Here is a 138,008-nt window from a genome sequence, read left to right as displayed (position 1 = left end):
TCAAACAGATAATAGTTCCCTCCTCGTACCGCTCAGAAATTTTGAGTCTTGCGCATGATAGCCCGTTTGCCGGTCACTTAGGAGTAAATAAAACGTACGATCGAATACTCCGAAATTTTTTCTGGCCTGGCCTGAAAACTGATGTAGCAAGTTATTGCAGAAGCTGTCATGTGTGCCAAATGACGGGAAAACCGAACCAGAATGTTTCACCTGCTCCGTTGTATCCTATTCCAGCTATCGGTGAACCATTTGAGCGTGTGATGATCGATTGTGTCGGTCCTTTGCCTCGCACGAAGTCGGGAAACCAATATCTGCTCACTATAATGTGCACGTCAACGCGTTTTCCAGAGGCTATTCCTCTGCGTAAAATCACTGCACCAGTGATTGTAAAAACACTTATAAAGTTCTTTTCACTGTTTGGACTTCCACGTACTATTCAGTCGGACCAAGGCACGAATTTTATGTCCCGTGTGTTCAGGCAAGCTTTAGCTCAGCTGCATATCCAACATTGCACCTCAAGTTGTTACCATCCAGAAAGTCAGGGAGTACTTGAGAGGTTCCACCAGACTTTAAAATCAATGTTGCGTGCGTTTTGCCTTGAGTTTCAAAAAGATTGGGACGAAGGAGTGCCTATGGTCATGTTCGCAGTGAGAGAAGTAGTGCAGGAGTCGTTAGGTTTTAGTCCGGCCGAGTTAGTGTTCGGGCATACTGTTCGTGGCCCACTGAAGCTGATTCGGGATCATTGGACTAGTGATATAACTCAAAATAACATACTTGACTATGTCTCAGGTTTTCGTTTTAAGTTGCATCGTGCATGCGAATTGGCCAAAGAGAATTTAGAGATTGCACAGCAACGAATGAAGAAGCATTTTGATCGTCGTGCTAAACTTCGTAGCTTTACCTCCTGGTGACAAGGTGCTTGTGCTGATGCCAGTGCCTGGGTCTGCCTTGCAGGCTCGTTATTATGGTCCCTATCGAGTGAAAGAAAAGGTGAGTGAGCTTGATTATGTTATCTCGACGACAGACAGAAGAAAGAAAACTCGTCTCTGTCACATTAACATGCTCAAGCCGTACTTTGAGAGATCGCCAGATTTGTCTGGAAGAAAGTCGGCTGTGTTAACTGTCTCACCCACAGACTTTCCGGTGGCCGGAGGACAGGCACTGTCCAGTGCTGATATACCTGACACTGAGGCGCTGTCCAGTCCTGAATCTTCGATTCACCCATTGTGTTCTGCTGTATCGGACAGCGGTGATGATTCTTCTTTCGAGGAGGATGTAGAGTTTCCTTCTACCGAACTGGTTGCGGGAAGATTGAAAAATTCTGAGATCATTCGAACCTTAGACTTGCACCTTTCTCATTTGACCGTTGCCGAACGAGCTGATGTGACTAATATTATTCAGACGTACAGTAATTTGTTCTCTGATATTCCATCTCGTACTTCGTTAATAGAGCATGACATCGATATTGGTGACTCGTTGCCTATTAAACAGCACGCATATCGGGTAAGTCCTGAAAAGAGAATGTTGTTGCAAAATGAGGTGACCTTCATGCTTGAGAATGACATCGCAGAGCAAAGTTTTAGTCCATGGAGCTCACCCTGTTTGCTTGTAAAAAAACCTGACCGTACATTTCGTTTTTGTACTGATTTTAGACGCGTTAATGCTGTGACCAAACCAGATAGTTATCCATTGCCTCGTATGGAAGATTGCGTGGATCATGTAGGAAATGCTGTGTTCGTTACGAAGATCGATCTGCTTAAAGGATACTGGCAGGTGCCGTTGTCAGATCGTGCGAAAGAAATCAGTGCGTTCGTAACACCAGATAATTTTCTCCATTATACCGTAATGGCTTTCGGTTTACGAAACGCACCGGCAACCTTTCAGAGACTGGTCAATCGCGTCCTCGAAGGCATGCATAACGTTGAAGCATATTTGGATGACTTGGTCCTTTACAGCACGTCTTGGTCAGAACATGTGGAGCAACTCGACGCGCTTTTCAGTCGTTTGTCTCAAGCTAACCTTACGGTTAATTTAGCTAAGTGCGAATTCGGCTGAGCTACGGTCACTTATTTGGGAAAGATTGTTGGTGGCGGTCAAGTTCGACCCGTTGAGTCTAAGGTAGAGTCCATCACTCATTTTCCCGTGCCCAATACACGTCGTGAGCTTCATCGATTTTTGGGTATGGTTGGGTACTACAGAAATTTTTGTAAGAATTTTTCTGTAGTTGCTTCGCCCTTAACCGACCTTCTTAGTCCTAAGGTTCCATTTAAATGGTCTGAGATTTGTCAATCGAGTTTCGAGAGAATTAAAGCCCTTTTAGTTAATTCTCCTGTCTTGTCTGCTCCTGATTTTACTACTCCATTTTCTCTTGCTGTTGATGCAAGTAACACTGGTGCTGGAGCTGTTCTCCTTCAATCAGATCACATTGGCGTTGAGCATCCTGTTTGCTATTTTTCACGTAAATTTAATAAACATCAACGACGTTACTCGACTATTGAGAAGGAGGCTCTCGCCCTTGTTCTTGCTATTCAACATTTTGACGTTTACGTTGGTTCTGTTTCGTACCCATTGACTGTTTACACGGATCACAATCCCTTGATTTTTATTGATCGGATGAAAAATAACAATCAACGTTTGATGCGTTGGAGTTTATTCCTACAGCCTTTTGAGCTTGACATTCGTCACATTCGGGGTAAGGATAACGTGGTTGCGGATGCTTTATCTCGCATCTAAATTAATTGCAGTCTCTGAGGTAAGATATATATTTTCACCCTACAATTAATTATTTAAGGGTGAGGGTGTTATGTGGTGGTGCTTTAAATTACTGAATGTTAATTGTTCTATCTGAGATCGCAGGTGCAGTCATGAATGACATCATGGGAAACCCCGTATTTAAGCTGGTCCGGAATTGAGGCTGGTCTCTCTCGGTTCTCTCTGCTCTCGCTGCTCTAGCTGTCTCCACCCTTCTGATCAGTGACAGCTGGGGTTTCTTGCCTCATGGCGAGTGGTCCACGATCTTCGCCTCGACTGTTCCAGATCATGGACTGAGCTGTTATTTGTTATTTTCAAGTCAGGTAGTAGGTATTTTCTTTGATCACTTTTATTATTTAGTTAACACAGCGTAGGAAAGCAGTGGCCCGGAAGACTCGCTCTGTTTGTTGTTTTCTTCGGGAGCAGATAAGATCTTGCCTACAGAGTTAGATAGTCAGGTTTTCTGTTTTCCTTTTTGCTGCCCTACCTGTACTATTAGTTTGATTTATTGTTTATTGTTGGTGCGCTCTCTCATTTGTTTCATTAAAAGAAACGATTTACACCTTGAAACCTCACCCAATCGTCTGTGATTCTTAATATGTACAGTCCTTGTCTTACATGTGTTTTAACGAGCCAAATTAGATAAAGGGCCGTAACAGTCTTCGATTCTAATCTTTAGTCTACAACTCTTACCTCTAGTCTACAACTCTTATCTGTAGCCTACAACTCTTATTTTTAGTCAATAGCTCTTATCTTAAGTTCACGACTCTTACCTTTTGTCTACGACTCTTACATTTAGTCTACAACTCTTACATTTAGTCTACGACTCTTACTATTAGTCTGCAACATTTAACTTTAGTCAATAACTCTTACCTTTAGTCTGCAACTCTTACCGTTAGTCTATGACTCTTATTTTTATTCTGCGACTCTTACCTTTAGTCTACAACACTTACCTTTAGTCTACAACACTTACCTTTAGTTTGCGACACTTATCTTTAGTCTTCGACTCTTACCTTTAGTCTATGACTCTTACCTTTAGTCTGAAACTCTTACCTTTAGTCTACGACTCTTACCTTTAGGCCCAATACCAATTCTATTTTATACTCCTTCCCCTTGTCCCTTGAAACAGAGTGTCAAGGGGTAGGGGAGAAAATATTCCCCTAAGAATTGGGACACCACTACTATGCTGTCACACGTCATCATACGTCATCTAGCTCATACAATACACACATATACTGGTGTGCTGGTGTGCATTAGAGCCTTTAATTACCGTTCTGTATTAATGCGCTGCTTACTGACACACACACAAATATTGGAAATCGTGCAGTTCACACATCCAGGAGAAAAACTTGCCAACGCTCCCTGTGACTTTTATTAAATCAGTTTAAATACTGAATCGCTACATTATATTTTCCAACAGCAATAGGATAAAATCGCTGTTTTTAAGAAAACTCACTCTAAAGAGAGAAACGCACAGACGTGCATACATGCATGTTCTTGTGAAATTTTTTTTTTACGCACACACTATTTTATTTCTTGATAACAGACCGCTGCTAACTATAACACACAAATATCGAGCCTCTTCCTTCGACATAGCATGTCGTCGGCGCTCGTCACTCTTGTTCGCTTCAGGTGCTGTGTGTTCAGCAGTTTCGTAGTATGAGACCTGTAACTTGAGCAACAGCGTGAAGCCGCAAACTCATTCTGAATTTTTAAAGGCGTAACAGTTGATGAAAAAGAAGAGATGATTGTAGACGAAAATGAAGAGAGATTTTATCTTAGTTTTTATTTTATGCAAAACATTTTCGTCTCGTCTTTTTTCGTCAACAATAATGCATGTTAATTTAGTCTTAGTCAGCGTTTTTGGACAGTGGTGCAGTCTTGTCATCGTCTCGTCTTAGTCATGAAAAAAAGGTTGTTGACGAACATATTTCGTCACGTCTCGTCTGACGAAATTAACACTACCTCAATGTCTATGGTTGTTATCACCCTGATCAGACATGAAAGCATGCTGTGGTACTATTGTGCAGTCTATAATGATATGATGTTAACAAATATTATTATTCGGAGGACTAACCCCCCTCAATGTAGTGTTAATTTCGTCACCTATTTTTAATTTAGTCTTAGTCTTAGTCTTGTGAAATTCTTTTTACGCACACACTATTTTATTTCTTGATAACAGACCGCTGCTAACTATAACACACAAATATCGAGCCTCTTCCTTTGACATAGCATGTCGTCGGCGCTCGTCACTCTTGTTCACTTCAGGTGCTGTGTGTTCAGCAGTTTCGTAGTATGAGACCTGTAACTTGAGCAACAGCGTGAAGCCGCAAACTCGTTCTGAATTTTTGTTAACAAATATTAGCGATTTTTTGCTAACATTTCTTTGAGTAAAATGATCGTTAACCCTCTTGAGTCGAATAACGCGGATACGCGTTATGAGTTTAAAACTTTCAGTTTTAATCGTACAGATAAGAGCAATACATGAATCGAATCTGTAAAGGGTCTACTTTTTTTTGGATACAGACATAATAACAACAAAACTTTGTGCACTTATAAAATAAAGATAACAAACAAGGTGTGCTGTCTGAAGCCTTTGTCTGCACTGATCTTTATTTACAAACATGTCATTAAAATCAACTGTAACTCCGTGAATACTCAACGAAGAAACATGAGACAGATATTTATAGAAAGCTTGACATGTCTACATTTAAACTAAACAAGTGCCGCCGAAAACAGATATTCTGTGATAAAGTAATCCATATGAATACAACGCGATGTCCGTTTTTCATGGCTTGAATACACCCACACAACAGAAGAAAACGCAGCCAGACTGTGCTTCAAGTGTTTTTATTTTACTGTTTGCTTCGCGATGAGAGGAAGAAGAAATAATTCACCCCAAAAAGATGTGATGTGGTTGAGGGTTTGAAAAATGGATTTCCTCAGAAAAAAAAGAATCTTTTTTAGAGATAGAGAAGTCCTCTATTCAGCAGAGATCATAAACATGAGTAAGTCTCTTTTTATTTATTTATATACTTGTACTAGTTTTCACATAACGTGTAAACATTTTACTAGTTAGACTTTTTCCAAAGACTTTTACTTAACTATAGTTCCTGACTAAATGTATAATCAAGTGAAACATTATGAAGTTTCAACAATATACAATACTATACCATTCAAAAGCTCTTTTCAACATTAATAATAATGATAATAATAATAACAATAAATGTTTTTTTGTAGAAAATAAGATTGTTAAAAGGATTTATGAAGGATTGTGTGACTGGAGTAAGGACGCCAAAAAATTAGTTTGAAAGTCAGCTTTGATTGTTTCTAATAAACTGTTTAACTGCTCCCCCAAGTGCATATGAAATTATGTTGTGGGATAATTAAATATATTCTTAATAAACTACAAACATAAAATTATATACATTTATTTTGTCCTCACATTCTTTCTTGTAACTCCTCCTTCTCAGTGACACAAGCTGACTTAAAGGCTCATTAAGCAGCTCATTATGCAGGCCTTGGTCTTCTCAGGTGTAAATCACAATGATATTCATGATAGTTGACGTCTACTCGCATATGACTTTTACCAACAAAAAGTGTCTTAGAAAATTTAAATCAATATATTGTTTTCTATAAGTGAGTAAACAAGATGATTTTCACATAATTTGGAAAGAAAAATTCTAGTTTACAAGCTCCAGTTCTCAAAAATCCCGGGAACCAATGTTTTTCTTTGTGTTTTATGGCCTTATTATTTTTTTCTCAAAAACACAATCATGTACATACATGCATTTCACATATTATTATAGCCCAGTTTGTGCTGATTACAGTGAGATTAGACTTTACCCATTTAGATATTTATAAGAAACTGAAAAAAGCACAAATGTCAGGGCATGACAAAACTTCTCCAGGCCCCAAAAATACCCTTAGACTCCAGAGGGTTAATATGAACTCACAACTGAATGTAACATAAAACAAACGATTACTTTTCATTAAAATCTTTATTAATGCCCAAAAAGCTTACATTTCTGTGTCTTTTTGTTCGCTCAGGCAGCCATGTTGCCGAGATAATTCATACCCCTTCGTTTGAAGTGTGGTCCCAAAAAATCTTAGTTTGAAGGGCTGTCTGGCCCTTCCCCTTCCCCTACCCCTCCAACCAAAAAAGAATCGAGACACCACTACCTCTTCACTTGAATGCGCGAAACGGAGGGGTAGGGGAAAGGGGAAGGGCTAAGGGGTATAATTGGGATTGGGCCTTAGTCTATGACACTTATCTTTATTTAGTGACTTTTAACTTTAGTCTGCGACTCTTACCTTTAGTCTACGATTCTTACCTTTAGTCTACAACCCTTATATTTATTCAGTAACTTTTACCTTTAGTCTACAACTACTATTTTTAGTCAATAACTCTTACCTTTAGTCTGCAACTCTTACCTTTAGTATGCGACTCTTACCTTTAGTCTGCAACTCTTACCTGCACTCCATAACTCTTAACTTCAGTCTGCGAAACTTATCTGTAGTCGACGACTCTTATTTTTAGTCAATAACTCTTACCTTTAGTCGACAACTATTATTTTGTAAATAACTCTAACCTTTTGTCTCTGACTCCTACCTTTAGTCTACGACTCTTACCTTTAGCCTGCAACTCTTACCTTTAGTCTACAACTCTTACCTTTAGTCTATGACTCTTACTTTTAGTCTACAACTCTTACCTTCAGTCTGCGAATCTTATCTTTAGTCTACGACTCTTACCTCTAGTCTACAACTCTTATCTTTAATCTGCGACTCTTGTTTTTAGTCAATAACTCTTAGCTTAAGTCCGCGACACTTACCTTTTGTCTATGACTCTTACCTTTGGTCTACGACTCGTACTTTTAGTCTACGACTCTTACCATTAGTCTGCAACACTTACCTTTAGTCAATTACTCTTACCTTTAGTTTACAACCCTTACCTTAGTGTATAACTCTTACCTTTAGTCTGCAACTCTTACCTTTAGTCTGCAACTCTTAACTGCACTCCACAAACCTCACTTACCTGTACCTTACCCCCCCCCCCTCCCCCCCCCTCCCCAGCAACTGCCCTGAATGCACCTGTATGTTGGCCATGGCACTGAGATGTTCCTGTGGTAGTGCGTGGCACTCAGGAGGCCTGGAATGTGCCAGCTGAACTGAGGGCTGCTTGGGCTTTAATTGCACACTGAGGGGTGCCTGGACTGACGCCGCAGCGCTGAGGGGTGCCTGTACTGCAGCCGTGGTGCCGAGGTATGTCTGGGCTGTGGCGATGAGGGGGACTTGGGTTGTGGCACTTGTACTGTGTTTTCTAGCAGTGGCTCAACGACAGGTATCTGGACCCATGAACACTTTGTCTGCACTATATTGTCAGCAGCCATAAAACTACAACCACATCAACTCACTAGGCTGATCTTACATAGCTGAGGCAAAGTTTAAGTATTAGGCCTGTTTTATGCATAAAAGTATATTTTAACATTAAAGGTAGGGTAAGTGATTTCTGGTAGCCGATGTTGATTTTTCAAATCACCAAAACAAACATGTCCCAACCCCAATAGGGTCTCGCTCCTATTTTGATAGCTCCACCCCACGCAAGGAAACGATTATGGCAGAATCTGCTGTATTAAACATATTATCTTACTTTTCAGAACACTTTGGAAGATGGCTCTTGAAACAGCCAGTGGAGGAGGTGTAGACACTCCAGGCTGGATGTGGAAATGAATGTGTCTTTATCATAGCTAAAGGGAATGAAACTATGACTGCAGATGACCAAACAAGCGAACATGACACAAAAGCATATTCAAGCAAAAGCCAGCATATATTAGTTCTGTGAAACAAAGCGAAACCAAGGTTTCTCAACTATCGAGAATAAACAAAACAACCTTAGTGTCCAATCACAGGCCCTCCCACTTCTTGAGTTCTCACCGGTGCTGGAAAGCTGATCTGATATTTACACAAGTCCTACTTCTTGCCTTATCGTAATCCTTCTTTTGTTCTGCACGTTTTCCTCTTTTGTTTTTTATCCACGATCTCTATCTTTCTGTCTACACGCGGCTCGTCTAATGTCTGTCCTGTGCACTGCATGCGCTCTCCTCCCATTTCTCATCATGAGTAAACATTACTGCTGATTGTATTACTGCTTACTGAAGTTTGTTTTGGTACTCAGTCCGACGCATTTTTCTAAAGCATTTTTGAAAAAAATACATACCCCACCTTTAATAGTTAAATGTAGAAATTATGTGCATTATGCAACATATTATTCTATAAATTATTCTAATAATAATTAATAATCATATATCCTCACCTGGGAAATGGCATATATTTCTGGTTATTAAAAGTTAGTGTGCTGTTTGAGAGGATTTGACCCTTCTGAAATCCAGAAAGTACATAGTGTTTAGAACGTCAGTTTGAACAGAACTAGAGACTTCAGGGACAGTGGCCATGACATGCGCTGCGTCATGACAGAGCTTACTTCATGACCATTAGAAAATTATGTTCTGTAAAGAATAATTATGTATGAATGCAATCTGGAAATACTACATGCTATGAATATGAACCTACTACTAATTTATTGTTATAATATTGATACTGCTTTTCGCCTATAATATAGTAGGGAATTAGGCATATTTTAATGGTTGTAATGAAAGGGACCTCAATCGCTCAGCCTGTGACAGGGACCTCAGGAAACTTTGGCCATGACAGGGGAGACCTCAAGCGTCATTGGCCGTTACAGGGACCTCAGGGAGGCAATTGCCTTGACAGAGACTACAGTGAGCATAGGCTGTTACAGAGACTTCTGGAAGTGTCGGCCACCACAGGTATCTCAGAAGCCAGGGCCAAGTCTGGTACCTCAGGGCCAAACCTCAAGCCTCTAATATGACTAATGGCCTTATATTGAGAAAGCTATGGTTCAGTGCTAGACAAATTTGTCCTGCAGGCCCTACAACTGCACATTATGTGCGTCCTAGGCCTAGATATACTATACAACTCTTATCTGTACTACACAAAACTTACCTTTACTATACAACAGGGATGTGACGAGATCTCATGGCACGTCTCTGACTCTGCAGCAACATTTCTGGAGGATCCTACAGCAAAATAATGAAAATGTGCAAAATGATAAGTACAATACATAGAATATAGCCTACTACTGGCCTGGGCAATAAATTAGATCATTTAAATTAAATGTGTTTTTTTTGTGTGTGTGTTTTTTTATTTCTAATAAAGTCCCCAAAACAGTGTGTGTGTGTGTGTGTGTGTGTGTGTGTGTGTGTGTGTGTGTGTGTGTGTGTGTGTGTGTGTGTGTGTGTGTGTGTGTGTGTGCGTGTGGTCGTGCGGGCGTACTGTGTTATTGTTAACCACAATATTACATTTCTATTGATGCAGCTATGTAAGATCACAATCAACAAAAAGTTTTTTTATAGAAGTGAAGTGATCTGAAAATGTTAATTAAAAAGTACAAATAGGGGAGGTTAATAGCAATGTATCCTCGAGTGTCATGGAAACAAATCAACATAATAATTCGGTTCAAACGGAAAGCACCATTAGCGATTAAAATTACTGATATGCGGATGAAAACATTAAACCAATACGAAAACGTTAGATTAGTAACGAGCATCTCATCGACTCACCAGCAGCTGCAGATGTGAAAGCAGATGAAGAAAGAGAAGCAGCACAAGATTAACCGTCGATCATTCAGTTCAAACATCGCGCTCTGTGACGACATAAACCGCTCTTAGAACGTTCACGCTACGCGTTCTGCTCGATTTACTCTTTCATTAAACAGTGAGGAAAATATACATAAAAACATAAAACACTTCCTGTTCCCCGAAAGTAAAAAAAAGACCCATTTCAAAACCTATATAAATAGATCCTTCCTAGTTCAGATGTGCATTTCTCTGTAACTCGTGTACCTCCAGTGAAAATAAACAAGTTATTTCTGGTTGATTATTTCTATTAGTGAAATCATAAATGCATTAGGAAATGCAGAAGCAAAAAGGAAAAAAAACGGCTCTTCGACTGGTTTTCTTCTGTGGGAGAATCACACAATTCAAGAGTAATAAATCTTTTTTATTGCTGTTGACGTTACATTGCTGATCTGTGTGCTACAGTTCTACCAGACTTTGGCATTTACATGTAATGTTTTTCTGAACAGAGCCAAAATAAAACGCTCTTCAGACGGAGCATGTTCAGTAGGAGAAACTCTTCCTTTTTTTCTATTGGTGCTAAATAAATTTAGAAAGGTTATAAATAGGTGTCCAAACAGATTATGATATAAAAAATTATCATCATTTAAAAAATATAGAAAATTAGAAGACTTTTAATGTATTATATTGAATATTTTTTATACTTTTTTGGTACTTTTAAGATATTTACAAATATCTCGGACACTTAGATACTTTTGCATGCGTAATTAACCCGACAATGAGAAGTACAATTTTAGTTTGTTGCCTGAGGCTCTATCCACACCTCTAGGTGTCAGCATAAGCCAGCACGAAATGTTGATTGATTCCACCAGTAGAGGGCAACATAATAACATAATCCGTTTATTAATTAACATTTGACTTTTGCGTTAACAATCTAAAACAATAATGTTTACACTAACACAACCAATATATAATTTAGATTAACAACTATCATTACATATGTTATCAAAAGATTAAAGTAAATGTGAATGTGATTGATAAGGCCAAACGATCCTTTTATAAGTGGCATGGTAACATTAAACAAGTGGCAGCACTAAGTAGGCTATACCTAACAGTTGTAAGTATAAGTATGAATGAATGTATAATAGGAGAATAAGTCCTGAATGGAAGATTAATGACATCACTGCACCTTTTCTCCAAAAACTGCCATCAGTCAACACTAGCAAAAGAACAGTCTGTGACAGCCGGTTGTGGTGGCGTAAACGTTTTATACCGTTTTGAGGTAGCTGCCCTTGTCATTGCCAGGAGCTATGTGACGGTTGAGGTCAAAATTCTTAAAATGTTCAACATACAGTACTAAAAACGCCTTTGTTGTGATTCAGATGTCATCAATACATAGTTCTACTCAGAATATACAGACATCACAGGACACGATGGTTTAGAGTGGTTGTAATGTGGCGGCTCATGAGTGAGTCATGTGGTTTTGCTGTAGGGTGTGGCAGATGATTGTTCATGTCGAAGCAGAGAGAAAGTATGTAAATATGGTTGGGCCGGCATTAGAAGAGGACAGAAACAAGCAAAACTCATGGGTAAAAAAATAACAGGGTGGGATAAAGTCATTTTAACTATTTTTGCTGACTTGTGGCAAACACAAACTGCTGCAATCAGTAAGAATGGAAATTTAAGAACTTTTCTACGTGAATGCAGTTTAGTATATTTTTAGTGTAATTTCTAAGTGCATTTCTCAAAACAACTCGTACAAATAGCAAAACACCATGGATTACCTGCAAAAGCCAGTCTCTTGCTCAAAATCCTTAGTTCCTCTCTCAAAAATAAATATCTGTGTCAATGAACATGTCAGTGCCATCGAATGACAAGTCCTTGTGTCATAGTTTACGGATAAGACAGTCAAATTGCTTAGTCATGTTGTCGATATAACAGTGTACTCTGGAGAGATGTTCTGATGTAAACTATGGCCACATTTTGGATGACAGTTACTGTACTAAACAGTATGCAATATGCTTATGTATGCCATATATCCATATCCAAAAGTACAAATTTACACTTTACTGTATGTGGGATATTGATTGAAAGAGACTGGATAGAATTCCCAGTTACACTTTTACTAGTGGTCTGGCCAAAAAAAAACCTTTACAATGTCATTGTGATATCGAAAAGGAAAAAGAAACATGGGCACAAAGATGAAAATAAGTCCATTGTCAGAATGTGTAACTCTTGTGTTGTCCTCTCTATACAGTATAAGCTTTCCAACTGAAGATTCATGAGATGAACCTTTGAGCTATTTCAGAGAAATGGTTTATCATTGGTTTATCATCTACATTCTCCTCATTAGTAAATATTCACTTGCACAATTCATGCCAAATTGACAAAAAGTCTAATAATAATGTGTAAAAAAAAAAAAAAAAAAAAACGTGTGCTTGGCAGTTTATGACAACTAGATTAACCATTTTGCATTTAATGAATTATACGATGAACTAAAGACCCGATGTTTTTTTTTGGGGGGGGGGGGGGGGGGGGTGGGTGGGGTAAGACTATTGCACAGAAAACTATACAATAAATTTTGAACAACATGACATTAGCAACTGATAATGTAGGAAACAACAGAGAATTGTACATAATCATTTGCATGGATGTACCAAAGCATTTGCAACTTGTTCAAAGAAATGAGAAACTGCTTTTTTGATGTGCACAAGTGACACAATGATGTGGAGGTTGTAAAAGTAGTTTTGACAATTTCATTTCTGATTTGAGAAATGCACCAAAGTGACTGAGAAAAACTGTAAAATTGTCTTAAAACACAATTTCTCTCACAAAATCAGGTTGACAAAAACAGACTCTCTTTATTTCCTTTTTATTGTTTTTAATACGAACATAGGTCTATGACATTCACGCATCATGCATTTTACAATGAAATCATGATGAATTATAAAATACACTAGACATTCGATCATCAAAGGCTTTGAAAAGAGAACATTCCATGCATTCTTAAAGGTCAGAAAGTTTAAGACCTCTCTGCAGAATCAGGTCTCCATCCAGTAAAAGCAGGTCTCAAATATTTCGAGTGCAAATCGCTAATAACAGTGTCATAACTTTCAATGTTGCATACACAACAGATTAAATAATTTGGAAACATACCAACCCAACCCAAACATTCAACATTTGGCATCTATAATATATGTAAAAAAGTTTATACAAAAAAAACAAACCTACACGTAAGTAGAATTGCTTCTTGTCAAATTAATGCACATATTGCACCATGTACAATTATGAAAAAATAGGAAAATTCATAAATGAACAAAAATGATCATTTGGCATAGAGTGATGTTTTAATCAACTTTCCATTCAAACATTCAGATTGCATTTTACCATGCATCCTCATTATCATTACAGTAATTATTAAACCTCCTATTGTTATTTTGTACACATACTATCTGTACATACAACAAAATACCAAAACAGAAGAAAACCCACTACATTAGAATTCAGAATAGTAAGAATTAAGCAGTTCTGTTACGACAAGAAGGGCCGAATCTGTCCTCTGGCCTGTGTTTAAAACATTTATGTGTATTATAAAACATATTACAGCCTTCTTATATTATCTACATCCTCACAATTCCAATTTTCCAGCTTAAATATCTTCCTCACCATCATAATACGTGTTTTGTATATTAATAATACAAATAAAAATACAGGCAAATACCAGTATAAAAAAAGACATATTGCAATAAATCCCTGAGGATTTTTTTTTAAATAACAAAAATATGATGCTAAATAGGAAGTGTTCATCCTATACAGTAGCAATAAAGTCTTGTGTGTGTTATCCACTTTTTCGTATTTCAGAATATTTATATTGCTCTTGTTCCATTAGTGTTTTGAGTTTTCTTTATCCATTGTCCTTATTAAATATATTCCTGATTGTTAATATAATCCATTTAGTAGCCCAGGTCTGCAAAGTCTTCTCTCGGGAACCCTTTCTGTAAAACACAAAGCAAAAAGCACCTCATGAGAGAATGGCAAATAATTGTTCCAGGTAGCATGCTGGCAAGCCTCCCAGATTTGAAGTAAAAGAAAGAACACCGGTTCTATGATGTGTTAGGACATGCTCACGAGGAAATCACTTGAAATCCCCATCGCCAGGGTGTGGCTGAACATCTACCTCCCATATCAACATGTTTTAAGTTTGTGTGTTTGGGAAATCAAACTCAAATAAAAGCGTGTTATTTCCCATTTTGATTATCTAGTACGATATGTGTTCATTCGAATGTTTGTGTGAATGTGTGTGTGTGTATGTGGTCTTCAAATAATTGGAAAATGTCTAGAGGGCAGGGCGGAATGACAGTAACTGTGATGTGCAACTGTACTAGTTTGTAAAAAAGACACTTTCTGAGGGTGTTTTTTCTAAGCTGAAAAAAAAAAGTTACATTTTTACAATTAAGTAAATTTGAATAGTGCTTGCTGTGGAAGTCACTCCAGGCATTGTTGCTATATGGTTGCTAAGTTGTTGCTATGTGGTTTCTAGGGTGTACTGAGTTGTTGCCAACTGGCTCAAATCATAAGTGTCCCCTCTAAAGTCTCTATAATATTCTGGTCTCTAGCTATGGCTCAGATCATTTTTTTTATGTAATTCAGGAAAATCGTTAAGTTTGATCATTTAGAAAAGTGCATGATTTGACAAACCATGTGATTTGAGATGTTCATGCCTGTAGCACAAATTCGGTGGGAACAGCTATGGACCGAAGTTGAATACTTAAGTGTAAAGTCCAAGACGACTGCTGCATTTTCAAATAAAACACTGACACCTACTGGTGTGGATGAATTGCACAAAACCAAGCATTTTGTGTAAACATCGATGCTTTTTCTGGTGTATTTGTCGTCTATAACTAAAGATGATCTGATTGTAGGTGAGCTAGCGAAATAAAGAGACTTGTATTTAGTTAGCTGTGTGATCTCAAAATGGCGGCCATTATTAGGGGTCGACCTGCTTCATTTAGATTATGCAAGTCTCATGAGTGTGTGCGTCAAATTTAAAACAGAATTATCAGAATACTGCTAAAGATTTACCAAGAAATATATTTTTTTAAATACTTTCACAAAGTAAATGTGAGTAGTGCTTGCTATGTAAAAGTCGTCTTTACGATGCAATGGGTTATGGGTGGTTGCCAAGGTGTTGCTATGTAGTTGCTAGGGTGGATGCTAGAGCTTTGCTATGCGGTTGCTCACGGTCCCAAATCACTAGCTTTCAACCCCATCTCTCTGTGAAATTCTGGTCAATAGATATGGTTTGGGTGGCTCTTTAAATGTAAATCAATGCGATTTTCACAAATTGATGAGTATTACAACGTTCAATCATTAAGAAAAGGGCATGATTTGACAAGATGTTTTTCCTTCATGTCTGTTGCACAACCAGTTAATACAACAGTGGTCTGAGAAATTAAACTGACACCTACTGGTGTGGATGAATCAGGCAAGAAGGAAATTTTTCAGCAGTGTTGCCAAGTCCGTGGTATTCACACAGAATTGGGCTACGTTTTGCTGATGCTAATTGTTTTTTAGTATGTGGGCTGAAGCGAGATTTGACCAAGGTGTAACCCCCTGGAAGGAGGGTTTGACCCCCCAGAATGCAACTTTTCTCCTGCAATGCGACTGGCCCTGATCAGGCTAATTTTGAATACCAATTGGGATGCTTTTGTTATCCAGACCTGGCAACCCTAGTTTTCAATTACACATACTACTGTAGAAATAGTTTATTTACAAGCGCATTTGTGTCACATGACTAAAAATGTTTTATAATAACGCTGTTATTCCAATGAAGTGATTTGTTTTTGTCTGGTCACTATGTAGAACATAAGTTTTATATGAGAGTATGTCAATTTTTAAACACATTTGTCAAATACCTTTTAAAAAATGCTTATGTATATCATTTATATGATCATACTACTTACTTGTCTGTAATCTTTGTGTAGTTTCTTGTACAGGAACATGTTGCTTGTCACTGTTGCCGCAGCTTTCACTTTAGCAGGGCTGGATAAAAATTGCAATGTTAGTTTGGAAGCAATATCATTTAGTGATGATTTTATTTGCATATTTGGATGACTTTTTAGTTTTACCTGCTGTCATGAGAGGTCTTGATGCCCATCAGCTTGGACAGACCTCCGAGGGAGGCGATTTCTTTTGCAGCCACCATGCTGCTGGTCACCAGGTTGTTGAGGGCTCCACAGATGTTCACCACCACGTCACTTGACGGCCCCTTCGGGCGGCCATCGGCAGGCAGTTTGGCAAGCAAGGGACCCACCACCTCTTTGGCTAAAATGAAAGAAATAGAACAATGAGCTTCTCTAAGGCCTCAGAGATGTGATGGACTGAAGTTTTGTGTCTAAAGAAGGAAGCCTCACCCATGTGGTTCTTATCCTTGGCATGACAGGATAAGTTTCTGAGTAAGCCAGTGAGAGAACGTAGCTCTAGATTGTTGCTATTGCTAAGGAGATCCAGAATATCAGGCAACATCTTATTCTGCTCTAATGCCACACGACTCAAGATGGACGCCCACTGAAATATAAAATAGAAGTTTAATTGTCTTTTTCAAGCCAAGCACTCTGGATTTTTTTCTAAGAGTTGAATTTGTCACATTTCAGTCAGCCGTCTAAATCACAGTTGAAGAAGTGCGGGGCAATGACCACCCGTCACACATCCTGTTTGTACTACGACTGTGTTTTCAGCAGATCTACTGGTGTTTTCTGCTGGCTACAGTAAATTTGCTTCGGTGCACACACAGCTTAATGTGAGGTGAACCTCTTACCCTCATGTCTCCAGCTGTGATGTTCTGCAGGGCTCCGGCCGCGGCCTCTCGCGTTGTGGAGTTCTTAGAGCACCTCAGGACCTGGTGATACAATTTCACTATATTAGGGTGCCAGAGCCACTCGATGTCTTTGGGCTGCCGGGACACTTCTGTAAATGTGCTGAGGTCCTGATTTTTTCTCTGGAAGAAAGGACAAAATATGAGATTAAGCTCAAGATTGAGAATGAAAATAGGACTGTTAAGGAGGAAATTGAAAGCAGCTTCTTACATCTTTGGCCTTCTTGCTATTAGGGGTGAAGCAGCCGATAGCTTCTGCTTTTGAGGAGCTCTGAGCTCGATTCGGACCCTCCAGCCGCAGAAGTGATGAGGGGGGCATCTCATTGTACAGCTGATAGGACAGATTCCTCAACACACACACTGCGTTCTCCACACCCTGAGAGAGGAACACACTCATGAATGGCCATGTAAACACACACCTCACAAGAGGAGGCAGCAACAGAGGCAGAATATAAAAAAGAGGGTGCTACATAAATACCTTCCCCTCCACTTCAGTGTCCATCAAGCATTTCTGAATATAGCCAACCAGAGCATCTATAAGGCCACTGGTCTCTCTCATCTGCTTTCTAGTCTTCTCGTTCACCGAGCTCAAGTTTCTGTACAAGGAAACAGAAGGATATATAAAAAGTGGAATCTCATAAAAACATTTTCAGATCTTGTTTCACCAGAGAAAAAACTTTATATAAGTATGTTTTATTAAATATATATATATAAGTTTTAAGATACTATTATTCTCATTACATTTTCTTTAATCTATAAAACATATTTTCTAAAATAAATTTGCTTACTGTCAAGAAAACATTTTCTAAAAGCAATAGTCCTAAAATAGGCTTCATTTTCTATAATTTTATAAAACTAATAGTCCTAAAATAGGTATAATTTCTATAATTTTCAAAAAATAAATAAATAAATAAAAAGACCTCAAAATATTATTTATTATTCATAATTTTCTTGTCCTAAAATTGTATTATTTTTAAAACTTATAAAAACATAACAGACATAAAAATATAACAGACCTAAAAATCATTTTCTAAAATTAACAGTCCTAAAAATATTTCTGATTCTCAAAGCAACAGTCCTAAAATAGGCATAATTTTCTATAATTTTACAAAAATAATAGTCCTAAAAATAGGCATAATTTTCTAAAAAAAAAAAAAACATACCTATTATTTATTATCTATAATTTTCTAATAATCATACATCAACATTTGGCAGTCCTAAAAATAGCCTTCATTTTCAATAATTTTCTAAACCTAACTCCTTGAATATAATTTTTTTTAAATCATTTTAAAAATCAATCAAAATCATTAATATATTTTAAAATTTCTTAAAGGTAGCAGTCCTAAAAATAGCCTTCATAATTTTCCAAAGTATAGTTTGGGTTGGATTTTGCGTTGGAACATGACTCAAGCTACTAGCAGGGATGTGGCTGGAGGGGATTTTCATTTAATGAAGTCTGATGAAGTTCCTACAGGAACAGGAACCAGTAAAGGGGAACTAAAACAGTCTGTGTGTGTTTACCTGAGACAGCCGGTGGTGTTGAAGAAGATGTCGGACTCGGAGGGGTTCAGCTCGATGATGTCCTGGTCCCCGGTGCCAGAGAGGGGAATCAGAATCTTCTTTGTCAATTCGGGAAGAGTTTCTTGTGCCAGCTTTTGTTTCAGGTTATCCTTAGAGGACAGATTCCACAGAATACCTACAGGGAATGACAGCAGAGAGGAGAGAGAGATAAAGAGAATGAGGAAAAGAGCATGGGAAAGTGTCGCGGCAAATAGATAAGAATTTGAATACAGATAAGAAAAAAAAAGGAAAAAGAGGAGAAAAAAGTTAAACACTTTATAACTGCAGCAACCGTTTCAAATAATTTCACAAATCGAACTTCCTTGCAGAATATATACAACTTCCTTAGCTTTTGTTATGATGTCATCCTCTCAAATGCCCCCATGTGTAGTGGAGAGATATGCATTGGTAGATTTATTTGGTTTATTAGAGTTTCAGCATAGGCACGCTCAGACACGCACAGACCACAACCACCTTTGCTACAAGAGTCCGTTCTTTCCATGCACGTCAAGACATCGCTGAGCAATACTACTAAAGCAAGTAGTTTGATTCAATACTGAGAGATCAGTCGATGCCCTGCGTGGAACGCATTCAGAACACACATCTAGCCTGATGATGAAAACCTCTTCGTACATCATATCTGGAGTCATTTCATGTCCTAAAAGGACACTGGACCTCACTAACATAAATGAAAAAGTCTTTAACCAAAGGATATTCTATATAGAAATTAAAAGCATCAGCTGTATCTCCTGCAGAGGATACTCAGTGTGCATGGTAGATCTTGATTTACTTATCGTTCTGCACTGCAAAGTATTGATAAAAACAGTATTTAAACTAATAAAAGGGAATATAGAATAATAAGAGAATAATCTTAGAATATATTCTTAGAGAATATATTTTGTGTTATGTATTTGTTATGCTAATTAGAACATTAAAGGCCAGATTTATTAACAGGTTATATCAATGCAAACCCTCTGCTGTCAGGATTTACTAAAGACACGCAGTGGAAAATTAGTCATGAAAGGGCTTGGACAGAGTTACTTTTGCAGCTGACCTTAATGCTTATTCATTTGTAGGAGTTGCCTTTTAAAAGGCTAAATCTTTGGGAGGAGATTATTTAATGAAATCATGCAGGGTAAGGCTTGTGGTAGTCAGTTTACTGGTATTTATGCCATTATTTAATGCACCCAAAAAAGCATGTTTTAACCCATTTTGTGCCCGTACCTAATAATCATTGCTAATTTGTGCTGCTCTCGTCACTGTCCGTACATCAACCAGAGAACGTTCCAGTCCCATTGACACTTTTGCTGCCTCACGCTAATTTGCTCTAATTTTCCTAAATCTTTAGCTTGGCAACATGCAAACTTCAAACTCCATTGGATTCATTTGTGAATCTATACGTGTAGCACATGGAGTTGTTTTCTATGTACAAGTGTTCCAAATCAGTCATTAATGAGGTTAGCATGTGGTCTTAAGTTGAGGGTTGTTCTGTTAATTTTGTGTCACAATGGCGATTAAAACGGCTTTACAGTTAAGTTTCAAGAACAGCATGACTGAAATGCCCACCTGTGATGTTCTTGCGGAGTTCGCCGTCTGGTTCTCTAAGGGACTCTATGAGCTTGGGGATCCCGTCGGCTTCTATAAGAGCCACTTTGTTCTCCATGTTCTCATAGATGAGGTTCCTGGTGGCTCCGGTGGCGTAGCGCTGCACCTCTAGACTCTCGCTGGTATACAGCTGCACCAGGAGAGGAACTCCCTTCAACTCGTTCATCTGAAAGAAAAAGAAGTTCTACTTATAATCGAAAACACACATTTCACTCTTACGTTTCTTCAGACGGAAAGCAATTGTATACCTGTTTCTTTGCTTCGTTGTTATGGTAACACTCATGCTGAATGTAGGCAGCTCCCAACATCTGAAGATTATGATCGGGCTCACCAAGATAGCTGATGGCAGTCAACATGTCCAAAGAGTTGATTCTAGGAAAGTGTGGAGAATTGGAATATTAAATCATTAGCTTAGTAACATGCAATCATAAAACTTAGTTGGAAACAACTGTAAGTATATTTGTGTGGCACACTGTATTGCTTTCTAGAGCGTTCCAAATCAGTCAGTAATGTGGTCTTCTGTAACTCCATCTACAGATGAATCGACTGCTCCCTGGTGACGTATGCTGGACTTTTACAATCTTTTTGTCCACATTAAGCCTGCCCCTTTCTTATAGTCGACACAAAATTCAGATCTGGCTCCATCCAATCAACAACCGATGGATAGAAACAAGTTCACATGCTACATTTGTTCTTTTACAATACGCAATAAAAGGTTGCTACTTCAGTTTCATCGTAGCTTCATAAAGTTCTTCCTCACTTTGAGTCTTTGGGACACTTTATTAGCATGCGGTCTTAAGGTGCGATCAGATTTACTGATGTTTGTTGAGTTTTTAGGAATCCACATGAATCTGTATGCATGAAAGTACGAAAACTTGGAAATTTTATTTAGTAGCGATACTAAAAGGTAACACAAAAGATACATTCCAATAACGAAAATATAGCCGATAATATTCATTAGTAGTAGTCATAGCATTAAGCTCGGGAGCTCATGTAGGAAATTTGGGTTTGAATCCGTTCTGCACAATTTTTCAACCCTGTTCCCAACTTTCTAAGCCTAAGGTGGAAACTTGAATAAAAAGGTGGTTTCATATACTAGCTTATCTTGGTTTCTTAACTTAATAAGAGTCAGCATTATTTGAAGACATTTTTGCTCAACAGGAAATTCCTTCATGTGTGTTTGTGTGTGCTGGCGCATGTTGCTGGAGTGATAGGAAGTGTGTGTTTCTTTCCCAGGGAGTGTGAAGTGTGAGGTGGCTGGACTGGTTTGGGTGTGCCTGCGCAACAGACTCGCTCTTCACTTTTAACACACATATACAGGCAGTGCTTGGCAACACCAAACACATATACACATGCGCGCGCACACACACACAAGGTTAGCGCAATAAGGACAGATAAGCTAAATATGGATGCACTGACAGGCTGTTAAAGCACAGTAGGACTAATTTTACGCTTCAAAGGTCAGCCCTACACTCACTGCTTGTAATCACTGTTATCCGTACTTACACACACTTAACGAAAACAGCTAACCGACTAGGTTGCAATCAGTAATATGCAATGTTTGTTGTAAGGCTCAAATGACTATGGTACATAATTCAGGGAATTTCTGACCGACAGTAATGAGGAAGCGTTTGAACACATGCTATTTGTGCATTTCAAGCAATTAGGCCTACATTTCAGTGGTGTTTTACGCGAATGGTGCTAGCATTCTACTTCTTTGTACATCTTTAAAGTCAATTTAAATTTTTGAATGATCCAGTGAATAAACTACTGAAAGGTACTTCATTTCATACTTCAACTCAAAGGATTTCTCACTTTATAATCATTAACTTGATGGCTACAAAGAACACCTTTATGAACCTTATGTAACACTAGAGTGAAAAAAAAAACAACTCTAAATTATGATTGGCTGAGTCACATTCGAAAGCATTGTAAAATAGCCAACATAAATGCATGTGACCGCGACTCAAATTTAATTTGGCAAGTTAAACTCTACTTTATCTAACAATACTCCTTAAAGTCGGTATGAAATGCAAACTAATATATTGTGTAAATATTATTGATCTTATTGTGACACATCCATGCATATGTTCCATATCTTAAATACTGTAATTTTAAATCCAAATTTTGTAACTCAATCTTCTGAGTAATCGCCATCTTTCTGGTGACATATGAAAAAATTCCATTCAATCAACAAGTAATGGTCAAAAAGTAATTTTCGATCACAATATGCAATTAAAGATTCTACTTCAATTTCAGTACTTTCTTCCTTGCCTTGACTCGTGTGGGATGCATTTCGTTCTGTATTCTGATACACATGTACAAAAGCACATTTGTTCTTACCCGCTCAGATTGCCCATGCTCCCCATCATATCCATGCCGTCAAACACATCCTTGCCTCTCCCGACACTATGCATGCTCCTGACGGAGCCGGCGCGCGACAGCCTTCCCTGCTGCATCACCGCCATGCTGCTCTGTGAGCCGCTTAATCCGGCACTTCCGTACATGCTTGATGACATGTTGGACCCGCGCATCGTTTGACGGTTGTTGAATCGGCTGATGGTGCGGTGGGCAGGGCCTTTGAAGGATGTTCCCCTTACGTAGACCTGCTGCTCCATGCCTCCACCGCCAGAGCCCAGCGTCCCGCTGGGGGGGCATTTCATAGCTGGCAGCGTCATGGAACTGACCTGCTGCTGTCCGTTTTCAAATCCGTTCATCCTAGAGGTTGAATACATGGACTGGCGTGGGTAGGTGTTGACAGCATAGCCGTTGCTCATGCTCTGCATGGAGGCCTGTTGTGTGTAAGTGGCGTCACGCTCTGAAACCAGGCTGCCATCGCTGTCGTCCTGCACCACCCATGAAGAAACCATTTGGCGTGGCACGGATGACAAACGCATTGAATGCATTGACAGAGTCTCTGGGTCGCCCCCCATTCGACTGAAGGATCGAGTCATTGCGCTGACCTGCTGCTGTGGAACTTGTCCACCACCACTTTGGTAACCACTGACTTGGAAACTGCCACCCTGGTAACCGCCGTTGCCAAACTCTTCTTGGTAATATGCCCCGCCGCCGCCACCACCACCACCACCGCCACCTCCTGTGTAACTCATTTCGGTTCTTGGGGCGAAATCAATGGCAGAACGGGATGAGTAACCACTAGAGTACCGGGATGGACGTTGGGCCTAATAGAAAAGAGAAAACTGCATACTGAATATCTACAGCACTATCAACTATACCTATCAATTGATTAAAATGTAATTGAATTGCATATGGCAATTAATTATTCAATATGACTGCTATTAATCACATCGGTATTTCCAAAAAAAAAGGCCTGAAATTCAGATAATTTAGATAAGAGCAAAAACATTAGTATGGTATTTCCAATTTGAATCACTTTCATGGTAAAATCACAGTAAAATTAACGTACAGGTAATGGAGAAGTTTAACTGCATTGTTTTTATATTTTTTGTCATTCATTGACAATTTTTGGCATTAATTCATGCATTTTTTGTATTAATTTTAGCCTTCTTTTTTTATACATTAAATCAACAACTCTACTTAACATATTACCACTCAATAGGAATATAACTGAAAGTGATGCTTAGAGGCTTCTAAACTTGTGATTTTTCATATGTGGCTGTTGGTTAGAGCCAAGTTGTGAAATATCACATCTAACTAACAAACTACCCATTACTCATTTTCAATATTTGGATAAGATACACATCTATACAGTCACAAACACACAAAAGCTTTATTTAACCGGCTCAATAAGTGCTGTCCTTCAAACAAGCAAACTACTATAAAATATTTATGTTTATAAAGAAAGGGAAAGAATCTTACTGTCATTGATCTGCCGGGGGCATAGACAGAGGATTTAGAGCTGAAATTTGGAGTGAAATTCTGGCTCATTGTTGAATATTTTGTCATTGTCGAATGATTCCCAGACTCTAAAAGAAGAAAAACACAGATAATTAATATAAATGTGCATTTAAACTTGAATTTCTGACGGTGAAAATTAGTAAGAGAATACTATTTTTTACATCAGGAATATTCCTACCAGTGAACTTTCTCGATGTGCCATCACGTTCTGCATGTTTCTGAACACAACTGACCCAACAGCTCAGCTACAATGTATTTTAATCAAGAAAATAAGACCTCTGATGTCAACGCAATATTAAATTGCCCCTTAGTTGGTTCAGACTGTAATAAACTAGTAATCAGTTATTAAATCAAAGACCCTCATTATAAAACAATGGTCTTTGATTGTTCAAATACAACATTTTCTCCAAAAGAATATGGCAAATCAGGTAACAGTAAACAACAAAGCTAGATTAAACCAATGAAATGCTTCTGTTTTACAACATAAAACTTTTAACTATCTACACAACTATAAATTTAAAAACTTGTATTGTAAGCACTGACTATTGTAAACTGACATGCTATGCAGTAATTAAATAACTTTGCTGTTTTGTATTTTAGCCATGTTCATGATACCTTTGTACACAAGTTTGTACACAGACATGCATGTTTGTTCTTTGATGGAAAAATTAAACAGAAAATGTTTTTAGTTTCTTTAATCATGTTTACTAGAGATTTATATTCAAGTTATTATGTAAACATTCATAATTGTTCTTTGAACAATTAAACAAATGTGTTTTGTTTCACTGAGGTCATGTTCGTGATATCTTTGCAGGCATGTTTGTCTGTAAACATGCTTGTTTTAAACTTAAAAACATTTAAATGTGCCATTTTTTCCCCCTTTAGCCATGTTTATGATACCTTTTGTACACAAATTTTTTATTAAAACATGCACGTCTGTTGTTTTAAACAAACAAAAAAATTTTTTTTCATGTTTATATTACTTATAAGTTTACATGTCTACTTTGTGAACTTGAATGTTATTTCATTTTCTTCCTTGTAGTCCGGCTTGTAACACTATTGTATGCAAGTTGGTTTTGTTTGAATGTACATGTTGCTGAAAGGACAACATTACAGCAGGCTGCCAATTTTGTGGGAAATAATTTACAGACGTCAAATGTAAAGCCAAAGATTTTCTGCGCCATAAAGTCATCCACTCTGTAACTTTACAGCTCAGTCAGTATGCTCGTCATGTGTCTTTGATGGCACTTCAAGTATGAGGCAAACTTGTAGAGTTGCATGAATTAAATTAATTACTGCAGTGCAAGTTTTAGCACAGTTTTACAGTGCTTTAGTTCTGGCTCAGCAGCAAATGGGGCTAAGGCGTCCAGGTTTGTTTCAATCAAAGGTTGATATATGCATCTACAGGCATGCAAGTACACGTGTTTGAGTATGTGAATGAGGGAGTGGTTTAAGCATTTCTTTAGTGAATAAGTGTGGAGTAAGTTGTAGACACCAGGCAGAAGAAAAGACAGAACTGGTCTGATCGCTGTGGGACACCCCCAATGTCATCTCTCTCAAGTTCATAACATTGCTTGGTATTTTAATGTCAAATCTAGTTTAAACACTTTCAAGATGTGGTATGCATCTCCTCCTGAAAACCTTGGACCAGTAAAAGGAAGACGCAAGGCTGTTCTAACTTGTCAAATGCAGGTAAACCTCATAAACCAGGATCCGGTTAACAAATCCCCTAAGCACCAGAGGTTAAAGTGCTGGAAATAACTGCGGCAGAACCTCATAAAGCCAGGAATTCAACCACTTCTGGTCTTAACCACTCTAATCAACCACACATTCATAAACACTTTCAAGTGCACATTAATGTAATGCTACTAATGTGCTTTTACAACTGTACAGTACTGCAAGTCTCACTTGGCTTTAAAAACTAAACTCTGAGCAACTACTGCGTATAAGGTTGCAGATTAAAACAAAATACTGTGGATTTCTCTCAGGTTGTATTCTTCAGCTTTTCCATCACACCAGGTGATATTTACGCCATTATGATCAACGGAGCCAAATTACATTCCTTTTGTGCAGTCCGAAGCACTTTTTTGTCTAGAGTGTGTTGGGTTTCTTCAAAGGAGAGCTTTGAAACTTTCACTCTCACTCAGTCGTGTAACAGGAACCGGATTACACTTAAACCTTGCTCAGCTCCCTCCTGTAAAAACCAGAAGTCGCACTGTACTTCTGTCTGTTCTGCCAGTGCCACTTTCCATGATAATAAATACAATACATTTTATTTTATTAATTCAAATGGCCACATTTAATGTTCAAGAACAATGGTGAACACTAAATCTACCACACCTGATGTGGACTGACCACCATCTACATTTTTTTTTGTATTGCCAGAAAACAAAGGTAAATGCACACTAGTTCAGGTCAAGTCACACTGGAAGAAAATAATAATAATAATAATTGCATACATTATCAACAAATGTCATGTGGGATATTTAGTCTTATTCAAACAACAGAAACCATGTGACCAGTTTTGCTCCAGGCAGTTTTTCTCATAACTATATTGTTTTGCATACTTAGCTGTAAACAAAACAGTACAGCCTGTGCCTGTGAATTTATTAATAATGCTTCCTCTATTGATATCTAACAAATAATAGCGTTCCCAAAGGTTAATGAAGATGAAATTCAACTCCAGGTCATTGGTAAATGAAACCACATGCTGTATAAAAGCATAGCGCAAAGGCTTTTATGTAAGATCAACCTGGCAAATGATGAGCAGATTAATAATTCAAAGGCTGTTGTGTTATTGAAGATGTATTACAATGAGATCAAAGCGCCGAGTGACACACCTGAGGCTGCGTATTGTGCCGACGAGCCGTTCTGGCGCGGGAGCGTGGATTTCTCCGCCAGTCTCATGGAAAACTGCTGGCGCACGCGCTTGAACCTCGCCTCCTCCTTGGCGTGGGTCCCGCCGTGCGCGAGCTCGGTTTGCGAGGGGACCGCGTAAGTGCTGACGGTCGTGTTGGGCTGCAGCGCCGTGTGAAACACGTTCTCCGAGGTCACCCTCACACTCATGGCGAAGCGACGATGGGACCGAGTTCAACCACCAAGACCAAAAAGTTACAGTCCCACCAGAGAGTGGAAAGAAGGGCAGATCCACGCGATACAAAACAGTCAAGTCGTGTTCAGGTAAGGTGTTGCTCTGTGAGGAGACGCTAAACTAACGGCTGCTCGGAACTCTGCGGCTTTTTCGCAGGTGGGAGGTAAAGTGGGCGTGGCTTATTGGTGAGTCATCAGTTACCTGATCAAGGTAAACTCACGAACGCACAAAAGGAGGCATTTTTTCATTATTTATTTTTTCTGTGTAATTCTATTTTATTTGTGTGAATCGTTTTATGTCCAAGTTACATTTTCTCACATTTTTTATCTATCTATCTATCTATCTATCTATCTATCTATCTATCTATCTATCTATCTATGTAGATTATAGATAGATAGATAGATAGATAGATAGATAGATAGATAGATAGATAGATAGATAGATAGATAGATAGATAGATAGATAGATTTCCTGCAATATCATTTCTGTGATGTATCTGTACGTTTACGTTTGTGTTTCAGAGTTAGAGTATTTGTAACACTTTATTTTAATGTTTGTTACACTTTACATCATACATGTAGCCTACTTATTATATTAAAACAGTAAATTATGCATAACTACATGCAATAATCCCAAACCATAACCCTGTAAGTACAGGTTGTTAATGAAAATTACTCAGTGGTTAAATGTAAAAATACACTGTATAATAAAGTGTAACCTGGTTTTTATTATTATCGTTAACGTAAAATGGGCTGTACAACAGACAGTAATCTAGAAATGGTTTATTATGTAAGTAGCGTATCAAGAATAAACATGTTAATAAATTAGCTATATAAACATAAAAGTCATTTAATAACTTTTTAGGACCTGACTGACAAGCATTTTATTTTACCAGTGTGCATTCGGAATCGAACCAAATAAAAACCTATGACTCGTTAATCGTGAATATGCATAAAAGTCTCCAACACTGAAACTTTCATTCACTCTTGAGACATCTCTTCATCTGAGAGAATGTGCTCTGACATGCAGGTGACGTGCGTCTCCGATTATACCGGATGTTGTTGTGTCGTGTCGTCACCTAGCAACACAGGAAGCGCGGAAACGACAGTCTAAGCTTTTATCTTAAAAACGGTTTGTTTTCTATAAAAACACAAACATCAACTCTCTGATGTAAAATGATGATACTGTTCAGCCGTGTTTTACCAATGTCAAATAAACTCAGTTTGATTAGTAGGCTAAATAAACTCAATAAGCTGCAGTTTAAATACATCTTTTTATTTAAGTGTGATTAATGTATCCACTGTTTATTAATGCAAGTGCACTTCTAAAATAAATGTATTTAAAACCCTGAAATATGTTTCTATTAATTCTTAAAATCGTTATGTTTATAATATTTTAGAAAATTCGTCATTTACAGAATATGCTAAATTAAAAACAAAAAACAAAACCAAAAAAATATATAAATAAGCTCTTCTCACTCTGGAGTCACTGAGACTGATTCATGTTCAGACAGTATTTGCATGCTTGTTCACAAAACTGATTCATGCTTGTTCATAAACTGACAAGATCAAGCCTATCCAATTAGCATATGCTGAAAACAAATAGAAAATGCTTTTATCTTCACTCACCAAAAGGCCGAGCAGGATTTAGCGTATATTTCCAGAGCTGTATTCAGTGTGCTGTCTCACAGATTGCTTGTTAAAATGAGACAGGAGTCACAGAAAGGCAAGGAGATATAGATTCTGCAGTGCCAACGCTTATATCACGTTAGAAAGATGCATGTCTGTGCACTCAAGATCACTTTTCTGGTTACTGATCCCCTGAATGAAGAAGGTGTGTGTGATTGTGTCAGACAGTTACAGCGGAGACACACACACACACACACACACACACACATTCAGAGGGTGAGTCTGCAGGTGGAGGTGTGATGCAGACGTCAGACAAGGAGGACAGACAAACCTAAACCCCCCACAAAACTATTACGTGTAGTGACCAGCAAGATAATAAGTACTTATCGTCAGTTTCTCGGTTCGTTATTTGTTTTGTCTCGTATTGCTAAGTACAAACCCGATTCCAAAAAAGTTGGGACACTGTACAAATTCTGAGTACAAAAAGGAATGGAGTAATTTACAAAATTTCAATAAACTTATTTTTTATTCACAATAGAATATAGATAACATATCAAATGTTGAAAGTGAGACATTAGAAATGTCATGCCAAATATTGGCTCATTTTGGATTTCATGAGAGCTACACATTCCAAAAAAGTTGGGACAGGTAGCAATAAGAGGCCGGAAAAGTTAAATGTACATGTAAGGAACGGCTGGAGGACCTTATTTGCAACTTATTAGGTCAATTGACAACATGATTGGGTATAAAAAGAGCCTCAGAGTGGCAGAGTCTCTCAGAAGTCAAGATGGGCAGAGGATCACCAATTCCCCCAATGCTGCGGCGAAAAATAGTGGAGCAATATCAGAAAGGAGTTTCTCAGAGAAAAATTGCAAAGAGTTTGAAGTTATCCTCATCTACAGTGCATAATATCGTCCAAAGATTCAGAGAATCTGGAACAATCTCTGTGCGTAAGGGTCAAAGCTGGATACTGGATGCCCGTGATCTTCGGGCCCTGCATCACATACAGGAATGCTACTGTAATGGAAATCACACCATGGGCTCAGGAATACTTCCAGAAAACATTGTCAGTGAACACAATCCGTTGCCAGCTAAAACTCTAAAGGTCAAAAAAGAAGCCATATCTAAACATGATCCAGAAGCGCAGGTGTTTTCTCTGGGCCAAGGCTCATTTAAAATGGACTGTGGCAAAGTGGAAAACTGTTCTGTTGTCAGACGAATCAAAATTTGAAGTTCTTTTTGTTAAACTGGGACGCCATGTCATCCGGACTAAAGAGGACAAGGACAACACAAGTTGTTATCAGCGCTCAGTTCAGAAGCCTGCATCTCTGATGGTATGGGTTGCATGAGTGCGTGTGGCATGGCCAGCTTACACATCTGGAAAGGCACCATCAATGCTGAAAGGTATATCCAAGTTCTAGAACAACATATGCTCCCATCCAGACGTCGTCTCTTTCAGGGAAGACCTTGCATTTTCCAACATGACAATGCCAGACCACATACTGCATCCATTACAACATCATGGCTGGGTAAAAGAAGGATCCGGGGACTGAAATGGCCAGCCTGCAGTCCAGATCTTTCACCCATAGAAAACATTTTTCGCATCATAAAGAGGAAGACATGACAAAGAAGACCTAAGACAGTTTGAGTAACTAGAAGCCTGTATTAGACAAGAATGGGACAACATTCCTGTTCCTAAACTTGAGCAACTTGTCTCCTCAGTCTCCAGATGTTTGCAGACTGTTATAAAAAGAAGAGGGGATGCCACACAGTGGTAAACATGGCCTTGTCCCAACTTTTTTGAGATGTGTTGATGCCATGAAAGTTAAAATCAACTTATTTTTCCCTTAAAATGATACATATTCTCAGTTTTAACATTTCATATGTCATCAATGTTGATCATCTATCTATCTTTTCTCAATTTGTACAGTGTCCCAAGTTTTTTGGAATCGGGTTTTTAAAACCACAGGTTCATATCCATAATATTCATACATAATATTTAGTGCAGTGACCGGCAAGATTTCAAAAAAAAAATGTATGTGTGTTTTATTGTGTTTATTTTGTTGTTTCTTCTTTTGTTTTGTAAAACCACAGGTTCAGATGCAGGACGAAACTGTGCAGTGACCAAGATAAGCTCACTAATCAACAATTTCACTATTGTTTTGGTTTATGATTTTAAACATGTTTTTTTAGTATTATCAATGTTGAAAACAGTTGTGCTGCTTCGTATTTTTGTGGAAAATGTGACATTTATTTTTTTAAGGATTCTTTGGTAGATAGAAAGTTCGAAAGAACAGCATTTATTAGAAATATGTATCTTTTGTAACATTATAAATGTCATTTATTCAATTTAATGCTTAATAATAGTAATTTCATTAATTTAAAAAAGTAATTAAAGTCATTAAAAAGTGATTCTATCTTCTGACCTGAAAGCTTTTGAATGCAAGTGCATCCTTTAAAACAGTACAGTACAATCTTTAGTCGCTTGACTCACTGGGATATATTTTTAGAAATAGCCTAAAAAACATTTTATGGGAACAAATAAAATTAGGATATTGAGTAAATGTTCCATGAAAATATTTTGTAGATTTATTACCGTAATTATATCAAAACATAATTTTTCACTAGTAATAAGCATTGCTAAGAATTTCATTTGGACAACTTCAAAGGTGATTTTCTCAATATTTAGATATTTTTTTTGCACCCTCATATTCCAGATTTTCAAATAGATGGATCTCGGGCAAATATTGTCCAATCCCAATAAACCACACATAAATGGAAAGCTTATTTATTTAGCTTTCAGATGATGTATAAATCTCCATTTTGAGAAATTGACCCTTATGACTGGTTTTGTGGTCGACCGTCACATATAACACTAATACAGCTTCAAACTAACCTACAGTCAGTGAACTTTAAACTTCAAGGCATGGTTTTGTCAAGTCAACATTCAAAGTTTCAAATTTTATCTGAACGTATTATAGTGTGATCATTGTGTTTGTGTTACTGCTGTCGGTTAATTGGAACAAGGAGTGAAATATTTTAATTAAAATCTTCCACTGGTCATTTTTTAATCACGCTTATGAGACATTCAACTCAAGTGTTTTGTATCAGGAGGGTGGTGTCCGCTAATGATAATATTACACAGAACTGAACTTCAATCACATATTTTATAAGGATATCATTAGGCCAGGGCAGATTATCATTCAGTCGTAGACAGAATCACTTGCCCCTCCCTATGAGAAAGTATTTTCAACTCACCTTAATCCACCTTAAACGTGGTTTCTGAAACATTAAACGTGGTGTTCTTTTTTCTTCAAATATGAATGCACTGTAGATACATTACGCTAATATAAACAACTGTCACATACACAAAGCATGAAGACACTACTGGAAAATCATAAACTGCTTATATATGGTTTAACAAATTGAACACCTGCCACTGTGTGATTAAAATCAAAAATATAATTGTATAATGCCTTATGGGATGGATTTCTTTGAAACTGTACCTTCAACTTTCCTTTAAATTTTTCCTTTAAAATAATTTAGCTCTACATTTTTAAACGCTTTGTTTGTTGTGTTCTGTTTTGTTTGTTTTGCAGTTTGTGATTTAAAAAATATATATTTTAATATTGTTTTGTGTTGTGTGTTGTGTTTGTGTTTTTCTTTATGTGTTGTTTTTGTTTTTATTAAATTTTTTTGTTTTTGTTTAATTTTCAGTTTTGTGTTGTTTTGCTTTTTGTTTTGTGTTGAGTTTTGTTGTGTCATACGTTTGTGTTTGAGCTTTGTGTGTGTTTTGTTTAATTTGTTGTTTATTTGAGTTTTTTTATTTGTTGTTTTTTTGTACTATTTTGTGTTTTGTTTTTCATTTTTTGCCGATAGTAGTTGATTGAGCTTAACTAATTTTAGGGCTTACAACTGTTGAAAAGGTTTGTTTCTTCAGAACTAGATCAAGGACTAAAGAACAGTAACCACAGAATTTCTTCCCCATCCTAGTTATGGCACGTGATTATTGTGGTTACAAAAATTCATTAGATGTTAGACATTTTAATGTGAGCTCTTTGAACTTTTCGGGTTCAAGAAATCAAGAACAACACAAACAATGTCAAAAATTTTTTAATGAAAATAAAAAAAATCACAATAAATGCAGATGGGCTGTATGTACTGATATTATGATTAATGTGCACATGGACAATTATGATTACACTTGTACAAATTTGTGATTGAAACGTCTGATAAAAACAGATTTCATGGTGACTGTTACTGTAAATATCTGTTTTTACCAAAGGCTTTGGGAAGAGATTACTTAGCAGCGTCTATCAAGACAAAACGTTAAAATAGAGATCCAGACCAAGATAACCATTTTATGATCTTGAGTGATATGAACCATGAGATTATCAACAAGCTGTGCAGACAGAAGCTGTTAAACTACAGTAAACAGACCATCTGAACAGGTTTAGCAACTTGTTTATCGAATAATTAAAAGTGAAGTAATTCAGAAAGTAATCATTTGAACATTCTGACAATCACCGATTTCCAGTACAAAAAACAAAACAAAAAACTCTCTGAGTGGACAAACCAAACTCCCTAATACTTACATAACCTCCTTTTTTCCACAAAGATTTATTAGTTAACAATAATAATCAATGCACACCTAGGTTGGGGCGTTTAACTTTGCTTCAAACTGTGAGTAATTCTCAATAACTGTATTTTTACAGTATGTTCAGAGTGTGTTTGTGTATTTAGGCTTAAACCAGTTTTCACTGGTTTCACTGGGTGTGGTTCTGTTGAAATGCATATAAAACGCAACAAATACAATAAAAATATTTTGCATAACATATCACATAATTATAAACGTTAAGGCAAAAATCATAATTTATCTATAAATACATATCTATCAATTAATAAATTGCACATGGGTCAATAAGCTATTCCTGCTCCTCGTTGTGAATACCATGGAAAATGATAAGCATGTTAAAGACAGTGATGAGATCTCAAGTTTGAAATCTTTTGGTAAGGATCCAATAACATTTGTATGAGTCATATTTCTTTTATCGTCACAGTACAGGATGGCATTTCCGGCCAGTGACAGTCAGAGACCCTGAGACGACAATTGTTACATTGAGTTCACTTGATTCTGCCATTATAGATTGCATAATATATATAATTATATAATTGATCTGACATTATAGACTTTCAGAAATAACTTTTTTTTGTGTGTGTGTTCCATAGAAGAAAGTAAGTATTGGGATTTTAAGAGACTTATTTAATGTGCTAAATAAAGCTTAAAACAAAGGTTTACTACATGTTTACCCTGATTTTGTCTCTTTATGTTGGCAACTGGCTTTCACTCTCGATAGTGCTTTACTAGCCAGGGATGATTGTTTAAAAGCAAATACATAATGCTAACTTTTGTTCATGGAGCACTGGTGTTATGGTTCGTGGTAATTTAATCTCGTGTTTTCTGTATGCACTTTGGTTGTAGCGTGTCATCTTCCATTCAGATAACATACAGTCATTGCCAAAAATATCGGCCCCCTTGGTAAAGAAGGCTGTGAAAATTCATCTGCATTGTTAATCCTTTTGATCTTTTATTTAAAAAAATCATAAAAACTTATCCTTTCATTGGATGATAAGAATTTAAAATGGAGGGAAATATCATTATGAAATAAATGTTTTTCTCTAATACACATTGGCCACAATTATTGGCACCTATTTATACAATGCTTTTTGAAACCTCCATTTGCCAGTTTAAGAGGTCTAAATGTTCTCTTATAATGTCTGATGAGGTTAGAGAACACCTGAAGAGATCAGAGACCATTCCTTCATCCAGAATCTCTCAAGACCCTTTAGATTCCCAGCTCCATGTTGGTGGTGCTTCTCTTTAGTTCACCCCACTCATTTTCTGTAGGGTTCAGGTCAGACGACTGGAATGGTTATAGCAGAAGCTTGGTTTTGTAGGCCCACATCAAAAATACAGCTGTATATTTCATTCTACAAATGGGGTATTTTTTATCTCTGTGTTCACAAACCCATCTTGAGTGTTTGCTGCTAAACAGCTAATTTTTTACATTTCATCTGACCATAGAAGCCAGTCCCATTTAAAGTTCCAGTCGTGTCTGATAAATGAATATGCTGGAGTTTGTTTTTGGATTTTTCTTGAAACCCTCCCAAACAACATGTGGTGATGTAGGTGCTGTTTGACAATATGATTTTAAGATTTCTGACCCCAAGATTCAACTATTTTCTGCAATTCTCCAGCTGTGGTCCTTGGAGAGTCTTTAGCCACTCAAACACTCCTCCTCACCATTCATTAGGATGATATAGACACACGTCCTCTTCCAGGCAGATTCATTTTCAACATTTTCTGTTGATTGAAAATTCTTAATTATTGCCCTGATGGTGGAAATGGGAATTTTCACTGCTCTAGCTCTTTTCTTAAAGCCACTTCACTAATTTGTGAAGCTCAATTATCTTTTGCTGCACATCAGAAACATATTCTTTGGTTTTTCTCATTGTGATTGATGATTAAGGGCATTTGGGCTTTGTTTTCCCTCTTTATATTTCTGTGAAACAGGAAGCCATGGCTGGATAATTTCATGTTTATAATCAAAATTGTGAATATGAATGGGAATATACTTCAGAGATATTTTACTAATAAGAATTTCTAGGGGGCCAATAATTGTGTCCAACGAATATTTGAGAAAAATCTTTATTTCATAGTGATATTTCCCCCGATTTTAAGTTATCCAATAAAAGTATACATTTTTGTGATTTTTTTTAAATAAAAGATCAAAAGGATTAACAATGCAGATGAATTTTCACAGCCTTCTTTGATAATATTCACCAAGGTTGCCAATATTTTCAGCCACAACTGTAGGCTACATTAAATCAGATGACGTATTGGTTATTTTAATGATGCCATTAGATGCACTTTCCTTTAAAATGCTGTTACATTTGTCATGTATATTCATGGTCAAAATACAGAAAAATACAAAAAAATGAACGAGTAAATGATTCATATTAAAATCCATTTACCCGTTAATTGTTTTTTGTCTTTTTTTTGAAAGGACCAAATCACTGATTGTTTCCGTAACTTTCCCAATATTGCTGAAAAGTTGGTTAAGTTGAGAAGTTTGTTTTACTATTTATTAACGCCCTCTAGAGGTTTTTTCTGACTCTCAAATTTAGTTTAGTCTATAAAATGTTCAATTTATAAAATACTTGATTTTTTTATAAATCACAAACAATAAACAAAAAAACAATAGACAAATAACAATGTAATAAAAAGATTGTGGCAGCAATATAATATAATGTACTGTAATATAGGCTAATATAACATAATAACACAACATAACAAAATATAATATAATATAATATAACATAATATAATAGACTGGCCATTTGCACTAGTGTGCTTTATTATAATAATATAATAACATATATATATATATATATGGCATGTTACCACACACACACACACACACACACAGCATATGAAAAAACAATAAACATTAACAAATTAACAAAAATACCAATGACATAAAATAAAATAAGGCAGAGTAAACTAAATAAACACTAAATAAATTTGTAAAACAATAGTTTTCCCAATTCTTTCTCGATAATATTCGCAATTCACTGCACTTATTACTTTCACACTAATTGTATGGCTTTTTAACTTTATGATCTATAATCTTTTTAATCTACCTTCCTTTATATTAGCCTACATATGCAAACCATCCCGGAAGTAGAGCACGTGACTCAAGCGGAGCCAATGAGAGTGACGGCTCTCTCCTCGGGTCCTCTGTCATATGACTCGTGTTTGACAGCTTCAGCGCTTCTTCACGGTTGTGTAGTGCGAGCAGACCCGCAGTCCGACAGCTCTGTGTCCAGTGTCCAGTAACATGGCTCACACCCGCACACACTCTTGTCTGCTGTTAGTTGTCGTCAGTGTGTGTGTGCAGCGGGTGGACGGAGTCTGGCCGCTCCCGCAGCAGCTCGTTCAGTCCTCGGACAGAGACCCTCTGAGTCCGCTGCGGTTCTCCTTCACCTACGGGACGGACTCGGCCGCGCACACCGGCTGCTCCGTCCTGGACGCCGCTTTCAACAGATACTTCTCCATCATATTCCCCGACTTCACCACAGGATCAGGTCTGAGAATTAATCACACAGATTTACTTCCGTGTAGTTACAACTTTACTGTAACATATAAACAAGACGGTAACATAAAACATGTTTAAAATCATTATTTAAAAATATGAAATGATAATGTATTTTAAAATGTATATTTTATTAATAAATGCAGTTGGTTAAAAACATCATCCCAGTCAGTGATATCATTAAAAATGAGCTGTTCCAGTATAAGGACAAGCCACAAAAAAAATAGACTTTATCCGCTTTCCTTTTTATCTTATTTATTATTATTTAAATTTATTTAGTTTGTAATAATATTGCTAATATTGCTAATGTATTAATATTGCTCTCTCTCTCTCTCTCTCTCTCTCTCTCTCTCTCTCTCTATATATATATATATATATATATAAGAGGAAATAATAATAATAAAAAAATAGATATGTCCACAAACTCGTTTTTTTTCAGTTCCTTTGGCTCTTTGTACAGAACCCTCAAGGGCACATGAAAAAGGGAACAAAATGAGGAAAGAAAAAAAATATGAGAAACTTTGCGTTCACTCAAAAAACTTTTGTGCTGGAAATGAGGTGGGGAAAAAAATGTGTTTTTGAGAAAACCCAAAGTTCTATCGTTTCTAAGTTTCACATTCTCTCACTAGACATTTGTGTTCTATCCAGTGCTTGAACTGGATAAAATATAAATTAATACATTTTCATAATTCCAAATGTATTTATATAATGTCAAAAGAAATAAAGATTTTTTAGAGCATTTTTAACATAAATAAGCACCAATTAAGCTGCGATACCAAAGAGGACCACAGGAGACGCCAAAAGACCACTAAACCTGCTGCCTTAAAGGGACACTCCACCCCAAAATGAACATTTTGTCATTAATCACTTATCCCCAAGTCGTTCCAAACCCATTAAAGCTTTATTCGTCTTCTGAACACAATTTAAGATATTTTGGATGAAAACCAGGAAGCTTGTGACTATCCCATAGTGGCGAATAAGTTACACTGTCAAAGTCAAGAAAAGTATGAAAGACATCGTCAGAATAGCCCATCTGCCATCAGTGGTTCAACCGTAATGTTATGGAGCGAGGAAAATATTTTTTTTGTACGTGAAGAAAACAAAATTAATGAATTTTTTCAACAATTCGTCTTCTCTGTTTCTCTCTGCACCACCGTAGTGCCATTTTGGAGGATCAAGCAGCATACGCTCTTCTGTGTCAGAAGCTTAATCTAAAACACCTTCAGCCAGAATTCATTATAAAACACTTGTGCCAAATACATGAACTTATTACTAATGCATTCCCTTACTGGATTCTTGAACTCTCCACAAGTTTACCTGTTTCAAATGACCTCCTGGGTAGTGTTCTCTATAGTGTCATTTCTGATCACCCAGACACTGACACTGTGACTCAGTACCTGCAACATGTCAAAAAGTGCCAGTACACTAAACACTATAGAAGTACCGGTACTGCGCAGCACTGATTCTGAGAAACTTCATGTTCTCTCACTCGACATTTGCGTTCTCTTGCTCGAAGTTTGGTTCTATCGGTAAAGTATTGCATTTCCCTGAGAAAGTTTGTGTTTTCTTGCTAGACGTTTGCGTTTTGCCTGTAAAGTATTGCATTTCCCCCGAAAAAACTTAACTTCTTCTCGCAAAACATTTGCATTATTTCACAAACGAATGGTGTTGTCCCCAGGAAATTTGCACTCTATCACTGACATTTTGCTTTCTCTCGCTAAACATTTGTGTTCTAACGCTAAAGTATTGCTTTCCCCAGAGAAATGCTAATGTTTGGCAAGAGAACATGATGATTCTTTTGGGAGCACAACACAACTCAAGTGCAGACAAGAAAGCTGAGTATAAGTAATTAGAATAAACACGTAATTAGTGCAACAAGCTAACACGCAAAAAAAAAATTAACGAAAATAATAAAAATGTGCTTCAACTTCAAATACACCCGCACAAACAAAATCAAAACCTCCCAGTTGGGCGAAAATCTTGTGGCTCATCTTCATAGCTTTTCATATTCAAATGAAACAATTTTCCACTATAAAACAATGCGTTTTGATATGAGTATTGTATGTTTATTCGAACAGAAAATGTGCTTCAGTACATGTGGCCGGAGCCTCAACCCTTTGTCGTGTTGGTGAGCGTCAAAACCAGAGGATGTGACGGCTACCCTGACGAAGATTCAGACGAGAGCTGTGAGTATCTCCTGATCGTGTGATCTTAAGACCTAACTGACCTTTGACCTTTTAAATGCTCCAGTCAAGTTAGACAAAAAGTCCACTAAATTATAAAGGGGAGTCTGTTCTACAGTGCCTTTTGAATCCTGTCAGTTATAATTAATGAATATGTTTGTGTCATTTTTGGATATATATTTTGATATCTGTTATGCTTAGACATACTAACGACGTTGTACTCTTGTTGTGTTGTTGCAGATACGCTGAGTGTGTCAGAGGGCCAGGCTGTGCTGAGATCAGTGACTGTGTGGGGCGCTTTGAGAGGTGTGGATTTATGCTCCTCGTCTCTTTTATTCTGTGCTTGAATTAAAAGCACTAACACTAACAGTTGTGTCTTTTTCAACATATAAAACCTGAAAATCAGGTCTGGAGTCCTTCAGTCAGCTTGTGTACCAGGACGATTATGGCTCTGTAAGTATTGTGTGACAGGATTTAGGCATTGTAATAAATTGCTATAGTGCAGCTTTATGCTAATATACTGTATGTTCATCTACTTAATCTTTCCATACAGTATTTTATCAACAAGACGGAGATTGTAGACTTCCCACGTTTTGCATTCAGGGGACTTTTACTGGACACTTCAAGGCATTATTTACCCCTTCATGCTATTTTGAAGACCCTGGTGTGTATTTACTGTTTATTGTAAATAATAAAATAAAAATGTAAAAAGTTCTCTTTTGCTCACCAAGGCTGAATTTACGTGATCAGAAATGATTTTACCATTTAAAATAATAATTTTCTACAAACCTGATTCCAAAAAAAGTTGGGACGCTGTACAAATTGTGAATAAAAACAGAATGCAATGATGTGGAAGTTTCAAATTTCAATATTTTATTCAGAATACAACATAGAGGACATATCAAATGTTTAAACTGAGAAAATGTTCCATTTTAAGGGAAAAATAAGTTGATTGTATATTTCATGGCATCAACACATCTCAAAAGGCACTGTTGACTGTAACTTTTGATACATTTATTGCATCCTTGCTGAATAAAAGCATTCATTTATTTAAAAAAAAAAAAAAACCTTCTTGACTCTAAACTTCTAACCAGTATCGTGAAATAAAATAAATAATATTTGTATTTTATTAGGATGCTATGGCCTACAGTAAATTTAACGTCTTTCACTGGCATATCGTGGATGATCCTTCTTTCCCGTATCAGAGCCGCACTTTTCCTGACCTCAGCAAGAAGGTAGAGATGCTGTAAAATCAGCTCCAAAACTGCAACAAAAAAAATAATTTCAGACACACTCCTCATTTTTACCACTATTCTTCAGAACTGCTTAAAGTAAACTTGTATGCATTTGAACAGTAACATCACTGCTCTGTCTTTTCCTTGTAGGGATCTTTTCATCCGTTCACTCACATCTACACACAGTCAGATGTGATGAGGGTGATAGAACATGCCAGAATGAGAGGCATTCGAGTCGTTCCTGAGTTTGACTCTCCTGGACACACTCAGTCATGGGGGAAAGGTACACACACACACACACACATCTACTGAAAAAACATGAAATCAGAGATTATACATACTAATGTCGTTTGTTCTCTTTTCTCAGGACAGCCAGGCCTCTTGACTCCCTGTTACAAGGGGGGTGTTCCCTCTGGTTCATTCGGACCTGTCGATCCGACGGTAGACTCCACTTATAAGTTCATGGAAAGCCTCTTGAAGGAGGTGAAGTTTGTCTTTCCTGACACTTACGTCCATTTAGGAGGAGATGAGGTCAGTTTTTCCTGCTGGTAAGCGTTTTTGTCAGATGAGTCAAGTCAAGTCACTTTTATTTATATAGCGCTTTAAACAAAATACATTGTGTCAAAACAACTGAAATACATTCATTAGGAAAACAGTGTGTCAATAATGCAAAGTGACAGTTAATAATTGAATTCAGTGATGTCATCTCAGTTCAGTTTAAATAGTGTCTGTGCATTTATTTGCAATTAAGTCCACGATATCGCTGTAGATGAAGTGACCCCAACTAAGCAAGCCAGAGGCGAGAGCGGCAAGGAACCGAAACTCAGTGACAGAATGATATTGTCTCGGGTGCATCATTGAAGCTTAACTGCACAAACCAAAGAAAAAATGGTGGATTTTTCCTTCAGAGACTTTAGCAGTGTTATCCTCTCAAACAGGCAGTCGAATCCCAATGTGCGGAAGTTTATGGAAAAGATGGGCTTTGGAAAGGATTTTACCAAACTGGAATCATTCTATATGGAGAGGTGAGTGGAAATGTGTTTAATGTTCAAACGTTTGGGGTCTGTAAGATTTTATAATGTTTTTGAGATCTCTTATGTTCATGAAGACTGCATTTATTTGATCAAAAATAAAAACAGTAACAACGTAAAATGTTTTTACTATTTAAAAACGCCGTTTTCTATTGTAATGTATTGTAACATGTATTTTATTCTTGGGTTGCAAAGCTGAATTTTCAGCATCATCCTTCAGAAATCATTCTAATATTCTGATTTGGTGCTCAAGAAACATTTATTGTTATGATTAATGTTGGAAACAGTTGTGCTGCTTCATATTTTTGAGGAAACTGACTTTTTTTTTTTTTTTGCAGGAGTTTAGCATTTATTTGAAATGTCTTTAAAGTCACTTTTGAAACACTTACTAAATTAAATTATTTACTAAATGCAATTATTTAGCAAAAATAAATATCAATTATTAGATTTTTTTTTTTCAAATTAATTTATATTTTACTTTTCAACAGTTTAATTTTATTAGGTTCAATCTATGATTCTAAAATGTTCTTGGTTGAAACCATAAAATAATTATACAAAAACCATTAGATAATTATTTAATTAAATTCTGTTTTAATATGTCTTGTACACATTTTTGTCTTGTGGCAGTTCATGCAAAGAAGAATACATTTTTACCAATTTACTGAATAAACACCAATAGCATATTTGTGAGCACAGTGTTCATGTTTATGTCTCTCTTGATTGTTCTTCAGTATAATGAACATGACCGCCGCTCTCAACAGGACCTCCATAGTTTGGCAGGACGTGTTTGACTACCACGAGCGAGTGAGTGCTAACAGTCTGCTCTACGCTTGCACTTTGAAAAGATGTATGTGTGATTGTAACAGGAATGAGAAGCTTTTCTTCTAGCCCAGATCTAAGTACGTGGTGGAGGTTTGGAAGCAGGGCTGTTACCTGTGTGAGATCCTGGCAGCCCCTTTCTATCTCGACCTGCCGAAACCAACACACAGCTGAGCCCGTTATTACATTGTGCGGCCCTTAGGCTTTAGGGGGGGGGGGGGGGGGTCAGAGCATGATTATCTAGTAAAACACTAGAGATTGCAGTGGGGTGTCTCAGTGTAGTGCTGATTTTTCTCAGATGTTCATTCTGTTTGGTGTGAAAATGTGTGTTCTGCTATGAGAATTAAACAAAGCATGACTTTGTATATGTATATATATATATATATATATATATAAACATATATAACTTTGTATTTTGGTATTGCATTAGCTAAGCAGGGATATTATAGTTAATTAAAACTAAAGCCATACAAAAAGATATGACTTGAACATTAACTTTAAAGAAATGGAAAAACAAAAAAACATCTCTCTTGTACTTTATCTTTATGTACTAAAATAACTAAAACAAAAATCAAAAAGTACCAAAACTGTAACTAAAATTATAATAGAAAATATTCCAATAGAAACTAATTCAAATTATTAAGGAAAACTATAATAGTATTTTGATACTAAAATAACATTGCCAATTAAATAACTAGTACAATAGGGGCAAAAAAAAGATGAATGAAAGGCCTCAGAATGAAATCCTGTTGTCACGATCATTGCACTTTCTCACCAGAAGATGGCGATCAAGGGTCGAGGTTTGATAGTGTGACACAAATAGTTTCCCCAGTCTGTCAGAAGAAATAAAGCAACGTTTATCAAAATCATTTTTGTTGTATGTCAGAACCATGGCATAGTGATTAACACATTGCGCTCTTTTGGGCTTTTTGAGTTTGAATCTAACTTGCAACGTTTCCACTTCTTCTTTCCATCATTTTCTGTCCTCCCTCCACAGAACGCTCTGTGAAAGCCTCAGAATGTTGCATCTGTGCAGATTAATGAATGTTTCCTGCTGCTTCAGATTCCACAGGACACGGTTCTGGAGATCTGGAAGGGTGCACATTACCAGGCTGAACTGAGCAGGATGACCCAGGCTGGGCACAGGGTCCTGCTCTCTGCCCCCTGGTACATCAACCACATCAGCTACGGCCAGGACTGGCGTAACTCCTACGCAGTGCAGCCCCAGAATTTCTCCGGTGTGTGGAGCAGCATGTTCGGCTGCGGTGCAATCTCAAATGTTTGATACAAAATATACAAGCAGATGGGTGAACCTGAGGAGAACCTGATGGTGTTTCCTGGTTCAGATTCGAAGGAGCTGAGTTCTAGGACGTTTAATTTAGTGAATTCAGTAATTTTAGCCTAAACTTGTTTTATTTCAGTTAGCTGCCAAGGCAGTATTTTTATACATATTCTTACATTTATATCTGTTTTATTTTGGTTATTTGGTGCATTTTCCCCTATGATTTAGGGACAGGAGAGCAGAAAAATATTTGTATTTATCCATTTCAAATATTTGAATATATTATTATTATTATTATATTTTTTCAGCTTAAACTTGTTTTATTTTAGTTTTATTTAAATGCCTTTTTATAAATGCCAGGGCAACATTTCTACTTTTCAATTATGTTTCTTTGGTTATAGTTTTAAGTTTAATACTTAAGTTGTATGTGTTGTATTTTGTAATTATTATTATTATTATTATTATTTTTCTGATTTAGGGACTGAAGAGCAGAAGAAGTTGGTGATTGGTGGAGAGGTGGCCATGTGGGGTGAATATGTCGACGCCACCAATCTGACCCCACGCCTCTGGTATGAAAAAAAATACACAGACAAGATTAGAATTCATATTGTTATTCTTATTATTCATGCAAAACCTTGCATCTTTGTGATCGTTGTGTCTGTGAAGGCCGAGAGCCTGTGCTGCAGCGGAGAGGTTGTGGAGCAATGAAGAAAAAACCCTGAACGCAGATCTGGCCTTCCCTCGCCTGGAAGAGTTTCGCTGTGAACTATTAAGGTATCGGAAATATGTTTGGAATCATTCTTCATCAATTTCTGCTTCGTTTCAGTGGCACAGTGCACATTCAAAGTGAAATATTTAGTATTATTAAAACATATACATGCTTTATTGCTTATATATGTATTGTATAAGAATACTATTCCAAGTATATATATGTTTGTGTTGCTGCAGGCGGGGTGTTCAAGCGGAGCCGCTGTTTGTTGGTCAATGTAAACATGAGTATGATGGCCTGTAAGTCCACTTAATTAAGAGCGATGTGCTTATGCACTGCGATATTGCATTGGAATTTGCACAATAATGTCTCTATATTTTTTTTAATTCAAACAATTTTTAATAATCATGTAAACTGACTTTTACGAAAGAAAATGTGAAATTTATTAATAAAAATCTATTCAAGAATGATTTGATTGTGTATTAAGTTACAAGTTAATCTTCTTTTTTAATAATACTAATAACATGATTATATTTAGCCCTAAATACAATGGCCCCAAATAGTATTTGCACACTTAAGTTGCACTTAAAAAGAAAATCAAGTCATTATCGTAGTGGCAGATGTAAAATGCACATCTCAGTCAGTTAATTCATCATTTCATTGACAAAGGTTAGGTTTGCTCCTGATTTCCCACATTCGGAGAGTATGGGGTAAATGGCTGATGTAAAGTAGCTACACATTTAATGAAATCGCCTGGCACAACGACACCAATCCCGTCTCAGAGCAGCACAGCAGAAGATCCTATTAACTCTGATGGGCTTTATAAGATACAGAAGGACAGAGAGAGGTGTGAACGTCCAAAACTAGCTGCTGGTATTATTAGTGTAGCTGCAGAAAGCAAGTTCAGTCAATGTTCTTTTATAATTTTTTATATAGCATTTATAATATTATACTTTATTTTACATTTTAGTAATATTGTTATGTTAATGTTTAATTGTAATTTATTTTATCTACCTTTATTTCACTTTTTAATTAATCATTTTAGTACTTAATGTTAACATATTATTTTAGTTAGTTGGCAACTTTTTCATCCATTTTTTTTTTTTTTAGTTAACAAAAACTTTTAAAAATATTTTTAGTTTTAGTTAACATTCCAGCACTGCCTGGAGATGTTTGTTTGTTTGTTTGTTTATTTTAATTTATTTTATTATAGTGAGTTTTAGGGTCTTTAAAAATAATTTTAAATAAACCTGTTTTCACTCAAAAAATAAATAAATAAATAAATTATGCATTTTATTATAATTTTATTAATAATAAAGGTTTTTCTCTCTATCTGTGTATAATTATATATATATATATATATATATATATATATATATATATATATGCATGTATATGCATGTATTTTATAAATTATATCTAAATATATACTCTAAATGTTTTATTTCCTTCTCTAAAATTATTTAATATCTAAATTATATTATATTGTATTTAAATATTAATTTTGGTAAATAAGATATTTAAATATTCAAAATTAAAATATTTTTAAAAATAAAATGAAATTAGAAAATATTGTATCAGACAAAAATTTATCAGACAAAATATTTACTATTTGTATTTTTTATAAAGACATGTAAATGTTTATTTCAGCTGCCGTTATTACTGTGAGTTCATTTTTTGTTTTCTAATAGCAGCTTGATTCTTTTTTTGGCGATTCAGCTGCAAGTTGCACGCAATGAATAAGCCTCCCGATCCCTCGCTCAGCACTAACATGGTCTTTTAACTTAAGTCCTCCTAATGTTTAAGTTACTTGCCAAAATGAGTTTACATGCCTTTGATATTTACTTAGACAATTGATTTTCTCATTGACTGGATTATGCTGCCGCTGGCAGATGGCAGGGATTGGCTAATCCCAGAAGGCAGTGCTGCCGCCCCGTTCCCACCTGCCCTTCTCTGTCCCCCTGACCCTTCAGGACAAGACTGACCTCTGCTTGACCTTTACTTTTTTATGAATGTGTACGTGTGAGACGATGATAACCTGGAATGACCTGGAAGGACCCGGGTAAAAATGTTTAATATATATATATATATATATATATATATATATATATATATATATATATATGTGTGTGTGTGTGTGTGTGTGTATAGATTTTTATTTATTGCTTTTTTGTTCAGTTCTGTTTTATTTTGTTTGTTTAATGTTTCTCTTTTGATCTTTTTTGTTTGTTTTTGCTTTTTGTTTATTTAATTTTTTGTTTTGTTTTATGTTTTTTTTGTTCTTTTGTGTTTTGTTCAAATACTGTGTTTATATGCTAGAAGTGTTTCATATTAAGCCTATATTGCACATATTAAAGTGATGATAAAATATCATCCTACAGAGTTTGTTAATTAGCTTTAATTAATTAGTTTTTACTTCAGTTTAAGTAATTTAAGTACTTCAACTTTTTTTCAGTTATTTGTCTAGACGACAAGGCAAATAATTATTCATCAAATACTTTTTTCTTTTTATAACATTTTAAATTATACTTTTTTACTTAATGAAAAACCTAATGTCAACTGAGTCTGCCTGAGACCTTCTTTAAGATGATTTGTAAATTAATGAATTATGATTGGGAATTAAGTTTTTTATTAAATTTGTTCCCAGGCATTACATATAAATAAATTCTCAATATATTAATATTACATATTATTGTGTGTGTGTGTGTGTGTGTGTGTGTGTGTGTGTTTTGTAAGACCTGGACATGTTTTTATAAGGTTCACTCATTAATTACAGTTTTTTATATATTTCGCAAATATAGAAGTGATGATAAATGTCATCCTACAAAATTGCATATTTTGTCAGTAAGAGACTATATGCTGACATGTAAAGTGCACAGTCGAAGAGATTTCCCGCCAAATCGTCCTCTCTTGGCAAGCGACTTGCAGTTTCTCTGTCGGTTATTGAATATTCGGAAATCTAGTTTATTAATCTTGTTAGTTAATCAGTGGTAAAACGAGGCGTGTTGTTTTGTGCTCAGTAGCCCACTCATAACAGCTGAATGTGAGCGCGGGCAGCATATGGCGCTTCTGTCCATCAATGTGTTTAATCCCAAACACAAAGATTAATCTCGATGAGTCATAGGTTTATAAATCGCTGGCTTCCGTCCACCATGACACACATTAGAGCCTTTTCTGAATATGGTAAATGGCCCTAATTAGATTTTGGAGCTTATTTGTTATTTATTTCATGATAAGAGCCTATTATTGGCCGCTGTATGACATAAACTGTATTGTAAGAAGGACAGCTGCATTGCTTCACTCTCTAACTGTACTAAAACTTATAAGTATGAAGCAAAAAAAGTGTGTTAGATTTATTTTTCTAAACTCAAATACAGTAAATGACATTGCAGCTGTAGGATCTGTAACTGTTCTCCCTTCACTGGTTGCACAGTTTGTTTTGTTGAAGACTCACATCCGTATCCTCCAGCGATAATCCCGTCTGTGTCTAATTTGCTTTGCTCAGTGATCTGTGTGTAGTTTATCAAGGGAATGACTTCACCGGCGCTCAGCTCTGGTTTAAGACAGAAAGCTGCACTTTACTAAGTGCATGTTTTCAGTAGAAAAGGTAATCGGAGGCAAAGCAGGTCCAGGTTCAACCAATAAGAAATGGGATTTGATTTAAATAATATTTTAGTTTATTTTCCAGAAATTTTATTTAAGGAAATGGTTCCTATTTTTATAATGATTATGTTTTTTGTTTTTGCTTGTAATTTATTTATTATTTTTTTCAGTTATTTTAAGGGAGATTAAGCCATTTTCATTACTGTAATGCTGTAAAGCTTTGCTATTAATATAATGTGACATAATAATATAATACTGAAATTGTTCATATTATATTATCAGTTTATTGCCTTTAATTTATTCTGCCTGTATTATCATCCGGAAGAAGGAGGCGGGAACCTGCGGACAATCAAATAACATTTTAATTACAAAAATAAACACAAAACAGCGCATCAGCCCCTCACGGACGACTGGTGCGCTCAAATAAAAACCAAAACACAACTAAAAGCCCAGGCCTGGTCCTCTCTCGTCCTTCACTGTCGTCGCTCCAGTTTTATATCCTTCCATCTCCTCCGTGGGACTCGAGACCGGCAGTGGGTCGCAGGTGTCACTGATTTCCCAATCATTGCCGGCCTCCCTCCTTGTTCCCACGTCCCTCGGCCCCGCCCCACTCGCCACAACATATTAAAATCATAAGTGGGATTATTGATAATTACAAAAACAAACAAGCAAGTAATGAGAATTTGAGGAAATCAGATTTGTTGGCATGAAAATAATATTGTAATGCAAATTAATAAATAAATACAAAAAAGTGGCTTTAATTTCTTTGTTAAATGTAGGTTTTGAATGTCAGTCGAGCACTGTGATAATAAACACTATACTGTAGTGAAAGCACAATCAGACATTAATGATAGACTGGAGTAAAGCGGATATGTTCGCTAAAGTGTCTCATGAAGTCTCTGTGGTGTATTTACTGAGGCACATGTTCATGCGCACTGTAAAAGTTAGCCGCACTCTTTGACAAGAGCTGACATTCAGAGAGATTATAGGCAAAGCTCCTTATGTGATGCACGGAGATGTGAACTTCTGTCAATAAAGCTTCAAGGACATTGAGTTCAGCTGCAGAGAACACTGTCACGGGCTTATGCTGCTGGAAGGAACACGGAGCCGAGGGATAAACGAAACAAGGATTTATTAAATAAAACATAAACAAGGTAAGTCGTAAATAACAGGTGGCAAGAGGCAAGTGGCAAGTAACAGGTGACAAGTAGACAAGTTGACATTTAGACGAGTCGACCCGACAAAACAGAACTGCAAGGACAAGGCTTACGTAGAAGGGATAATTGGGGAAACACAGGTGGATGGCATGACTAAATTAACAGGGACATGGAACACATGGGGAAATGACTAGACACACCTGGGAACTAATCAAAACCACACACGGAAGACAGAAACTGGGTCACAGGGGAAAAAACACACAAAATAAGTCCAGGTGTGTGACAGTACTCCCCCCTCCCGGTAGGTGCGTCCTCGCACCGTAGAAACAACAAAGGGAGGCGTGGGTGGGAACTTGGGAGGAGGTTCCGGTGGAGGACAGCCTCCCAGGAGGGGGCCAGCAGACAGGGACCACAGAGGAAGAAGCCAGGGAGGAGATGACGGAGGGAGGAGCCAGGGAGGAGACAGGAAGGATGTGAAGCAGGAGGTACCCAGCAGGACCCAGGCCACAGCCATAACGGCCCAAGGTGGGGCCGACGGTGGAAGGAGCCATGGAGGAGGAATGGTCACTGACTCCAGGGACTTGACCCACGGCAACGGAGCAAGTGGAGGAGGAGCCCGAGGCGGAGAGCCGAAGAGCCAGGGTGACGGGGAGGAGCCGGAGGTCCTAGGCGGAACAGATGGCTCTGGTGACTGACGCGGCGATGTGGATCCGGAAGGCCGCGGTGAGGCCAGAGTGACCGAGGACTGAGGTGTAGCCGAGGGGATGAAGGAGCCTGACGGAGCCGGAGGGACGGAGGGATGAGGCGAAGCCGGAGGAGTGGAGTCCCGAGGCATAGGATGGACGACGCCAGACCAAGGCGGAGCCGGAGGGACGAGGGAGCCAGGCAGAGCCTGCGGACTGCCGGGCCACGGCGGAGAGGAAGGAGCTAGGAGCCATGGTGGAGCCGACGGGTCAACGGGCCGAGGCGGAGTCCAGGCCTCAGAGGCTGGAGGCGGAGGTGAGGGAGACGCCGACCAAGGCGTCGCTGGAGGATGGCGGTCCCGCTGAGCTCGCACCACAATGATGGTAGGCTGAGGGCGAGCAGAGGGGCAGCCAGACGACAGCGGAGGAGGAGGCAGGAGTGGGTGGGAGGGTGGGAATTTTGGAGGAGCAGGCATTAGAGTAAGCTCTGGGGCTGGAGCCCTTCCTGGGCTTAACGGAGGATCAGGAGCCCGTCCTGGGCTTAACGGAGGATCAGGAGCCCGTCCTGGGCTCCGGGCTTAACGGGGGTTCAGGAGCCCGTCCTGGGCTTAACGGGGGTTCAGGAGCTCGTCCTCGGCTTAACGGGGGATCAGGAGCCCGTCCTGGGCTTAACGGAAGATCAGGAGCCCTTCCTGGGCTTAACGGGGGTTCAGGAGCCCGTCCTGGGCTTAACGGGGGTTCAGGAGCCCGTCCTGGGCTTAACGGGGGTTCAGGAGCCCGTCCTGGGCTTAACGGGGGTTCAGGAGCCCGTCCTGGGCTTAACGGGGGTTCAGGAGCCCGTCCTGGGCTTAACGGAAGATCAGGAGCCCTTCCTGGGTTTACAGGAGGATCAGGAGCCCGTCCTGGGCTTAACGGGGGAACAGGAGCCCGTCCTGGGCTTAACGGGGGAACAGGAGCCCGTCCTGGGCTTAACGGGGGAATCAGGAGCCCTTCCTGGGCTTAACAGAGGATCAGGAGCCCGTCCTGGGCTTACAGGAGGATCAGGAGCCCGTCCTGGGCTTAACGGAAGATCAGGAGCCCTTCCTGGGCTAAACGGAAGATCAGGAGCCCGTCCTGGGCTTAACGGAGGATCAGGAGCCCGTCCTGGGCTTAAAGGAGGATCAGGAGCCCGTCCTGGGCTTAACGGGGGAACAGGAGCCCGTCCTGGGCTTAACGGGGAATCAGGAGCCCTTCCTGGGCTTAACAGGGAATCAGGAGCCCTTCCTGGGCTTAACAGAGGATCAGGAGCCCGTCCTGGGCTTACAGGAGGATCAGGAGCCCGTCCTGGGCTTAACGGGGGAACAGGAGCCCGTCCTGGGCTTAACGGGGGAACAGGAGCCCTTCCTGGGCTTAACAGAGGATCAGGAGCCCATCCTGGGCTTACAGGAGGATCAGGAGCCCGTCCTGGGCTTAACGGGGGAACAGGAGCCCGTCCTGGGCTTAACGGGGGAACAGGAGCCCGTCCTGGGCTTAACGGGGGAATCAGGAGCCCTTCCTGGGCTTAACAGAGGATCAGGAGCCCGTCCTGGGCTTACAGGAGGATCAGGAGCCCGTCCTGGGCTTAACGGAAGATCAGGAGCCCTTCCTGGGCTAAACGGAAGATCAGGAGCCCGTCCTGGGCTTAACGGAGGATCAGGAGCCCGTCCTGGGCTTAAAGGAGGATCAGGAGCCCGTCCTGGGCTTAACGGGGGAACAGGAGCCCGTCCTGGGCTTAACGGGGAATCAGGAGCCCTTCCTGGGCTTAACAGAGGATCAGGAGCCCGTCCTGGGCTTACAGGAGGATCAGGAGCCCGTCCTGGGCTTAACGGGGGAACAGGAGCCCGTCCTGGGCTTAACGGGGGAACAGGAGCCCTTCCTGGGCTTAACAGAGGATCAGGAGCCCATCCTGGGCTTACAGGAGGATCAGGAGCCCGTCCTGGGCTTAACGGAAGATCAGGAGCCCTTCCTGGGCTTAACAGAGGATCTGGCATAGGTGAATTGGAACCCCCCTCATTTTGACCCATTTGGCGCTCCATATTTTGCTCCCTCGTGGTGGGCAGTGTCGCCGGCTCTCGCACCTGGTCTGACGGGATGCTCTCTGGCTCTCCGTCATCGGTGGGCTCGGGCTTATGCCTCGTACCGTGGGGAGATTGTAGGCTGGGATCTGGGTCCAGAGTGGACCTGGCGAGATCCTCCATTGGGCCGACCGTGAGAGGGGACCCATTTCTCACCAGATTCCACTCTATAAATGCGGCGAAATCCTCCCGAGGACCATCTTCGGGCGACAACGCTCTGCACCTAGGGTTCAGGCTGGCGTGATAAAAGGTGCAGAGCGCGTGGTCCGGGTAGCTGGTGGCATTAGCTAGCCAGAGAAACCGTCTGGTATGGTCCTCGAGAGACAGTCCCTCCTGCTCCAGCAGGAGGAGGAGGTATTCGGGGCGATAGAGGGGATCCATGAAACACTACGGAAAGAAAAAAGACTGTGGAAAAAAAACGGAAAACAAAACGGAGGGAAAACACGCAGTTTTTAACTTTTTCAGGTCGGGTCTTCTGTCACGGGCTTATGCTGCTGGAAGGAACACGGAGCCGAGGGATAAACGAAACAAGGATTTATTAAATAAAACATAAACAAGGTAAGTCGTAAATAACAGGTGGCAAGAGGCAAGTGGCAAGTAACAGGTGACAAGTAGACAAGTTGACATTTAGACGAGTCGACCCGACAAAACAGAACTGCAAGGACAAGGCTTACGTAGAAGGGATAATTGGGGAAACACAGGTGGATGGCATGACTAAATTAACAGGGACATGGAACACATGGGGAAATGACTAGACACACCTGGGAACTAATCAAAACCACACACGGAAGACAGAAACTGGGTCACAGGGGAAAAAACACACAAAATAAGTCCAGGTGTGTGACAAACACGAGGACTATTCTGCTGCACAGGTGCCGCTGACTCACTGCTGAACGCTGTATAGGTCTGTTCCCCATACAATCCTCAAAAGAAAACAAATGACAAATCTATATAAGGTCTATGTTATAATAAATAACAGTCAGCTGTCATGTGGTATATATTAAAGGACTGTGGTATATGGTAGTGGATCAAATACATTTAAAACAGTTTTTATTTATTTATCTTTCTCTATATGACACATTTTTATTGATTTTATGCTTCACCTTTGCAACTGTAACTAACAAACTTATAAAATACATTAATAGAATACATTAAATAAAGATAAAAATACTAATAATACTATTTTATTTGCATTTTTGAAAGGCAATATAATGTTTACAATATTTTACAATAACAATTATTTTTCAAATTTAAACTATATATATACTGTACATATATATATACTACACACATTAAAAAGTGTATAATTTTTTTATTTGCACCGTTATATTATGATTTTATATTTATAATAATGACTTTTTGGGGGTTTACAATATAAGTATCATTAAATTGCTTGACATTGCTTGAATATGTAAATACTATGGTCCATGAATATGGTTATCAATCAGTATGATCCTTTATTAAAAGACCTTAGTAGACATGGTAAAAATGTGCTATATAAATAAGCTTTACTTACTCAATTTACCATGGTTCCAGCATAGTATATATATATATATATATATATATATATATATATATATATTACAATAATATTTAAATATATTTACACATTAAAGCTATTATATGCTATTGCAAACAAATTTTTATTAATCATTTTTTATTTAAATATTTGTAGTATTTAACTATTTATATCTATCTATCTATCTGAACTACGTCTTTATTGATTTTCAGCTTCGGCTTGTGTCAGACTGAGTGACGCGTGCGTCCGTCGCGTGGCGTGGTGTCGCGTCGCAGCTCTGATGGCCGTAGCTCTTCTTCGGCCGGTAATCCGCCAGTGATCCGCCCCGCGCTGCGTTCCGCTGATGGCAGCAGCAGCATCTGTTTACTGTCAGAGATCTAGGTCAAGAACACACTCTTCACTAAACGCCGCTCCCTCCAGAACTCTCCAGAAGCTGCTGTTCTCATCCGAGAAACGCGTACAGAACGCCACGTCTAATGACGTGTACATCAGACATAGCCTAGCTACTGTAAGCGATTGTTTCATCGTTTTGTGAAACTTGTGAAAATACTTTGCAAATACCAAACTTTTAAAATACATAGATAGAACACATTAAATAAAGAATAAAAAAACTGTTTTGAATGAAATGTTAATGAAAAAAAATTAACATAATTAATGATATTTGTATGCAGTTTTGAAAGGCAATATAATCTCATATTTGTCTAAATCACTTTTATAATATAAAATATCAAAAATTTGCATTATAATGCACAACATACTATTTCACATATTATAGCCTACTGGGCCGGGTTTCCCGATAACTATTGATCTTAGCGCTTAAGAAAGTTTTCTACGAGTAAGTTTACGATCGTTCCTTATTGTTTCACGTGAGTTTCCCAACAATGCACGTAAAGCAATCGCACGTAGGTGCTTTAGGAGTCGCTGTCCATTTGTCAAGTGCTGAAATGTCACCCTATACTGTAGAATGGCTCGTAATTATAGTAGCTACATGATCGTTTATTGACGTTAATCTAATGCGGCGTTCCAGACAGACAACTTGGGTATAATAATATATTATTATACCCAAGAGAGAGAGAGAGAGAGAGAGAGAGACGTTATTATCAGGTACAATACATGGCTGGTTTTCGTGGACATTGACAGCCCACGACAAGTTCTCCCATATTCGAGAAGGTCATCCAGGCTGTTTTCGGGTTCTCTGAGCGCTCTACGCAGCCTGGTTGAACTGCAGCTTTGGATCAGCTGTGCTTTAATTTAATGGTTCACGTCGGCAAATTCACAGTTCTTTGCTAGCATGCGTAGTCTGGTAGCTACAGTATGTGTCTAGGTTCTCGCCCGGCTGTTGCACCGCTTTTCGGAATATAATATACTTGATACTGGACATTCTTTTTAGGCGTAAAATACGTGCCTAACTTCATCTTGACGTCAGCAAACTTATCTTGCTCTGCTGCTAACGTGTCATAAATATCATGCACGCGCTCTCCCGCCAAGTGCAGTAGTGATGCTTTCTGCCTCGCATCTCCGGTAATGTTTACTGCTGTAATATAGTTCTCAAACCTTTCTATCCATTTTGTCCAGTGTGGTCCTACTGAACTCGGATCCGTTTCGGTATCGAAGGCTGGCTGAGCGACAGTGTTTCCAAGCGACATCTTTTTTTTTTTCCTTTGTCGTTGTTTATCCTCGTCGCCAGTGTGATGTTTTCATTCAGGTAATAGGCAAGAATCAGACGTATGTACTCAGTATGCTTTAATGTGACAACATATTAGACAGTTCTTACACAGACAGCCATCATCTCTCGCGGGCTTAGTGCTAACATAAGACGGCTTGAGTACCAGTGTGCGTCAATGTCGTAAAACATCACTGTCGTTAACTTCATACTGCATATCCTAAACACTACAATCAGATCCTTATATTACAGGTCCTTCTCAAAAAATTAGCATATTGTGATAAAGTTCATTATTTTCCATAATGTAATGATAAAAATTAAACTTTCATATATTTTAGATTCATTGCACACCAACTGAAATATTTCAGGTCTTTTATTGTTTTAATACTGATGATTTTGGCATACAGCTCATGAAAACCCAAAATTTCTATCTCAAAAAATTAGCATATCATGAAAAGGTTCTCTAAACGAGCTATTAACCTAATCATCTGAATCAACTAATTAACTCTAAACACCTGCAAAAGATTCCTGAGGCTTTTAAAAACTCCCAGCCTGGTTCATTACTCAAAACCACAATCATGCGTAAGACTGCTGACCAGAAGGCCATCATTGACACCCTCAAGCGAGAGGGTAAGACACAGAAAGAAATTTCTGAACGAACAGGCTGTTCCCAGAGTGCTGTATCAAGGCACCTCAGTGGGAAGTCTGTGGGAAGGAAAAAGTGTGGCAAAAAACGCTGCACAACGAGAAGAGGTGACCGAACCCTGGGGAAGATTGTGGAGAAAGACCGATTCCAGACCTTGGGGGACCTGCGGAAGCAGTGGACTGAGTCTGGAGTAGAAACAGCCAGAGCCACCGTGCACAGGCGTGTGCAGGAAATGGGCTACAGAGAAGCAGCACTGGACTGTTGCTCAGTGGTCCAAAGTACTTTTCTCGGATGAAAGCAAATTTTGCATGTCATTCGGAAATCAAGGTGCCAGATTCTGGAGGAAGACTGGGGAGAAGGAAATGCCAAAATACCTGAAGTCCAGTGTCAAGTACCCACAGTCAGTGATGGTCTGGGGTGCCATGTCAGCTGCTGGTGCTGGTTCACTGTGTTTTATCAAGGGCAGGGTCAATGCAGCTAGCTATCAGGAGATTTTGGAGCACTTCATGCTTCCATCTGCTGAAAAGCTTTATGGAGATGAAGATTTCGTTTTTCAGCACGACCTGGCACCTGCTCACAGTGCCAAAACCACTGGTAAATGGTTTACTGACCATGGTATTACTGTGCTCAACTGGCCTGCCAACTCTCCTGACCTGAACCCCATAGAGAATCTGTGGGATATTGTGAAGAGAAAGTTGAGAGATGCAAGACCCAACACTCTGGATGAGCTTAAGGCCACTATCGAAGCATCCTGGGCCTCCATAACACCTCAGCAGTGCCACAGGCTGATTGCCTCCATGCCACGCCGCATTGAAGCAGTCATTTCTGCAAAAGTATTGAGTGCATAACTGAACATAATTATTTGAAGGTTGACTTTTTTTGTATTAAAAACACTTTTCTTTTATTGGTCGGATGAAATATGCTAATTTTTTGAGATAGGAATTTTGGGTTTTCATGAGCTGTATGCCAAAATCATCAGTATTAAAACAATAAAAGACCTGAAACATTTCAGTTGGTGTGCAATGAATCTAAAAGCTACTGTATGAAAGTTAAATTTTTATCATTACATTATGGAAAATAATGAACTTTATCACAATATGCTAATTTTTTGAGAAGGACCTGTATAATCACATTGCACTTGAATCAAGTTAAAGGTGTAATCTGCTGATTGTCCTGCAGGTGACTGCATAAATCTGTCTTCTTACGATGCACTTCTGGCTTAACGATTACTCCAGAGCACCCGTAGATCTACGATGATTTTCAAGTGCTACTTAAGTTACGATGCTTTTGGGAAACAGAACGTAATATTAAGATCAGTCGTACGAACGTTTTTACAAATTTCTTAGGCTTACGAAGATTTTGGGAAACGCTGTTATGTTATCATTTGCATATAATATTAATTAAGTGATATGCAAATGTGCATATTTGATAAGATGATCACAACTTGCATTCAATTACAAACCTAATAAACATCAAAAAATCAACATAAACACTCCACTGTTCATAACTGATTAAAAAAAAAATATTTTTTTTTTGTTCTATAATGTGAAATGCATCATGCAAATATAATATAAAACACTATTTGATAATGAAATAACTATTTTCCCAGTTTTCTACAATACTTTTTTTCCATAAAAGTAAACATAATGTATTTTGAAATGCATCATAAATACAAAACCAAAACACTCACCTGTAGCCTAAATAACTGATAAATAAATACAAATCTAGAGCTTTTACTATCTTTTTCTATACAAATAAAACATGATGCCTTGTCAAATATATATTTCAAATATCAAATATATTGTATGTTCAGCCTTTTACAGCAAGATTATTACATGCATTTTTTACTCTGTATGGAAGGATAACTTTTTTTTTTTTTTTTTACATTTCCTCCATTTAAAATAACATTACAAATATTTTAACAGTGTGGGTAAAGTTACAATACCAAAATATTTTAATAAGCCTTTTTATTTACACAAATCTATATTCAAATATATATATTGTTTTAAAATGATTTGTTTCTAGAGTGTCTGTGTGGTCCAGCACATCAGCAGCTTTCGTGTGACGTGTGGGAGGCTAATCTGTGGCGTTCGTGGTCTGGTCTCACAGCATACGGTTATGTAACAGCTGCTGAGTTACACTGTCAGCACTGCACAGATCAGACTCTAAACGCCTTAAATGTGCCCCATGACCGCTCCGCTGTACTAAACCCCTGAAAATGAAATGCCATGTGATCGGTCTATGTCTTTGGTTATTTAAGGGATGTTAACAGCTAAATAAATAGAATTTTATCTGAATATCAGTGTTTAAAGTCACCAAAAACAATTCAATGTCAGTAGTTGCATATATTGCCTGATCTCATTTAAAGCTTTAGTTATCCTTTTAAATAATTTCATAATTTCGAGTTATTTTATCATTTTATTCAAAAAAAAAAATTGTAGTTATTATTGGTATATGTAGTTTATTCTATTTTATATTATTTATATATTTTTATTTTTAACTTAATTTTATATTTCTAAATTATGGCTAACTATACAACAACAACAAATAAATAAATAAATGAACAAATAAATAAATACAAATGAATTCATCATCATCATCTAGCCAAAATATATTTAAAGTATATGCTGTCTTTTTAAATAATAATAATAAAATTAATTAAATTTAGTCAAAATAAGTTCACTTTAGTTATTTTACAATTTTATGTTTTTGTACTGTTAGTAATTATTAGTATATTTTTATTTAGTTATTTAATTCATACTATTTTATTTATATATTTATTTTAATATTATAATATAATATATATATTATTTTATATTTTGGGTTATGGCTAACTAGAATGGTTTTCAATACAGAATAAATAAATAAACATAAAATTACGCTAAACATATTTAAAAAAATCATCATCATCATCCTTATCTGGACAAAATAGATTTAAAATATATGCAGTCTATAAATTTTTTAAATAATAGTAATATACATATATTTTTAAATATATGTTAAAAATATATAATATTATTTATTTATTTATTTTTAAATATAGTCTCCATATGGGTTGTGTAGATACAGAACTGGAGCACTGAAGATGCTTAACTAGCATCCTAGTAAATAGCCTTGACCTGAAATGATCTGAAGTTGAACTTAAAGGGTTACTGATAAACCTTATCAGTCATAGTGTATAATATTCCTGCTATTTTTAGGCCAATCTAATCTCTTTGTTTTATGGTAATCTCTGCTCTGCTCATCTAAGCAAGTCTTGTCCTAAAAAGCCACTAGGAACATTATGCGTTATTGCCACCTGCTAGTTACATAAATGCAGCTTATGCCGGCTGTGAAGCGCACATTCGCTCAGGTGTGTAACTCACACATGACATCCGCAGGAATGTGTCATGAGCCGAGCTTTCGTTCTGGAAACTCGCTGTCACATGTTGTGACACTCCTGTTTTCAGCCCTCTTTCTCTCATGCAACACGCTGTCTGAAAACAAACAAAAACACACAATGGAGTGGATGCTTAGGTCAGGTAAGCACTGCCATTCTAGATCAGCAGGTCAAAAGAAAAGTGTCCCTTCCAATAACGATTCACCATTGCAACAGCACTCGACAAAAAGACGTCCCCATACTTCCGAGTCAATGTGTACGTTTTATTCTTAATCACTGCAGGATCCTGTAGATGAGGAGCCTGCATTAATTCAGATTCATATTTTTTATTTATTTCTTTGCCTGTGGGACACCATATAAATGAATATAAGTTCAATAACTTACCGTTCTGCCAGTTTTCACCTATATTGTAAAAAGACATGCCATTTTTGTCACTTTCAAAGTGTCTGCATGTTGAAAAGATGCACAACAAATGAATGTACCTGCACTGCAAAAATGCTTTTCTTACTTTGTATATTTGTTGTGTTGTGTCCCGTCTAAATATCTAAAGACTCTTGAATCAAGATGCATTTTCAATATCTTGTCTCCTTAACCCCCTTTCTGAAATGGGCCTCTGGAGTGTCAAATAAAGTGCTTCCCAAAACAGCACTGTCAAGTAAACATCTGTGATTTTGAAAACCCTGTCAATTCACTTCCAAGACAGTTACTGTTGCGCTCAGTAATCAAAAACCACCCACAACTGCCAAACACACAAGGCCACACCTAACTTATGCCAAATATGACAATATGCAAATCACAAACTACACAGGCGTCCAAAAAAATCCTAGGATTCTTTACACAGGTGTACGTTTCAAGGCCTTTGGTCGACAGAACTGAACTTAAGTCTCCAGTTCAGAGTTCAAACGGCTCCATCTGCTTCCCAAGAAGACCCCAACCTACTCAAGGGGCCGTAATCTTTTTACACACTCGTTTAGGTCAACAGAGAGGGCTCTGTCAGGGGGACTAAGACACCAGTTTAATGCCAACCAAGTATTAAGGAGGATTCTTGGTTCACATAGATCATCTCCTCATCAGACGACATGCTGTCTGCTGGTCATTCATCGTTTCAATTTAAACAAACCAATTAGAGAAGAGTTCGCATCAACCAACTCAAGGCTTGTTTTGTGTTCAGTCAAAACAAAGTTTTTGCAATCAAAAGGACACATGATTGTGGTTTATCAGCGATCGATGAAAGAGCCTCCGCCGGTGGGGAGACACGAGAAAGATGGGTTTAAGATGGCATGTGTTGCTGTCTGGCATTTGTGTGTGACCTTGCACTGGTTAAGACTTTAATAAGATAGATACACAAATCAAAAGAAAAAAGCAAATCACTGACTTCAGCCCTCTAATTACCAGTAAATCACACAGGGGTCACTAATTAGGCAGAGCTGGATCCAGAGAGCAGCCACCATATGGCACCGGAGCCGAGTCATTGTCGGGCCCCGCGCAGCTCCCACAGACTCACAAGCGGCTAATTGTTTTCTTTCCCTGCTCCCACTCTTTTCATTCGAGGTCTTTGTTATCTTGAGAGGACACGTTTTATGGCAGGCTATAAGCCGCTTAGCTGATTTGAAATGGGTGCTGGTGGATGCTCGGGGGGTACAGCAGCGGACAGGACTCCTGGTGATGAGATGCTCTGAAAGTTAGAGAGAGTTCACATTTGTAGACCTGACAGGTGTTTGGTTTGCGATGCATGAAGATACAATCTGGTGAATAATGTGTACACTGTAGTATGACTCCTCAAGAGAAAATGAGCAGAATTCTAAAAAGTGACATGCCATACGGCATCTACAGTATCTATCTATCTATCTATCTATCTATCTATCTATCTATCTATCTATCTATCTATCTATCTATCTATCTATCTATCTATCTATCTATCTATAAGCTATAACGCTTTATAATATTACATTCATTTTCTTAAAATATATTTATTGTTTAGGTAAATTATTTATGATTATATATCAGTTGAGTATATCATAAGTTTATTGAAATTAAAAGGAAAATAATGTTGTACATAAAAAGGTCAAGAGTGCACAAAAACTTTAAATAAATGTATGCATAATGAAATAACAAAAACATATTAACACAAAAAAACTTAAAAAGTGGACATGAAATAAGTTGACAAACATATATTATATTAATAATTGCATTAATATTAATATTAGGGGTAGTCGTGACCTAATGGTTAGAGAGTCCCGGGTTTGATTCTCAGGTCCGGCAGGGATTGTAGGTGGGGGGAGTGAATGACCAGCGCTCTCTTCCACCCTCAGTACTACGACTGAGGTGCCCTTGAGCAAGCACCGAACCCACAACTGCTCCCTGGGTGTGTGTTCACTACTGTGTGTGCACTTGGATGGGTTAAATGCAGAGCACAAATTCAGAGTATGGGACAGCATACTTGGCTTCACATCATGTCACTTTTCACTTTATATTATTTTATCCTGCTTAATTTTATATATATATATATATATATATATATATATATATATATATATATATAATTGTTATTCTTTTATCAACTTTTCCAAGGCATTAACAAAAAGCTTTATACAAATGCAACATTGTACTGCTGTTGAACTAGCATCATGACATCATAAAACATTTTATTTGAATGTTTTTATAGGTAAACATGCCAGTCAGTCATTGTTGGACACATTACTGGACATCATTTTTTGGGTAATGACAAGATTTAAATCCAGCAGATTTGGCTAACTGGAGCCAGTAGAGATTAGCATCGCCTCATTGTTACTAGTGGACAGTTGAGGATTAAACAATGATGAAATACCACAAAACTTTAGGGAAGGATCCCCTAGCAGATGTTCCCTACAGCCTATGTACTGTACAAAAGAAATATTATTCATTTTCATATGAAAAGAAAAAGATACAGATATAGTAGATGTTAGCATTGCTTCATATTTTGTATTGTGTGTAGTGAAAAGTCCTCATGGATCAATGATCATAATAAAGGTGTTGACCCATGAAATCAATATTGATTACTGACACTTAGAAGCCACTTATAGCCAAGTCACCAAATAAAAATAAGTAAATAAAAAATCAATCAATTGTTAGCCACTGTAATTTTGGAAGTTGTGATGCTAGTCTTTAAGTCATAAATTTGGAAAACTTCAAAAGAGAAAAGAGAGATAGATGGAAAGTTATGCCTTAACCCCAATCCTTTTGTTTTTGTTCGTTTCTCTCCACACTTGTTGTAGATGGAGCTAATACTGAGTGTGACTGATTGATCCACCCCTAGATGGACAGTAAAGATTAAGAGAGATGACAAACAGGCACTTGCTTACACAGCACTTGCTGCTAATCCCTTTGTCTTCCTTTAGGGAGCCCACGGTAGCCTCAGAGTCACTCACTGTCCGGCACCAAGAGGAGGTGACAGACCTCACTGCACTTTACAAAAGCAACGGACAAGAAGTTCTACAGGACAGAGATACCCAAAGTCAAGAGTGAACCATCAGGATAGAGACTGAAGGACTTTGAAGAACCATCTAAAATTGGTACAGTTCTCAGGGCTGAGCGGATCTCTTTGAGGACTCTCTAGGATTCCAGTCAACCTACCTGGGACAGATATTTTGGCCTTAAAAAGCCTAATCCTTCTACACTTTTACACTACATTAAATGGAGGATCCAATGTCAGAAATGTCCATGAGGCCATTTGCATCACCAACAGAGTCTTCCAGGAGCAACTCTACAGATGACAGCCAAGAAGGTGAGTAAATGCTTCTTCAGTTTGGCTTGTAGTGGACGTGCAACAAAGAGTAAAGGCAGTTGGTGCCAGGTAAATGCTGTTTTGTGATTATCAACTCCTAATGATTGGATTGGGAATAAGCAATTGTGACTTGGAATAACAAATAGTTGTTTCCTATGCTTTCCCAGGTAAAAGCCCTGCCCCTGGCAAGGTCCTGAACTTGGGACTTCTCTGTAAAGTGTGTTCTGACACCAGCAGCGGGAAACACTATGGGATATATGCTTGCAATGGTTGCAGTGGCTTTTTCAAGCGCAGTGTGAGGCGCAGACTCATCTACAGGTGAGAAAACACCTAGCATATTCACTATCAGAATAAAAGTTACAAAAGCTCACTAGGACAGTACCCATTTAAAAGGTACACTATTGTACCTTCTTAACCTCTAAAGCAGGGATCCTCAAATCTGGCCCATGAGATCCACTTTCCTGCAGAGTTTAGCTCTAACCCTAATCAAACACACCTGAGCAAGCTAATCAGTGTCAGATAGGTGAGTTTGATCAGGGTTGGTGCTAAAGACTGCAGCGCATTGGCCCTCCAGGGCAAGATTTGAGGAACCCTGCCCTAAAGGGTGCAATTTAGTACCTTAGCTTTTGTAATTTTTTTTTTTTGAGAGAGAGTTCAAAATTGGGAGAAGTGAAACTTGAAGGTAGAACCTTCCATAACCTTCCTGAATGAAATTTACAGATGTCAAGCGGGTACAGGCATGTGTCCAGTGGATAAAGCCCATCGGAATCAGTGCCAGGCCTGTCGTTTAAAGAAATGCCTTCAAGCTGGCATGAACAAGGATGGTGAGTCATCTTCTTAAAGGGATTCCTCCTTGTCTTCCTCATAGTCTTCTCTTTCTAAACCTTTCTGTCCCTATCCTCTCAGCTGTTCAGAATGAGCGTCAGCCCCGCAGCACTGCTCAAGTCAGGTTAGAAGCTCTGGATGTGGGCAAGGACAAGGAGCACCTCACCACAACCCTGGAGCCCACATCCTCGTCCACCTGCACTGCGATCAGCCGCCCACTGCTGGGCTCCAACATGAGCTCCAGCATCAGCTCCACAGATACTAGCCAGAGCTCCAACAGCCCCAAGAATGGACATCGCTTCATGGCCAGCCTGATGACAGCCGAGACCTGCGCCAAGCTGGAACCAGAGGATGGTAAGGAATGAGACCACTTTTTTCAACCTAGAAAAGTTTTGTTGGTGAACACCATGCCTATTTCCAAAACCTCGGAGATCTGATGGAAACTTCTTAAGACTTTCAGGAAAAAAATGTGCAAAAATTGGTACAACAGCTTGATACTGTGATGGTACATCTTCAAAAGGAACACATTTGTACATTATCCATCAAGGGTGCATATTAGTACCTAAATTGTAAATTATAGTACTTAAAAGCACTGTGTTTTTTGTATCTTTTGAAAGCATACTGTACCAGTGACCGCTTTTGTACCTGAAAGTGTACCCCTTAAAAGGGACAAATTTGTACCTTATTTGCCCCCAAAGGTGCATATTAGTACCTTAAAGATGGCTGCACACCGGACGAGAAGCGATGCACCATATCGCATCACACCACGTATTTAAAATTCGAACACATTGTTTTCTATGAGTGTGTGCACACCGGCGGTGCCATTCGGCATCTGTCCGCGGCCCCCAGCTATGACTCAGGACGCTGTTCAAATTCATCATCTGCATAGTAAATAAGCTCGAAATTGAGCTTGTGCGTATAGAATGTGCACATCCGGTGTGCGACACCTCAAGATGTCCCTAGACACAGCGCTTTTCGTCTGGTGTGCGACTGCCTTAAGGGTACATATCACTACTCTAAAGTACAATATTATGTACACTTTAGGTACTAAAATGCACCCTTTAGAGGTAAAGAAAGTGCAAAGGTGTACCTATTGTACCTTTTTTTCCAGAGAGTGTACCGTATATACCCCTGAAAGGTACAAAGATGTTCCTTTAAGTGTACTTGCCTAGTGAAAGTTGCTGTACTACTAAATGTACAGTTATATTTCTACAGTGTATGAGGTGCTTATATATACAAAATTCTACCTGTTAAGTCATTGACTGACTAGATTGTGAAGCAGTAGTGCTCCAGGGCTATGCTGGTCTGCCTACAAGACAAACACTACAGTAGTATACACCAGAAGCAGGAAAGTTTGTGCTGGTCTACACTGGCCTTTTTAACAGGCTAATACCTCTTAATCCATACTTTATCAGTTCGATATTTTTTTGTAACAGTGGATGAGAACATTGATGTGACCAGTAATGAACCTGAAAGGAGTTCTCCGGAGTACGGCAGTGGTCTCTACCCCTCACGTGGACCCGAGAGTGTATATGAGACCTCAGCCCGCCTACTCTTCATGTCTGTTAAATGGGCCAAGAACCTGCCGGTGTTTTCCCATCTACCATTCAGAGACCAGGTGAGAGTCTATTATATCTCACTCTACTACCACCGGATGAGTATTTTCTGACGGGATAAAAAATTACAGCAAATTTTGTTACCATTAGCACAATAGCTGTTGATTGTTAATCCAGAAACAGAGAGATTTAAAGACAAAGAAACCATAGTTATGTTGTTTTGCCCACAAACTGTACTATTTTCAGATATACTGTATAATCTGTATGGTGCAGTTATCAGTCAGTGCTGCTCAGAATAGCAAATATTGTTGATTAATCTGCCTAACTTCAGATGACAGATCCATATGTTTTACTCTGTGTGATTTTAGGTGATTCTACTCGAGGAAGCATGGAGTGAGCTGTTTCTTCTGTGTGCAATTCAGTGGTCACTACCTCTGGACAACTGCCCCCTTCTGTCTCTGCCAGAGCTCTCATCCCCAGGACAGGGGAAGGGAAGCCCCTCTGCCTCAGACGTGAGGGTCTTGCAAGAAGTGTTTAGCCGCTTCAAGCCCCTGCAAGTGGATCCCACTGAGTTTGCATGCTTGAAAGCCATTGTTTTGTTTAAACCAGGTAGGTTTTTCTCTCTTCTTGCCACAAGGGGGCATAAATTGTTTGTCCATAATATCACATGAACTGAATTGGTGATCTGGGTGATTAATCTTTGCATTCTGTTACAGAAACACTTGGACTTAAAGACCCAGAACAGGTGGAGAACCTACAAGATCAGTCCCAAGTGCTGCTAGCTCAACATATTCACACTCTTTACCCAAGTCAAGTCGCCAGGTGAGCAAATATACAAGCATGCATTTGCATAAAGAAGTTAAAAAGACTTTTTGAGAGTGGACACAACTAATACAAATGATTCTGATGAATCTCTTTCTTTGGCAGGTTTGGCAGACTATTGCTTCTCCTTCCATCACTTCACTCTGTGAGCTCAGAAAGAATCGAGCAACTTTTCTTCCAGAGAACAATCGGGAACACACCCATGGAGAAACTCTTGTGTGACATGTTCAAAAACTGAGGAGCATTTTTCTGAAAGACTCCTGAAAAACTCTTTGCTTTGCTGCCATGCTAGTTATGATGCCAATGAATCTGAAGAATGCTAAAAAGTGCAAATGTATATATGTCACATTATTGTTTTGCATAGGTTGCTTATTTTGCCTCATTATGTCATACTTTGTCTCTTTTACAGTGTTTTTGTGTCACTGTAGTTTTTATACCCATAACCAAGGTTTAAATTGGGCCGGGGTCATCCGGGTCTGAGCCCCGGCACATAGACTCCAGGGCTCGACATTAATGCTTAATTTACGCCAGACAAGTTACATGATTAAAACATCAGTAACCAAAAATAACAAGTATTAATCAGATTAAATTACATTTAGAGTAATTGGCGAACAGTGGATATAGCTCCTGTATATATGCATCTATTGACAGTATAAGGTTGTGAGTGAGTCAAAGTTTCATAAGCACATGCATAAACATCTGATTAATCTGCCATTTGAACAAATCGTTTGGATGAATGAGTCACTCATTAAACGCTCACTGCTGGCACCTACTGGCGTTTTATTTTCATTGAAAAGTATAATTTCCACCATCATTTCTTGTTTGTAGATTTAAAAATATTTAAAAGAATCTCATAGTATTATTCCATGCAGTTGTATTTTTAAGTGTAAATTATTTAATTTAATAATGTATAGATAATCACATTATTATAACTGAATTTATAGATCAAATGAAAGTTTTTGAAACAAAAGTATTAATGAGATTAGTGGGGAAATGCCCTCTATAGGCCATTATAATTCTAAAGTAGATTATTTACAATATGATGGTGAGTAGTTTTTTAATCAAATTCAAATTGTTAACAAATGCCCTTTTTGAAGGGGACACTTTTGTAAAAGTTGTAGGATGTATAAATAAAATGTATTATTCATCTTTCTGAATTAAATTTTATTTATTTACCGAAACATTGCTTTTTAATATTAGCTTTTCAACCACCGTTTCCAACCGTTTTGCATTTCACTTCCGTTACTCCAGAGGGCGCCGTTGCTAGGTTGCATTTGCCCTCAGCGCATGACGTCACGTCAAACCTCAAAACGCGGAAGTGTTTCTTGTTTTGACTCTCTCGCCATGGATTGAGCTCAAAATAGCCTTTCGCGCAATAATACACGGCCATATTCATCCCGGAGAGAGCGCGATCTCTTTCGACACGGCTCGAAAATGCTGGGGAAGTCTTCAGGTTATGAGTATCAGTGTCTGTCGCAGAGAGATGACACCCCTGGACTGTTTTCATCTCATTCTGTATTCACTCACAGTAATTATGATCAGAGAGGACTTTCCTTCGATTATGTGCCTAAAGTCTCCCAGAACGACTTCACAGGTATTCACTCCACAGTGCACATATTAAATATAGAAGCGTGATTATAGCATAGAACAGTATTATATATTTAATATATATATATATATATATTTAAAGAATTGTTGCATATATGTGCACATTCTTTTATAATATCTGTATGTCTATCTATATTTATAATATTCTATTCAGTAGTTTATATAGAAAGATAGATAGATAGATATTTAATAGTTAATCCTAGTATTATGTATATGTGTAATGCTTATTGTTATTGTTCCTGTAGCTTCCAAAGCGTCTGCTAAATACATAAATTGAATTTAATTTTTAATTTAATTTAATTTAATTTAATTTAATTTATATATATATATATATATATATATATATATATATATATATATATATATATATATATATCGGTGTGTATATATTAGTATAATATTTAATTATATACATATAGTCATTTTTAATTTACTTGAAGTACTAATAGCAATTGTACTAATATGTAATGCTTGTATATACATATTATTCATAATTCTTTGATAATGAATAATTATGCTCTTTTCATAACAGATAAATCTCAAGGATTGTTGTCCTGGGTCTGCAACTTGATCGTAACATTCCTGGTTTTCCTATTTACCTTCATAACTTTTCCTGTATCTGGATGGTTTGTCCTAAAGGTCAGCGTATTTTTAGGAGAGTTTTAGCCTTTTTTCTTTAAGTGCTTATTAAATATACAGTATTATTTTCAGGTTGTACCAAACTATGAGAGGATTGTTGTTTTTCGTCTGGGCCGGATCCGTCCTCCTAAAGGTCCAGGAGTGGTTCTGGTTCTGCCCTTGATTGATCAGTGGCAAAAAGTTGACCTGCGTACCAGAGCCTTCAGCGTCCCACCATGCAAGGTACAGTGGAATAACAGTGCTTGTCAGATGTTTAAAAACTCATCTTTCTGTATACCAAGTATTCTGAGATTCCACACAATCTTCCCTGGCAAAAGGTCACCACCAAAGATGGTGGTCTGGTGTCTGTTGGAGCGGATATCCAGTTCCGGATCTGGAGTCCGGTGATGTCCGTGGTGGCGGTGCAGGATCTGAACGCCTCCACCCGTCTCACCGCACAGAACGCCATGATGCAGACCCTGAGCAAAAAGACCCTGAGAGAGATACAGACCGAGAGAATCAAACTAGGAGAACATCTAGGGGTGAGAGACAAATAATAAATGTTATACGAAAAAAGATTTTTAGCTTGATTGCCTGGTTTACAATAAATAGACTGACTGTTGTGCTTCAGAAGACCTCAATATATCATCAGGAGCCACTGGTCTTAATGTAGTGTTGCTTGTGTAGCTTTTTTGACTCCCGAAGAGCTGGTAGCCATTGACGGGCATTTTATGCATGTTCTTTATTCCATTATTTTTTCTGAGATTGAGTTTTTGAAGTGCTTGTGTGCCGCAGATGGACATGAATGAGATGACGAAGCCGTGGGGGCTGGAGGTGGACCGTGTGGAGCTGATTCTGGAGGGGGTGCTCCGGGAACCGGACGGGGGTCATGCAGGACCCGTCATTATGCCCCCCTCTGTCCCTGGGCTGGAAGGACTCGTCGGACCCATACAGCAGCTCGCAATGCACTTCCTGAGCCAGACGGCTGCGTCTCAATCCAGTCAAGGTGATGTTAGATGCCTCCAGACTTTCACGAGCAGAAAGGATGATAGACAGTTCCTAAAAGACATGAAACAATTCTTGTCTTGATTTTATTATGAAAAGTTGCTAGGTGGCTGCTAAGGTGTTTCTAGAGTATTCTGAGTGATTGCAACGATATTTGCATGGCTGTTGTTCTAACCTGTTGCTTTTTTATCAAGTCAGCATAATAAACAGAGTTTCATATTGTGGTTTGTGCAGATTCGGTGAGTTTCGCCGATGAGCAGTGTTCAGCTCCAGCTGTTAGTGTCAGTCGTGTTGATGGACTGATGGATGCGGTTCGATCGGTGCTGTCAGAGCAGCTGGTAAATCAGGTGCAAGCATCGTACTGCTTTCAGATCACCACTGACTCTGGACACACCAACAGCTACTATGTGGACCTGACACAAGGTAAGACTGAGAGAAACAAAGAACACTGTTTACCAATGTGATGTCACTATCTGCAACAGCTCTATTGCAGGGTTATTATACTGTAGTTATACTAAAGCTACAACCATAATGTTTACGTTGCTTGATATAAAATAAACCATAACTGAAATAAAATGCAGTATACAAATCATTTTTCAGAGCAACATTTCTTATTTTTATTTAGTTTAATTTGATGTACTAAAATAACTAAAACTGAATTAAAAAATAAAATTGACCAAATAAAAATGACATGAAAACATGAAACAAAAACACTACAACTTTAGCTAAAATTAAAAATAAAAACGGAAAATATCAAATAAAATAAAAAATTCTAAAGTTGAATAAGAAACTATAATATTAATTACACTGAAATTGCTGTAGTATGCATTAATTCTGCACACTTTTTCAGTGGTGCTGGTTCCAGTATTTTTTTATTTTTCCTATAGAGATTTAAAGGGGTCATAACACCAAGGTTTCTTTAAATCTCATGACGACCAAGCAACCAGTGACTGATAGTGAGTTTACTATGTTTGATCATCTAAGCCCGCTCAAATCAACACTTTTCTTGCCTACAATAACATTTTCTCACTGCTGCTCTCTGATTGGCGGAAGTTTGTGCAAGATCATGGGTAATGTAGTTTTTAACCAGGGATTCTGCTGTTAAAAATTATTATTTAAAACATAAGTTGAAATATTGTGAACTGATGACTTCAACTAAAGGATATATCAACTGTTAACAACATCTGAGCTCGAAGTAGATGGGTCTTTAAAGATTTATCAGTTATAGTTAAAAAAAAAAAAAATTTCCTGCAAAAAAAAAAGAATGTCGTTTTTACTTCCGGAACCAACTGTTACATGTTATTCTGAACCTATATAGGAACAATATCACATCGGCGTCGTGGTTAAGTTATTGGGCTCGAGTCAGGGGCTGATTTGGGTTTGAGTTAGGCTTGGAACATCTATGAAATCCTTTCTATTATAATTTTTTTTTTTTGCTTTACTATTAGTCATAAATAAGTCAAAGGCAGATGTGTTACTAAATGAAAAAGAGGGTAAGATTAATGAACACAGTTCATGGTGCATAGAAAAGAAAAGAAATGCATTTCATTTAATCTGCTGTGTCTGTGTTGAGGTGCTGGAGCGTGTGGAGTGGGCATCCCGCCACGGGAGCCGGATGTTTCTCTGTGCATGAGTGAGCAGGATCTCTTGGACATGTTTGAGGGCCGCCTGCGCCCGTTCGCCGCCTACAGCAGCAGCAGACTCAGAGTTCAGGGAGATCTGAACACCGCTATGAAGCTAGAGACACTCATCAAGCTCCTCAAGGCTACATCATGTCCTTTATAATGCTTTAGTTTGCAGTGGTTTCATTTCAATTTAATCAAAGGCCTTTTGTCAGATATTCAAGGTTTACAAAATGAATTTTTAATATAGGACTTATTATATGTTTAGTTTATTTGATTGTGAATGCATTGAGTTTCATTTGCTGGTGTGTCGTTTATTTATAAAAGTTTGGAGTGTCATGTGACCCAAGCGTTTAAAATCATGCATGTACACAATAGATTGTTTATTCAAAATCTAATAATTACTGTTTTGTCTTGACATTAGAAATTTTCTAATAGATTTATATAAAGTGAGTCTTGAATTATTGCACACACACTTAGCAACATCCTTGAGGTTTGCATTTGTAGGCCGATTCGTTTCCCTCGCTCAAGGCTGAATGTCTCTTGACTTTTGACCTCCTTATATTTGCTGCCCTTGGACTTACTGCATGACTGTTTATACAGAAAACAACACAAGGTTATTCCACTTTAAGCATCTCAGTGGATTTTTTTTTTCACTTGAATGAGTAGTCAGTACTCTTGCTGCATATTTGTATGAAATACAGTAAAAAAAATAAATATTGTAAAATATTATTTTTTTTTTTTTTTAAATGTTAATATGCAATTTATTCCTGTGATCAAAGCTGAATTTTGTGAATTTTCATGTGAAACTGCAGTCTTCAGTGTCACATGATCCTTCAGAAATCATTCTAATATGTTTATTTGCTGCTCAATTATCAGTTATTATTGGTGCTCAATAGTAGTAGTAATAATAGTTCTTAATATTAGCAATGTTGAAAACAGTTGCTTAATATATTTATGGACTTATTGCTTAATATCTTTAGGGATTTTTTTTTATGTAACTCGGTTACATTTTATTCAGGATTGTTTGATTAATAGAAAGTCCGGCATTTATTTGATATTACAATATTCTGTAACATGTCTACTGTTATTTTCAATAAATTTGCATCCTTGCTGAATAAAAATATTCATTTAATGTTCCTTTTCTTTCTTCTTTTTTTTTCAAATCTTACCCCAAACTTTTAATATTTTTGATAATGATTTGAAATAGAAAAGGTATTTTACATGGTAACATTTCACACTATTACTGTTTTTATTGTATTTTTGAACAAATAAATGCAGCTTTGGTGAACAATAAGATACTTCTTTCAAAAACATACAAACCTACAGAAAATGGTCATAATTCCATAAATGCTACACACACACACACACATATATATATATATATATATATATATATATATATATATATATATACATATATATCCTCTCCTTGAACTGTCACCTTATCGTAGTGGAGAGGTTTGAGTACCCGAATGATCCTGGGAGCTATGTTGTCTGTGGCTATATGCTCCTGGTAGGGTCTCCCAAGGCAAACAGGTCCTTGGTGACGGGCCAGACTAAGAACAGTTCACAAACCCCTTATGTTAACAAATACAGCAAGGACCGAGACATCGCCCGGCATGGTGCAGCTGGGGCCCCATCCTGGAGCCAGGCCCGGGGTTGGGGCTCGTATGCGAGCGCCTGGTGGCCGGGCCTCCCCCCATGGGGTCCGGCCGGGCTCAGCTTGAAGGAGTGTCGTGGGGCCGCCCTCCTGTGGGCTCACCACCTGCAGGAGGGAGCGTAAGGGGCCGGTGCATAGTGGATCGGGCGACAGTCGAAGGTGAGATCCCCGACGACCTGATCTCTGAACATGGAATCTGGCTTTAGGGATGTGGAATGTCACCTCGTTGGCGGGGAAGGAGCCTGAGCTTGTGCTTGTGCGGGAGGTCGAGAGGTACTGACTAGAGATAGTCGGGCTTACCTCCACGCACAGCTTGGGCTCTGGAACCACACTTCTTTAGAGAGACTCGACTCTACCACTCTGGAGTTGCCCATGGTGAGAGGCGGAGGGCTGGAGTGGGTTTGCTTATAGCCCCCCAGCTCAGCTGCCATGTGTTGGAATTCACCCCGGTGAATGAGAGGGTCGCTTCTCTGCGCCTTCGAGTTGGGGATAGGTCTCTCACTGTCGTTTGTGCCTACGGGCCGAACGGCAGTGCGGACTACCCAGCCCTCTTGGAGTCTCTGGGAGGGGTGCTGGAAAGTGCTCTGACTGGAGACTCCGTCCTTCTACTGGGGGACTTCAACACCCATGTGGGCAGTGACAGTGACACCTGGAGGGGCGTGATTGGGAGGAACGGCCCCCCTGATCTGAACCCGATTGGTGTTCTGTTATTGGATTTCTGTGCTAACCACGGTTTGTCCATAACGAACACCATGTTCAAGCATAAGGGTGTCCATCAGTGCACGTGGCACCAGGACACCCTAGGCCGGAGGTCGATGATCGACTTTGTGGTCATGTCATCAGACCTTCGGCCATATGTCTTGGACACTCGGGTGAAGAGAGGGGCGGAGCTGTCAACTGATCACCACCTGGTGGTGAGTTGGATCCGATGGCGGGGGAGGAAGCTGGACAGACTCGGCAGACCCAAACGTACTGTGAGGGTCTGTTGGGAACGTTTGGCCGAGCCCCCTGTCAGAGAGATCTTCAACTCCCACCTCCGGCAGAGCTTTGCCTAGATCCCGAGGGAGTCTGGAGATATTGAGTCCGAGTGGACCATGTTCTCCACCTCCTTTGTCGCGGCGGCTGCTCGGAGCTGTGGCCGTAAGGTCTCCGGTGCCTGTCGAGGCGGCAATCCCTGAACCCGGTGGTGGACACCGGAAGTAAGGGATGCCGTCAAGCTGAAGAAGGAGTCCTATCGGGCCTGGATGGCTTGTGGGACTCCGGAGGCAACTCACAGGTACCGGAGGACTGCAGCCCGGGTAGTCGTGGAGGCAAAAAATCGGGCCTGGGAGGAGTTCGGTGAGGCCATGGAGAAAGACTATCGGTTGGCCTTGAAGAGATTCTGATACCGTTCTACGCCTCAGGAGGGGGAAGCAGTGCCCTACCAACACTGTTTACAGTGGAGATGGGCACCTGTTGACCTCAACTGTGGATATCGTCGGGCGGTGGAAGGAATACTTCGAGTATCTCCTCAATCCCACAGACTTGTCTTCCGTTGAGGAAGCAGTGGCTGGGGACTCGGAGGAGGACTCATCCATCACCCGGGCTGAAGTCATTGAGGTAGTTAAACAGCTCCTCGGTGGCAAGGCACCAGGGGTGGATGAGATCCGCCCTGAGTACCTCAAGTCTCTGGATGTTGTGGGGCTGTCTTGGCTGACACGCCTCTGAAACATCGCATGGCGGTTGGGGACAGTACCTCTGGACTGGCAGACCGGGGTGGTGGTCCCTCTTTTCAAGAAGGGGAACTGGAGAGTGTGTTCCAACTATAGGGGGATCACACTTCTCAGCCTCCCCGGGAGAGGAGAATTCGGCCGATAGTGGAACCTCGGATACAGGAGGAACAGTGTGGTTTTCGTCCCGGTCGTGGAACACCGGACCAGCTCTATACCCTTTCCAGGGTGATGGAGGGTTCATGGGAGTTTGCCTAACCAGTCGACATGTGTTTTGTGGATTTGGAGAAGGCATTCGACCGTGTTCCTCGCGGCATCCTATGGAGGGTGCTCTGGGAGTATTGGGTCGGCGGCCCCCTGCTTAAGGCTGTTCGGTCCCTGTACGACCGGAGCAAGAGCTTGGTTCGCATTGCCAACAGTAAGTCAGACCTGTTGCATGCGTGTGCGGTGCATGTTGGACTCCGGCAGGGCTGCCCTTTGTCACCGGTTCTGTTCATAATTTTTATGGACAGAATTTCAAGGCGCAGCCAAGGGCCGGAGAGTGTCTGGTTTGGGGACCATACGATTTCGTCGCTGCTTTTTGCGGATGATGTTGTCATGTTGGCCTCCTCAGACCAGGACCTTCAGCGTGCACTGGGATGGTTTGCAGCCGAGTGTGAAGCGGCTGGGATGAGAATCACCACCTCCAAGTCCGAGGCCATGGTTCTCAGTCAGAAAAGGGTGGATTGCCCACTTCAGGTTGGTGGAGAGTTCCTGCCTCAAGTGGAGGAGTTCAGGTATCTTGGGGTCTTGTTCACAAGTGAGGGAAGGATGGAACAGGAGATTGACAGACGGATCGGTGCAGCTTCTGCAGTAATGCGGTCGCTGTACCGGTCTGTCGTGGTGAAGAAGGAGCTGAGCTGTAAGGCAAAGCTCTCGAGGAGGGAGGAGGCCCCGGGAAAGACCTAGGACACGCTGGAGGGACTATGTCTCCCGGCTGGCCTGGGAACGCCTCGAGGTTCCCCTGGAAGAGCTGGAGGAAGTGGCTAGGGAGAGGGAAGTCTGGGCGTCTCTGCTTAGACTGTTGCCCCTGCGACCCGGCCCCGGATAAGCGGAAGATGATGGATGGATGGATGGATATATATATATATATATACAGGTGCTGGTCATATAATTAGAATATCATTAAAAAGTTTTTTTATTTCACTAATTCCATTCAAAAAGTTAAACTTGTATATTATATTCATTCATTCAAACAGACTGATATTTTTCAAATGTTTATTTCTTTTAATTTTGATGAATATAACTGACAAGTAAGGAAAATCCCAAATTCAGTATCTCAGAAAATTAGAATATTGTGAAAAGGTTCAAAACTGAAGACACCTGGTGCCACACTCTAATCAGCTAATTAAATCAAAACACCTGCAAAGCATTTAAATGGTCTCTCAGTCTAGTTTTGTAGGCTACAAAATCATGGGGAAGACTGCTGACTTGACAGTTGTTCAGAAGCTGACCATTGACACCTTTCACAAGGAGGGCAAGACACAAAAGGTCATTGCAAAAGAGGCTGGCTGTTCACAGAGCTCTGTGTCCAAGCACATTAATAGAGAGGCGAAGGGAAGGAAAAGATGTGACAGAAAAAAGTGTACAAGCAATAGGGTTAAGCGCACCCTGGAGAGGATTGTGAAACAAAACCCATTCAAAAATTTGGGGGAGATTCACAAAGAGTGGACTGCAGCTGGAGTCAGTGCTTAGAGAACCACTACACACAGACGTATGGAAGACATGGGTTTCAGCTGTCGTATTCCTTGTGTCAATGCACTCTTGAACAACAGACAGCGTCAGAAGCATCTCGCTTCAAAAAGGACTGGACTGATGCTGAGTGGTCCACAGTTATGTTCTCTGATGAAAGTAAATTTTGCATTACCTTTGGAATTCAGGGTCCCAGAGTCTGGAGGAAGAGAGAAGAGGCACACAATCCACGTTGCTTGAGGTCCAGTGTAAAGTTTCCACAATCAGTGATGGTTTGCGGTGCCATCACATCTGCTGGTGTTGGTCCACTGTGTTTTCTGAGGTCCAAGGTCAACGCAGCCTTATACCAGGAAGTTTTAGAGCACTTCATGCTTCCTGCTGCTGACCAACTTTATGGAGATGCAGATTTCATTTTCCAACAGGACTTGGCACCTGCACACAGTGCCAAAGCTTCCAGTACCTGGTTTAGGGACCATGGTATCCCTGTTCTTAATTGGCCAGCAAACTCGCCTGACCTTAACCCCATAGAAAATCTATGGGGTATTGTGAAGAGGAAGATGCGATATGCCAGACCCAAGAATGCAGAAGAGCTGAAGGCCACTATCAGAGCAACCTGGGCTCTCATAACACCTGAGCAGTGCCACAGACTGATTGACTTCATGCCACGCCGCATTGCAGCAGTAATTCAGACAAAAGGAGCCCCAACTAAGTATAGAGTGCTGTACATGCTCATACTTTTCATGTTCATACTTTTCAGTTGCCCAAGATTTAAAAAAATCCTTTCTTTGTATTAGTTTAAGTTCCAAGTTTGAGTAAGGAAGTCTAAATAAGTTTGGGCTGGTTTTTTTGCAGATGTCCTCGGGACACTTGTACATCGTTGACGTCGAGTGAGAATCATATAAAAACACAAGGCTGCTGATCATGAGTCTGCTGGAGAGGAGCAGCAGAGCGGGACAGTGAGTCTATGAGAGAGGTGATGTCCCGCTGCAGTCTGAGGGCCCGTCTGGGTCAGAGTCTGTCCAAACAGGTCAGAACCACTCACACGGGATGGGTAGCTGCCGTCAGAAAGGACAGCTCTGCCGTACAGCCCTTCAGTGAGATTCCTGGACAATGGAAGAACAGCGTGGCCAATCTCTACAAGCTCTGGAGAATGGACGGCCTCAGGAATATCCACCGGATTATGGTGCACAATTTCAATATGTATGGTCCTATTTACAGGTAAAAAGACATTCATTAAGACTTATGACAGTCTGTGCCACATGCACTAGGCTATTATGCTGCTCACTTTTTCATAATAATTTTAGTTCAGCTCTCAAATTCAAACAAAACAAAATATCCAAAAACATGCTTGCAGAAAGAAGCTAGTTTTTTATTATACAAATACAATATTATTACAATCCAATAATATATACTGTAGTATTATATCATTATTTTAACTATATATATATATATATATATATATATATATAAATACACACACACGTTTGTGCGCATGGGATTTCCAGGCCTAAAAATTTATAGAAATTAATAGAAATAAAAAAGGTGTTTTTATCTAACATTTTATTTACATTTTTTGGGGGAAATGTTTATTTTGTAAAAATGGGATAAATGACATAAAAAGTACTTTTTTATTTTTTTTTATTTATATTTACATTTAATTTTCTGTTTACACTAATAATAATAATATAAAGAGTGTGAGGCCACTGAACCTTATACAGAAAAACACCTCTCTAATGGTTGTACTGTACAGGGAAAAGATTGGGTACTACGAGAGTGTGAACATCATCAAGCCTGAGGACGCTGCTGTCCTGTTCAAAGCTGAGGGTTGTTTTCCCAAGAGACTCCGGGTGGAAGCGTGGACCTCTTACAGGGACTACAGGAACTGCAAATATGGCGTCGTGCTCAAGTAGGCACCGTCTAACCATACCTGATAAAAGCACACTTACTGGAACAGTAAAACATATTGATTTGTTCCTGCAGAGATGGAGAGGACTGGAAATTCAACAGAAACGTTCTGAACAAGGAAATTATTTCTCCAAAGGTGCAAGGGAACTTTGTGCCTCTGCTGGATGAGGTCATTCAGGACTTTGTGGCCCGTGTCTATAAGAAGATTGAGAGGACTGGACAGAATGAATGGACCACAGATCTGTCCCATGAGCTCTTCAAGTACGCACTAGAATGTAAGCTTTCAGACTCCAAACTTTCTTTTTTGATTAGAATCGTCTGTACTCTGAAATGCGAAAGCTTTTCATAAACATTGATCGATTGACCAGTGTTGTGTGTTGAATGTCTGGTGTGTGTGTTTCTGTCAGCGGTGAGTCATGTGCTGTACGGCAAGCGTTTGGGTCTGCTGTCGGACTACATTGATCCAGACGCCCAGCACTTCATCGACTGCATCACCCTGATGTTTAAGACCACCTCGCCCATGCTGTACCTCCCGCCGGCCCTGCTCCGCCACACAGGGGCCCGAATCTGGAAGGACCACGTGGAGGCCTGGGACGGCATCTTTAATCAGGGTAACTAGCACCACTCTCTTAATAAAACTCATGCTGGTCTTTTTGAGTCCCGAGTCTTCATGCTTCACTGTGGTTTTCCAAAGCTGACCGATGCATCCAGAGTATCTACAGACAGCTGAGGAAAACTCCAGACGCCGATGAGAAGTACCCTGGTGTGCTGGCCAGCCTCCTAATGCTGGACAAACTGTCCATCGAGGACATAAAGGCCAGCATCACGGAGCTGATGGCCGGCGGCGTGGACACGGTGCGAGAAATAATCAACGCTAGAGAACCAAAGAAAATATTCCATCATTTACACACATCATTCCAAACCTGCATGAGTTTCTTCTTAAAATATATATACATCAAGAATGTTGGGAACCAAACAGTTGGTGGCAGCCATTGACTTCTATAGGAAAAAATACTATGGCTACCGTCAACTGTATGGTTCCCAACAATCTTCAAAGCATCTTCTTTTGTGGTGAGCAGAAGAAACTCGTGCAGGTTTGGAATGACGTGCGGGTGAGTAAATGATGACAGAATTTGTATTTTTGTGTGAACTATCCCTTTAATTGAAATATTTTCGTGTGTTAGACCTCTATCACACTGTTGTGGACACTCTATGAATTGGCGAGATATCCGGACCTGCAGGAGGAGATCCGGGCCGAAATCTCAGCTGCTCGTAACGCCTCTAAAGGAGACATGATGCAGATGCTCAAGATGGTTCCTCTGCTTAAAGGAGCCTTGAAGGAAACTCTGAGGTACACTTTCAGATGGACACTGATTATTATTATTATTAAAACACATTTAAACTTTGATCATTTTCTTCAAAGTTTAAGTAAAAACAGGATCAAAACAAAAGCACACACATCTCAGGAAAAACTCTCCAACAGGGCGCTTAACAATAAATCCGATGAAAACAGAAAAAAGTTGGCACACCTGAAATAGAAAGAAATAGAAAGATTTAATAACAGACGATGAAGAGCCTGTATGCTCGAAACATCATCCTCATCATCATTTCTGATTAAAAGCTTTTCAAATGTCTTTTACAAATATATTTTATTGATTGACATTTGGCATAGACCTAGACTTTCCATCTTAAACTACAAAGATCCATCATAAAAATAGTATGTTTTCAAAAAAGACTTTTAAAGTGACAACAAAAACCATTTCTATATTTAATATTTTAAAATCATTTCAATTTTAAGACAAATTACAATGTTGTCAAATTAAATTTTGAAACTAAACTTTCTCAAAAAGTTAGCTAGTTTACTAATGATACAAACGGTGTCAAACTGGTGAGCATGCTTTAGATCATTCAAAAAGTCAGATATGTTATTTAACGGCATGTATTTAGGATATATAAAACACTCATTTAAATTACAAACTAGTTTATTTAAACAGATTAAATAGTGTGTAAAAATTATATTGCAAGAGAGTTCATAAGTTTACAAGGCTAAATGTACCCATAGAAATCAAATAAAAATGTGTCTAGCAGCTGGCTTTATCGTGTCTAAAATCATGAGCTTTCTTTTGAAGGTTACATCCGGTAGCAGTGAGTCTACAAAGATACATCACTGAAGACATCGTCCTTCAGAATTACCATATTCCAGCTGGGGTGAGCGTGAATTGAAGGAAATCACTGACAGAATGCAATTGTTTGTGTGTCTGTTTTCATGGGTTCATCTGTCTGTGTGCATCAGACCTTAGTTCAGCTGGGTCTCTACGCTATGGGTCGTGATCACCAGATCTTCCCGCACCCAGAGCAGTACCGTCCCTCTCGCTGGGTCCGGTCCCAGAGCCACTACTTCAGGGGCCTGAGCTTCGGCTTCGGACCACGCCAGTGTCTGGGCCGCAGGATCGCCGAGAACGAGATGCAGCTCTTCCTTATTCACGTGAGTGGATTTTCTAAAGGAGGAACATCATGTCCTCTTAACTGTCAAAATAATATCAGAGGATTTTCTTTATTATTTGTCGTTTTGTCATCTTTATAGATGCTGGAGAACTTCAGGTTTGAGAAGCAGAGGCAGGTGGAGGTCAGGAGCACGTTTGAGCTCATCTTGCTGCCCGAGAAGCCCATCATGCTCACCATCAAACCGCTGAACGCCAGCAGATAGCGGAGCTGCAAACAGGAAATGATGTCAAAGGCAGAACTGGATTGAAGACTGAGCTTTGAAGAGTCCAAACTTTTAACAGGCATTTCATCTCAGTTTATGTTTCTTGTGATAATTTACTCAACCTTGTCTCATTTCAAACCTGTATGAGTTTCTTTCTTCTGTGGAATACAGAAGATATTTTAAAGAGTGCTGGGAACACGGAGTCATTTTTAAAGCATCTTCTTTTGTGTTCCAACGAAGAAAGAAAAGGTTTGGAATGGCATAAAGGTGAGTAAATGATGGAAGTGCTAAAATATTTAGTGCATTTAAAATCTATTTGTTTCTTGGTATTCTTACATTTCTATTATTTTAAAATATTAATAATAAAAGTGAGTATAACAGGTGTGCTAAAAGTATTGACTGGCACTAAATGTTAGACTTGTGTCTTAAGTTATATTTAGTTCAGAAATGCTAATAATCATAAAAAATAATCAAAGTATTCTAAAGTATAAATATATTTTAATATTACATTATAAAATGACTTGAAAATATTCTGTAATGCTTTGAATGAATAAAAGAAAATAAATTACATGACTATAAATTTTATAATTTTTCTCATGTACATAAATACACAGATTCTTTTCCACCGTAACTGTTTAAATACTGACACTGATGAGATGTGGTCACTTTAGAGGTTCCAGTTGCCTGTGTCGAGTATGTCCCAGCTCAGAATCAGTCAAACTTTTCTGTTAGGAAATAAAAAAGGATGATTTCTTCAGTAGATGATACCATTATAGTATAGTTCAATTATGACAACTCTTATTATAGTTAAGCATGTTAATTGACGTGACAATTTGAATTGATTTGGTCTTACCTGACTAGACATGCTACACATGCAAGTATGGACTTGCTACTGTTAATAGATAAACAGACATGCTGCTGTGAGCAAGTAAGTTATTCCGCTGTGAATAGGCATGAATAAATCCACTAGACAGGTGGTGCTGGTGGAGGTGGAGGGTTTCAGATAAACTCTGATACCGTTGCAGGACCAGCTTACAGCGAAAAACTGAATATTTAAATGTTAAGAAAGCAAGGTCTTTGGCTGCGTATAGTCAATCAGACCAATCAGCTAGTGCCATGTATTCAAAAATTTGATTGCTAGCAGATTGCATGTAAAGAGCATATATTGAGCTAAATTTGGAATTACAAGAAAAAAATCACAAATCTACTGGATAAAATGTATTTAGCCCTGAGATCAAAAGAATGAAATTTATTGGTTGTGAACACATAGTGCAACGTGGGAAAAGTAAAGAAGCTATAACCTTGTGTGAAATGTGTTGGACGCCTTGTGTTCATCAACTTTATGAGACGCTACTGGTAGAATAAAGATTCATTATAGATTATTGCGTAAGAACATTGTTTGTCATCACTAGAAGTTTTAGCATTCATATGCTAATTAGCCATGTGCACTAAGCTAATTTTGATTCAATATTGTTATTGAACTGCTAAGTGAAAAATACTCTGCTCTGTAAACTGTGAGTATTGTAGCAATGTTGTTTGTAGTTTAAATGAGTTCAGATATCCTCAGATATATTTATTGATCTAAAAATGGTGTGTGCTAACACATATAGGCCTAATAACAAATTTTGTATGATTTGTGTTTTTCTGCAATGGTTATTAAGCTAAACCTCTGAATTAAGCACTGAATTTAAGCAAATGAATTAAGAATGAGTTATTCCACGTGCCTTTTAAAGTCACTGAAGCTTTTTTTTTCACGTTTGGGCAGACATTGAGGCTGGAAATCCATGGTTAACTTGAACGCCTCAACCAGCTAGAGTTCCATAACTGAAATAGATATACATTTCCTAGGTCAAACTATTGCTAAGTTTAAATACACAGAGAAATCATACATACCACGGGTAGATCATGAAAAATCATGGTTGATGTGCGAGCAAGGACTCTTGTACCAACCACTGCACCACAGCCCATCCCATAATATACACTATGTATGTCTTCTGACCGCATTAGAGATCAAACCTGTTGTTCCAGTGTCTGGATTCGACCCTCGGCTCTCGCCAGCTGTGTCAATAAGTCCAGCTTCTCGCAGTCTGAGAAAGGCTGATGAGATGAGATCAGAAGCATTAATAAAAGAGCGTGTTGTTAATGCAGCATGTTTAGGGTGTAACGAGCGGTGGTCTCTGGTTTACCTGCACAGGTTGTTGAATGATGACAGGTGGTTGTAGATTACGCAGTCTGTCCAGCTCTTCTCTGGGTCGAGAGTTTTCTGCCGCCGGCACAGACTCGATCTCTATCCTCTTGAACTCTTCTTCATCTATATACAAACACAGCATGTTTACCTGTCAGTCGTTTTTTGACTGTCAGACGCTCTGTATCGATAAACATAGTAGAAGGAGGACATGAAATTCTGGAAAGAGAGTAGAAATGTCATTTGGGCATGACGCAGGTCTGAATAAAACCCAAATTTCCAAGATGAGCACTACAACTGCTAATGACTTTGCCTAATTAATTAAAACTGAAATTGATTTAATATGCTTTGTGTGTGTAGTTTCACACACCATTATGTTTAATAGCTGCTCTCTTCTTCTCCGAAATTCTCTTTATTTCTTTCCTTCAGTTTTGCATCCAATATTTTCTCCAACTTCTCAATGACCTGCTCAGTGAATTTAAACAAATACAACACATTATATATTAGATACTTGTTAGATATGTAAAGGAATAGTTCAAACAACCATTCTTTTAAAGCAACCAAGTAAAGGCAAGATTTTTCATGAACCACATGAGTGAGCAAAGTAGAAGATAAATATATTTAATGAATAATAATGAATTTTTATTAAATGCATTTTTTTTCACTCAAAGCTTTCATATAGCTTCAGAGGGCATGGATTCATTTAATGCTGTCTGTATGTTTTTTTTTAAAGAGTTTGAAAGTTTTGGACCCCGTTGACTGTCATTCTATGAAGAAAAGCAGCTGAGACATTCTTTAAAATATCTACTTTATATTTTATAAAACATATTTAATAAAGTAGAATGTCACTTTTTTAATGTTGTAAACTTAAACTGATAAAAAATTATATAATAAATAATATATTAATAAATTAAACAGAAATTTAAGATTGAAATTAAAAACTAATAAAAATGCCACATAACAAAATAACATAAACGTACTAAAAGTAAAATCAATACTACAAATATAAAAAAGTGCATTCAAAATATTAATAAATATTTTAATAAGATGTAAACAACACTATAATAACACCACTGAATTACTTTGGAATGAGAAATGATGAAATATTATTTTTTATTTATTTATTAATTTTCTTTTTTTTGGGGGGGGGGGGGGGGGGGGGTATTCTTTTGTCCCAGACTTGTGAAAGTGGTTGCTCTGATTGGGATGCTCAAACAAACCCAGAAGTGTATTTATAGCTTGATTGCTCAAAATAAAAAAGATATTTTGTCACTACGGGGCTGATATTTCTTTAGCACAGCCTGCTGCTGTTGATGTGCTCTCTGCAGCTGGACAAACTCTTTCTCAACATCGTTCTTCTGCAATAATTAAAATAAAGAGCTAAAATTCTGTTTCATGCAGTGGTTTAACTCAGTAGCCAGGGGTCTAGGACTTCTGCTTGCCTTGTGTATTTTTTAGATTTGTATCAAATGCAACAAACAATATGCCATGCAGTCTGGAGACAAATTCAATGAGCTGATCCAATCAATGATCTTGGGAGGAAACCATTAATGCATTTGATACAGCATTTCCTTACTGCCAGCAAACATCAGAACTGTATGCCAGTCAATGGACCCCATGAGCTTCAAAGAGGAAACAGATGGTCTCTGAGCACTGCTGCTGCTTTTATTAAAAACTTGAAATGATCTGAGGGAAAGTAGTCTTGATTGACCCACCCTGATGAGCTCATTTTGAAGCTGTTGGATTCTGTCCTTCTGGACGGCTGCTTTGCTGCTTTCACTGGACAACTTGAACTTCAGAGAGGCTAAAAAAATAAAAATAAAAATTAATAAATTAATAAAACAGAGACAATTAATGAGTTCATATTGAACCAGAAAACACACACACACACACACACACACACACACACAGACACACACACACACACACACACACACAGACACACACACACACACACAGACACACACACACACACACACACACACAGACACACACACACACACACACAGACACACATACATAAACACTCAGATTCAAAACTAAAAGCTAAAACTGTATAAAAACTACCTATACACATTTTTATAAATAAATAGATTAAATAAAAATAACAAATGCATACAACAACATTTCAAAATTTAACATTTAAATGAAAAACTAAAATTAAAGCTAAAAACAATTCAAAATATTAAAGAACAAAAGGTAATAGTATGATAAAGATTCTAACATGACATGCTCAAATATATATATATATCATATATCATATATACATCATATAACATTATATTTCTGGTTTTCTTTAGTTAAATATACAGAATACATATGTTATTAACATTTTTATTAAATTAATTATTATATATTTTACATTCATTCATATTTTATTATATTATAAATACATTATTTGTATTTTAAATAAATCTCACCCTTTTATATATTATATGTCTGTTTTTCTTTAGTTACATTAAGTTCTTTATTCTATATTTTATTGCATATTATATGTTCTTAATGTAAACCACTATATATTTAGTTTTCCTTAGTGGAGTAGGTATAAAATATATTTTTATGTATATGAAGTATATTGACGTTATTACATACATACATATATACATACATGCACAGTTAGGGATAATGCACGGTTGTGCATCAAACAATTATAAAAAATTTATAAATTGTTATAAACAATTATAAAATTGTTTGATGTGCATTATCCCTAACTTAAAATCGAACTATTGAAATATATCAATAAGTATAATAATAAAATATATTAATAAAAGATGAATGACGGAAATCTTGTTAAAAGGCTTTCCGAGGACTGAAAAAACATCAACAAATGGTTTGACCATGACACTGTGGAGATATTTTTGGAGAAAACATTCACTGACATAGAGAGGAAATTAAGGTCTGCAATTTGCATTGAAGGCCACAAAGGTATTTAACGTGTCCTTTAAGCGGAGCCTTGTGTTTGTGTGTGTATGAGTGTGTGAGGGACACATACTGTCCTTCAGCAGATAAGGCAGTAAGTGCTTATCAGATTGCCTTCGCTAAATGAGAAGTGTTATCAGTCCTCAGCATGGCTCTGTGAGGACATGACACCTGTGCAAATCACTTCACGCTCTGAAATGTGAAACTCCAATAGTCACTTCCTAAAGTGAGCAAAACTTTTGTCTGATGGCCTGTAATTCTTTCTGCATGTACAAATCTATGTCATCTCTCCATAATATCAATGAGAAACAGTAGTGTTAGCCAAGCAAGCTAACTGTTGCTAATATTTACCATTGAATACTAATGTTTAGAGTGTAATTTGTTTATTTATCCTAAGGCCATGATACCTAAAATTAAGCATCAGTAAAAAACAATCTAAACATGTTAGTGCTGATTACAAAGTACGCTGGCTATTGCTAATACTACAGTTGAGTACTAATCAGAGCCTACACCAACCCACTCAGAACACCTTCAAGCTGAATTTGTAGAGTACATTTTTGATAATACTTTTGCTAATTTATACATTAAGTTTGGATGTGAACGGTACCTAAAATCGTGTGCTAAAAACCAGAACATGCTTGCAGAGTTTGCTAAGTAAGCTAACTATCGCTAATATTTACGGTTAAGTATTAATCTTCAGTGAGTAGTTTGTATGTTCATGCTACAGACATAAATACCTCAACTAACGCACTAAAACCCATTAACACCTTAGCTAAGTTTGCTAAGTAAGCTAACTATTGTTAATATTCAACATTAGCAGTAACATTAGCCGTAATCTAGCAGTGTAACTTGTTTGTTTGTGCTCAGGGTTGGATTGGTAATCGGGCATACTTGGCATTTTCCTGGTGGGCCGAGATTGTTTTTTGCATCACGCAGGGACAGTGAGCAGCCAGTGGCCCATTGGTTTGTCTCCTGTATCGACAGTATACACATCCAATCACAATTCGCTTTAGATGGAGCGATGAAGTATTTTGCTCCACCCGTATAAAGATCGCATCACCCCAACTTCTTCCTTGTTGGCTTTTCCCACATTTTCACAGCAGCTTTATCAAGAACAGGCTTGCTCTGCGGTGAGTTATGCAAGCTAAAGAGCCAGATAAGAGGAGAAGAAGAGAGTAGTTCAATCGGTAAAGTGCTTGATGGGACTTTAAATTCAGCTTTGAAATCGCAGGCATAAATTACATTTTAAAATATATTCAAATGGAAAACAGTTATTTTAAATAGTACAAATATTTCACAATATTACTGATTTTGCTGTATTTTGGATCAAATTAATGCAGGCTTGGTGTACAGAAGAGACTTCTGTAAAAAACATATAAAATCTTACTGTTCAAAAACTTTTGACTGGTATTCTTACATATATAAAACCCACTAAAAAAACTTTTGCTAAGCAATAACTATTAATATTAATTACCTTTAGACCTAAGTACTAATCTTAAGAGCATAATTAGTTTTGTTACAGCCATATTATTTGCTAAAAATCAGTTAAAACTTATTTTCTTCTTTTTTTGTCCCACTTACTACCATTGTGGCGTCAAATTCAGAAAATTTAAAAAAATCTAATCAGTTATGGCAGAATGATAATATTATGAAAGAAAACTTGGATGATTATAGCAAATATTTTGATTGGTTACCAGCTAGTTAAGAGGCTGGGTAACCGTATATTAAAAAGGCTGAAGAAATGTCAGTGTTATCTGTGGCTGGTGCTCAGATAAGGTTAACTGCTGAGGTGTATACGCATTAGAACCATGCCTTGATTAATCTTTATGCTTAAATGAGATTAGGGAGGAATTATACCGATCCGGTCAGCGATCTCGGTCTTGGTCGTGACGTCGATGTCGTCCAGAAGGGTGAGGTTCTGATTCCCGCCGCAGCTGACTGTTCTCAGACTCCAGCGTGCCAGTTGTTATAATACAAATTACATAAATAAAATAATAATACTATTAAAACAAAACAATTATTATTTAAGGCTCTCATAGGTAAAATGTACACTTTAAAAAAAAATTCACAGCCTCGTTTTCATTCCTTTCAAATGATTAAATAAATAATTATTAAATATGGCACTACCATGAAGTTTGCCGCCACTAGATGGAAACAAAGTCACATGATCAGTCGAGATGCTGAGGGCTTTACCAGCCAAAACAGGATTAACATAAGTCTGTTTGTATTTGACATTTGTCTGAACTCAACTATCTGCCTAATTAACATTCATTTGAATACTTTGGTTAAACCATTTAATCATTTTAAAAGACAAGACAAATAGCCTAAACTGTCACTTTTAAAGAGTGGTTGTGTTAAAACAGCCACTGGCCTACTATCAGTCAGGCTGTAGAGGCTTCACTATAGCACTGGAACAAAGTAATCATTCCTGGGTCTGTGGTTTCTGACAGATACCGAAACCCAATTGCTACACACAGCATATAGACGGGATTAGGATGAAATCCACTAAGTCAAAGGTATTTTCCCCCCCAGAATCCCTTTTCTGAAACTGCTGGACATTGATCAAAATGTGCAGGCAGACAGTATCACCTAAAATAAAGCCAGATAGAGCTATAGAGTGTCAATATCATAGAGTCTCATTCATACACCCCTGTGAAAGATAAGTAACTGTATTGAACGTGTACTTGTAGTGTACTTCAAATCTTAAAAGTATATTTTAAAAAGATTGTACTTGCATATCATATAATATCAATTAAATAAAAGGCTACTTAAGTGTACTTACAGAGACACGCTTTCAAGACACACTGAAGTATATTTCTTAACACACTTAAGTGCACTTTTAAAAAGTGCACCCTGTAAATGTCAAAGGGTACTATTTTCACAAGGGTACTCACACAATTAGGATGAATGGGTCATTTAGGCACATCTAAATTTGTCGACATGTCTTTATTTTTTGAATAGTTCATTCTATAGCGCTGAACAATGGCATTGAGACATTAGCATTGTCCTAAACAGACAGCAGACCAGGGGCATTGTGGGATGTGCTGCACTTCCAGGCCTCCTTTTGTGCTATTGTGATAGTCGCATGTCGCACGTCAAATAACATGCTACGAGGCGTCTGCTTTTCACTCAGGGTCACTGTGTGCCGGAAGGGGGTCCATCGGAGAGACACATGGGGGGTCGGGTGTACAGAAATGAGAGGGGCGGGAGATGGACCGATTAGGCTATTCCAATCTGGGCCAGTGTGCTTGTGGCTCTCTGGGGTCGTCTGAAAGAAATTGAGCGCTTAATTGAAAGGGCACAGATGCAAGGTGAGAATGATGATCGGTGATGAGATGGGGCCCGCGGAGGGGACGAGACGGAGGGAATCATCTCAACACAATGAAAGAGTGAATGGAGAGAGAGATCGGTCCCTGCAGACCCTCTGTAGTCTGTCGTTGCTCAAAACAATCACATTACAAAAGCACATATGGGCCGGCTTGCCTCTTTCTCTTTGTTTCTCTGCAGGATGCTTTGCGATGATTCAGTCATGATGAGAAAATAAAAGCCAACGTGCCTTGCGCTAATTAGTTAGTTAGTTAGTGGCCTACTGTTTCGGAATCAAAATAGCAACAAAAGAGATAGTGGTTGTGTGAATCAGTTAAGAGATTATTGTTCTGCTCTAGAAAGACATTTTTATCGCTCACAACTTCTGGAGCGAAGATGGAAAGTGAACCAGAATTTGTGCCAGAAGCTAAAAGTCTGGTCCTGAAGAATGAAAATCTTTTAGCGAAAACGCAGAACTTCTGGGAAATGTCTAGCCGTAATAGACATAATAGAAATCTATAGTTTTGTTACTCACTTTAGTTTGATGTTCAGTGACTTCACCTGCATGAGGGTCATCTTCAAAATCAGGTATTGGTGGACTGAAAAGTAATTATTTACAAGGACAAATGAAAGTAATTGTAGGTTCAAATCATATTGATAGGTGTAGTAAACATCATGTGATACTCATTTACCTTTTGAGAGGTGAATGAACATCAAATGTTTGGTTGAGCTGAGACTTTTTTTGTGGGACAGATTCTGTCCTGGGCTGAGTCTTAGGTTTTCTTGAGGAGGTGAAGATACTCTGGCAGTGTCTTTGAGAGAGCACCATGTGACGGCAAATCATGGGAATCCCTTTCCATCTGAGAGACAAACAAACAGTATGTTTAATAACAAAAAGCAGTAGCGATAGCTGAAAATCAGGCCATATTTTCAACAGTATGGTCAGTATAAAGGACATTGGAGCTGCAGTGTCCGCTGGCAGGTGACCTGTGCGCCTGCAGGTTCATTCGGTGTTTTCTCTGAGTTCTGCATGAGGTTGGATGGTTCAGAGATCTTGACAGGAATATAAAACAGCTGAATGAATGGCTGGATGAAGGGACAGCTCTGCCTTTTTAGAAACCAGACCTTGAGTTTCCACAACACAAATCCTGCCTAGCAACTTAATAGCTGCTAAACAGAACGCACAATTATGATGTTCTCACAGATACATTGTATTATAATGATAATGATAAATGTATGAATACAATTATTAATATCAAATCAAATTACAATTATTTCATCAGTTGTAATTAGACATGATCTGTTTTAACTATTATTAATGTTTTTTTATTTGACTATGTTCAAATGTAGTTTATTCCTGTGAATTTTCAGCATTACTCCAGTCTTCAGTGTCACGACTTGCTGAAGTTCAAACCAAGGATCAGAATGAGGAAGAAAGGGGATCTAAGTGACTTTGAACGAGGAATGGTTGTTGGTGCAAGACGAGCTGGTCTAAGTATTTCAAAAACTGTTGATCTACTGGGATTTTCACACACAACCATCTCTAGAGTTTACAGAGAATGGTCCGAAAAAAAAAAAAATCCAGTGAGCAGCAGTCGTGTGAACGAAAATGCCTTGTTGATGTCAGAGGTCAGAGGAGAATGGGCAGACTGGTTAGAGATGACAGAAAGGCAACAGTAACTCAATTAACCACTCGTTACAACCAAGATATGCACAATACTATCTCTGAACGCACAACATGTTGAACCCTAAAGCAGACGAGCTACAGCAGCAGAAGACCACACCGGGTGCCACTACTGTCAGATAAGAACAGGAAACAGAGGCTACAATTCACACAGGCTCACCAAAATTAACAATAGTTAATTGGAAAAATGTTGCCTGGTCTGATGAGTCTCAATTTCTGCTGTGAGATTCAGATGGTAGAGTCAGAATTCGGTGTAAAGAGCATGAAAGCATGGATCCATCCTGCCTTGTCTCAATGGTTCAGGCTAGTGGTGGTTTAATGGTGTGAGGGTTATTTTCTTGGCTTACTTTGGGCCTCTTAGTACCAATTGAGCATTGTTTAAACACCACAGCCTGCCTGAGTATGGTTGCTGACCATGTCCATCTCTTTATGACTACAGTGTACACATCTTCTGATGGCTACTTCCAGCAGGATAATGCACCATGTCACAAAGTTCAAATCATCTCAGACTGGTTTCTTGAACATGACAATGAGATTGCTTTATTCAAATGGCCTCCACAGTCAACAGATCTCAATCCAGTAGAGCAGCTTTGGGATGTGGTGGAACAGGAGATTCACATCATGGATCTGCAGCCGACAAATCTGCAGAAACTGTGTGATGCTATTATGTCAATATGGACCAAAATCTCTGAGAAATGTTTCCAACACCTTGTTGAATCTATGCCACGAAGAATTAAGGCAGTACTGAAGGCAAAAGAGGGTCCAACCCAGCACTAGCAAGGTGAACCTGATAAAGTGGCCAGTGAGTGTATATATATTCAATATATATATATATAATATTGAATTATAGCTGTTGTCCTAAAGGGGCACCATCCTGTTTCCTGAAAAGCCATGTTTTAGATCAGTACTGCAGATACACATGCTCTGGTTTGGTCTGGAGATTGATGAGCAGCGGGTGCTAATGACTTGTGCTCATGCTGAGAGGAGCTTGTTCCTTATCCTGCGAGTGGCTGTCAGCGCAGCACGACACCTGTACACCTCCAAATACAATGTGTTCCTCTCCCCACGCCAAAGGTTACTGCATATTAATATTCATTAAGCACCACCATGAATCATTAGACAATCATCTTACACCACTGAACTCTGAATATTAAAGTTTTGCTTAAAAGGACATAGTGGAAATGGAGATTTTGTGAAAGGCTGCTGGTTAATCAAGATATAATATCAGAACCATGAGGAAATTAACATACTTTATGGTCAGCCAATTCATAACATACAGTAGGTAATTTACATAAATAGGTTCTGGGTTACCATGATTTTTTAAATATATATATAAATAAGATAAATGTTTTAATAATATAAATATTCATAATTAATTAATTTTTTATACAATTATATATATATATATATATTAAGGGTTGGTGTGACTGTGTAATGTCCTCATTATACATGTTTTAAAAGGTATTCAATTATCAAGTCAAAGAATATAATATGTTTTGAAAATAGGAAAAAGTGAACCAAACAGGATGTGGGAAAGGACATGAAGCGGAGACAGGCAGAGCGTGTTGGTGAAGAAGACTCTGGAGACGTCGCCCTGCTCTGAGGGTAATTGAGCTCTGTGTGGCGGCAGACTCAGTCCTGTCAGTCTTCTGAAGCCCCATTTGCTGTATTTAGCAGGTTGTGTGCTGAATACTGATGCTGGGATGAAAAAGACAGCGCAGCACGTACAGCACACCACAATCACCAGCCAATCTGGTGTCACAGCCCTCTTACCCCATCTGTCAGTCTCTCTCCCCTCACATCTTTATCCCAATCCGCCCCGGACTGACGGAAACGGGTCAGATCTCAGCTGAGCTTGAGGTAGAGACAGGTCTGCTGCTCTGAATGTGAAATGAAGGGTTTCTGAACTGCTGGATTCTGTCGTCGTCTCTATCAGAGCATATAGCTGCAAGGACAGAGTGAATAATTCATTAGGAATTAAAGCAGTCGCTTTGGAGGAGTAATATTTACTTTATTAGATCTTGCTTATGATGTTTAATATTTTAAGCCTCAGAGGAATGCCTGAGGTCTAAAATACACCTAAAATACTTGCTCAGACATCAACAAATTGACTTATAATGATTTTTTATGAATTAAAAACAAATAAGGTACATTGTCATATAAATAGCAGAAGGCTCATGTTTGGATTAGTTTTGATGCATATGGTCTGTTATTATTTTTCATCTGACTGGCAGCATTTTTGATGCGGTCGAGTGTTTGTGTGGTTGAGGGATTCTCCACAGCACTCTTGATGGGCTTTGGTCTGCGGTGTTGCCATAGCAATAAAAGTTAGAGGGACCAATCATTTTAATTCTTCTCCTTTTTTTTAATGGATGTGATTTAAAAATATGAAAAATCTGAACAATAGCAATCATTGCTATTTTTCAAAACAAAGCTGTTTTGGTTCTAAACTAATTGCATATTGTTATTGGACTCAGCATGGCTGTTTGCCGCAGTATTGCTTTTTGTCTCATGAGAGTAATGTGTCTCTAGCGCAGAGACACACACACTTACACACTCACACACTCACACAGCCTTAACCTCTGATTGTAATTTTTTATTTATTGAGTTTATCCCCCGGTTTCACAGACAAGGCTTAAGCGTAGTCCTAGACTAAAATGCAAGTCTGAGTTGTTTCAAATGAAAGAAACTTGTACTGATTGATCTTAAAATATATCAGTGCCTTTGTTTTGTCTCAAGATGCACACCAGTAATGTTTTTTTCTAAGGCATGTTTATAAAAATTACTTAAATGTCCTAATTGAACTATGGCCTAATCCTGGTTTAGGCTAAGCCCTGTCTATGAAACCAGGCCTAAATGTTTCATATATAAATATGAAATACATTTTATATGTAGATTTTTTATTTCTGTATGTTCAGATTTTTGTATTTGAAAGAACATTTTTTTTTAGTAAGAATGCATTGACAGTTAACACATTTTAAATGTTACAAATATTTCTATTTCAAATAAATGCTGTTAAACTTTGATTTCCCCCCAAAATATTGAGCAGCACAAAGGGTTTTCAATATTAATAACAAGTAATGTGGTAATAAGAAATAGTTCTTATACATTTTTAATTAATTTTATTAATTCTTTAAAAAAAATTGCATTACATTGAATTATAATTTAAGAATTTATTATTTAATTAAAGATCATTAAGGATGTGTAATCAGCTGAATTCATAAAACATTAACAATTTAATAATTTTTTTTTTTTTTTCCAGAAATTCTGTGTTATATGTTCGGATAAAAAAAAAAAAAAAAACTTTAAATAATCTTGTAATCAAACAAAATTTGAACAAAAATAGTAATATATTTGGGCAACAATAGTGCTGTGCAACAGAGGTTTAGAGTTTATACTAAAGCATGGGCAAAGAAATGTGTGATATTTTATGTTATTCCTAATAAACTATATTATTAAATCTAATAAGTTGTGAAATGGTGAAATGCTGGTGAAGTGACTCTCAGAACAGCTCTGGAGATGAAGTTCATGTTGTCATATTTTGAGACACAGACACTGAAAACTGTGAGCGTCACACACGCTTGTGTTGTAGTAGTCAGAACTGCACTGCTCATTCACAGAGACACAATTATTTTTTTTTATATTCACACTATTCCACATCACATTGTGTGCAGCCCTGCTATAGATTTATTCGTCCAAATTCCATGAAATTCTGTGTTGTAAAGCAAATTTCCATTGTTAAAACTGGATTACGCAATTTTCAGGAGCTGTAAAATAACAAACTTAACAAATGCATCAGCTGAAAAAGGTTTCATTCATCCATTTATTCACTCTCATTCAGTCTGGACGACCTTTTCATTTTAAAGCGCCAATCAATTTTTCTCTCTCACACTTTTCCTGCTGACTCTCACCCTCGGTGGATGTGTTAATGGAGGTACATGTGATGGTTAATGTGTGTGTGTGTGTGTGTGTGTTTGTGCATATGACACAGAGACGAGTGTGTGTGAAGAAAAATGAAAGGACAGATTTATTCACCTGCTGTTTTTGAGTTTCTTAAAGGAAAAGTGTCAAAAACATTCTGCAGTCACATGAGAGCTTTGTGTGAGGAACAGACGGAAATTTCATTGTTCTGCTTCACAAAACTTGATGCACATAAAAGGAACGATCATTACGTCCAAGTCAACTAGGAGAGGGTGTTATCATGAATAGAAATGACAAATATACTGTACACATTTGTTTGCCTGCATAAATAAAAGTCCCACTCAATGCTAGCACATGGAATTAAGAATCCACAAAAAGCAATCTGTTTCAAAGTGTCTCATTCATATTAATGTTCATTATAAAGAATCACACCCCCTGCCAGGCGATTCAGATGAGGGTCTGAAACAGCTGAACTCTAGCGTGCGTTTTCTTTTCTGTGTGTGTGTTTGTGTGTACAGTCTGAAAGCCCAATGAATTTTTAATGCATCGGTCAGATCCACATCCTCTTCCTTCAACAGGAAGCAGACATCAACTTCTTTAATTTCAACTGCTTGTATAGTTAATTTCCTCTTAGAAAATAAAATATAAAATGTGTGTATATTTAATTTATATATTAAGGATTAAGATGATTTGGATATAACATATACAAATTTTGAATATGTAAAAATATACAATTATTTTATATTATTTTTAGTACACTGTATAAAATATCATATATTTTTTTTATAATTTATGTCATATTGTGCATGTGACAACAATATCACAATTTCTCCAAAACAAAGGCCACTCTTCAAGAAAGGATGAATTGTTCACCTTCATCCTTCATAAGTGGAGGCAATGGTAATTTTGCAGGTCCATGAATCCAGAAGAGGCGGCAATCTATTGAGGTATGTTTAAAAATATGCTTGTATTAGTTGTGTTCGATTATATTATATGTTCCACAAACGTTTGACAACCAGAATATAAATGCCACTTGGTTTGATATTTTATTCTACAATTAATGTATGTACTGTACATATTAAAATACATGAATAAATATTGTATATACAGAATAAAACAATTTTAGCTGGGCAAAGAACTGTCTCCGATAATTCAACATCATAGTGCTGATAATCCCATTTGTCTGGTAAAATCACGATTATTAGATGTGATCATGCACATGTGCGCTTCAATGACTGATCCTAACTCATATCTAATACTCTAATGTAATTTTCACTGCTTAAATCCATCTACATTCCATTGTTTGCCCTGGGTACGGCATATGGCACTACATTAATTAAATCAATCGATTCCCAAGTGGGCTGGACTGGCTGGGCATGATCTCAGTAATGCCTCGTCAGCAAAGAGAACATGTTTGAGGGAAGAGTGTGTGTGTGTGTGTGTGTGTGTGTGTGTTTATATGTGTGTGTGTGTGTGTGTGTGTGTGTCAAGGACATCAGCTTTTGTTGAAGGACAAGTCAACTACCGACTCAATCAGACAAGCTCAGAAAATACAAATATGAGATTTAGAGAGGGAAATAAGGGAAAATACCAGAGGAAACCCAAAACTATTTCAGGACCCAAATTTGATTTAAATAATGACAGGTATGGGACTGTAATATACACATTTGTAGTACACATCCAGAGCACTGACTTCCCAGAATCCAACCCAAATCCATAGCAAGCAGCACTTCACCATGTTTAAATGCAACTGTTGCAGTCTGCATTTCCCACATGGCTCCAGACCAGTGACCTTTCCACAGCGTAAAACATGCAGCACTTAATGGCATACACCAAATCTGACATTTACACAAGCCAGACTGCTGATAAAAAACAAGCTAATGGTTTTCATGCCCAACAGGCAAAGGGTTTCGATCTGAGAATGGCTTTGAAATAGTGGTTTTTACAATAAACTTTTATTTTCAGTAAATGCACATATCTAGATATCAATCTTTTTGAATCGAGGACACCTTTCACAAACCCAAACTGTTTGTGAGCTCACTTACATAAGGTATTCAGATATTTTTTGCACCTTTGAGATGAAAAACTGATCGAAGTATAACATAACCGTGATCTGGACACCTGGGGTGAGGCCAGGGAGGAGGCGCCGGGGAGTCTGGGAGATTGATGGGAAGGTGAAAGTATGATATGATGCATGTTTGATAGTTTGGCTGGTCTGTGGCCGGGTATCGGATTTAAATCTGAGCTCTCTCCAAGCCTGTGGCTGTAATGATACACGTCTTTATTAGAAAATGCATTAGCGGGCACCTCCATTAAAGCAGTAGATATCCCATCATTCACTATCAATGCTGTTTAGAGATAACTGATGCTGACTGGATGCACGGCCATGCCAGAGTCATGCAAAAATTTAATAAGATGTCATAATTTTAATTTACTATGCCTGCATAAGTCATGCATTAGTGCAAATGGTTTGTGAAATTTTATTTCCATTCCATTTGGATGTAAATAGAAATGCATATAACATTGAATTTTACTGAATTCATTATTATTTATTTTACAACAGTCGGTACTCTAATTTAATCTCAGTCTCTGATTAATTTATTTGTTCATAAACAATCAATTCAGGACTGAAACAAGTGACTGTCTTTATGAGCAAGTCACAGAATCAGTCGTTCAACCAATTCATTTACAAACAAGCTTTTGCACTGTGTGCAGGTGCCAAGTCCTGTTGGAAAATGAAATCTGCATCTTCATAAAGTTGGTCAGCAACAGGAAGCATGAAGTGCTCTAAAACTTCCTGTTATATGGCTGCGTTGACCTTGGACCTCAGAAAACACAGTGGACCAACACCAGCAGATGACATGGCACCGCAAACCATCACTGACTGTGGAAACTTCACACTGAACATCAAGCAACGTGGATTGTGTGCCTCTTCTCTCTTCCTCCAGACTCTGGGACCCAGAATTCCGAAGGTAATGCAAAATTTACTTTCATCAGAGAACATAACTTTGGACCACTCAGCATCAGTCCAGTCCTTTTTGAAATGAGATGCTTCTGACGCTGTTTGTTGTTCAAGAGTGGCTTGACACAAGGAATGCGACAGCTGAACCCGATGTCTTGCATACGTCTGTGTGTAGTGGTTCTTGAAGCACTGACTCCAGCTGCAGTCCACTCTTTGTGAATCTCCCCCACATTTTTGAAAGGGTTTTGTTTCACAATCCTCTCCAGGGTGCGCTTACCCCTATTGCTTGTACACTTTTTTCTGTCACATCTTTTCCTTCCCTTCACCTCTCTATTAATGTGCTTGAACACAGAGCTCTGTGAACAGCCAGACTCTTTTGCAATGACCTTTTGTGTCTTGCCCTCCTTGTGCAAGGTGTCAATGGTCACCTTTCGGACAACTGTCAAGTCAGCAGTCTTCCCCATGATTGTGTAGCCTACAGAACTACTGAGAGACCATTTAAAGGCTTTGCAAGGTGTTTTGAGTTAATTAGCTGATTAGAGTGTGGCACCAGGGGTCTTCAGTTTTGAACCTTTTCACAATATTCTAATTTTCTGAGATACTGAATTTGGGATTTTCCTTAGTTGTCAGTTATAAACATCAAAATTTAAAGAAATAAACATTTAAAATATATCAGTCTGTGTGTAATGAATATATATAATATACAAGTTTCACTTTTTGAATGGAATATGTGAAATAAATTAACTTTTTGATGATATTCTAATTATATGACCAGCACCTGTTCACTAAACTAATTTCTCAAAAATATTGATTGATTCTGGATTCAAACAATAACTGTATATATCATAGATTCACTGATTCATTCACTTAACAGATGTGTTCAGATTCAGGAATAGATCAAGTGACACTCTTTTTATGAATGAGTCATGATGTCATTCACTCAACCAATTTGTTCAAAAACAAGATTCGCTGAATCATCCTATATCTCACATAAACCTTCAATAATACCAATTTTTCCCCAGAGGTTTTGCTTTCTTATTTATATTACATAAAATAGAATACTTGGAGTGTGACATTCTGTTTCAGAGACTGAAATTATTTAGCATATTAGTAGTCTAGTCTGTCCATCTTTTTAGTGGTTATGTGAGGTATGGGTGAAACCTACCACTTACTAGAACTGGTTAAAATGAATGACTGTGCATGAGTTCATTAAACTGATTGCTTCTTCTTTTTACTGACACTTTACCACATGGTCCAACATGAATCAACTCTGCATTGTGCTGTAGTGCTTCCTCAGTCATTTACATGCAGATATGCTGCCAGCAGCTTTATTTGACACTGCAGACATGGAGTTCACGGACGAAAATTGAATTTTCGTGGGGTGGGAGTGACAAAACGCACTCCTAGTATCGTGAAATGGATGGAACAAAATGCAGATTAAAAAGGATCATTGTAGGAGGGAAGCAGGTGACCTTTGATCCCACTATTATTCATCCTGTGTTCTACTCCATGATTTATATCAGTGTATGGTCTTTTAGGTTGGGGAGAGAGATAGGGCCATTAGTGAGCAGTGAGCGAGGAAACATAACGTCAGAGAATAAAGAAACGGAGCCATCACAGAAGAATTAAAAGGGATAGTTTACACAAAAATGTATAATCTGTCATTAATTACTCACCCTCGTGTTGTTCCAAACCCATAAGACGTTCATTTTTTTCAATGTTTTTGCACAGCCCTCCATATTTGAAAAGCATATACAGACGATAAAAAAACAATGACACGATGGTGAGTAAATAATGACATAATTTTTATTTTTGGGTGAAATATCCATTTAAGCAATGTTTCTGACAAGAAAGACTAACACAAAAAGTCACAGAATGTCTCATGCAATAATGTTGCCTTATCGGACATTATCCAGAAAAAAAATAATCAAGACAAAAATGTAATATTTTCTTATCATTTTGAAGATCTTTGAAGAAATCACACTGGTTCAAAAAGGAACGAAACTCCTTTTTCACTCATTCCTTTCCCTGCTCTCTCTCATGCACCGAGCTGCTGTAAACAGATACAGCTGTCTCCAGTGTTCAAAGCGGCCCGGCAGAACCAGTTCACACAAATGCCTCCCTCCTTTCCGTCCTTCTATTCTCCTCAGAGAGCCACTGGAGTCTCTTATCAGAGCTCAGCAGGATTGTTGTTGAGTCAGTAGAGCTCAGAAGTGCAGTAAATAACCACTGATAGCACAGGTGCTAATGAAGCTGTCTCTGTCTGCGAAAATTAGGACCGTCACAGTTCAAATTGTGTATGCAGGTCCAAAAAAAGGCATGACAAGCCAAAAACATGACCTTGTGAGGGACATTAATCTCTCATAATGCTCTCAAATACTTGAGAGACAGGAATTGTGTTGATTTTGCATTAGTATTCCATTCAAATGCTAAGAATCAACAAAAATGTAGCCTTGAATGCTTGAAAGCAACTGTTGTCGTGAAAAACGGCCTTGAGCGAATTAATTTGCAGAACATCTCTGTCTATCTGAAGTATCCACCCACACGCCGCCTACATAAATGGATACGCCATCCAATCCCGACAGCCTGACTCTGCCTTTGTCTGTCAAGGCCTGCTGAGCGGTGTATATGCATGCTGTGAAGGTCTACAGGTTGGAATAAACTGTTGAAATCTAGGGCTGGCGGATTGTGAAGGCTGTGGAGGCACCTTGACAGTGCAGTGAGGCAAGACAAAGAAAAAACCTTTATATGAAAGTGGGGTCAGAGTCAGTGTTGTCACCTATAGATGGAGAGATAGTTGACGGCTGGCAGAAAGACAGTGTGGCAGTATGCGTTCAGTGTAGCTCAAGTGTAAAGCAAACAGGAAGGTTCAATATAAGGACTAAAATACATTTGTGATAATACTTGATGAAGTTGGTACAGTATCATCGATTCTTTTGTTTCTCTGTTTAATTTCGTCATGCTACTTTAAAACAAATTATATTATCTAAAGTTCTATAAAAATTAAAGGTAACTACATCTTTGTGTAATATACAGAAAAACATGCATTATCTGTTTTTTTTTGTCATTTATTAAATGAGAAAGTTAAAAGATTATGTGAAATGATGAGAAAAAACGGGACTGAGATACAATGCAGGCCAGATTCAAACCTATATTTCCCATATGAGCACCATGGCTCAACATATTAAGAGTAATGCTGGATTTGAAAAGGTATATTTTGTAAAAAGAAAGCACACTACTGTACTGTGGACAAGAATGACACCTCGAATCAGACAGAAAGGTGTGGTTTGTAAAATATTAAAGTTACAATTTTTGACTGGGCGAATTATAAAATGGACGAGTGAGCATTGTGTGAACATAGTGTTAACTTGGGCCAGTAAACAACCACTTAGCACCCAGTCAACTATATAATAACATCCTGGCAATAACCCGGAACACCCTAGCAACCATCTAGCAACACAATAAAAACCATTCAAAATTTCTGTCTGGAAGATAAAATGGGCAGAAAAGTATATAACATACGGTGAGCATTTTTGACTTAGGCCAGTAAACAAAAAACAAGAAAACCCTCAACCATATAGAAACGCCCTGGCAATCACCCAAAACACCCCAACAACCATCTAGCAACATTCTGACCACCTTCCAAAATTTCTGTCTGGTAAACAATAAAGTGGGTGAAAATAAATAAATAAATAACTCAATCATAATGTGAGGGTTTTTGACAGGGCCAGTAAACAACTACCTAGTAACCACCCAGAACACCCTATCAACCAAATAGAAACACCCTGGAAACAATTCAAAACAAAGTAGCGACCATATAGGAATTTCCTTATAACTATCCAGAACACCACAAGAACCATGTAGCAACACCCTGAAAACCATCCAAAATACCCTATAGTAACCATCTAGCAAGGCCCTGGCAACCACCCACAATTTTTCATGGTCAAACACTGCAAGGTCGAATTTGGCTTGCAACATTTACCAAAGCTCTTCCTACCCTCTAGTTTTAAATTGGTTCTGTCCTCTCTATACTATAAGAATAAGATACAAAAAGTATAAAATAAACTCAAAGTACAAAAACAAAATGGCACAAAACAGCACTTAAACTAAAACAAAAATGCACAACATAAAACAAAAAAAATAAATAAACTGAAACAAAAAAGAACAAAACAAAAAGGCACTAAAAATTTAAATGGCCAAAACAAAAGTACACTAAAAAAGGCAAAAAACAAACAAACAATCAAACAAACAAAAACAACAACAACAAATGTACAGGCACTAAAACTCACACAAAGGCCAAAACAAACTACTAAAAAAATAATGCAAACAAATGAAATTAAACTAAAACAAACAAACAATAAAATAAAATTAAAAAGAAAAAGAAATCAAAACAAAGTGCAAAACAAAACACGTACTAAAATATAAAAGGTCTAAACCAAACAGAAAGGCACACACTCACACACACACACACACACACACACACACACACACACACACGCACACAAACACACGCACACGCACACAAACACACGCACACACACACACACACACACACACACACACACACACACACACACACACACACACACACACACACACACACACACACACACACACACACACAGAGAAACATTTATACACTTCAAATAAAGACAAAATGGGACACCAAATAAGAAAATCACCCTACAAATACACACACACACACACACACAAATGTGACTCTGTACTCCACTAGGTGTCACTGTGGGCTCATTCCGTGACCCGCTTGTGGCCCTAAAACAGGAATACCGTTCCCTTTGGACAGCCAGCCTGTATAATGGAGATGCTCAAACTTGCACAGAGCATCCTGTTATTCTGCCCAACAGCTCAGGTGCAGACATTCAGAGTCTGTCTCTGAAAACCCCCACCATCACAAAACACACACCAGAGCCCGGGGCACATCCGTGTGTGTGTGTGTGTGAGCAAATTACAGGACATTCCTGTGCTGCTGGATCAAGACTGCATACAATATTTTATAAGTGAACCTGGAGCATCTCCTGATGGGAATACAACGAGCCGATACATACAACACAGTGTTTTCATACAGGAAGGTGGAGTCATGAGCCTTAAGACTATAAGACTGATACTGAACTGGTAGAGACTGGTTTAAACTGCTTGTATTAAAAACAATGTGTCAGTTTTTATATTTGTATTTCTTTTGTAATTTATTTATTATATTGTTATGATTTTATATTATATATACAATAAATACATATTATGATAATATTATGATTAATAATAAACTGATTCTTGAGTTCATCGCTTTTGGCATGTAACTAAAAGCAAAGCAGAATCAAAAGACCAAAATGTTTCATCCATGAGATTTGGCCTATTTCCCATCATGCTTTGTAAGAAAACACCCAGCAATTCATTTTATTCATGGTTAAAATGAATTTTATAGCAGCTGTGTATTACATTGGCTTTAATAATGTAAAACTACATAGACTGAACAACAAGATTTCTTTTTTCTAACAAGGCTAAAAGGGCTTCAAAAACCAGGTCAGAAGTTGAAATCGAGTTCACTACAAAAAAAATGATATGTTTTAAACCATAAGTAGTCGGTCGGGGGATCATTGGGGAATTCTCATGCACTGCTTTATCCTTTCTATCTACTTGCTGTATATTTATTGTCTTGAGGTGAGGTATTGCACAAAAACATTTCAAGGAATTCAACTGGAAAAGCATCAAGAGCTTTGAATATTTTGGTGACAAAATCTGTTATACAGTCATATTAATTGCATATAATATTGGATTGTTTTATTAATAATATTACAGAAATTATGGGAATAGTCCCACTATATCTCCTCATTTACTGTATTTTTATCCTAAAAGATATCAGTGAATGACTCCTTTTCTTATGATAGTCCATCATTGTTTCAGACTGCTGGTAAAGGGTAATCAGATTCTTTTCAAGGCATCCAGAAAAAAATCAATACTATATTATCAGACTTGATGAATTAGAAATTTGTACTCAGTGCGAATATTGATCAGCTTCAATCTGGCGGGTTTTGACAGCTTGTGTGCAAAAAATTATATAAAAAGAGATATAAAAAGAAAGGCAGAGGAAGGAGAAACAGGAAGTGCTTCAGACAGGTGTGAGGTTCTTTCTGCTTTGCTTCTGGGTGAAAGTATCCTCATTTAGACACCAGGGTTTCAGACAGGACATGGATGGAGTCTGGGTGATATATTTGTATATGAATAATATAAAATAACACTGCTTTTATCGTGTGCTACTTGCACATCTCCAAAGGCTTGTTCCTGTATGTTTTTCGTAATGTTTCATGACCTTTAAGGCAATCAAGAGCCGTAAACATATCTTCATTGTGACACAAATGCATGTCAGAGGAATTCTAATCTATGTTATTATTTGCATGACTGATTCAAAGCAAGAGTATGTGTGTGAGAGAGAGAGAGAAAAACAGCACTCAGAGAGGTCAACCCAGGATAACCTTGAAATAAAAGCCTTTTAGAGGCTTGGGTCATGGTGTTTTAATTGACACATGAGGGCTGGAGGAAGAATTACTTCCTGGGAGAGGAGATGCTGTCCGGTCCAGCCAAAAAAAGGCCAATGGATTGTCTCCATCAGCCAGCACTCTCCGCTCCTTCAGACTGTTTGAGAGCCGGCGCTAGCTGGAAATGGCTCACTCCAAACTAATGTCATTACCAGCGGATACAAACCAGCAGGATTAATCCAGATGTTATGCACAATTACATTACATTACATTTGGGCTGCTTTGTCTAATCTGACACAGGTCCAAGGCTTAGAGGGGTGGAACATATAATGTACATCTTTTAGCTATTTAAAATGGTTTTGTGTATGGGGCAAAACTATTTGGTACTATTGTATTATTTTGAAGCAACACCAATGACAAATGATCAGAAAGTGTCCCACTTTACCTGTATTCACTGTGTTTTGTTTTGCTTTATTATTATTATTATTATATTGTGTTGTCTCGCTTTGCTTTGCTTTTTGCTTAGTTTTTTGTTTGTTTGTTTTGTTTTCGACAATACTAAACTAAACTAAACTAAAATATTGCTGTCTTGGAACTAACTGTAATAAAATAAGTTTAAGTGCTAAAATTGCTCAACCTAAAACGGAAATAAATAGAAACTGAAGATAAATATAAATATTAAAAAACATAAAATAATAACAGAATTACCAAAATGTAAACTAAAATGCTTTGCTTTGCTTCATTTAATTTATTGTTTTGTTTTTCCTTGTTTCACTTTTTTATTGTTTATTGTTTTGTTTTTTTGCTATGTCTCATTAGTCCTTAAAAATGAAATAAATAAATACAAATACAAATCAGGTGACAGACAGAACTATAATCCACAAGACTTGGTTTTATTGTTTTAGCTTTCTAAAATTCTTTCTTCATGTTATACCGTACAATATAGAAATGTGATACACACCTATTTATATATATTTTTTTCTTTCATCTCCACCCATGGCCAGGAACACAACTCTCCGATCGCTGGGGTAATGAGCGAGGCGAGACAGAGCACGCTAAGCTATGCATAGTCACACACACACAGTCTCCCTTTACTTAAGATTTGATCATTCCTAATGCATCTTCCTTCCTTCACCTGAGCGCTTCTCCCCAAACACACACAATTGACCTTCGGCACCAGCTCTGTCAAAGACAAAAGCCTGCAGTGCAAAATCATTTATCACAGTCTGGTTGGTCAGGCACTAATATATCCCTAACAACACTGAATGTGGGTGGCAATGACACGTAGTTATGCAGCTTCTCGCTTTATACTTCATTTCCATCCTCCCACACACATATCTCCTGATATAACTCCCACAAACGCACACACACGGTTATCGCTCGGCAAAACCGTATAATTACCAGAATCTGCCTCTTCAATGAAGGCAGGCAACCAGTTGCAGTGTTTCTGGGAGCTAGCCATGGTCCTGAGACCCAACAAAAGCATCAAAGCTGAGCTGGACAGCCCTTGAAGGGTGTGGGGAGGAGGCACCATGTGTACTTGATTCAATTAGCGAGTTCTAGAGGCTTCCCATGGGACTGTGAGTGTAAAAGGGGGCGGGGAGGGGGGCTGGGGAGATGGCTGGTGGAGACCTGCTCTAACAAAGACAAGATCCAACCCCCTCCATGCCCTGACCGTGTCTACCTCGTTAGCCGAGCAAGTGAAGGTACATTAAACATATGCTGCACAGAGAAGCAAGAGTATATGCATGTATTTAACCGTGAACTTAATGCATATATAAGAGTACAGTGTGTGCATACATAATAATAGACATACACAAAGACGCCAAGGTATTATCCATGGCATTTTTGCTGACGCTCAACAGAAATTGTTTCTAAAGATAACTGTAATGGCATTATACTGAATTCTACAGCAACCATCCGAAACATCACAGCAATGTCAGATTCACGGTGTCACACGCAAATACTGTTCAGTGTGTTTTGATCTAGTTTACCCTAATGTTTCCCTATGACCATATTTGGTCTTCCTGTTCCTGTTCCCTGATTGTGTTCTATTTGATTCCAGGTGTTTCTTGTTTTTCCCTGATTGAGTTGTGTATTTAAGGATTGTTCTGTTCAGAGTTTCGTCGTCCGCTGTTAAATGTCAATTCCTTGTCTGGTCTTCTGAAGTTGTTCCTATTTTTGGATTATTATTAAAAATTGTTGAAGTTTATTCTACGTCTCCTCGTTCCAGTGAAGTGTGACACACAGGCTGAGTTCTACAGAAGAAGCATATGAGGAGGAAAAACAAGCATTGAGGATTGTAGCTTTGAAAAATTTATTTAATTAATTTAGTTGTTAAAGAGACAGGTGAAGGTGAACATCACACAGAGGAACATCTGAGCCAGTACACTGTATCGCACAACCAGCACCTGTCCATAGTCCATATCACTCCCACCTCCATTATCTCAAACCCCTCAGACCAATCCCCCATCTGCATTTCTGTCCGACTGTATCTCTATTTCAAACTGAAATGAGGAGTTTATATGCAGTGTACATCCTGACTGGCGCGTCACAGGAACATGTGGTGATATCTGCTGGCTGACTACATTCGCATTCAAGCCTCACCCTGCTGGCTACTTCACACACAGCAGATGTCTGTGTTTCTGCATTTGTTGGGCTGTCTGGATAGGTTTGGAAATTGTGACTGAATTGCAGAAGGCATAGGGGCATCTGTTCAGCCACTGTGGCATGGCTTTATGCGGAGACAATAAAGATTCAGCATCTACTGAGCCAAAATATTGATGTTTTACTTTGATATGCATAGAATTAAGTGGTTACTTTAGATAAGACTACTTTCTTAAAATCAGCATTGCCTAAAGGAAAAATTCACCCAAAAATAAAAATATGCTGAAAAGTACTTAGCCTCAGGCAATACAAGATGTTGAGGAGTTTGTTTGTTCATTGAAACATTTTTAGCAAATTATTATTATTTTTTTGGGAAGCAATAAAAAAAAAGAATAATAATAATTAAAAGGTGTAGCTACGAGGTGTAGCTGATTAAATACAGATGTGCATTTAAAACATCTTGATGGTCTTCAGCAGGGTGATGTACGATTATTAGTCTTAACAGAGGATGCACGGTACAATAACTGAATTTCTCATCAAGCCATGAATCCATCAGCGACAATTTTGTTTTAATAAAATGCTGGTTTTGATTTGTGAGAGGTCTGTAGAGCTTGAAATAATTTGTGAAGCGGGTGCACACACACACGCACACCTGCTCTTGTCTGGTCTCCTGGTCCTCGGTGGCAATCACTGTGACGGCAGTTGCCAAAGAGATAATTACATAGCGACTGAAGCACAGCGGTTTGTTCTACACTGGTTTCGATGTGGGAAAAAATGTTATTACAGTGCAACAAGACTCATTATTTCAGCAACCAACTGGAAAAAAGGTTTTTGAAAAAAATAGTTTTTGCGTTCTCAGGCCCTCACTTCTGAATAATGGATCTTCCTTCGCCCATAATTCTCAGCATTCTGTGGGTAGGGCTGTGACCCGCGAATATCGATTTACTGCAGACAGGTGCATGATTTTTGTTCCCTTTCAAATGCTCCAAATCAGATGTCCTGAAAAATGATTTGTACATAAACATTATGGAAGAGAACTTTTTCTATTTATCAAGGCTTCTGTTTACATCACATTTTCTAATGCATTGCATTCCAATATAAAATTCCACTTCTTCTCTTTTCATCCAGAATCCTGTCAGACCTCTTAAAATTCAGAAATTCCCATGTGGCCCTTCTCATCTTTCTGCCACAACTCCACTAATGATGAAACACACAAGTCAGTGCCCCCTATCCTTGTCTCTCAGACAGCAGTGAAGGCTCTGTGTGATATCAGAGCCAGAACTCACACGCAATTAACACCCGGCACCCAAACCCACCCTGACTCCCCCAAACACTGTCCCGCTGGCAGAGTTCCCCATTCACCCATTGCACTTGTGGGTGCTTGTTATTTTTATGCAAATCACAACAATAATGATATAAAAAGAACGAAAGCACTGGTAATTTGAAGGGCGTTTCTCTGCATAGAGCTGCTAATTAAGAGAATTCAGAACTACATTTTACATTTTCTTCTGGGTGGTTGCTAGACAGTTGCTATAATGTAATCTACTATAATGCTATAATGTAATCTACGAGTACACAGAATCTCGTAGATTACAATTTGCAACTATAGACGGATGTACTGTTACTTCCTCTACAGTCAAAAGTCTGGGTGTTATTTTAGACAGCAACTTGTCTTTTGAAAACCATATTTCCCATGTTACAAAAACAGCATTATTCCATCTCAGAAACATTGCCAAGCAATGAAACCTGTTACCATGTTACCTGTTTCTGATGCAGAAAAGCTAGTTCATGCATTCATGACCTCAAGGCTGGACTATTGTAATGCACTTCTAGGTGGTTGTCCTGCATCTTTAATAAACAAGCGACAGGTAGTCCAAAATGCAGTGGCTATTACCAGGCCCAAAAAAAAAGGAATCATATTACCCCAATTTTACAGTCTCTACACTGGCTACCTATTAAGTGCCGTATCAAATACAAATTATTATTACTTACTTATAAGGCCCTTAATGGTTTAGCTCTTTGGGCAAGCATTCAAATAATGCATCTCATAATTTTAGACTGCAGTTGTATCTGATCAAATGCGCATTATTATTCTTTATCTTAGGTTAAATTAATTAATTTTACTTGTGTGGAACAGCAGCTATGCTAATTATATCTACAGTATTTGTTTCTCTGTTTTGCCAGAGGATTGAAATCCCTTGGCATTTCAAATATATTGTATATTTAAGAACTAAGAGGAATTCTGTCATTGCATATCTTGTATGACAAAGCACAGAACAATTAGACTGCACAAAAACATGGTCACGTGACAGACCATATTTGGGAATTTAAACCATAAAGCTGTAACCACTTCCAGCTGGTTAGAAATCATCACTCAGACAGAGGAGAGGGATGAGAGGAGGGAGTGAATGACAGACAGATGGAGATGAATTCTGCAGTTATGAGTGCTCCAGAGAGAGCTAGTAAACCATTCCATGTCCCCTTCAGCCAATAAAAATGGCTGCATTAAGATAATAATGCTGTATAGCAATTATTAAAGGGCAATAAAACCGCTTTAGAGCCTCTCCACGCTATTAGCTGTGTGTGTGCATGAGTGTGTGAGTGTGTTGGGCTTCAGCAATAAGGATGAGATGGATTTTCGAACATGCTAAGATATTTTGTAATCCAATAACTGCTTTATGAAATCTTGTTATCCTGAGGACTTGAGCTTTTATAAACCAGCTAGAGATCCTACTGCAAATCCATTAGGCATGACTAAGAGTTGAATATGCTTCGATATTCAGTAAAAAGGACTTTAGTGTCATAATGAGCTTACACAATGGTATGTTAATTCTTGCTATTCTGGTCTCATCACAAGTGGAACAAGTTGCATACCGTTTATTTCTTGACTTTTCTGCAGTACGTGAAAAAAATACCAATACGCATATAGACTTTATGGGGAAAATAGAGCTGTTTACTGACTGGTGGAGGTTGCTAATGATAATTCATCTCTGAGCCAATGAGATGAATCACCACGCTGACAGTGGGTGGAGTCTCTGAGGTGGTCAGGAATGAGCAGTCCTGAGCAACAAAGCGTGTTAGACTGCATCAATACAGCATATTGACAGCACTGAAGTGCAATAATCAAGTGTAAAAGCAAGCCTGTCCATATCTACAACTAAATCAAACGCATGGAGACTGTGGTCATCAACAGTTGGCGTAGTTGTTGTTGCCCGCTGAGGGCATTGTTGTTGATCAGGGGTGAGGTGTGAGTGTGCACAGCACCTGCCCGCTGCTCCACGGGTGGGGTTGGCACTGTTAGCAGATGGCCGAACCCTAAGGACACTCAGAAAACCTGGCAGAATGCCAGATGAACGAAGCTGGTTTGGAGAGCAGCCGAGGAGTAGCTGGGTCAAAGGTTATGAGATGTAACCAAAGATACAAGCAATAAAAAAACAACAGCCAAAGCATAATTAATAAAGAAAAACTATAATTTTACATTGTTTGTTATATATGTAGTTTATAAGTTCTGCACAGTCACCTTTGGCTATTATGCATGAACAAAAGACACCTAATGAAACAAAAAACATTGTTGCATGCAAAATTCTTGAAATCGGCTTGCAGACAGCAGAAGGGAACATATGGCGGTCACAGATGAGCGCTGCTCCCCTGAGATACTCAGCCTTAAAATGTCATTGGCACTTTGGTCCCTCAGTGCACAAAAAGGTCAATAGTGACAGAGATTCCTCACCTGTGCGTCAATTTAGTCCATAGCACCATTACACACAGTAATTACACAGTCATCTGAGATTCTAATTATGGTAATACACAAAGATTAAAGCAGTTTGGCTTTAATACTGTGCAAATATATAGATAGTATTTTAATACATCATCCTCTACCTTTTTTGATGAAAATGCTGTTCTACATTTGTCTTATGTAAAACAGCTTATAACTCTAAGGCTGCATTGCACATGTCTTTTGCAGAGGAGTCATTAAAATCAATCAAGAAATGCTAATTATAAATATATAACAGTATTTAAATTCTAGTATGTACAAAATAGTTATATATAGCTGTCAATATAGCTGACTGATGTGCTTTAAATTAGCATGCTTATTAGAGTATTGCTCATTTACTTTAGCAACATGCTTACTAAAAACTCCATTGGACACGCAAAATTGCTTCCTATTTTACCAGCATTTCAAATTAATCAATGACTGTATGGGTGTCAGCAGATATACAAGGGGATACAAGTGGTAAGTGCAAACAAAGGCACTTTGGGGGAAAACAAAACTAGAGGTATTTCGTATTGTTTGGTGGGAAAGTTCACTATCCTACAGAAAAGCATTAAAAATTGCTAGATGTGATTGTTTAGAAGAAAACAAATATAACCCTAGGTATTTATACAATACAGTGGCTATATTAACAAAAAAAAGCATCAACAGGTGTTGACATTTCCCAAAAGCACAGCAGTAATGACTTTATGAACTACTTTACTTTCAAGATCGATACTATTCGAGATAAAATTGTATCTTCCTTTTCTGTCCAAAATACTAGAAAAGGTAATATCCTCACAATTATATTTCTTCTTAGAGAAAAATGGTATCTGTGAGGATTTCAAGTCAGGATTTAGACGGTATCATAGTACTGAGACTGCTCTCTTTAGAGTTAAAAATGACCTGCTCTTATCATCTGATCATGGTTATATCTCTCTATTAGTGCTATTGGATCTCAGTGCTGCGTTCGACATTATTGACCACAACATTCTTGAAAATTCTGAGAAAACAGAGGTGCCAATTCCCGGCCAATGCAACAGATTGGGTGCATGATTTATTGGGTGGTTGTTCTCCACACTTAATAAACAAACTCCAGCTAGCCCAAAATGCAGAAGCTAGAGTTCTCACTAGAACCAAGAAGTAAATGTCCATATTAGCCCGGTTCTGTCAACACAGCACTGGCTCCATATCCAACATTGTATAGATTTTAAAATCTTGCTTATTACAACCCGAATTCCGGAAAAGTTGGGACGTTTTTTAAATTTTAATAAAATGAAAACTAAAAGACTTTCAAATCACATGAGCCAATATTTTATTCACAATAGAACACAGATAACGTAGCAAATGTTTAAACTGAGAAAGTTTACAATTTTATGCACAACATGAGCTCATTTCTATTTTGATTTCTGCTACAGGTCTCAAAATAGTTGGGACGGGGCATGTTTACCATGGTGTAGCATCTCCTTTTCTTTTCAAAACAGTTTGAAGACGTCTGGGCATTGAGGCTATGAGTTGCTGGAGTTTTGCTGTTGGAATTTGGTCCAATTCTTGCCTTATATAGATTTCCAGCTGCTGAAGAGTTCGTGGTCGTCTTTGACGTATTTTTCGTTTAATGATGCGCCAATTGTTTTTTTATAGGTGAAAGATCTGGACTGCAGGCAGGCCAGGTTAGCACCCGGACTCTTCTACGACGAAGCCATGCTGTTGTTATAGCTGCAGTATGTGGTTTTGCATTGTCCTGCTGAAATAAACAAGGCCTTCCCTGAAATAGACGTTGTTTGGAGGGAAGCATATGTTGCTCTAAAACCTTTATATACCTTTCAGCATTCACAGAGCCTTCCAAAACATGCAAGCTGCCCATACCGTATGCACTTATGCACCCCCATACCATCAGAGATGCTGGCTTTTGAACTGAACGCTGATAACATGCTGGAAGGTCTCCCTCCTCTTTAGCCCGGAGGACACGGCGTCCGTGATTTCCAACAAGAATGTCAAATTTGGACTCGTCTGACCATAAAACACTATTCCACTTTGAAATAGTCCATTTTAAATGAGCCTTGGCCCACAGGACACGACGGCGCTTCTGGACCATGTTCACATATGGCTTCCTTTTTGCATGATAGAGCTTTAGTTGGCATCTGCTGATGGCACGGCGGATTGTGTTTACCGACAGTGGTTTCTGAAACTATTCCTGGGCCCATTTAGTAATGTCATTGACACAATCATGCCGATGAGTGATGCAGTGTCGTCTGAGAGCCCGAAGACCACGGGCATCCAATAAAGGTCTCCGGCCTTGTCCCTTACGCACAGAGATTTCTCCAGTTTCTCTGAATCTTTTGATGATGTTATACACTGTAGATGATGAGATTTGCAAAGCCTTTGCAATTTGACGTTGAGGAACATTGTTTTTAAAGTTTTCCACAATTTTTTTACGCAGTCTTTCACAGATTGGAGAGCCTCTGCCCATCTTTACTTCTGAGAGACTCTGCTTCTCTAAGACAAAGCTTTTATAGCTAATCATGTTACAGACCTGATATCTATTAACTTAATTAATCACTAGATGTTCTCCCAGCTGAATCTTTTCAAAACTGCTTGCTTTTTTAGCCATTTGTTGCCCCCGTGCCAACTTTTTTGAGACCTGTAGCAGGCATTAAATTTTAAATGAGCTAATTAAGTGGATAAAAGTGTAAAATTTCTCAGTTTAAACATTTGCTACGTTATCTATGTTCTATTGTGAATAAAATATTGGCTCATGTGATTTGAAATTCCTTTAGTTTTCATTTTATTAAAATTTAAAAAACGTCCCAACTTTTCCGGAATTCGGGTTGTACTTATGAAGACCTGAATAGTTAAGCACCTCAGTATTTGAATGAGCTCTTGTTGCAGTATAGTCCTCCACGTCCACTGCTTTCTCCAATTTGATAATGCCTAGAATATCAAAATCAACTGCAGGCCCCAGATCCTTTTTCTATTTCCCAAACTCTGGAATAGAATACTTAACATTGTTCGGGAGGCAGACACACTCTGTCAGTTTAAATCTAGATTAAAGACCCATCTCTTTAAACTGGTTTACACATAACACACTCTCACATTTCTAATATTCAAATCCATTAAAGGATTTTTAGGCTGCAATAATTAGGAAAACCGGAACCGGGAACACTTCTTATGACACACGATGTACTTGCTACATTGATAGAAGAATGGCATCTATGCTAATATTAGTCTGTTTATTTCTTATTCCGAGGTTACTGTAGCCTCCAGATCCAGTCTGTATCCAGTTCAGATGGTCACTGCAGTCACCCAGATCCAGTATGTATCCAGCCCAGATGGTGGATCAGCACCTAGAGAGGACCTCTACAGCCCTGAGTGTCAGCGTAGACCAGGTCAACTAGATGAGCCCCAGAAACAGATCCACAGTCAAGACCATGTCTCATAGACAGCCATCGGGACAAGACCACAGGAAACAGATGATTCTTCTGCCCAATCTTTCATCTGGTCAGAGGATAACTGGCCTCCCAACTGAGCCTAGTTTCTCCCAATGCTTTTTCCTCCATTCTGTCACCGATGGAGTTTTGGTTTCTTGCTTCTGTCACCTCTGGCTTAGTTGGGGACACATAATTTGCAGCAATTTTGTTGACTTGATAGCAAAGATACTATTTAAACTATAAATTAAGGTGACTTGACTTGACTATTTTAACACAAGCAGGTAGGAGAAAACAAGCCAAAGAGTCCAGGTGAGATTTCATGGAGTAGCAATGGTAAGCGGGGCTTATCTGAGTAACTGAGTCCTATTTCCTTTCCAGGGGGTACCAGGGGAACTGTGGATCATGGAGACAATGGAGCACCAGAGCTGAGCAGAACACTGGAGCAAACTGGCTGGTAGAAAATCGCAGGTAAGGTTAGCATGGCCAACTGTGAGACCAGACAATGTGACAGTGAAAAGAGTGCAAGGATATAGGGAGCTTGATTAGTGGTGACAGGTGCAGTAAATTAGACTCCATGTGATATAATGAGGATAATAAAGGAACACAGGTCAAAGGAATGACAATCAAACATGAAGGAAAACTAGTTCACAAAGCACATAGGGAAGGAAAACACAACAAAACAGGAAAACAGAAGTCCGGGTCATGACAATTCGCCCCCCTTCCGGAAGGCACATCCTCGCGCCACATAAAATCAACAAAAGAGGGTGGGGCAGGGGGGAGGGGGCATGCAGTTCAGGGGCCATGCCAGAGCAGGTAGTTCAGGGGGCCATGGCGAAGCAGGCAGTTCGGGGAGCCATGGTGGAATGGCCTCTGTGGCCTTGACCTCGGAACTCAGCCTGGCCCCTACGGCTGGAGACGTATAGCTTGACTCGTGATCTGAGGCCCTCCTTGGGCCATACGTGGGAACAACAGCCCTCTCTGAGCCAGACGTGGGAACAGGGTCCCTCCCTGGGTTTGACTTGGAAACAGGAACCCTCCCTGGGCATGACTTGGAATTTGAGGCTCTTCCTGGGCCTAACGTGGGAACAACAGCCCTCTCTGGGCCGGATGTTGGGGGCAGGAGCCCTCTTTGGGCTTAACTAAGGATTTGAGGCCCTCACTGGGCTGGACATGGAGACAGAAGCCCTCTCTGGGCTTGGAACAGACATAGTTTGGGTTGTAGTTAATTCAGGAGCTGGAGCCGACACTAGAGTGGACTCAGGGGCAAGAGCTGACACTGGAGTGGACTCAGGGGCAAAAGCTGACACTAGTAACAAATTACATGAAGGACTGGATGGAGTGGATAGACTCAGCTGCAGGGCATAATATATGCATTACTCGAGCAAGCCCGTGAGACGTTTCTTGGTCATTCTAGAGTACCCCAGAACATCTTAGCCTCCTCAGAACAAAGCTATCAGCTCTGAGTCGCCCATTACAAAAGTTTGGGCAACTCTCTGAACTCCGACACAAAGTCCACCATTGGCCAGCCATTCTGAATGAGGGAATATATAGGATGCTACATGGTGCTCTAATTCTCCTTGAGATATGATGGTCTGGTCTTCTGTAAGGAGATATAAAGGGGACACAATGGTAAGTGCTAACAAAGGCTGGTTTATTTGAACACAGGCAGGAAGCAGAAAACAAGGCAAAGAGTCCAGGTGAGAGTTCAGGGAGTAGCAAGGGTTAGCGAGGCTTATCTAAGAAACTGAGTCCTATTTCCTTTCAAGAGAGTACCAGGAGAACGGCAGAGAGTGGAGATGATGGAGCACCGGAGCTGAGGAGAACAGGTAGCAGAACACTGGAGCAAACTGCTGGTAGAAAGCTGGTAGAAAATCACAGGTAAGGGTAGCATAGTCAACTGTGAGACCAGCCAATGTGACAGCGAGGAGAGTCCAAGGATATAGGGAGCTTGATTAGCAGTGACAGGTGCGGGGAATTAGACTCCAGTTGATCTTGATTGTGGACTGAGAGCAGGTGAGAGACTAATGAGGATAATAAAGGAACACAGGTAAAATGAAAGACAATCAAACATGAGGGAAATATAGCTCACATAGCACATGGGAAAGGAAAACATAACAAAACATGAGGGAAATCTAGTTCACAGATCACATGGGAAAGGAAAACATAACAAAACAGGAACACAGAATTCCAGGGACATGGCAATTTGGCTCCATTTCAGTTAGCAAAGAAGATTACTTAGAATTAGATAAACATTATCTAAGCGGAGATGACGGAGAGAGGAGAGGGGGCAGTTCACTCTCCAGTTCAGAGTCCCAGTCTATTAGATCCCCCTTCTAGCATTGTCCAGGTATCTGGTGGTGTGAGCTCTGAGCATGAACAGTCTTCTGTGTTCCCCGAGAGATCGACTCCCCTGCTCCAACAGGAGGAGGTACTCGGGGCTAAGAAGGGGATCCATTGGGCACAAAAGAAAGAAAAAACACTGAGAGAAAAAACACAGAAACAAAAACGGAGGGTAGACACACAAAGGTTAATGTTTTAGGTCGGTTCTTCTGTCACCTTTCACTTGAGGCAAGGAACGAGGAAACACAGAGATAACGTCTATCTTTAATGATCACTCATGGAATGTAGGAGACACTGGAACACAGAGAAAGATGTTCAGAACCAACAAACACAAACTGAAAGGACCGGGGCTTATAAACACAGGATAATTGGGAAAACACAGGTGCCAGGAATAACTACTGAAAGGGAACACGGCACACCTGGGGAGAGAAAACACAACACAATGAGTCCAGGGGCATGACAACAGTAATATATTTATATGTACATTATACTGTATGAACTACAGTATTTATGCATATATATATATATATATATATGCATTAAATTCATATATACCCATTAAGTTTAGACTAATATTAGAACATGTTTTGTATCTAGATTATTAGTATTAGTGAGCGGATCACTTTATGTAATATGAAACTGGTGTGCTATATATGTATCTATAGAGTGCCACATTTGGAGAAATGCCACCACACTGACTGGGAACAGATGGCACAAGAGCATAATGACTGAGCTTTCTGCTCACCTTCACATGCACATGGATTCACACACACACACACACACACACACACACACACACACACACACACACACACACACACACACACACACACACACACACACACTATACATTCAGACACATGTATCTAAATACCAACACAGAAGTTCTAGGATGTATGTTTATATGGTTACCCAAAAAGATTATGTAAAAAAGCAGAAAAAGGCAGAGAATGGAAAGGTGTGATCGATACAGTCTGAGCAGCCCTGGGTCTCGGTGGAATTTGCTTTGGCTACGAATGTCTGAAGGAGATGACACATCACCATTTTTACCAGCCAGAGAGGTGTGTGTGTGTGTGTGTGTATGTGTGATGGCAGAGGGAGAGCATGTGAAAAGTGCATTGGCAAAGACTCATGGGATGTGACAGCAGATGCCTTTCCACAGCCAAGAAAAGCAGGAAAATGCAAAAGGGTCTGGCTGCAGACTTGCACTTGCACTCTCAGGCTTTTATCTCAGACTTGCACTCTCAGACACTTGCGCTTCCGCTAGCGACGTCACTTGCAGTCTTTATTATTTATTTTTTTGAATTTTTTTTTTTAATTTCCCAACATTTTATAACAGTAACCAGGTGACGAAGACAAGAAAAAAGAAACTAAATTACAATGTCATTTGCATTCGCTTCTTGCACTCTCCACTATCTACGACACTTGCAGTCGACACAAATCGTGCATGTTGCCAATGGAGACAAGACGCTGTGGTGGCGATTAAACGATTAAACCTAATTTAGTACTATAACGTACAGGGTCCTGAAAGAAAAAGACAAGACCGGTGGCCAGAACAACAGAATCTGAACGCTTGCGCAAAGTCTCTCGCTAAGCGCTTTCCTCCCGTAGAAAAACATGAACACTTAACATGGCTTAATGTATTAAAGGAGCTATGTGGAGGTTTTTACTTAAAAAAATCTTTAAGATAGAGTTTTCATTTGTACATGTATGAGCCAACCATGATGTAAAAAAAAGAATGACCCCTCAACTGTCCACCACGGTTGCCTCTTTCAGCCTGTAGGCTCAATTGTGTGTGGAGGAGTCGGGCCCGAATTGGCGCGAAAATTCACAAAATGTGACGTCATGCGCGTTCTCGTCTACTTGGGCTTACAACCGTACGGCACGCCAGCCATTATAGTAAGCAGCGCCAAAAGAGTTTTCAAATGGACTCTGCGGATGGAAAGAAGTGACCAGCCTCCAGCACAATTCAGACACCCACGGACACTCCTCGTAAGTAAAAAAAAAAAAAAGAGTGTGCGCACTGAGAACGAGCATGAGACTGGCTGCAGTTCCTCTAACGGCCACTGGTGTCAGTAAAGGTTAGAAATTTCAGAACCTATGCAATGCTCCTTTAAGATGCTATTAAAATGTCAAATTAAATATACAGTTCATTATTTTAATAATTAAGTATGCATATAGTATTTTCCTCACATACCGCAAAATATGGCATAATGGACTAAGATGATAAAGGCCAAACTCAATATGCTTCTCTACATTATTAAAATACATAACTAATATGTACAGGCAAGCAGGTGAGCCCAGAATAAATGCAACACGTAAAATTTCGCGTTAAGCATTTTTCCATATAGAATAAACTGTCTACAACTCGTTTATATCACTGTATTTGTCCATTAAGCTACATTATGTGTTTTATTTATAATGATTTTCTATAGGAGGAAAACGTTTAATGTACAATTTAACTCACAGCGTTCTGTACTTGTCTGCTTGCCTGTACGGAGTCGATTCTTTTAAAATCACTTAATGCATTTCATAATGCACATTCATATTTGCTGGTCTGTATATTCGTTGAGTCAACAACAAGACATATAGGCTAGGCCTACTGAATTGTCTTTATCATCTTAGTCTGTTATTAGGCCACATTAAGCGTTTTGCTTTATGGGAGGACAAAGTTTGCGCATTGTGTTCATAGCCATCTGCTTGCCTTGTAGTACATTAAATAATAACTATATATCGAATTTGGTCTTTTAATTGAACTTAATGTATCTTAATACATTATGCCATATTAAATGTTTGTTTTTTCTACAGGAGGAAAATGCTTAACGAAAGACTTTGTTCATTGCATTCATATTCTACTGCTCTGTGGCCACGGTCCGGGCTTGTCTTTTTCTTGCAGGACCCTGTACATTATAGTACTAAATTAGTTTTAATTGTTTAAGCACCACAGCATCTTGTCTCCATTGGCAACATGCACGATTTGTGTCGATTGCAAGTGACGTCACAGGTAGCGGAGAGTGCATGGTGATTGCAAGTGACATTGTAATTTAGTTTCTTTTTTCTTGTCTTCACCACCTGGCTACTGTTGTAAAATGTTGAGAGATTCAAACAAAAGTCTCTGTTGCTTTACCTGACGTTTGCCTGTCCATCTGGCTGTTTGTGTGTGTCTTTACTTTAAGGAGAACTGAAATAAGCTTTAATTAGTCCAGTTTGTAATACAGATCTGTCCGATAAGCAGATCATTATCTTCAAGTTGTGGCTGATATTAAAATTCTATAGTATTCTATACTATTTATACTAAGCAAAATAAAGCACATCATAACACAGCACAATAAATCAATGAATCAAACAAACAAATCAGCACACAACAAAACACACAAAAAACAAACAAGCACAAAACAAAGCACAAAAAAACAAACAACACAGCACAAAAAATAAATAAATAAATAAATAAACAGCACAAAACAAAATACAAAAAATGTCTCAAGGTTACATATGTAACCATGGTTCCCTGAAGGGAATGAGACGCTGCGTCCCAAGATAGTAAGGGAATGCCCTAGCGTGACCACGCTCTGAATCATATGGTAATCAGTACAGTGGTAGGACGAGATGTCATAAGCCGGTTACGTAGCGACCAGAAAGCTATAAAAGCATGTGAGGTTGAGCTGCCGTTAGCTTCTAGGAATGAATCAAGTGCTTGCAGGGATGCCGGAAGTATGGATCGGCGCAGCATCTCATTCCCATCCCCCCTTGTAACCTGGAGATGTTTCTCTTCAGGAACTCGAGCTGCGTCCGAAGACACTAAGGGAACCAGACTTGCAAATCCCTGTTTAGTGTGGAAGAGCACAGCTAAGACAAGAGAACAGCCAGGAGTGGACTACATATCAAGGCCACAGAACCTGACAAAAGTGAGTGCCGTGGACCATCCTGCTGGGTTGCAGATGACCTGCATAGACACACCTTATAAAAAGGTATGGAGGATGCAATACGTTGGGTCCAGTGAGCCTTGACCCACATAGGTGAGATCAGAGGACTCATAGGCAATAGTAATGGCATCAACTATCCACTGACTGAGGGTCTGCTTAGTAGCAGGAACCATAGCAAACAAGGAGCTGGTCCGCCCTTCTCCACTGGGCAGCTCTGTGGAAGTATGTCCAGTGCTCACAATGGACACATGCAATTAAGCTTCTGCTGGTCTGGCTTCCTAAAGGGAGGAAGAATAAAGGCCTGTACCACGATAGGACGAGTTGTAACAGAGGGGACCTTAGGGACATACCCCGTTCAAGGGTAGAAAAACACTTTGGCCATGACAGGCGCAAAATTTAAGTAAGAAGGGGACATTGAGAGGAACTGAAGATCCCCGACTCTTTTTAAAGATGTAAAAGCCAGATTGTACTGGGGGTCTCAGCCTCAGCGCACCACAGAGGAAACATGTAACTAGGGGATGTCTTCCTAGGGGATGGCTTGGGGAGGTTTTCCCCAAGCAAACCTCTGGAACATCCTGTGAGTGGGAAGGATGTAAACATGAAAGTACACATCTTTTAGATATATTGTAACAAACCAGTCGTCAAATCTGATCTGAGAAACAACTTGCTTGATGGTAAGCATTTTGAACTTCAGTGTCATGAGCGATTCAACTGACGTTGACCTAAAATAGGATGCAGCCCCCCATCCTTCTTTGGAACAATGAAGTACTGGCTGTAGAACTCGGATTCCCTGTCATGAGGAGGGGCCATCTTGATGGTCTCCTTCCTCAAGAGAGTATTGACTTCCTGTTTTAATACCAGAGCCTGTCAATCACCATCAGTGATTGATCAGGCGTACATATCGCGAAAGGGATACGCAGCCATAAACGTGCAGGTTATAGTGGACCATAGGGGTGTGATCTCCGATCTGGTGGCAAGGTCCAGCAAAACTTCAAGATCCTCTGACGAGAAGCTTGGTGCCCTTTTTTTCCGTTGCTTCTCCACCATATTCTGTATCTTACTCTCTCTCTCTGTTCATTGTAGATAGGTTGCTTTTTATTGAAAACATTAACCAATGACAATCAATACCGCATTAAACAGAAGTAACTGCAGCTGCTTGCCAATCAATTCTGATTGTAAAGTACCTTACCATTAATATAAAAGTGTATTACATAATTTTTAGAAGTTGTTAAACCCATGTCAAGAAGCCGCACAAGTGGCACAATGGGATAAGGAGGGTGGATGATTAGCGAGGGATACCCGGTTCGTCTACCCGTCACAACATATCGTTTGAACATATTACTGACCATTTGATCATTTAATTTATAGTCTATATTTTACTGATGACTTAAACTGTTTTTTTTTGAGGAATGTTTAATTTGCATAGAACGTGTTGTCTTTCTTAACGCTGCAATGCACCTTCGCGTGAATGGAAAATCGATTCCTGAGCAATCTATGCCAACTAATACAGCACCATTACTTGGTACAGCGCCTTTGTAATGTCGAACGTAAGAGGCAGCGTGTTAAGAAGCTTCCTAAGGGACACTTCGGGGAACACACTTAGGAACATAAACAACTTTGGTAAGATATATCTTTCGAGTCTTCTTAGCGCGCTAAGAGTGAGCGTTATCGGGGAACCGGGCCCTGGATATTTCATTGTGTAGCTCATTTTCTCTATTTTCACATTTAAATTATTTTGATGTTTGTAATTTATAAAAGTCAAAATGCACAAATTTTCCTGTGAGGTTTAGGGTTAGGTGTAAGGTTGGTGTAGGCCGATAGAATATACAGTTTCTACAGTATAAAAACCATTACACCTATGGGATGTCCCCACTTTTCACAAAAACAAACGCGTGTGTGTGTGTGTGTGTGTGTGTGTGTGTGTGTCTGATGAGTGGATCAAACAGTTTAAGGAAGTTAAAGATGCTGTAGCTTTGCCTGAAACTAATCTGTGTTATGGTGAAAACATGGTGAGAAATAGGTGAATGTGTCTTTTGAACCTGTGGTTGGCAGTGTGCAGAGAGGGGTTGAACTGTGAAAGCACCATCAGGTGGTTCAGAAAACCAAACCAAGCTCATGTGGGAACACAGAGCAGCATGTTGCTTCTAAAAGCAGAGAGAAAGACATATGTTAAAAATATCAAAAGAATTTTCCTGTGACTGACAGAGACATGACTTCCATAAGTATGGTGGTTTGTTTTTAAGATTGGTTGAGTGTCTCAGCATCTCTGCTCACACATGAGCAAATGAATACAAGGAGAGAGGACAGACCATCAGCCCACCAGTGATCACCCTTACAACCATTCTGATGAGAAAATTTGGGAAAAGGTAAAGAAGATGAATATTACATGGATTTGCACTTCCATTAATCTTGCCTTAGCAAAAGCACCACTATTATTAGCAACACAGTGTATGTGCATCACAAGAGCTGCTGTAGGGATGGAGACATCAGAGCCCACCTGTGTCAACACCACCACATCCATACCTTCCATCTCTACAGTGGATTGTACCATTATTCATTTAAGGACAGGGTTTTGTGCATCAAAATGGTGAAAACAATAACCCAATAAATACAGATTTCTATATCTATCTGCTAACCCTGAATACTGGCCTGTACAGTACCTCACCTACAGACAAAGCAGAAGAGGAGGGCAATTTTTCAAAGCAATCATACTTATTATTGTGCCTGGTGGGCAATAAAAAGGTTGAAAGACATCCTAGAAATGGAAGGAGGGATTCGAGCTGTCTAGGAACCAGAATATTATAGAAATAAATAGCAACCACCCAGAAGGTCCTATAACCAAAAAAAAAAAAAAAAGGTTTCTCACAACCACAGAACATATCAACAACCAATCAGAGCATCCTAACACTCTATTAGACTTCTAGAACAGTGGTTTTTAAACCTTTTTAAAAGTTACCATTTTTTTCTTTTTAAATTTACACAACCCATATATATGACAATTTAAATGCAATCAAGTCAAGCCCTATGAATTTGGTCTCATGTCCCATGGAGGAGCACCAAAATGTTAAAAGGAGAAGAGATGACAGTCAGTCTCGCCAAGTCTGATGTTTTAGAGTGGAATTGGGCTACCACCAGAAAACAAACTAAAATCAACTTAACCTAATAACCACCTAGAACAGCCAACAACCGCCTAAACATTCTAACAACCACTTAAGGCTGGAATACACTACATGACTTTCCCCCTGATTTACAGTTTGAATAAGTTAACACTAGTTGCTGAAAGTCAGAGCCAGTCTGCAGATTCGAGTTGAAAGATTTAATAGAAAATTGCATACGTTTTTTACGTATGCTGTTTGTTACGTTTGTTACGATGTGTGGATTTTAAGTCTAATTTTCTATTCAGTTTAATGTACTTTATTGACATAGTTTGTGTCTACATTAAAGCATGTCACAAAATGAATAATTGTGATCCTAGTAATATACAAGGTAATAATATGAAATATTAAAATTCCCAGACAGCAATATAGTGTTGGCCCAGATCTGACCCACATCTGGGCCATGTGAAATCCATTCAGGCCGAATCTGGGTTGACACTGCTTGCTGTCTTGGTTGGGTCTGGGCTATATAAGACTCAGGTGTGGCTCAGATTTGGGGATTCTAGTTTATTTAAGGCTGAGAATTGGAACCAATAATAAAACCTGTTTTGGCCCAGATCAGGGCCAGCTAAGGCTGATTAACTGGCTAAGATTCGGGCCGGTTATGGCCCATGTGTGGCCCGAGTCTTTAATCCAGTTCTGGGCCACTTCCGGGCCATCATTCTTTGCGGTACTTGGGCCGAAGGAAAAGTTATTGTGTGGCCCGGATCTGGGCCAGAAGACATATGCTATATGGGATGTATGATGGTCACAAACTTTTTTTCTTTTTTTTTTTGCTTCAGACTGTGATTATATCCAGTCGGAGGATATCGAACATGTTTGATATTTTCAGCAGATTTTAGAATGCATATTGTTTTCATTTATCATGTGTCTCCTAGCAACAAGGCACATGTTTCTGCATGAATTGATTGTGATCAGAACAACTTTAAAGTCTGGTAGTTTACAATCCTCAGTCGTTTAGTGTATGATGGCCGGTTTTTCCTCTGTGCCTATTACAAAGTCGACCCAGTGTTTTTAACATCTGTTCTGATTTTAAAAGTTTTGTCATCTATTCCAAGCTTTAGTCCAACCTAGTAACCAGCTAGAACATAATAGTAACTACTATGAACAAACTATTAACCACATAACAGATCCTAACAGCCACTCATGCTGACGGCAAGTTTTGCATAGCCAAAGCACCATTAGCAAAAAACAATTTTATTTATTTACTTATTTAAATTTTTTGTTAGGTAATTTTTTTGATACTGACAAAAAAAACTGAACCAGTTTCTACTGGCTCTTGGGAGAACAGCAATGATGGATAATTATCAAAGAGATAATTACAGCTCTAAGACTTGATTGTATAAAAAAATGAATAAATAAATGTGCCTAGCTGGTAAATTGCCTGGCAACCATAAACTGCCAACAATTATGCTAATGAACCACTGTATATTAAATGTTTATTGAGATTATTACTAGGAATGCAATACAACAATACAGTTAGCCCACGGTTCAATACATACCTCGGTTTTTTAACCATGGTTCAGATTGGTTCTGATGGTTTGGCACATCAGTGTTTGTTGTTGTTGTCACTAATGTGTGTTGTTGTTGTTGTCTGTGTGTTTGTGTGTGTGTGTGTGTGTGTGTGTGTGCATAAAAATACCTTGCTACATGTACTGCGTCAGGCTAACCAAGACTTGTCATTTGCATTTACATATTGTTGCTCTATTGTTAATTTTGATTGCTTCTGTTGTCCTCATTTGTAAGCCACTTTGGATAAAAGTGTCTGCTAAATGACTAAATGTAAATGTAAAATCTTCAATTCCAACAGGATTGTATATACTGTTACAGTATATACCTCAAAATCTGGTCTGCCATCACACTCACACACATAAAACAAGCCCACTTGAGTCACGGCCCTCAGATGGAGCCTTTAAAGTGCTATTTTTAGCATGTGGTGAGGTGAGCATTATCTCTGTTAACTACCGCCATGGGTTTGCATAAGTGCATTAGCATGTGACACCGTAACACACACTTGATGCAACTCTGACTTCAACTCTGTTAGCTGAAAAGCAACAATGCAGGTACAATGACAATAATTATAGCACTTATGCATAATAGCACAGCACATCATACCTGTATAAGTCATAATCTGCAATGATACGCTTCACAGCTAGCAAACATCAGCAGTGTCTGGAAATGGAGAATCAGATTTTTGGCTGAACTATTTCTTTAAATGTCATATTGGAAACAGTGGCACATTCTTCACACTGATCACGGTTGCCCATATATGCAGAGGCATGAACCGGCATTTTAAGCTCATCTGCTATTTAATACCTCCTGGCATGGAGTAGATCAATAGAGAGATTGGGTTAATAGGAAATTCTGAGAGGGCATGATTAAATTAGATCTTCTATCGCAATAGTCCAAAACAGGAAACTGAAGATCGGATATCTCAATTCAATAGGATCTAATTAGCACAAAATACTTTTACATATATTAATAACTCTTCTTTGGTACAAGGCAAGCAGTTTAAGATAATAAACCACCACATGAGTATTTGACTGCTGACGTTTACTTAAACTGTGTGTTGTGATATGATTGGTGATTTGTACCTCAAAGGGCGTGATGGAGAAGCAGGGTTATCTGTGTAGGATGCTGTGTTTACGCACCACAGTGGCATAGAGACGCTTCCCGGAGGACACTCCACTGGGACGCAAAGAACAGAAACACAGAGGAGTTCTAGTAAGAGATCTACAAATCAACACACACCTCCCTTTTCATGATCAGAGTGTTTACATTTATCTTTGCACATTCCACATTTTAGTTATATAGTTATATAGTTCCACCAACCATGGAACTATAGTTGTTGTTTTTTTGTGTGTGTTTATATATGTTAGTAATATTAATATAAATATGCTAATGTTTTTATCATTTGTATTTACAAAACAATATGTATAAGAAAAATTCTCATTTACTTGAAATACATTTTTAAATCATTTTCAAAGTTTTTAAATGTATAACAAATGTTTAATTTTCAAGTAATTCTTGAAAATATAGAAATTAGTGGTAGTAGCAGCAGGAACAACAACAACATAATAATATAAATAATAATAATAATAATGATTTTATTACTATCTTATTTTGATTAAAGTAAAAAAAACATTTTTAGATTACTTATTAGAGTACTTTTACTGCAATACAGTAAAAATGACTGTATTATTAAAATGGAATTAGAATTATAGGAATTACAAATAATAATTTAAATAAAAATCTGATAATTATAAATAATAATAAAATAAACTAGGCATGCACCAAAATGAAAATTCTGGGCCGAAACTGAGAATAAAAATTCTGGATGCAGTTGGCCGAAAGCCAAGAACGTAAATGCTTTTTTTACAATAATATTTATTTAATAAAATTATTTTATTAAATAACTATAAAGTTACTTTGTAAGACTTTTTAATTTACCTCAATATTTTTAATGATAATGAATAAAAAAAAATACAAACCAATAAAATAACATTAACATTATTTTGCTTGTGTTTTTTGCTTAGTTTGAACAGCAGCTACGCTAATTTATTTCTCTATTTCCTTCTCTGTGTCTGCCTCAGGATTGGCATCTTTGGAAACTATGAATTACACAATCTTCAGTCTGGATCCAGCCCTTACAAAGACCTGAGATTACCGAACACCTGAGAAGAGATGATGCCAACCTCTCAGAAGACCTCAGGTGATGCAAACCATAAAAACTAAATTTTGCCATAAGTTTGATCACAACATGTAATCATTGCTGTTAATAGTGTTCACCGTCTGTTTGATTATATGACATTAACTACCTGCTTGATTGTTACTGTACATTTCTGCCATATAGACATCAACTTGAGAGTCACACTGATAAGCTATTACTAAATATAATGTAGAAACTTACATTTTCTATAAAGCTGCTTTGCAATGATTTGCATCATGAAAAGCGCTATACAAATCAACTTGAATTGAATTGAAATATAAACACATTATGGTATCTTTTCTTTTCAAAATTAGGGGGGAATGTGATTGATTGTCATTAAATAATATTACAATGCAAAAAAATCATACTTTTCTTTATGCAAAATGTAATTTGTAATTCATGTAATTCATGAATACTTTATATCATGTTTTACCATCTGACACCATTATACCATAGTTTCAGTAACAAATGATAAGACCACCTCTCTAAACTGCTTCAGTTTGATGTAATTGGTTTTCAAAAGCCTCATTCTCAGTAGCAGAACAGTATATAAACCTTTAAAAAATATTACCCACCATACAATAGAAATGGGTTGTGTTGCAATTCCTTATCTCATCTCTCTGTGTGTGTGTGTGTGTGTGTGTGTGTGTGTGTGTGTGTGTGTGTGTGTGTGTGTGTGTGTGTGTGTGTGTGTGTGTGTGTGTGGCCACCGAGCATGTGTGATTACAGCTCAGTGCTCTCCTGAGTGTCCTCCATTAAAACAACACTGAGAGGATCAATGTTTATGAGCATCATAAAGCATCGCTCGTGAAGCTGCTAGAGCTCAGAAGATGTATTTTTAAGGTTAATTCATGACTGGCTATGGTTATTCTCAAGTTCCCCTTAATTCTTTGAGGGAAAAAAGAATAATAAATATTATTCATTATATTCATTATATTAATTATGTGTATTATTACAATTAATTATATATATATATATATATATATATATATATATATATATATATATATATATATATATATATATATATATCGTAAATATAACAAAGATTATTGGAGTGTTTTATAAGAAAATTCCAGTTTTTCTACTCAAAATTCAATGTTTTATTTAATGTGTTGCCATTTGTTTGTCTGAGTTAAAAGTGTTACTACACCGTATTTTAAAATACTATTTTAATTAATTTTATATTAAATAATTTATCATTACAAATAATTTTCATTTATAAATATAAACAACATGTTGTATCATTATTAGTCAAGGCTAAAAAAAAAAATGTAATGAATAAAATATATTGCAGTGCCCGGACTGGCCACATAAATAGTTAATGTCTCTCTGTGGGTTTTGGCTAGACGCTGACAGCTAAAGGGCAAAACTCAGAAATAACACCTCACAGGAGCTGTCTGTCCTCTTCTCTCTCTTTCTTTCTGGCTGGCTGGCTTCTCTCGTTTATTTTTAACCACTCTGCCTGTTTTTCTCTCATACTGTAAACTACAATACAGCTGACTCTATTTTACTGCATGTCTAAAATGTCTAGCAGATAAAAAAACACATCTGTTTCCAACACCATCCTGTCTGAGCTCCTCCACACTGCTCAGCTCCCACCGTATCGCTATCCAACACACAGTCATCACTGACATAAAGTAATAGCTTCTGTCTGATTATATGTAGATAGTCAACTCTGGAAGGTAAAAATAAAATAATAAATGTGTTCTGCTCAGGTCTCAATATTAAATACTGTGAACAAACTCATGCTTGCAGGGGGTGATGGAGCACTGCAAACACTCAAGATTGTTGTAATAGCCTTTTTTAACAAGCTGATGGAGGAGAAAAACACATTTTAAAAAGTGAGAAAAATATGTAGAAATTGTGTTTATGTTGAAACAATTGACTTAAAATTGATGTAAGTTCTACAAATCGGATCAGATCCTGATGCATTGCACTGCAATGACTATAGAGAATTTATATTATATTATATTTCATGAAATCAGGAATTATTAATGTGAAATCCAAATAAGCAGTTATAAGTCTACATATTATGGTGGGGTGAAGAAGGACACGACTCAAGGATGCAGGTAAGTTCCCCGAAGGGTGGATTTTATAAGGGGTAGGGTGGTGAAAAGGCGTTGGTGTGAGGCAGTTTGGTGCTCGGTGTGAGGCTTCCTTTCCAATTGGTTTGCTGGTGCGTTGTGGGTCTGTGCTCTCCCGTTTGCGGTGGGACTGGCGGTTACACACTGCTCTCTGCAGAAACAATAGAGTAAGGGTTTAGCCGAGCCTTGAGGAGACATCTTTCATCTCTGCGTTCGTTTGCTGGGTTTAAATAACCAGAGCTTGATGGGGTGCAGGTGTGGCCGCGCGGTTTCAAGGGCAATGCTGACGAGAGCTCGGGACACGTGTCACCCCCCCCACCCCAAGCGTCGTCCTGTTCCTATGGAGAAGCAGGGAGATTGGGGGAGGGCGGGGAGTGGACCCTGACAGACCTGTGAAAGCTGCCCATATCCGAGAGAGTCCATCGGTGTTGGCGTTGGCCTTCCCCGCTCGGTGTTGCATGCTGAAGTTGAAGTCCTGGAGCGCGAGGAACCACAGCGTCACCCTGGCGTTTGTCTCCTTGGCCCGGGCCATCCACTGTAGGGGAGCGTGGTCGGTTATCAGGGTGAAGTGGCAGCTGAGGAGGTAATACCTGAGCTCCAGGACTGCCCACTTGGCGTACCGTTGTTCTGTGGGGGTCAGCTTTCGGCTTATGTAGAACATGCATCCGTCTGCAGCAGGAAAGGGCGGTTGAAGTCGAGGGTTCGGAGCACCAGCTCCGTCGTAAGGGCTGACTTTATCCGATGGAAGAAGCTAAGGAGGAGAAGTTAGGGATAAAGCAGTGGTAGTACCCTGCCAACCCCAAAAAGGCCCGTACCTGCATCTTGGAGGTGGGCCGCGGCACAGAGAGGATGGCTGCCACCTTCTTCTCTTGCGGTCTAATGAGGCCGCGACCCACCTGGTACCCCTGGTACGTAGCTTCGGCGAGGGCCAGGCGACACTTCCGAGGGTTGGCGGTCAGGCTAGCCCAGCGTAGTTCCAACAGCACACTCTGCAGCCACTCCAGATGGTCCTCCCAAGTCCCCGAATGAATGACGACATCGTTGAAGCAGGCCACCGCGTATGCTTGGTGCGGCCGTAGGAGGATGACCATCAGTCATTGGAAGGTGGCCGGGGCCCCGGGTAAGCCGAAGGGAAGGACCCGGTACTGCCAGTGACCACTTGGGGTAGAGAAGGCCGTCTTCGGTTTGGCCGGTTCCGTTAAGGGGACCTGCCAGTAGCCCTTGGTGAGGTCGAGGGTAGAGATGAACCGGGCCCTTCCCAAACGGTTCAACAACTCGTCGACACAGGGCATTGGGTAGCAGTCAAACTCGAAGACTTCGTCAAGGCGGCGGAAGTCGTTACAGAAGCGGAGGGTGCCGTCGGGCTTTGGAACCATGACGATGGGGCTGGACCATGGGCTGCATGATGGTTCAATTACCCCTAACCTCAGCAGCCTTTTCGATGACGGTGTACGGCCCCTGCCAGGTGGCCAAGAACTTGCAGGTGGCTGTGGGGACCAGAACCAGGACGTGGTCTCCTCGCTGGAACTCCCGTGGTTGGGCCGCCCGGTTGTAGGGCCGCTGCTGTGCCTGTTGTGCCTTGATGAGGTGCTTCCGGACGATGGGCATGACTCGGTCGATCCGCTCCTGCATCTCGTGCATGTGTTCCATGGTAGTGCAGTGTACCACCGGCTGTTGTTCCCAGTCCTCTCGGGCGACGTCAAGCAGACCGCGGGGTTGTTGGCTGAAGAGCAGCTCGAACAGTGAAAAGACTGTGGAGGCCTGAGGGATCTCTCGGACACCGAAGAGCACGTAGGGTAGCATCTTTTCCCAGTCCCACTTATCTTCGGCCGCCACTCAGCGCAACATCTGTTTGAGGGTCTGATTGAATCACTCGATGAGCCCGTCGGTCTGGAAGTGGTACACCGTGGTGTGGAGCTGTTGGACCTTCAAGAGCTTGCAGAGGTCTGCCATCATCCGGGACATGAACGGGGTGCCCTGGTCAGGCAGAATCTGGGAGGGGATGCCGACCCGACTGAAGAGGAGGAACGCTCCTGGGCAATGGCCTTCACGGTGGCTTTATGGGGGGGGGGTGGCCTCAGGGTAGTGGGTGGAATAATCCACGATGACAAGGATGTGTTCATGCCCCCGGGCAGACTTCAGCAGCAGCCCCACCTTCGGAAGGGCACCTCAATGATGGGCAGCGGTATCAGCAACAATCAGCAGCAATCATCCAACAGTGCTTGAGGCGGCCATCCTCGTGCTGCTCCTTGGAAAAACCCCAGGCCCCAGTCACCTGCTGATAAAGATCAAAGTACAGGTTAGTTGATGGACGGGGTGACTCACCATCCTTGGGGCTGTCCGAGGCCAGCAACACAGGATGTCTTCGGGCCTTCCTGATGGGCTTTCAGGTTGGGCGGTTCCCGGTGGGACTGGCAGGCTGAGTGGAGGCCGAGTCTTGTGGAGACATCTCTCACCTCTGCATTCATTTGCTGGGTTTAAATAACCAGAGCTTGATGGGGCGCAGATGTGGCCACTCAGCCCGTGATGAGCAGGTGCAGGTGTGACTGCTCGGTTTCCATGGCGACGTTGAAGAGAGCTCGGGACACACGTCACAATATATACAGTAGATGCAAATCTTTATATATAGATGTAAATCTGAATAAATACAATCACAGGTCTAAATACTGTATATACTGTAATACTATATAGAACATAATAGCATTTAATACAGAATATAATTCTGAATATTATACATTTTATAAATATGAAAATACAAATGACTATACACTCACCTAAAGGATTATAAGGAACACTTGATAAATTTCTCATTAATGCAATTATCTCATCAACCAATCACATGGCAGTTGCTTCAATGCATTTAGGGGTGTGGTCCTGGTCAAGACAATGTCCTGAACTCCAAACTGAATGTCAGAATTGGAAAGAAAGGTGATTTAAGCAATTTTGAGCGTGGCATGGTTGTTGGTGCCAGACGGGCCGGTCTGAGTATTTCAAAATCTGCTCAGTTACTGGGATTTTCACGCACAACCATTTCTAGGGTTTGCAAAGAATTGTGTTAAAAGGGAAAAACATCCAGTAGGCGGCAGTCCTGTGGGCGAGAATGGGCCAACTGATTCAAGCTGATAGAAGAGCAACTTAGACTGAAATAACCACTAGTTACAACCGAGGTATGCAGGAAAGCATTTGTGAAGCCACAACACGCACAACCTTGAGGCGGATGGGCTACAACAGCAGAAGACCCCACTGGGTACCACTCATCTCCACTACAAATAGGAAAAAGAGGCTACAATTTGCACAAGCTCACCAAAATTGGACAGTTGAAGACTGGAAAAATGTTGCCTGTTCTGATGAGTCTCAATTTCTGTTGAGACATTCAGATGGTAGAGTCAGAATTTGGCGTAAACAGAATGAGAACATGGATCCATCATGCCTTGTTACCACTGTGCAGGCTGGTGGTGGTGGTGTAAAGGTGTGGGGGATGTTTTCTTGGCACACTTTAGGCCCCATAGTACCAATTGGGCATCATTTAAATGCCACGGCCTACCTGAGCATTGTTTCTGACCATGTCCATCCCTTTATGACCACCATGTACCCATCCTCTGATGGCTACTTCCAGCCGGATAATGCACCATGTCACAAATCTCAAATCATTTCAAATTGGTTTCTTGAACATGACAATGAGTTCACTGTACTAAAATGGCCCCCACAGTCACCAGATCTCAACCCAATAGAGCATCTTTGGGATGTGGTGGAAAGGGAGCTTTGTGCCCTGGATGTGCATCCGACAAATCTCCATCAACTGCAAGATGCTATCCTATCAATATGGGCCAACATTTCTAAAGAATGCTTTCAGCACCTGGTTGAATCAATGCCATGTAGAATTAAGGCAGTTCTGAAGGCGAAAGGGGTCAAACACAGTATTAGTATGGTGTTCCTAATAATCCTTTAGGTGAGTGTATACATAAACTATGAATACAAAAATCCAAATTGTGAATATATGGATTAATTTATGACACAACAGGCTGTTTTTGTATTAAAATAAATAAGTAGTCAATTTAAAAGGTCCTCAGTATAACTTATTTCAGCCCACCATCTTATAATTATTCAGGATAATATCCTCTTAAATGGATAACTGATGTTCAAATGCCATTAAATTACCCAGCCTAATGCTGAAACAGAGCTCTTCTCTTCTGTCAGAGGTTAGACAGAGGAAATATGCTTTATTCATGCTGGACTCTGAGCCCCTCACAGACTGTGTTTGATGAATTGTGCCTGAGGCGCTTCCAGGCGCTCAATACAGACAGAGTATCCTGCACCCTAAGCTGGGCCCATGGCGGGGATGACGAGCTGTGCTCAAATCGTCTGAACGTTTTGGCAGCCTGCTGAAGTGTGTGGTAGAGCTGGAGAGCCGGAGGTGAACTTACTGCTAAATGTCAGGAAAGAGGATGTGAATTGTTTTATGGTTATATTATGTCTGGTGATGCAGTTGCTAGTAAGAACTATCTAGAGCCAGACTTTTGATTGTCAGGGCCAAGGCTGGTACATATTGCAGTTATTCTGGCTAAGAACCCACTTAGGAGTAGACCGTCTGATCAATATGTACACAATAATATATACACAATAACAAACCACAACCAGTTTTGCCCTTGACATACAGGGGTTTGTATCTAAAATCAATCATACCACAATTATAGTATGCTGTGTAGCAAAGTGGTCCATTCAAGTAATACTGCAGCAGTCTCTGCAAGAGCTTAGGCAAAAAAACATTTAAAAAGATAGTGAGCTCAGAATGTCCTTCTATATCTACATATAGTGGCTAGCAAATGAGATTGCACTGCTTGATTTTACCAGCTCTGGACACTTTACAATATGCATTAGATGGTCCATAAGCAGGTTGTTTGAGGCTGCAAATAGGTCTAGATTATTCAATAATGTGCTATGAGACATGTGTTTGGCTAAGATGACTGACAGCATCCGTAATGTGCTGGGTATAATGTGCATCTGAGGCCCCGTCCACATGGAGACGCGTTTTCCACTGTATTCGCATACATTTTGTATTGTATAGGCATTTCGTCCACATGGATCTGATATTTTTTTAAACTGGGTTCCAGGGTGGATAAATTTGAAAACATATATTTTTTGAAACGATGACGTCATCAGCCCACGTCTCGCCCCTAATCAGATATAGCTACGTCACGTAACAGCAACAAAAACATGAAGAAACACTGAACGTGTCACGGCTTATGCTGCTGGAAGGAACACGGAGCCGAGGGATAAACAAAACAAGGATTTATTAAATAAAACATAAACAAGGTAAGTCGTAAATAACAGGTGGCAAGAGGCAAGTGGCAAGTAACAGGTGACAAGTAGACAAGTTGACATTTAGACGAGTAGACCCGACAAAACAGAACTGCAAGGACAAGGCTTAAGTAGAAGGGATAACTGGGGAAACACAGGTGGATGGCATGACTAAATTAACAGGGACCTGGAACACATGGGGAAATGACTAGACACACCTGGGAACTAATCAAAACCACACACGGAAGACAGAAACTGGGTCACAGGGGAAAAAACACACAAAATAAGTCCAGGTGTGTGACAGAACGATTGTCTTTTTATTAACTAACAACACATCAACACAGATTAATAAATGTATTGTTCCATGTTCGTTTGTATACTGCGCGCAAGGTTTATGTGCATAGTCCAAGTCTTCTTCTCCATTTTTAGTGTATCTCAGTAGTGCACTCGGCTAACGTACCCACCATTATTGCATTACGTGTTCACAGTTTAGCAACTAAACATTAGCTATGGGCACAATTCGCTTGCATTAGTGCTTTTGTATTTTGTCATTATTTGTTGATGGTAACACTCGCTAACTGGATCATGAACTAATTCCATGGTGATAGTTTGTAGCTGTTTTAAGGTTTCCCCATCTATTAAAAATAAGAGAACATTAATCTGCTACAGGAATAGCTTCATCATTAGTATCTGCTTTCAGCACTGTTTTTTTTTTTTTTTTTATAATGTTTCAAACTGGCTTTGGCTCAACATGCTTGTGAACTGAAAGTGAACTCTTGGTTTTGTAGCACTGCCATTTTAAGCCATTTCATTCCCTTGCCTGTTTCAGAAAGTTGGTTGTACCACATGACATACTTATACGGACCATATGACATTGTTGGCCATTCCACAGGTGATATGACACAGTTTGTCACACCAAATGACACGTTGGTTGAATTATATCACTTTGTTGGCCACTCAATATCACTTTGTTAGTTGTACCACATGACATATTTGGCCGCACCTTTTTGCTTCGTTGGTCGCACTACATGACATAGTTTGTTACACATATGGATGTGACACATATGACATCCAGTAGTCAGTTACACCATTTTTTTTTTGTTGGTCAGACCACATTTAAAGGATTATTAAGAAAAATAAACAGTCAGCGATTTATAATATTGTAAAAAATAAAATAAAAAAATAAATTAAAAAAAGCAAGAAAGCAAGCAGGAAAAAAAAGACTATGCCAAAAAATTAAGTTTTCAAGAATTCCACCCTTCTTCCAAGTTTTTGTCCCTGCATAATTCTGGAACTTGGTTGTAACACATGACTTTAATTTGGAATAAAATGTTTTTCAAAAACTAATATTTGATATTAAAAATTAATAATAATAATATTAAAATTATAAAGTACTGGTTGAAAAGTACAGGTTGTACCACCCTGACATTTTTGACTACATGCCCCAATTCAGAAACAAAACAAAAACAAATGAATAAACATAAAAGATGCCCTGATTCCAACTCATTCCCTAATTTTAGCCTCATGTCTTCCTCTGACAATGCAATCCATATCATCTTCTCCTCTTATTTCAGGACAAGCATCCTCAATGACATCCAGGTTCCGGACTCCAGGCTCCATAGCAACATCTTCCATCTTATATATGTTCACTTCAAATCTAGCCAATAATTGTCCTCCTTTACCTGGGAAGGCTGGACATACAGCCAATAAACGAGTAGCTAGACGACACACAAGCATTAGAGAGGTTTCAGATTCTTCAGCAACTTGCTCGTCTGACGCGATCAGAATTCCTCACACATCCAGAGCAATCATTCAGTCCTCTCTCACTCTTTCTCTTTGGGAGAGCCATTAAGCCCAGTGTGTAATTATTCTGTCAGTTAACAGAAAGCATGTGGCTGGAATAATCAGGCCCAATTATCATCAACACACTGGCCCTTTCAAAATGCAGCCTCCCAGAGCAGGGAAAGCAATTTCACACCGTTAGATCTTTCTGTCATTCTTTCCTTTTTTCTCAGCACATGTCAGAAAGACAAAAAAAAAACTGTCTATTAGTATTCAGTAATGGCTAGTCAAGTGACCTTGTTCTTTAAAGACTTAAGGGTCAAAAGGAAGTATATATATATATATATATATATATATATATATATATACACACACACACACACACACACACAAAATAGTACAGTAGTTTCTAAACCCTTGGTGTATTTTTCTAAACCGACTGTTCTGCCAAAAGAGCACAGAGCAGGGTTACTGCAGGCTACTTCTCTGCAGATTTACGGTTTCTCTCAATCTGGCCTTTGGTCCTGTGGTGTAATATGTAGACTGAACCAATGCCCACTAGTCATTACACAGAGATTTCATTCTATTTGCTAGTGTTAGCCAAGCGGCAGATCACCTTTCCCATGGGTCTGTCCATCCTGGAGCTCAACTGAGATTTTCTCCTCCTGTGAGGGCTGCAGGCCACGGCGTGGCTCCACCTGTCATGGGCCCCATCTACTGCACTTGTACTATGGTTATATTCACCCATAATTTATAATATAAATTCACCTATTCACATATATCCAGTCTATAAAGGAGTCTGTAACAACTTAAATTACAATACAATTTCAAATACTTGTTCTAATATCACAAATATAATAATAATATGTAATTGTGCAATAATAAAAAAAAACACATTATTATTATTAATACTACAATAATTACATTAATAATAATATACATATGTGTATTTAATAATATATTTATTATAATAATATATTTGTAATTCTTATAATTATTATTATTTTAATAATAATATTAATTGTTATATTATATATGGTATATATTATAAATAATTATATATAATTGATGGGAGACTGGGTTCCATTACACTTTTTCTCCCAATGACTTCCTGTCTCCTTACTATTTAATAATAATAATAATAATAATAATAATAATAATAATTTACATATTTATTTATACTCTGTCCATGTTTTATTTACATCTTTTACGAACTTCAGAAACTTAAAACATATTAGCAAAAAAATAAATTAAAAAAGATATGTATTAAGATTTGGAGGTGAAATGCCTTTAAAAGCTTTACCCATCATTCTGCACCTAAACGTTTGTATAAGAGATTAGATGTTGACCATCATATTTGAATACATATTTCAGTGTATTTAGATTTTTCTATTACACAATTAGCCATCTCAAACCTCTTTTGGGATTATACACAAAGATTTGGCAGGCAGAAAGTTTTATAAGTAACCCTTTGCACTTTACAGCTTGCCTTGGCCACAAAAAAACAACAATTTGCCTGTTATAATACACGCAGAAAGCTGAATATGTGCAGTTGCTTATGCTCACTAATCACACAAATCCTCACTCTGAAACCTTTGAACTGTTTATTAAAGAAATAAACTTCTTTAAGAAACTCCTTTGAAAATCCAGCGTAAACAAATATATAAATAAACTGTGTGACAATCCCATAGTAATTTCTCCAACCAGATATCATGTGTGTACGCA

General features: G+C 38.7%; 5 protein-coding genes and 1 pseudogene across 6 annotated transcripts; 4 read left to right on the top strand and 2 right to left on the bottom strand.

Moving 5' to 3' along the window:
• Positions 1-16,509: 16,509 nt before the first annotated feature.
• On the bottom strand, positions 16,510-29,227 carry LOC132133229 (plakophilin-3-like). 2 transcript variants are annotated; one of them, XM_059546015.1, is made up of 11 exons: positions 29,044-29,227; positions 24,286-24,392; positions 22,789-23,627; positions 20,694-20,817; positions 20,407-20,611; positions 18,802-18,976; positions 17,759-17,876; positions 17,492-17,656; positions 17,224-17,403; positions 16,820-16,973; positions 16,510-16,730 (listed from the first exon to the last, which is right to left on the bottom strand). In XM_059546015.1, exons 2-11 carry the CDS (start codon positions 24,370-24,372, stop codon positions 16,531-16,533), a joined length of 2,247 nt encoding a protein of 748 aa, XP_059401998.1. In that variant the 5' UTR covers positions 24,373-24,392; positions 29,044-29,227; the 3' UTR covers positions 16,510-16,530. The 2 variants fall into 2 exon arrangements, with proteins under 2 accessions (XP_059401998.1, XP_059401997.1); XM_059546014.1 differs by lacking the exon at positions 29,044-29,227 and adding an exon at positions 27,165-27,552.
• A 7,617-nt stretch (positions 29,228-36,844) lies between these two features.
• Positions 36,845-44,926, top strand: LOC132133038 (beta-hexosaminidase subunit alpha-like). Its single transcript, XM_059545700.1, has 14 exons — positions 36,845-37,191; positions 39,278-39,385; positions 39,623-39,688; positions 39,789-39,835; positions 39,936-40,046; positions 40,516-40,617; positions 40,768-40,900; positions 40,985-41,165; positions 41,556-41,642; positions 42,380-42,452; positions 43,531-43,705; positions 44,228-44,318; positions 44,416-44,523; positions 44,698-44,926. Exons 1-14 carry the CDS (start codon positions 36,945-36,947, stop codon positions 44,759-44,761), a joined length of 1,593 nt encoding a protein of 530 aa, XP_059401683.1. The 5' UTR covers positions 36,845-36,944; the 3' UTR covers positions 44,762-44,926.
• Positions 44,927-62,598: 17,672 nt separating this feature from the next.
• LOC132133641 (photoreceptor-specific nuclear receptor-like) lies at positions 62,599-66,935 on the top strand. Its single transcript, XM_059546523.1, has 8 exons — positions 62,599-62,964; positions 63,132-63,282; positions 63,685-63,788; positions 63,871-64,143; positions 65,226-65,407; positions 65,714-65,954; positions 66,062-66,167; positions 66,273-66,935. The coding sequence occupies exons 1-8, from the start codon at positions 62,874-62,876 to the stop codon at positions 66,403-66,405; spliced, it is 1,281 nt and encodes a 426-aa protein (XP_059402506.1). The 5' UTR covers positions 62,599-62,873; the 3' UTR covers positions 66,406-66,935.
• A 528-nt stretch (positions 66,936-67,463) lies between these two features.
• LOC132133430 (stomatin-like protein 1) lies at positions 67,464-72,155 on the top strand. The gene is made up of 7 exons (XM_059546242.1): positions 67,464-67,761; positions 68,308-68,414; positions 68,487-68,636; positions 68,732-68,935; positions 69,189-69,399; positions 69,633-69,821; positions 70,972-72,155. Exons 1-7 carry the CDS (start codon positions 67,602-67,604, stop codon positions 71,181-71,183), a joined length of 1,233 nt encoding a protein of 410 aa, XP_059402225.1. The 5' UTR covers positions 67,464-67,601; the 3' UTR covers positions 71,184-72,155.
• A 4,905-nt stretch (positions 72,156-77,060) lies between these two features.
• On the top strand, positions 77,061-81,305 carry LOC132133664 (cholesterol side-chain cleavage enzyme, mitochondrial-like). The gene is made up of 9 exons (XM_059546560.1): positions 77,061-77,341; positions 77,874-78,029; positions 78,104-78,303; positions 78,436-78,639; positions 78,723-78,883; positions 79,213-79,379; positions 80,158-80,236; positions 80,322-80,513; positions 80,613-81,305. The coding sequence occupies exons 1-9, from the start codon at positions 77,088-77,090 to the stop codon at positions 80,733-80,735; spliced, it is 1,536 nt and encodes a 511-aa protein (XP_059402543.1). The 5' UTR covers positions 77,061-77,087; the 3' UTR covers positions 80,736-81,305.
• A 92-nt stretch (positions 81,306-81,397) lies between these two features.
• LOC132133356 (uncharacterized) lies at positions 81,398-130,294 on the bottom strand (annotated as a pseudogene).
• Between the last annotated feature and the right edge of the window lie 7,714 nt (positions 130,295-138,008).

This window comes from Carassius carassius, chromosome 50, assembly GCF_963082965.1.
Source record: "Carassius carassius chromosome 50, fCarCar2.1, whole genome shotgun sequence".
NCBI classification, from domain to species: Eukaryota; Metazoa; Chordata; class Actinopteri; order Cypriniformes; family Cyprinidae; genus Carassius; species Carassius carassius.
The sequence above is the reverse complement of the archived record's forward strand: the minus strand, read 5'-3'. Positions and strand labels throughout refer to the sequence as shown.

Coding starts and splice junctions, on each gene's coding strand:
- LOC132133229 (XM_059546014.1), bottom strand. CDS start 27,390: ATGAGTGTGAGGGTGACCTCGGAGAACGTGTTTCACACGGCGCTGCAG. Junction 20,818..22,788: donor AGCATGGGCAATCTGAGCGG/GTAAGAACAAAT, acceptor ACACTTTCCTAG/AATCAACTCTTTGGACATGT. Junction 17,877..18,801: donor AACACCACCGGCTGTCTCAG/GTAAACACACAC, acceptor TTCCTTGTACAG/AAACTTGAGCTCGGTGAACG.
- LOC132133038 (XM_059545700.1), top strand. CDS start 36,945: ATGGCTCACACCCGCACACACTCTTGTCTGCTGTTAGTTGTCGTCAGT. Junction 37,192..39,277: donor CGACTTCACCACAGGATCAG/GTCTGAGAATTA, acceptor TTATTCGAACAG/AAAATGTGCTTCAGTACATG. Junction 42,453..43,530: donor TGTTTGACTACCACGAGCGA/GTGAGTGCTAAC, acceptor CTGCTGCTTCAG/ATTCCACAGGACACGGTTCT.
- LOC132133641 (XM_059546523.1), top strand. CDS start 62,874: ATGGAGGATCCAATGTCAGAAATGTCCATGAGGCCATTTGCATCACCA. Junction 63,789..63,870: donor AGCTGGCATGAACAAGGATG/GTGAGTCATCTT, acceptor CTATCCTCTCAG/CTGTTCAGAATGAGCGTCAG. Junction 64,144..65,225: donor CAAGCTGGAACCAGAGGATG/GTAAGGAATGAG, acceptor TTTTTGTAACAG/TGGATGAGAACATTGATGTG.
- LOC132133430 (XM_059546242.1), top strand. CDS start 67,602: ATGCTGGGGAAGTCTTCAGGTTATGAGTATCAGTGTCTGTCGCAGAGA. Junction 69,400..69,632: donor TGCGTCTCAATCCAGTCAAG/GTGATGTTAGAT, acceptor TGGTTTGTGCAG/ATTCGGTGAGTTTCGCCGAT. Junction 69,822..70,971: donor CTATGTGGACCTGACACAAG/GTAAGACTGAGA, acceptor GTCTGTGTTGAG/GTGCTGGAGCGTGTGGAGTG.
- LOC132133664 (XM_059546560.1), top strand. CDS start 77,088: ATGAGAGAGGTGATGTCCCGCTGCAGTCTGAGGGCCCGTCTGGGTCAG. Junction 78,884..79,212: donor TGGCCGGCGGCGTGGACACG/GTGCGAGAAATA, acceptor TTCGTGTGTTAG/ACCTCTATCACACTGTTGTG. Junction 80,237..80,321: donor ATTACCATATTCCAGCTGGG/GTGAGCGTGAAT, acceptor TGTGTGCATCAG/ACCTTAGTTCAGCTGGGTCT.